We start from the raw sequence: 141,665 nt of genomic DNA, 5'->3' as shown, positions 1-141,665 counted from the left end.
TGTCTCTACTAAAAACACAAAAGTTAGCGGGGCGTGGTGGTGGGCGCCTGTAATCCCAGCTACTCAGGAGGCTGAGACAGGAGAATCACTTGAACCTGAGAGGCAGAGGTTGCAGTGAGCTGAGATTGTACCACTGCACTCCAGCCTGGGCAACAGAGTGAGACTCTGTCTCAATAATAATAATAATAATAATAATAATAATAATAATTTGTACTTCTTTGATTATCGATGAGATGAAATGTGTTTTACAAATACCCACCACTACATATTTATAATTTCTGGCTTGTGGATTTCGCTATCCGTATTATTTGCCCTCATTGTCTCTATCATGAGGCCCCATTAATGTACTGTGGTCTCTGTGGGGGTTTTTGCCCCTTAAGTTGTGTAAGATTGTTATATGGCAAGAATATTAACTATTTGCTTGTCACGTTAATTGTAACTATTTCCTCCAACCTGTTGTTTGCTTTTTATCTGAGATCACATTATTCTGTCCCACAGGATTCCTGAGTATGCATCCGTTCTCCTGGGTAAACCATGAGTCTCAAAAAGCAGGCAGCAGGCTGGACCCGGCGGCACACGCGTGGAATCCCATCGGGCCTTGGGAGGCCAAGGCAGGAAGTTGCTTGAGGCCAGGAGTGCAAAACCAACATGGCAAGACTCCATTTGTATAAGAAATAAAATAAATTGTCCAGGTATGGTGGTGTGTACCTGTTGTTCCAGTTACTTGGGAGGCTGAGGTGGAAGGACCACTTGAACCCAGGAAGTGGAAGATCCACAGCCTGGGTGACAAAGCGAGACCCTGTCTCAAGAAAAAAATAAAAAAAGTAGGTAGCAACTGTATCTCGGACTTTTCCTTTCTCAGACCTTTGTCAGGGGTCTGACCACAAAGTCGTGTTTTTTGTTTATTTTTGTTTTGTTTTGTTTTGATTTTTTTTTTTTTTTTTTGAGATGGAGTTTCACTCTTGCTTTCCCAGGCTGGAGTGCAATGGCGCAATCTTGGCTCATTGCAACCTCTGCCTCACGGGTTCAAGCAATTCTCCTGCCTCAGCCTCCCAAGTAGCTAGGATTACAGGCATGCGCCACCACGCCCGGCTAATTTTGTATTTTTAGTAGCGACGGGTTTCACCCTGTTGGTTAGGCTGATCTCAAACTCCTGACCTCAGGTGATCCACCCGCCTTGGCGTCCCAAAGTGCTGGGATTACAGGCATGAGCCACCATGCCGGCTGTTTTGTTTTGATTTTTGAGACAGGGTCTCGCTCTGTGGCCCGGCTGGAATGCAGTGGTATGATCAGAGTTCACTGCAGCCTCGACCTTCCAGGTTCAAGCCATCCTCCCACCTCACCCTCTCAAGTAGCTGGGACTACAGGCTCATAGTCCACCATATCCGGCTAATTTTATATGTTTTGTAGAGACAGGGTTTTGCCATGTTGCCCAGGCTGGTCTCGAACTCCTGGAATCAAGCAATCCTCCTGCCTCAGCCTCTCAAATTTCTGGGACCATGGGCATGAGCCACCACACCCAGCTGCAAAGTAGATTTCTAATAAAATTTTCTGCAGGCTCACCCAGCAAAAGTGCACTTGATGGACACTGTCACTTCTTTTGAGCAAGGCTCCCCTAGAGAGAAGGCATCACCATTTCCATTTTGCTGATGAGAAAATAGAGGCACATACAGGCTAAGCGACTTGCCCGTGAGCACACTGATTGTAGTGGTCAAGCCTGGATTTATATCCTGTGCTTCCTCCATCACGTGGAGTTGCTGGGGGTAAAGCCCAGGTCAGCGACAGGCAGCTGGTACAAGTCCCAAGCCCCTTTTCCTTGCTGGGTTGGACTCATGGCCTTGGCTAAGCTGTTGTTCTGCCCAGTGTCTAAGAGAGAGAGAGAGAATAAGTGTGTCTATGTGTTGCATAGGATGAGGGGAAGCAATTGGACTGAGACTGCATCGTGGAAGGCCTTGGATGCTGAGCCTGAGAGTCAGATTTCATTCTGTAGAATATGTAGAATAAGCATAGTCAGATTCTCCACCACATCCCCTCCCCTTCCCAGAAAGCAAGAACCAACCCCACGCTGACTGTGGAGCCCATAACTGGGAAGCCTGAGACCCTGGGCACTTGAGAAACACCTGACCATCAGCTCTCGTCTACCTCACAGAGGAGGGAACCAGGCCCAGTGAGGGGCGGTGACTCAGCCAAGCTCACAATACAACTTAGGGATTAGAACCCAGGTGTCCAATGCCTACCTGAAGACCCTATATTCTAATCACTCAGCCCCTCTGAACACAACGAGGGTATCTGTGAGCTAGGGTGAAGCACTATGCTCTCACCCACTTATTTCATTTATTCAATTAGTATTTCTTCCTTTTTCATCATCTCTGAGAAGCTGTGGCTATTCAATTAATATTTATTAAGCACTTACTATATTTCAAGTTCTAAACTAAATCAAAACTAAAGCTAGAAAACAAATAAGACAAATGGTCCCTGCCCTCAGAGGTAGTGCAGAGGAGGTGAGGAGCATGTAATACAGGAGAGACAGTTCTGAGGGACACTGCTCCCTTTAGGATAAGTCGGAGGCCGTGGGAGCCCTGAGCAGAAGTGGAAGGGGAATCAATATTCCTGGAGAAAGTGACTCTCAGCTGGGACCAGACGGCACAAGTTGGTCAGGCCAAGAGTAGAAGGGAACAGCCTCCTATGGAGACCCAGTGCTTGTGGGAAGGCCTGGAGGCTGCAGGTAAGTTGTCATCAGAAACCCACAGGAAGCCAGTGACCATGGGGTGTCTGCCATGAGCGGGAGTAAGGAGAGGTGAAGCCTCAGTGAGCAGGGGCTGGCCAAGGAGGGCCCTGAGAGCCACGTTAAGGAGTCACTTCTTCACCCAGGGGGCAATTAGAAATTCTTTTTATTAGTAGGGGTGTTGCACAGTCTGGTTTCTGGGAGAGACAGGTCACTGCCATTGCAATGTAGAGGGCAGACTGGAGGGGAATGGCGTGGAGGCAAGGAAGCCAGTGACAGGCAGGTGCCATGGGCAGTGGGAGAGGTGGGACTCAGTCCTGGGTTCCCTGGAGGCCAAGCTGAGAGCTGGCCTGGCCTGGCAGTGCGGGAGTGACTGAGTCCAAGTCCCCCAAGTGTTCGTGCCAGCCCTTCCTCCTGCCAGCCTGCCCTAGACATGAGTTACACAGGGTAGGCTGGACAACTAACTAGGTTCAGGTGTTCTGGCCCCTGGCCTCTGTGGGGAAGGGGTGGGTAATGGAGAGCCCCATCCCCACCCCCTCCTGCGGAGTAAGGCCTCAGCGCAGCCCTCTAGCGCAGTTCATCCTGAACCAGCTCAGGTTTAAGGAAAGGGAAGTGTTGGTGGAAAGACGGGGTGGCTGGCAGGAGGTGGAGCAAGCAGGCTCTGGCCGGGCTCCTATGCTGGGATTGTTCATATGCTGTGTGTGTCTGTGGATGTGAGTACTTGTCAGGTGTGTGTGCATCCTCTTGCTATCAGTAATATGAACCTGCATCAGTATGTACATCCATGCAGTGTGCATGGTTGTACATGTAAATCTGTGTGTGTGTGTGCATGTGTGTGAATCAATGGGCATGGGTGTGTGCTTGTGTCTATGCGTGTGTGTCTGCATGTTTCTGAGTGTGTATGTGATCTCACTTTGACTCTGCTGTGTTCCTCTTTTTCTGGAAGGGGACGAGGAGGGTTGGGATTTGCTAACTCCCAGCCAAGGCATTACTCTCATTCCACGCCTGGACTCACCAGGCTTGTCCCCACCCCCAGCTGCCCCTCTGTGAAGCACCCTCCCAGTTGCACCAGGCTGAAAGTTGATTTCTTCCAGCAACTTTGTCCAGCTTTTCCAGGTACCTGATTTGTCTGTGAAGAGTTGAACCCTGAAGTGGGGCAGGCCAGGATCTCTGAGGCAGAAGCGACTCAGTTTCACAGGGATACACATGCATACCCAACACGTGCATTAGCACAGACATGTGTGCACACATGCACGCCATGTGTGAGTGTAAATGTGCATACACCTTCATGTTCTCTGGGCACTAGGCCAAGAGAGGTAGAAAGGGTCCACTAGGGCACAGGTGTCCCAGAGAGGCATGGGTGCCCTGTCCTATGTCTTGCACCCTGCATGCTGTGTCCAGTCTGTATCCAGGGACTGCGCAGGTGAACGGATGTGGGCCTAGTGGAGAGCAGGTTTCCGTGTGCAGCATCTACACAGGAGCCTCGGGGGCACACTGAGGCACAAGAACACATGGCAGCTTCTATATGTGACCATGGGACTTGGGTAGTCAATGAGCCTCCAAGATATGATACTCCCACGCCAGGACAGCCACACACACACAGAGAGACACACACAGACACACACACACACAGACACACACACACACAGACACACACACATACACGGAGTAGCTGTGGTCATCTGGGCCTGCTCAAGAGTGCAGTGGGCAGAGCAAGGGCTTTACAGTCAGACAGACCCAGCTCTGCCACTTACCTGGCTGTGTGACATTGAGCAAGTCACTTAACCTCTCTGAGTCTCAGCTGAAGATCATGCAACATGGTGATAATAATTATACCTGCCTCATAGAGTTATGATGAGAATAACAGGCACAAATTCATTTATTCCACATATATTTATTGAGTTCTTACCATGTGCTAAGCACTAAGGTTACAACAGTGAACAAAACAGAATAATCTCTGCCCTCATAGAGTTTACATTCTGGTACATACATACTAACATGTGGCCCCGATTCTATGCCTGGCACACAGCAGGTGCTCAAAAAATGGTTATTTCTCACCCTCTCCTCACACCCAGCAGTATGTCGTGGGTGAGAAGCCAGGCAGCACCCACTTTCTTCTCTCCCACTTCCATCTGCAGTTCTCAACTCCAGCCCCAGTACCTTGCAGAAGCCTCTGGCTCCTGTTTCAAGAGTAGGAAGAGGGTGGGCAAACAGCTGCAAACGCTGCAGTTGAGCAATAGGTAAAAGCATAGTAGGTGCAATGCTGCCCTTGGCCTTGGGGATTTGATGATAGGAAAACTGAAGGAGGCCGATAAAGCAAAAGGGTGGTGTCTGGGATTCTGCCCCTCCTTGTACAGGCAGGGCTTCCTCCCACTGAGGTGAAGGCCTAAACGGGAGTGTTTGCCAGAGAAGGGAATTCCTGAGGTGCAGTCTGCCCTGGAGTGGGGACAGGTTATCTGGCTCCAGGATCGAGTCAACCAGCCCTCACTGAGCACCTACCACCAGGCCCTTTGGAGACCATGATGTAAACAGGTCTTCTCTATAAAGCCTCTACCCTGCCCACTTTGCAGGGGAGCACATCCAAGCTGGGAGGGGCTACATGTTTTGCAGCAAATCACAGAGCAGGTCAGCAGCTGAGAGGAGCTGAGCCCAAGTCTCTTCTGTCCGACTCTAAGGCCAGCATTGACTCTAAGACAGAGGAGAGAAGGAGGAGGAGGCCCCAGTTGGCCCAAAGCCCCAAGGCACCAGCACTGGGAGGGAAGGAGCTGGGGAAGAGGGGATCCTCCCCAAGTGGGGCTCGGATTCAGGCCCCCAACACACAAAAGCTGAGCTGGTTCTGGCGGAGAAGGGGGTTTCCCAGCTGTTCTGGGGTCATTGAAATCTAACACAAGGACAATACTTCCTCCACCTGCTTTGGGGGTCTGGGTTGAGGGAGCAGGGACTACGACCCCCAGACAGATGGAGGGGTGGCTTGGGGGAAGTGGGAGGATGCATGGTGGACCCCACAGGCCCCTCCTCCTGCTCTCTGGTTCTGAGTGCCTCAGCCTCACAGCAGTCTGCTACAATGCCCATGCTGGAGGGCCAGGGGGCCTAGTGGGGAGGTCAGCTGAGCCTGCCTGGAAGGCTCCAGGCTGAGGAGGTCCTGGGCTGGTCTGACCAAAGCCACCTGTGGCTGGTGGAACTGGAGTAGGTGGGAGAGCAGTGAGAGAGGTGCTCTTGTTTCCAGGCTCATGGCCCAGATCTGGGGATTGGGGTCATAGACAGGAGGTGTCAATCAACGAACTCTAGATGGGGGAGTCATCACCCTGACCATTCACCCCTGCTGATTGCTACCCCCCTAGAACCTCCCCTTCTACCTGCTGCTCCAGAGTTCCTCCAGAGGTGGGGTGACTAAAGTGTACATGGCAGTGCATTAGGAGAGGGGTTTACTATCGGCACCTCTCCACCCCAGGCCCCCAGAGTCGGGCGGGGCAGGTCCCCACTGCAAGAATGCACCCAGTCTGCCTAGGAGCCAGGGAGTGGTTGACTTCCTCCCCCAGCCCCACCTCAGCAAGTCCAGCCTGGTCCTCATGAACTCAGGCCTCCCTCCACCCCTCCAATCCCTGGTCCCTTGGCTGGGCATTCCATGTGCGGAGCTGAGTGTGCCTGTGTGAGCTGAGAGGAGAGTGCAAGTGCAAGTGAGTGTACATGTGTGCAAGTGTGCAGATGAGTGTGTGTGCATTAAGGAGTGTATGTGTGCGTTTGTTTGCCTGCACGCATGTGTTAGACTGGGTCGCTGAGCACACATGCATGTGCAGCTTGTACATCTATGTGTGAGGGTCAAGAATCACAGAACCTCAAGTTTCCCCGGGACCCTGGAATCTTTCAGTCCCCACTGTAGGAGCAAATGCATAAGTGGCTGTGTGTCTGTACATAGGGGAAGGGGGAAATGCCACCAGGAGCCATGACAGACACTCTCAGAGTGCCAGCTTGCTGCCAGGTCAGGCGCCTAACACGCAAGATTTTAACTACCTCCCAGCACAATAGCCCTGGGAGGTAGGGAAGATAACAGCCCACTTTGTAGGGTCTTGACTGGAATGCGAGACACGGTCCAGGCCCTCCACCGTAGGAACCCTCACCATGACCTAGGAATGGGAGTGTGAGGCCCCGAGAGGGGACAGGTGTAGGCGTGAGTGTGCACACTAGGCTGCGTGGGGTAGGCGAGGGTGGAAAGTGGGAACATCAGCATCTCAGCACAAACCTGGGAGCACAGGATATGGTTGCAGTGAAAGTGAGTGAGGCTGTGAGTGTGGGTGAGGACGAGGGAGCCTGCTTTGAGGGTCTTGGGGAGGGCGAGAGAGCAAGGGGATGTGCGAGTCTGTGTGCATCTGAGTGAGGGTGTGGGAAATGCATCGAGTTTTTTCCTTTTTTCTTTCTCTTCTCTGCCTTCAACCAGGAACAGATGTCTGAGCAGTCCGACGAATTGGAAACATCTGAAACAACTGTCCGAGCTGAAGTATAATAAATAGACCTTTCATCACATTCCCTAGAAGGGGGTCGCTGGGGACAGGTTCCAGGGGGCATTTAGAGGGGTTGGGGGTTGAGAGCGGCCCGAATATGGGTGAGTGGAAGGACAGACAGACTGGTCTCCGCTTTCTCGGGAAGGGCAGACTACCCTGGGAGGAAGGGAAGACAGACCTGCCCTTAGCACCCCCTAGCATACATAGGTCTTGGTTTTCCTATCTGTGTATTGGGCTTGGTGTTCAGTCTGTGTAGCTGGCCTGGTCTGGGACCCGGCCCCCTAAGGAAGAAGTTGTTTTTTCGTTTTGTTTTGTTTTTGAGATGGAATCTCCCTCTGTTGCCCAGACTGAAGTGCAATGGCGCAATCTTGGCTCACTGCAACCTCCACCTCCCAAGTTCAAGCAATTCTCCTGCCTCAGCCTCCCAAGTAGCTGGGGCTACAGATGCGTGCCACCACACTTGGCTTATTTTTGTATTTTTAGAGATGGGATTTCACCATGTTGGCCAGGCTGGTCTCGAATTCCTGACCTCAGGAAATCCACTCGCCTCGGCCTCCCAAAGTGCTGGAATTACAGGTGTGAGCCACCACACCAGGCCAGGAAGAAGCATTTTTAACTTGGAAACAGGCTGACAGTCAACCAGACAATGGGGCTGAGGGTCAGAAACCAGGCTCTTGCCCCCTGCCCCTGCCTTTCCTTGGGCCTGGCGTCTGTACTACCCACCCCACCCCACCCTCCACACCTCTCAGTGCACACATGGGGCCTCCTAGATCCCCAGAGCTTACTTGCCTTAAACTTTCCAAAGCAAGATGCACTGTTCATCCGCCTCCCCCAGATGTGTTGGTTTGAAGGGTTTGGTGAGACTACTACAGCTGGGGCTGGTGGAAGCAGGCAGGGGCCTGGAGAAGGGAGCTCAGCTGTGTCAGACAGAGGGTGTTCTGCCAGGCCTCAGCACCACCCTCATCACGACTTCATCCCAAGCCCACATCTGCCACTGCTGCAGAGGCACATTCCTAAGAACTACCCAGGAAGTGGCAACCCAGAGGCTTTATTCTCACAGGAGCCAGATGCAGCACCCAGGGACCCCAGAGAGGGAGAGATGGGCAGAAGTGAGCCCAGGGAGCCAGGGTCTCTAGTCCAGGCCCCTGAGAGGCTGGTGTGGGAGGAGGACAGACCACAGGGCTCAGGATGGACAAAGGTCTTCCAGAAACTTGGGCTCCAGGGATTTCAATCTCAGAGACCCCAGGGGCTGTGCTTCAAAGGAGAGAGCCTTGGGAGCCTGTCCCTAGCCTGCCGGTTCTTGCCTGGGTCTTTTCTGTTCAGTGGTTCTCTATAGTAGCAGCAAAGAAAACATTCCCCTGAACCCCCAAAGCCAGATGACAGAAGGTAGACAGTCCTGACTTTACTATAGATCCCGGAGCTATGTGACCTTGGCCACCTCTGTAAGCTGCTGAGCATCACCTCTGTGAAACTGGTGTACATTAACTCCCATCTTTGCTACAAAGATCCCATGCGATGAAATGCAGAAGCTGGTAAGCAATTGATGCTCCAGTCAACACATATTGACTGGTCTGGTATCGTGGCTGAGCTTATAATCCCAGCACTGTAGGAGGCCAAGGCGGGAGAATCACTTGAGCCCAGGAGTTCCACGTGGCCAAACCCTGTCTCTACCAAAAATACAAAAATTAGCTGGGCATGGTGGTGTGCACCCGTAGTCCCAGCTACTTGGGAGGCCGAGGTGGGAGGATGGTTTGAGCCTGGGAGGCAGAGGTTGCAGTGAGGTGAGATCATGCTATTGCACTCCAGCCTGGGTGACAGAGCCAGATCCTGTCTCAAAACAAACAAACAAAAACAAAAACAAATATTGACTGGCAGTTTGGTATGGCCAGGCCATGGGCTAGACCCTGGAGTTGATAATGACCTCAAAGCCTTTGTGCACACTGTGCCTTCTGCCTGGAGCCCCTTCCTCCTCATCCTCACCTGGTTACTTCTACTCATCCCTGCAGGTCTCACCTTGAAAGTTCCTGCCTCAGGAAGCCTTTCCCCAACCCATTGCCTGGGCTAGGACCTCCTGCCTTGTGCTCCCGTAAAAATCCTGCCTTCCCCCATTACAATAGTCATTACACATTATCTCAGTCCCTTGGTCAAGGATGACTCCCCACCCTGTCCCCGAGGCCCTAAGACTTTGAGCTTGTTGAGGGCAGCACTGTGTCTACCTTATTCTCTGCCATATACCCGGTGCCTATCAAATGTTTGGCGTAGGGCTGGTTAGGTTTTTAAAGCTAATATATGTGTGGCATTAATTTTGGGCCAGGAGGTGGTTTATCTTTTTCTTTCTTTTTTTTTTTTTTAGAAACAGGGTCTCGCTCTTTCACCCAGGCTGGAAGGTAGTGCAGTGGCATATTTCTTGGCTCACTGCAGTATCGAACTCCTAGGCACAAGCCACCCTCCCACCTCAGCCTCCTGAGTAGCTGTGACTACAGGTGCACACCACCATGCCAGCTAATTTTTAAATTTTTTTGTAGAAATGGGGTCTCACTATGTTGCCCAGGCTGGCCTCAAACTCCTTGGTTCAACTAATCCTCCTTTGATCTCTCAAAGTGATGGGATTATAGGTGTGAGTCAACTGCACCTGGTGAAGGTGGTATTCTATGAGATTTACATAATAATACATTCCATCTAAAAATCCTATGAGGGGCCGGGTGCGGTGGCTCACACCTGTAATCCCAGCACGTTGGGATGCCGAGGCGGGCAGATCACCTGAGGTCAGGAGTTCGAGACCAGCCTGGCCAACATGGTGAAACCCTGTCTCTACTAAAAATACAAAAATCAGCTGGGGGTGGTAGTGCGTGCCTGTAGTCCCAGCTACTTGGGGGACTGAGGCAGGAGAATTGCTTAAACCTGGGAAGCGGAGGTTGCAGTGAGCTGAGATCACACCCCTGCACTCTAGCCTGGCGACAAGAGTGAAACTCCTTCTCAAAAAAAAAAAAAGAAAAAAATAATAATCCTCTGAGAAAGATACTATTATCCATGCTTCAGAGAAGATAATTAGGCCTCAGGTTATTTAGCTGATAACGAATGAAAGAATGGCATAAAATAAGCTCACGGCCTGGTGAGGGAGACAGGTAGTTGTTAGAATAGAGAGAGACAAGTTGCAGCCCAGCAGCTCTGGGAGCCAGAGGAAAGCTCTAACCTAGGATTGAATGAGAGGTAGACTCATGGAGACTGAGTGGCCTAGAGCTCAGGCCCCAGGCCCCAACAGCTGGTAGATCCTGTTCTGGCTCCTCTCAAGTTGCTCATTCTGGTCCCTGTAGCCAGGAACAGGATGGGGCCTCTCCTCTTCACATTACCCTGGTTCCTGCTTTCTTCCCTCCCTCAAAACCCAGGACCCCTCCCCCACCACCAACCAAAAGCCATCCTGCCCAGCCTAGGGGGTTCAAATCAGCCTTCCTGTGACTTGGATTCCCTAACCTGCCGTGGCCTTGGTCTCTACCCCTGCATCTTCCTTGTCTGCTGAAGACACCATGGGGTCAGAGCGCCTGGGCTTCTTGCTCCTTCTGCTTAAGTAAACAAATAAACCAAAGGTTCTCAGTTTGCATGGGAGGTGTCCTCCCTAATCCAAGCCAATGCTTCTCTTTGGCAAGGCCCCTGCCCCCCCCCCCGAGAGTCTTCCTGCCCTCGCACCCCTTCCCAGAGCCCCTTCCCTTTGAGAGTCAGCCTTGGGCTCCAGCACCTGAGACTTCAAGTCACCAGAGATGGTTCCCAAAGGACCAGATCAACAAGGCCCATCTGACAAAAGTCAGATGCCATGAGGGCTTCCAGAGGTTGGAGCCAGGACTAGGCTAGGTCTCTCCCTGGGTGATGTCACAACAGCTGTGGAGGCCTGGAGGGAGGGCCTGCCAGGCAGGGCCTGGGCATGGTGCTCTTTCAAGGTTCCTCCCAGCCGGGAACCTGAGGGTTCTTCACACTTGAGCTTGCACTGAGATTGAGGACACGCCCGAGTGTGTCTGAAGTGGTGTGCCCCAGCCATGTGGACTGTGAACAGGTGTCAGAGTGTGTGTGTGTGCCAGTTGTGGGTTGACATATACATGCCTGAGTGTGTGCCCACAGAAGTGTGCTTGAGTGTGTAAGAGACTCTATTTTTATTTTTTTGAGGCAGAGTCTCACTCTGTCACCCAGTGCAGTGGTGTGATCTTGGCTCACTACAACCTCCATCTGCTGGGTTTAAGCAATTCTCCTGTCTCAGCCTTCTGAGTAGCTGGGATTACAGGTGCGCGCCACCACACCTAGCTAATTTTTGTATTTTTAATAGAGACGGGGTTGCATCATGTTGGCCAGGCTAGTCTCAAACTCCTGACCTCAAACGATCCTCCCACCTCAGCCTCCCAAAGTGCTGGGATTATAGGCGTGAGCCACCGCACCTGGCTGTAAGACTCTCAAGTGCCTCCCTAGGGTGGCTGTCTCTGTGTGTCCATGTGTGTTAGTACCTGGGGGGCACACATGTGTGTGTGAGTGTATGTGTGTGCATGTCAGTAACTGGAGGGAGGGTCTCACGTGGGTCTCCGTGTGCCTATGTGACTGACGGGGCATGTTTATGTGCAGTGAGATGTGACCGGGAGCTCCGGCAGCCTGACATTCACACCCTGCCTGCCCCTGGCAGCCCTGCCTTGCAGGGCTCAGACTCTCAGAGAGCATTTTGGAAGGTTTGAGAAGGCGGCATCCTGGCCCCTTGCAGTCACCCAGACAGACACATTGGGTGGGGAGGAAACCGGAAACCAGAGCCTTCAGAGGCTCCCATGGGCCTAACTCGGTTACACGCTCATTACTCACTTTCCCCACTGTGAGCTCAACACTGCTGGCACAGGGTGGGATGCAGCATGCGCCCCTCCACTGCAGCTCCACAGCCCTCCTGTGGGGTGTGGGGAAGGCTGAGGGAGAGCCCTCAGCCCTCAGGGACCCCAGTGTCAGGGGAGATATGACTCTGCTTTGGGGGAAGCCTAATAAGAAGAGTGGGTGGTCCTAGAGGATTCCAGAGGTGGACAGTCCATCCTGTGAAGCAGATAATGTCAGCATGGCCTCATCTCACTTGTCTCAGCGCTGATCAGCCCCTCCTCTCAAGGACTCCTCTCCCCTCGGGCTAGCACTCGGTGCCGGTGAGGGCACAGCCATCTCCCGTGGCTGAGAGCCACCCAGGAAGTAGGAGGGGCCTGACTGCTCTCCCCTTCAGGAGATGTGAGGTGCAGAGATGTGCAGTTCCTCACACCCCCAAACCTTCACCATTAGAGGCCTGCAAAACCCAATGCCAGCCTAATGAGAAGCACATTGTCTCCCAGAAGATGCTGGGAGGAGAGGAGAGGAGAGGGCAGCTCCCGCACCCTGCCATCCCGGGGAGGGCCTCCAAGCTACAGGGAAGAAGGCCAGCTGGCCCTTCTGCCCACCCCTTCTGGTATCCCCCGCCCTCCCTTGCTCTGTCTTCCCTTACCACAAGGTCCCCAGCCTTTCGCCTTCCCTCCTGGGGGGTCATTTGGGAGCCAGATGTGGAGCTCCAGCCTCTGGGTGGGAGGAGCACAGAAGGGGAAAGAGGGAGAGTGGCCTTTGGAATCAAACAGATGTAGACATCGGAATGCGGGCTCCACAACTTGCTCACGAACTCTGATCCTGGGCAAGTTTCTGAAACTTTCTGGGCCTTTGTGCCCACACAACCACCTCCAAGGATGACCTGAGGATGACAGCAGATCCCTAAGGCCACACCTGGGAAGCAGTGCCTGGCATATCATAGGTGCTCCACGCTTGGAGGTGCTCCCGGGATGTTGAGGAGGGAAAAGACATGGGGGAGTTTCCTAGCCAATGCTGAGGAAGAAGAGCAAAAGCAAAGGAGTAGGCCATGTGAGTGGAGGCAAGAGCTGGGTGCTGAGTGCAGGAAGTCTGCAGGAATTCCAGCTCTTGCCCTGGTGCTCCCTAGAGTGTGGGGCAGGCAGAGCCAAGGAGAAGCTGCAGGGCGGGGGCCAACCGCCTGGGCTCAGCTCCCAGCTCCTCACTTACTGGGTGTGACCTCGGACAAGACAGTCACAATCCCCTCTCCAAGCCATGAGTGCCTCCTTTGCAAAATGGAGAGGATTATAGTACTTACTGCTACCCCAAAGTTGTAGTGTAAGAAGGAAATAGCTATAGTGTGCTTCCGTCTGTGCCTGCCTTGTAGTTAGTCTGCAAAGAAATTTCTCCTCTCTTTCTCTCTCTTTAACCCATGTAAGATGACCTATTTACTGACCCAATTACATTACACACAGTGTCTTATTCTACCCTTAAAATATCCTATGAACAACCCAGAGGTCCATCAGTGGGTTAGTACTGTGGGTCCAAAGGGATAGTACACGGCCACCCACACTGTGAAATACTACTCAGCAGTGAAAAAGGATGAAGTGGGTCACACATGGAGGAATCTCAAAGCATTCTGAGAGAAGCCAAACACAAAATACCACATGCTGCATGATTTATTTTAATGAAATGTCCAGAAAAGACAAATCTATAGAGAAAGAAAATAGGGCTGGGCGTGGTGGCTCACACCTGTAATTCCAGCACTTTGGGAGGCCAAGACAGGCTAATCACTTGAGGTCAGTAGTTTGAGACCAGCCTGGCCAACATGGTGAAACCCCATCTCTACTAAAAATACAAAAAAAAAAAAAAAATTAGCTGAGTGTGGTATTGCATATCTGTAGTCCCAACTACTTGGGAGCCTGAGGCAGGAGAATCGCTTGAACCCAGGAGGCAGAGGTTACAGTGAGCCGAGATTGCACCACTGCACTCCAGCCTGGGTGTCAGAGTGAGACTCCGTCTCAAAATCAAAAACGAAAACTTCATTGAATTGTGCACTTAAAGTGGGTACATTTTACCTGTGAATTTTATACCTGAATAAAGTTATTTGAGAAAAAAAAAGCTATGAGATCAACATATATTAGCCCTTTGCCCTTAAAAACTTCATAGCAGGTTTCTGGAATTCAGTGCCAGGTTTGTTTGCCTCCAAAGCTCATGGTCAGGTTCTTTAGTTTGGGAGACAAAAGGAAAAACAACAACGTGAGGTGAACTTTTTTTTTTTTTTTTTTTGAGACAGCGTCTCACTCTGTTGTCCAGGCCAGAGTGCAGTGACACAATCACAGCTCTCTGCAGCTTCCACCTCCCAGGCCCAAGCCCTCCTCCCACCTCCACCTCAGCCTCTCAAGCAGCTGGAAGTACAGATGCACGCCACCACGCCCGGTTAACTTTAATTTAATTTAATTTTTTGAGACAGAGTCTCACTCTGTCTCCCAAGCTGGAATGCAGTGGCACAATCTCAACTCACTGCAACTTCTACCTCCTGGGTTCAAGTGATTCTCCTGCCTCAGCTCCCCGAGTAGCTGGGACCACAGGCACATGCCACCACACCTGGCTAATTTTTGTATTTTTAGTAGAGACGGAGTTTCACCATGTTGGCCAGGCTGGTCTCGAACTCCTGATCTCAAGTGATCTGCCCGCCTCAGCCTCCCAAAGTGCTGGGATTCCAGGTGTGAGCACCTGGTCAAGCTGAACATTCTAGGACTCCAGTTTGTTTTCCACTTAGTAGCCATGAATTGGCTCATAGAAGTGAGATGATGAATAAGGAAGAGGAGCCTGGACCCCAGAAACAGTCATCTCCAGGGAAGAGGTCCTGCAACTCAGAGTCCTGTTCTGCTCATGGGCAGTGGGGGCTTTCCAGGCACCACTGAGCTCTCTCTGTCCCTTCTCCCTTCTGTCTCTCTGTCTATGTTTCTGATACTACAAAGTAAGGATTATTATTCCATTTTGCAGACGAGAAACTGAGGCTCAAGTAGATGAAGTAGCTTGCCCAAGCCCACATGACTGGGTGCCAGGTGTGACTTTAAACGCAGCTCAAAGTCCCCAAACCTGTTTTTCCCACCATGCCAAGCTGCCCTGGACCTCTCCTCCATTTCTCTCGGTCTCTCTGTGTCTACTTCCTTCTGCATCTGTCTTCCTAGCTCCGTCTTCTATCTGTCTTTCTTTGTCTCTCTTTGCTTGCCTCTGTCTCTCAGCCTCTCTGTCTCTCCCTCTGTGTCTCTGTCTCTGCCTCATTTATTTTTTAATAACCACAATAATGAGAAAAGCTCCTTCCCGACCCTCCTGGGGAGGGAGACAAAAGGAGGGGAGCCCGGGGAAGAAGGGGAGGGATAACCTCCCCTCTTGCTCCTGAGAAATTTAATAAAGGGCCTGAGAAAGTGCTGGGCTCCACGGCCAGCCAGTACCCTGGGAAAGGGGGCGGCCCCCTCCCCCACCACAGACACCAGCTCTGCACGGGCCTGGGGTCATGGAGGGAGTGTCTCGGTGCTGGGCCCCCCTTCTCCAGCTCACAAGCTTTATCTCTCCCCTCCCTGCTGGTGGGAGCAGTTTCCCCGGCTAATCCGTCCCTGAATATGGTCCATACCAGACTCCCTCCCCTTGACCCAGACCTGCGGCTTTCCCAGGAGAGCAGCCCAGAGGCTCCGAGGGGAGAATCAATCACAGAATGGTAGCCTCTGGACTCACAGGAGGTCAGGCAGTGCAGCCGCCTGCCTCTGCTGTGTCCAGGCCAGCTCCCCATGAGGCCGTGCCCAGCCCCCTACCAACATCGGTACAGAGCGGGCTGGGCCTTCCCACCCCCATCCTGGCTTGCAAAGGCACCTGATGCCAAAGTGCCTAATTGGCTTCTGGCCAGAGACAGCCCAGGATCCCAGAAGGGAGAAGGTTACCAGGCCTCCCGCCTCTGCCTCCTTGAGGGCCAGCATTGGCCAAGATGGAGAAAGCAAGTCACAGCATCCTTCAGTCCGGCCCCGGCCTCACCTCTTCCTACATGGGTGGTTTATTCTGGCAGGGGCTTAGCACGTCAGAGTGGAAAAATGCCCTGGTCCAACCTCAGGGAGAACCAAGGGGATGGGAGCTGCTGGTTGATAGGTGAGAAGGGGGGCTTCCCAGGGGGCCGGGAAAGGAGGCCTGGCTGCTGCCAGGCTGCTCAAATGGACCCACAGAGAGGAGCCGTGGGGTTGGTAAGATGAGGCCAACTCATCAGAGGAACACTGAGGCCAAGTCCCACAGTGCAGGGAGGCCAATCCAGCTCTCCACCCAGGAATGCACTCTGGGCTCCTTTCTGCCCGAGAGACTATGGGCCCCGGGGCTGCCCAGGCACAGTCATCCTGCTGTTCCCAGGTGTCCGGACAGCCTTTCCCATGCTGGGAAACCACACTCTGGCAGAGCTGACAGCATCTCCCTCCTGGCCAGGAACCAGAGGGAGGGGCTGAGGGCCAGGGCCTAGGACTGAGCATGCATTCACATGCTCATTTGCTGCACACTACCCTCTAGCAAGCTGTGCTGGGTTGCCAGGACAGGGAGTAAGAACAACAGCTCATTCTCTGGGGGGCTTACAAGGTGCCAGGGACTGTGCTAATGCATTATCCCACTAGACCTTCACAGCAATGCAATGTGCATTAAAGATGAGAAAATTAGAGGTACAGAGAAGTTAGGTCACTTGTTCAAGGTTACAGCCAATCCATAAGAAAACCACAGTTCCAATTTGCCATTGAATGGAGCACAGCATGTCCAAGAGACAACAAGACACCCTTTCTGTCTCAAGAAGCTCACAGTCTTGTCTCACAGACAAGAGAAGTGAAGCAGGGTGGAGTTGCAGGGAAGGGGCAGGCAGAAGAGTGGGAGCCAAGGGACAGAGGGTTCCAGAGATGGCCCGAGTTAGGACTTAGTCCCACCTCCTTTGAAATGGGAAGGCAGAGCAGTGACCTCACAGGCACTGCCAACAGATTCCAACTGCTGACAGACTCTGCACAGACTAACTGCCTGTCCACCCAAGTCCCAGGTGCCCAGTGGGCAGCCAGAAGCAGGCCACACTCCTGCACACCTGGGCCCCTCTTGCCTGGGGTCACAGGCAGAGGAAGTGAAAAGGAGCCGAGAGATGGAACCGGAAGACAAACATGTGCAGCTCCCAGACTGATTCTGCTCTGTGCCAGGGCCTGCACTGGGCATTGTGGGGGTGTTAGCTGAGGCCAGCTGGGCAGCGCCCTGCCCCACCTTGAGGAGCCAATGATGGAGCATCCTAGAACCTTCTCAGAGAACTGTGGCCATGGGGAGGGGAATGCACTAGGCACCAAAAGGGAGGTAGCCAACCCCAGGGGTCTGAGCTCCCAAAGGCTCTCTCTTGCAGTGTAGGGCAGTGCAGTGAGGGAAGGCCTGGCTACTTCCTTTACTATATCTGAAGAAGTAGAGGTGGCCAGCAAAGGCCAGAAGAGTAAGACTTTCCCAAGTACCCCATCCCCACTAGCAAAGCACTTGAAGACCCTTTCTTGTCTGTTCAGATAATTTTGATCCTTTAGTCCTTAAAATAGGAGTTATAATCTCCATTTTAAAATAGAAACTGAGGCCGGGCACAGTGGCTCACGCCTGTAATCCTAGCACTTTGGGGAGGTTGAGGCAGATGGAGCACTTGAGGTCAGGAGTTCGAGACCAGCCTGACCAACATGATGAAACTCCGTCTCTACTAAAAATACAAAAAAAAAAAAAAGTAGCCAGGCATGGTGATGCCCGGCTGTTATTCCAGCTACTTGGGAGGCTGAGGCAGGAGAATCACTTGAACCCAGGAGATGGAGATTGCAGTGAGCCAACATTGCAGCACTGCACTCCAGACTGGGCAACAGAGCGAGACTCTGTCTCAAAATAATAAAATACAATAAAATAGAAACTGAGGCCCAGAGAGATAATGAGATTTGCCAGAAGATACACAGCCAGTGAAGAGCATCACACAGAAGCTGTGTCTCCCAGCTCCTTGCCCAGTTGTGTGGAGACCCCTGGTTTATGCTGAAAGTGGCAGAATTTTGGGGAGAGCTGAACGGATTCTGACCCCCACTCTCCCCAGTGGGCAGCTGCAGGTGGCCAGGCACAGCTCCTGCCTCGAGTGTAGCACCAGCCCCGTGGTGGCTGGTGGGCAAGCGGAGGCTCTTTGGAACACGTGTTTCCACTTTCACTGGAGCTGGGAACTAATAGCAGAAAAACCTGTGAAGCTGCTAATGGGATAATGGAGAAAGTATTTATTTATTTTTCGAAGGAGGCCTGTGAGGATCTGGGGCAGGCCCAGTGTGAGGCCACGGAGGCGGGAGGTCAGCCCACTGTTAACAGGGATTAAGCAGACACCGTGGAATGAGGGGGTTTCCGGAGCAGAGGCTGGCAGCAGGGCCTGGTCTGGTACTCTCAACGATTGCTCTCCCTGGGGATAGTAAGCTGGACCCGAGGGCTCCAATCACTTCTAGGTAGGGGGCTCCATGCTCTGCGCTTTGCTCTGCATCTGCTTCCTGCTATCCCGCCCAAGGTGCAGGCACCTGTGGGGGGTCATCACATGGGTCTCCTGTCCCCAGGCAGTGTGACCCTGGCAGCTTGCTGAGGGATGTCTGGGTAGCTGCCTCCCTCCATGTGCAGCTGCCTCCCTCCATGTGCAGCTCTGGGAGGGAGGTGGTTCATATTGCACCTTCGGCTGGAGCCTCAACCATCCCCAGGAAGCTAATTCTCCTTGAGAAATGTCTTCATGAGCAAGGCACAATGGGCCTGCCCTCCCCTCTCCCCACTAGTGAGCCAGCTATCTCTCCAGCAGATAGCACTGCCCTTGGACCTTCCAGTCCTAGCCCACCTGGAAGCCCCTATTAAGCTTAAGGACAAGAAGTCCCTTAGCTATCCTGCAGTGCCATGGCTCTCAGTCTGTGGTTGTGGGAGAGGTGCTCAGAGGTATAGGGGAGGCTGAGCAGGCAGGACCCCAGGCTCCCAGGCTCCTGCCAGAGCAGTTCCGCTTTGTTTTACATATTGACATTCCTCACATTTCTCTCCACAATACTAAGGTTTCTACTTCTTTAAAAAATAAAAATAAGCTGGGCACGGTGGCTCACGACTGTAATCCCAACACTTTGGGAGGCCGAGGCGGGTGGATCACCTGAGGTCAGGAGTTCAAGACCAGCCTGGCCAACATGGTAAAACCCCGTCTCTACTAAAAATACAAAAATTAGCTGAGCGTGGTGACGGTCAGCTGTAATCCCGGCTACTTGGGAAGCTGAGGCAGGAGCATCGCTTGAACCTGTGGTGGAGGTTGCAGTGAGCCAAGATCACATCATTGCACTCCAGCTGGGCAACAAGAGCAAAAGTCTGTCTCAAAGAAAATAACAAATATAAAAAGCATTTAAAAATCTTTGCTCTTTACCACTCTATGGAGGTGAAATAACTCAGGACTCAGAGAGATGGGACTTGTGAAGGTCATACAGAGCTGGAACTTGACTGCAAGTCACTGGCCTCCTGGCTCAGAGGTGGTCCCACCACCCTCTGATTAGAGTAACCAGTGAGACTTTAGGAAAACCAGAGAGAGGCTAGAAGTGGTCCTTTAGGGAGTGAAGAGCTGGGAAGAAGGGTTTGGTTGGTGTTCCCAGAGCCCCTGGAAAGTTGTTTGATCTCTCTGGGCCCAGCACAAGGTGGCATTGAATATTGCGGGTGAGGGCAGTGAGGATGGCAGGGACCTGTGTGCAGTTGGGCTGGAGAGCTCCTACCTTTGAGGCTGACCCAGACTGCAGATGAGGTCCTTCCTTCCTGCAGGGCAGCCCTGCTGGAGGCCCCTTCTTTCTGGCCTGTCCAATAGTGAGTAGTCCTGGCCCAGACTACACAGTCCTTTGTTTGTCCAGGCCGGCTTGGGTATCTTCTCTCAACCCAGCCCAGGAAGGCTAAGGGTCTGGAAAGGCCCACCCTGTCTGCTTCTTCCGCTGTGCCTGGTAGGTATTCCAAGATTCCGGGTGCACCTGCCACGCTCGAGGGATGCCTGGCTGCTCATGACTTGAGAGCTCACCTTTCTTGGTTGCCAGTGCCTCTCCACTAGGAAAGCTCTTGAGTTTCAGATCAGATGCAGGCCCTCTTTGCCAAGCCCTGTTCACTACAAGTACATTGTATTTCCATGGGAACATGTACTGGACATCTGTCAGTTCAATTTCCAACCTGTCCCCCATCCTCCTCACCCTGCTGTGCTGGTTCCTCATGCATTCTTTTCCTTGGCGAAGCAAGGGGAGGCATTTGGGGAGGACACCCCTCTGTCTCCATGCTGTTTGGCTCTAGGACAATTGGCCGAAGTTATTTCTGGAGACTTAGGTAGACATTGGGAAGAACTTCCTGACCAATGGGCTTAGAAACTGAAACAGAAGTGGGAGGAAGATGGTGAATTCGTTGGCCCTGGAGACATTCTATGGGGCCTGGGTGTGTGGGTAGTCTTGAGGGGCTGTTTTAGACAGGTAGGTCACCTCTCAGGGGCCCTACTCCTAAGCCCAGCTGCAGGCCCAAAGTCCATGCTCATCCCTTTGTTTGACAAATATTGGTCGAGCATGTCCTTAGTGCTGGGCATTCACTGGTGTCTAGAGAGCAGGGAGCAAGAGACACAGTGCCTGTCCATCCCTGGTCAGGAACAAGTGACCAGAAAACTTCAAGATAGTGCATTGTCAGTGCTGTGATAGACAAAGAATCAGGTCAGGACACCTCACCTGGTCTAGAGGGGATGGGAAAGACTTCTTGGAGGAAGAGGTCTCTGCTGAGACTGGAAAAAGGGGAAGACGGTGAACAGAGCAAGAGCTGGACTCTAAAATCCCAGGACCTGTGTGCCATGCAGGTGCACTCAGTAGCTCAGCTGGGGCAGCATCAGTGAGCCTTTTTTAAATTATTTTTAAATGGATAGCCCATTGAAGAGAAAAATAAAATCAGCAGATCACATGAATATCCAGTAACTGGGTAAGCATCCTTGTCAATTTGACATATTTAGCCCAGTGTTTGGCACACAGTAGGATCTCCACAAGCATTTGTTAAAGGAACAGGATATTTGGTCAGTCTGGAACTCTGTATTCTTCACTGGCCCTCTTTCTCCTCCAAACCTGCAAAACCTTTCTCCTCCAAACAGAGCTCAGCTTAGAGCTCTGCCAGGAGAGGATCAGCTGCCAAATCATCCCAAGTCATGTATTTACCAGGCCTCGCTCCAAAGCTGTGTCCTAAAAAGAAGTAAAAACAGTGACAGCAATGTGCACTGAGGGCTTCCCATGTGCAGGCACCGTTCTGATCACTTTACCCACGTTGCCCCACTTAATCCTCACAAACGCCATATGAGATGGACACTGCCATGATGTCATTTTACAGGTGAGGAAATAGGAGCACAGAGAAGTTACGTGCCTCACCCAGGTCACACAGCTGGTACATGGATGATGGAAAAAATCACATTCTGTGTAGCTACAGGGTCTCAGGCATCACTGGGGCTTTAAATTCTTGGAATAACTAAGAGAAGCAGGTATCAGTCTTCCCCTTTTACAAATGAGAAAAACCAAAGCTCAGAGAGTTAAGCATTAATAACCTGCCCAGCCTAGAAGCTGCTTCTCTGGATTTTGGCCCCCAAAACAGTGCTGTCTTATCCCCTGCACCCCATCAGTACCCAGGACCTTTCCTAAACTGGTGTGCAAACAGCTGCACCCTGGCGAGCTCTGGGAGGGAACCAGCTCCAGGAGGCGAGCTGGCCCAGCGACTTGCCAGCAGGATTTATGTCCTGTCTGAGGAGGACAGTTTGGCTGTCCTCCAGGAGCAAGTGACCAGAAAACTTCAAGATAGTGTGCATTGTCAGTGCTGTGATAGACAAAGAATCAGGTCAGGACACCTCATCCAGGTCTAGAGGGGATGAGGAAGTCTTCTTGGAGGAAGAGAGGTCTCTGCTGAGCAGAGCTCCAAGATGGAACTTATTTCCATTAAACGATCGCAAATGTCAGGCAGCATAGCCTGGGAGCTCCTTGTGCACACACCCAGGTGGCTGCAGGCCAGGCCGCCCATAACAAGCATGCCCGCTGACCTCATGGTTACTCCTACTGCAGTTGGAGCCCACGAAGAGACAGAAGGTTTCAACACTGAGCCTGAACAGCATACCCTGCAGGGCATGTGGCATCCCATCCCCCCGAGAGACGGCAATGGGGCAGAGGGTGTTGTTCTAATGAACTGAATGAGATCCATTCCAATGCAGATGGATGAAGAAATTACCTGCAGATGTGACTATGCACAGCCATTGTGACTGTCCAGGCTGTCACCAGGCTCAGGGAGCCAGGGCCTCATGGAGCAGGGTTCCTCCCAAGCAGCCTCCTGCCTCTGGGCAAGTCAGACTTGTGCCAGTCTGGGCTGATGAGTAATTGCTGTCTCGCTTAGGCCTCCCGGCCATCAGTGCTTCCCAGGCCTGTGTTGTCCAGAGGCTCAGCTGGCAGGGTGGGACTCCCCAGGGGTCCTGGTTAATGGCCTGGAGAGGGCTTCTGCAGGTGAACACAGGAAGCTGCCAGTGGTCCTCTGTGCACACTCCAGGGGGGCCGAGTCCTCTTCCTTTGCACTGCAAAGCCTCCTCACTGGGTCTTTGAGCCCCTATGCATTTTTGGATTGTATAAAACCAGATAATACATTTTTTTAAAGAGAGCTATAGAAAAGTTTCCTACATTGAAGACACAGGATCCATGAGAACATTGATTGATTGATTCATTCATTCATTCATTCATTCATTCCAGAACCCACAAGGCTCCAAATTGTTCCTGGCTAGGACAGAAAAGAGGAGCAAACCTGGCCTCTGTCTTGGAGGAGTCCAGGGAAAGGAGATGGACGTATAAATAGCTGGTTACCCGAAAGTGGGATGGGCTATTATGTTGGAGTGTATAATACAGTAAGTCTTTACTTAACACCGTAAATCAGTTCTTGGAAACTGACTTTAAGCAAAACAACATGGAACAAAACTAATTTTTTCCTCATGGACATTGAATGAAACAAAATGCTGTTATTTAAGGACCTGATGTACGTTGTTTCCCTTAAAGTCACAGTTTCCAAGAACCTACCAACAACGTTAAGTGAGGATTTACTATACTCTGGGGACTCAGATGAGGGAGGTGACTTGGGCTGGTGGTCAAGGAAGACTTCATAGAAGAGGTGATGTTTAAACTGAAAGGTGAACAGAACCTCCCCAGATGGATGAAGGGAGAGGGCATCCCTAGCAGAAGATCCCCCATGACAAAGGTGGGGGGCAGAGGGGGACATATTGCAGAGTACAGGACGATGAGGGGCTCAGGGGCTCACAAGGGGCCTTGGACACCAGGCTGAAGACCCCGGGAATGTCTGAAGGTCTTCTGGGGCAAGAGGACAACATGTCTCGATTTCCATGTTAGAGCGATCCTCTTGGCAGAGGGTGTGCTGGAGGGAGAGAGGTTGGAGGCAGAGGCCAGCAATTGTCCAGGCAGGGAAAACGGAGAGGAAAGGGCAGATTCAAGAGAGGTTTGAACAGTACCACCATCTTGAGGACTTCTATGCTGCGGTTGGATGTAATGGGGAGTGGTGAGGAGGCAAAAAAGAAGAAACAGTTAGGAACCATGAGGCTGGTGGGTGAGAGGAAGCCCACATGGGGAGGGGTAAAAGGATCCTGCCCCAGGCATGGCTGCCAGTGGTTAGGATTCAGGGAGCCAGGACATCCATGTTACAATCCCCTGCTGCTTCCCGAAGCATTGTGAGAGCTCCTCTTCTCCACTGGGCACCTGTTTCCCCACACCAAGTCAGAAAGCTCATTCCCACCTCTCTTCCATCCATCTCCTCCCAGCATGGAGAAGATAACTGGGAAACATTTGGGGAAGGTGTGAGGAACTCTTTGGATTTTCTGAGCCCACCTGGTCCATGATGGGTGAGGGACAGAAAATCTCAAACCCAGGCTTGCTGTTGAGCCCAGCAGCTTCCTCACCCAACATCCTTGGGGGCCTTTCCATAATTTCCTCTCCCCCAGAGCCTCCACGCAACCCTGGTACCCCTCGGCAAATGACCTTGCCTCTTACCTGCCATCCCAAAGACACTCCCACCACTCAAACTCACTGTCAGGTTTCCGTCCTTCCCTAACCTGGTCCTGAGCCAGCCTCTTCACCTGTGCTTGGGGACCCTGTGCCATCAACCATTCTCATGCTGCCGTCTCCTGCCCCTCAGCTGACAGAACAGGGTCCTGTCTCCTCCATTCCAAAGTGCCTCCTGCATCTGCTTCAAGCCACTGCCTTCTTCCTTTCCCTCTTAAAGGGCTTTCTACATGCATCACTTCCATATCCTCATCTCTTTCACCCTTCAACCCACTGCAAACTAGCTACTGTGCCCCCACTTCCAAGAAACTCTTCTTACAGAGGCCACAGCCTATATGGGCCTGTCCTCATCCTACGTGTCCTCTCTGCCTCTTTATCACCTCGAACCCTTCCTCCCTCCCTCCCTTCCTTCCTTCCTTCCCTCCTTCTTTTCTTCCTTCCTCCCCCACCTCCGTTTCTTCCTTCCTCTGTCTCCTTCCTTGGCTCCTGCCCCCCAGTACCTGCTGGTTCTCCTCTCACCCTCTCTGCCATCTCCTTGGCTACGTCATGCAGGTTGGGCTTCCCCAGCAAAGCCCCTCAGACGCCTCTCCTCTCTGCACACATTCTCCCGAAGCTTGATCCTCACTCCGGCCCTGACTTCTCTAGTGACCTCCAAACCCATTAAGAAGCCAGCAGATATCCCTAACCCCATGTTTCATATTCTGCCTCCCCTACCCACCCATTCCCCACCTGTCCCCTGCCTTGCTGAACAGCCAGCAAACTGGAGCCATCCACCTTTACTCTCCCTACATCAAATGTATCAGCAGGTCCTGCTAATTCAACTTTCCAGATATCTCTGGGATTCACTTCTCTCCATCTCCGCTGTCATCACTGTATCCTGGTCTGGTGTCTCACACCTGGACAGCCTCCCAGTCTTCTCTGCCTGAAATCATCCTCCTCTAGGTCCCTGCAGAGCTGGTCTCTGCCTTCCCCTGTGACCTCATGTGCTTCCATCCCCTTTCTCTCTTCATTCTGGTCGCCCTGCTTCCTGCACTTTCCTGAATACACCAAACTGGTTCCCACCCCTGGACTCTCTGGAAGGCTCCCCTGCCAGATCAGCAGTTCTCAAACTTTTGGTCCCATGAGTCTATTACACTCAAGAACTGAGGGGCTGGACATGGTGACTCACACCTGTAATCCCAGCACTTTGGGAGGCCGAGGTGGATGGATTGCTTGAGTTCGGGAGTTTGAGACCAGCCTCGGAAACATGGCAAAACCCCATCTCTGCAAAAACTACAAAAATTAACCACATGTGGTGGTGTGCACCTGTAGTCCCAGATATTCAGGGGGGCCTGTAGTCTCAGCTACTCAGGAGGCTGAGGTGGGAAGAGTGCTTGATCCCAGGAGGTCAAAAAGAAAAAGAATTGAGGACTCCAGGCCAGGTGTGGTGGCTTATGCGTATAGTTCCAGCACTTTGGGAGGCACAGGTGGGAGGGTTGCTTGAGGCTAGAAGTTCAAGACGAGCCTGGGCAACATAGCAAAATCCCATCTCTACTAAAAAGAAAATCAGCCAGGTGTGGTGCATGCACCTGTGGTCTTGGCTGAGGCAGGAGGATCACCTGAGCCTGGGATGTTGAGGCTGCAGTAAGCTATGATTGTGCCACTGTACTCCAGCCTGGGCAACAGGGTGAGACCCTGTTTCCAAAAAATTTGAAAAAATAATTGATGACTCTAAAGAGTGTCCGTTTGTGTTTTTATGGGTTATATCCATCACTATTTACTAAGAGAGAAATTAAATTTGAGGATTTTTAAAAACAGAATACAAGCCAGGCTCAGTGGGGTGCACCTGTAGTTCCAGTTACCTGGGAGGCTGAGGAAGTAGGATTGCTTGACCCCCGGAGTTCTAAACGAGCCTGGTCAACATAGTGAGACTTGGTCTCAAAAAACAAACAAACAAACAAAAAACCCAAACATGAGAATATTCAAGAACAATTCCCATTAGCTGTCAGAGTGATGACATCATCATACATCACAGGACACCCGAAAACTTCCTTGTAGACTGGTGAGAGAATGAGAGTAACAAATAGCATCTTAGTATCATAAAAAGTTTCACTTGCAAAACCCCTGAAAGGGTCTTGGAGTGCCCAGACAGCGCTGAGCACAGCTGCACCAGATCCACACGTCCCCCTCGTTCACTTCATTTAGGTCTAAGCACAAAAGTCACCTCCTCAGAAAGCCTCTCTGCCCCCTCACCCTCCCTCAAGTCATTCTATCCTGTTACTACTTGCATGTTTGTCTCTCTCTCTCTGTCTCTCTGGAGACAGGGTCTTGCTCTTTCAACCAGGCTGGAATGCAGTGGTATCACCACAGTTCACTGCAGCCTCGACCTCCCAGGCTCAAGTGATCCTCCCACCCCAGCCTCCCGCATTGCTGGAACCATGTGTGTGCCACCAAGTCTGGCTAATTTTTTTTTTTTTTTTTTACTTTTTATAGAGACAAGGATCTCCCTATGTTGCTCAGGCTGGTCATAAACTCCTGGGCTCAAGTAATTCTTCCCCCTTGGCCTCCCAAAGTGCTGGGATTACTGGTGTGAGCCGCGTGCCCGGCTTGCATGGTCTTTATAGACCTTATTACCATCTGAAATTGTTTTATTGCTAATTCATTTTGTTCCTCCCCACTAGAATGCAAGCTCCATGAGGACAAAACCCAGATTCTTTTGTTCACCTTGGAGCCCAGCATCGTGCCTGACACACAGTGTCAAAGATCTTTAAATGAATGAATTGTATCAGAGCAGTTGTTCTCAGCCATTGCTCTCTATTAGAACCACTTGTGAGGGAGGGGGTTTTTTAATTCCTGCATCCCAGCCAATTAAACCAGAATCTTAGGGGGTGAACCTGAGTCTACCCAGACATCAGTGTTTTATAAAGTTCCCCAAATTATTTCAATGTGCAGCTGAGAATAAGAACCACTGGTCTAGATTCTTAAATCCTCACTGAGGGAGAGACTGTTTATTCTTCACTGGACCAGAGTTACACAGGATATAAATAAGGACAACTCTGTCTTGCTGGACCAGGCAGCCAGGCCCAAGGGCAACTGGATGGAGGAAGCTATTCAGCTCTCTGTGGGTGAGAACTACCCTCCTTGGTCCCGGGCTGTGGATCAAAGAGATGGGATCGGCCGCTTGCACAGACAGTGCTGGTTATTCTCTCAAACACGTCTGCACGGCTTGCTGCACTGGGAGCATTTTCCCCCTTGCTGTGATGCAGGATTCTGGTGCTTTGGAGACTTACAGGGAACAATGATGATTTCAGTGGACAGAGATAGAAATGATGCAGGTCCCCAGATTCCCCCAGGCAAGGAAGAGGCTCATTTGGCTGGCCTGGGCGCTGAAGTGTAGCCGGGAATTGACTCGCCTGTGCTTCCACCTGGGCAATGCTTCCTGCACTGAGCGATCATCAGAACTCCCCAGAAAGGCTGGAGTCGGCTGGAGTCAGCTGGAATCATCCAACCCAAAGCAGCTCTTTTTTTTTTTTTTTTTTTTTTTTTGAGACGGAGTCTTGCTCTGTCGCCCAGGCTGGAGTGCAGTGGCCGGATCTCAGCTCACTGCAAGCTCCGCCTCCCGGGTTCATGCTATTCTCCTGCCTCAGCCTCCGGAGCAGCTGGGACTACAGGCGCCCGCCACCTCGCCCGGCTAGTTTTTTTTTGTATTTTTTAGTAGAGACGGGGTTTCACAGTGTTAGCCAGGATGGTCTCGATCTCCTGACCTCGTGATCCGCCCGTCTCGGCCTCCCAAAGTGCTGGGATTACAGGCTTGAGCCACCGCACCCGGCCCAAAGCAGCTCTTAAGGCTAAGATGCCTAGCGGGAATTCCTGATTTCCGAGCAAGAGAAGAAAATTTGCCCAGTACTGTGCCAGGTGCTTTTCACACATGGGTTCATTTCATCACAGTGGTTCTCAGAGGGGAATAATGGTGTCCACTGCACAGGAGAATAAACTGAGGCACAGAAAGGGTAGGTGATTTGCCTAGAGTCTGATCAGAGTTAAAATCTCAGATTGGCTATGTTACCTTTGAGAAGTCATTTGACCACCATCCCCCTAAATCAGCATCCTTGTTTCTGTAAAACAGGGGAAATAGCGCTTACCTCACAGGGTTTTTTAACGGATGTGAAAGCGCTAGGAGTAAGCATGAAGTTGAGAAACTTCCAGGAGTGGCAATTGCAGTGTTATTCTTATTGGCTCCCAAATCCCTTTGCTTCTCAGAGGAAAATTGCTTCTATTTCTATGACATGGTTTCAAGCTCTTTAAAAAAAAAAAAAAAAAAGGGGGGTCTTGCTCTATCACCCAAGCTGGAGTGCAGTAGTGCTATCATGGCTCACTGCAGCCTTGACCTCCCGGGCTCAAGTGATCCTCCCACCTCAGCCTCCCAAGTTGCTGGGACTACAGGTGTATGCCACCACATCCAGCTTATTTTTTATTTTTTTTGTAGAGACAGGGTCTTGATATGTTGCCTAGGTTGGTCTCGAACTCCTGGGCTTAAGCAATCCTCCTGGCTCAGCCTCCCAAAGTGCAAGGATTACAGATGTAAGCCACTGTGCCGAGCCCTGATTTCAAGCTCTTTTTACGTACATTAGCCCATTTCATTTTTGTAGCAGCTCTATGTTGAGACTTTTGCCTACCCACCCTCTTTGTTTGATGAAGACCCTGGGGTCTAGAGAGGTCAAGTCACACACTCAGGTCCCACTGGAGTGGCAGAGCTGGGTCAGGAACTCCGATGTCCCGATTCCCTGCCCAGGACCTTCACCACACAGAAGCAGCCACAGAGGGCTGTGGCTTACCTTGGCCTCGAGGAGAGGTTACACCCTGGGTTCTCTGGGAAGGAGGGAGGCAGGGAAGCCTGGGGAGGGAGGGGATGCTGAGAGGAGGGTGGAGCCGTGTCCTTGATGTGGTGGCTGGGCCTCTGTCAGGGCTGTCGCCACAGTCCTAGGGTTTGGCTCGGATGGTAATCACCATTTCCGCCAGTGTGGCAATGCTGGGTGGATCTAGGTCCGCCAGCCTTGCCAGGGAACCCAAGCCAGGCTGGCTGGGAAAGGGAGGATGCTCTGCCCAGCGTGGCCTGTGGGTCTTTGCTGTTGGAATAGGGGTCATCTTCTGCCCTGTTTCACTTCCATCAGCCAGCCTACTTCCTAGGTAGCCAGTGACTACACCCTCAGCCCAGCTGGTACCTGACAGAGGAGGAAATGGGCCTCAGCCCCAAGTCCTCCTCCAGGGGGAGGATAAAACCTATAATTAATTAAGAACCTACTGTGTGCTGGGCTTCATCCTCTGTGGTTTGAATGAATTAGTTCATTTCATTTTCAAAATAGCTCAGTGAATTGGGTCTTCTTATCCTCATCCCACAGGTAAGAGCAGTAAAACACAAGCCCCACATCCTAGGTGGGTGGAGCCAGGATGTTGCCGAAGCTCACAATCTTTCTAGGATACCGCGGCTTTACAGGAGGCCATGGCTACCAGCAGCCAGCCAGCTCTGCCAGAGACCACTGCCACCCCTTGCACCATCCCACCAGGTAGAGCAGGGCCCATCTTCTCCATGCCAGGGAGCTGCAAAGGCCCCTGCACCATTTCTACCACTTGGCTCAATTCCCAGATGGGGCTGAGCCACTTGCTGAGCTGGTAGGGATATAGGAATGGATAAGAAAAAATAAAGTTTCCTGCAGGAGCTGGATGTACGTTAAAAAAAAAAAAAAAATAGGCTGAGTGTGGTGGCTCATGCCTATAATCCCAGCACTTTGGGAGGCCAAGGTGAGCAGATCTCTTTTATTTATTTATTTAAGAGATGGGGTCTCACTATGTTGCCTTGGCTGGTCTCAAACCCCTGGGCTTAAGCGATCTGCTCGCCTCGGTCTCCCATATTGCTGGGATTACAGGTGTGAGCCACCGCACCCAGCCCGGGTGGATCTCTTGAGCCCAGGAGTTCAGACCAGCTTGGACAACATGGTGAAATCCTGTCTCTATTTAAAAAAAAAAATTTTTTAAATAAGTGGTAAAGAGAATTGCAAGCACTGTGCTGAGAAAGGAAGGGTGATTTCCATCTAGGGGTGTAAGATGAGATACCACAGAGGAGATGGTGTCTGAGTTGGGCTTGGAAAAGTAAAAGTAGGTCTCCTTTCCCATAGCAGGAAACAATGTCTTGCCTTTGAGGTGGAGGTAGGAGTTAGGGGATGTTTTCTCTAGCAAAGACCCCAGCTCCTCCAGAAGAGCAGGCAGCTTCCTCCCAGCAGAGTGCATTGACTGGAAATCTTTTCTGGAAAATGATAAGAAGGGGCCAGGAGCAGCTGCAGATGACTTAGCGAGCTGGGATTGACAGGCACCTCTTTAGGGCCTGTAGAGATACTATCACATAATGGGATTGGCCGTAGCCAGAAGAGTGGATAACAGGGAGCCTTTGGGAGAGGGACAAGGCCAGATGCCTCAATGACAGGAAACTAACCTGCTCTGCAAAGGCTCAGACTTAAACTTGGATAAGAAAGGGTCTGTCCACAGTGCTGGGGCAGCTACAAGCAGTAGGACCCGAGAGAAGCTGGGCAGAACCGGCAACATAATTTGCAGGGCCCAGTGCAAAAGGAAAATGATTTGAAAACTGTTCAGAATTTCGAGAGTGACAGCAGAGCACGAAACCAGCCTTGGGAACCCTTGTAAACATGGGTCACAGGCACATGAAGCCAGCCTGAAGTGTGGGCTAGGGAAAGCAAGCAAGGGATAAGGCCACAGGAGCCTTCTGACCTAATGGTCTGATCAAAATGAAGAGAACCCATAAACACAGGTGGGTAATCCTGAGACACAGCCAGGGCCACACTCAACCTTTCCTAGATGTACCACTGAGGCCTTTGTAGCTCTCCCAACCACTCAGTCCACCCCAGCCAACCAGCATTCTCCAAGCGTCCAGGTCTCGCCCTATTTGGCAGAGAGAAGGCATTTAAATTTCACCTCTCTGTGTTGGGGGAGCTCTAAATGCTGGGAAAAGATGTCATGCTTGGAGACCATCTGGGGCAAAGGCCTCTGGAGCTGTTTCTTTAATTTAGAGAACTGACAACTGAGGGTAGGGGCCTTTGGCAAGTACAAAGGGTGATGGCCCAGAAAAGAATCAAAGTATTAACAACGGGCTCCACTGGCACCGGCCTCCTGTCCCCCGCCCTGGGGTTCATGTGGCTGGGAAGCCTGATGTCTCTGTTTCAACAGTGGGATCAAAGCTGACTTTCAGAGCAATACAAGCCAGGGGTAATTTTTAGCACAGACATAACTATCTAGTTCCTTTTGCCTACCCCATATTTTTCAGTTGCCTTTAAAGAGGCCACAGAGAACTGAAAAACAAATCCAAGTTTAAAGAGACAAGTGCAAAAATGCAAACTGGGTAAGGGGACAGAGCCACCAGCTGGACAAAATGTGCCTGGAAAACAGCATCCTCTGCTTGGCAGGTGCCAGGGATTTATAGTTGAGTTTTGCAGACGTTTCATCACGTTATGAGCCAGCTCAGGAGACCCTCATAAAATTCTGCTTATGTGAAAGAACAAACTAGCTGATAAAAGTCAGCTGTTGCCTATAAACACACTGTGGGGATTGCAATTGAGTAGAGGATTTATTAGTCTGGGCTCTCTGTGCAAATTAAGAACTGCTCCATATGTTTCAATCAGAAGAGATGAGCCAGAGCAGAGAGGGTTGCTCCCCACTCACATGATGGCCAACAGGCCACACTGACCCCTACCCCATCACTTACTCTACTAGAGACCAGAGGGAAGATTCTTGCTGAAATTAAGTCACAGAGGATCTAGTCTCATATTCCCCTATCTCTCCTCCTACAAAAACTCACAAACATAATCAGTCGCTCTCTCCATCCACTGCATTCCCCACACATCCTTACCAATAGCCCTTCTCACCAAGGGCTTGCAGATCTGCCTGGCCTACTAGATCATGGACTTCTTTCATTTATCTCTGTATTGCTAATGATGAGTTCTGTGCTGGGCACACAAGGAGGCCTCAGAATGAATGGATATGGATGCGACAGGCGCTAAAGCCCCATATACATAGGTTATGACTGTCCCACCCCAAACAGCATGGAGGGGTGGGGGGAGCAATGCCGAGGTACCTGTTGGACTTGAGGACTGTCAACAAAAAGGGAAGGAGAGGTGCAGTGAGGACATTATGAAGGTGTTTCTTCCCCAGAGAAGGGCCGTCTTTGTGGCTACTCTACCCAGCCATCAATCTCTGTGCTAACTGCTGCTTTTTCTCAGGATGGAGGCTCTTAAGGAATGGCCCTGTAACAGAATGAAGGTACTTATTAAGGGTGCAGATATCTGGCCCCTCCCCATACATACTAGATCGGAATCTCTGGGCTGGGGCCCTATAGTCTCGGAAAAATGACTTTCCTTTGCTCTATGTGGAAACCAAGAAGAAGCCTTCCAGGAAGGATGGGGAGGAGGAGAGTGCCTGGAAGGGGTGCCCCTGTCATTCCTTCAGAAGCACTGGCTTTCCCCTACGAGGCCCTGGCATCAAGGGCAAAAGTGTAGGACTCTGGTAAACCATGCCAGGATTTGCTCCAACCCTCTTGGTTATGGGATCACAAGGGAGGGTAACTGGCAAGGTTGCGGCTGTCCTGGAAGAGGCTTGGATACTTCATGTGCCACAGCCAAGTCCGACGGAGGTAGCTCTGCACTGCAGGATCCATGTCCTGTGCAGGACTGGGTATCAGAAAACCTCACCCTTGTTACAGCTGAGTAGATGTTAGGCATGCTCTTGCCTTCTGTGGCAGAGAGGGAACAGTGGTGTGGGGGAAAGCACCTTTCACCAGAACCAGGCAAGCCCTGGAGCAAATTCTGGCAACATCACTGACAAATCAAATCAAAAGTTTAAAGAGGCAAGTGCAAAAATGCAAACTGGGTAAGGGGACAGAGCCACCAGCTGGACAAAACGTGCCTGGAAAACAGCATCCTCTGCTTGGCAGTGGCCAGGAATTTATAGTTGAGTTTTGCAGATGTTTCATCACGTTACGAGCATTTAGAAAACTTACCAGGTCTCTGTCTCCGTCTCTTCATCTACCTGATGGAAGTAAGTATACTTGTTTCAATACTTGTTGAGGGTTTAAAAAAATATTAAAGAGCCTAGCACAGAGCTATACACTTAGTGAGTGACTAATAAAACTTAAGTGAATTTCAATCCCTTAAATGCTGATAAATGTACCAAAAGCCCTCACTACTCCTCTCACTTAAACCTTACAACCATGTAAAGACATATCATCACTTCTCCTATACAGATGAGGAAATAGACTTAGGGGAAATTACTTGAGACAAGCCTTACTCTGAGAGAAGAATCTGAAGGTCAGTTTCTAGATGTGGATGGGAAGGGACAGGATAGAGGGAAACGAAAACTCTTCATTTCATCCCAAGACTGTCTTACACGGACAGAGCAAGAGGCTCTGACCCAGCTGAGGAGAAACAGAGAACAAAACTCACATTGATGTCTTCCTTCATAAGCCAGTGGCATACATAAAGGAGGAGCACCAGAAGTATTCCCATTGTGGTGATGCTCCCTGAATTAGTTATCAATTTAATGATTCCAGTAAAAATACTGACTTTTTTTGTTGGAAGGTGGTGGGATTAGCTAAATGGAAAATTCCAGGGGATCGGGGGAAGGCCTAATGAACAAGAGTGGGAGTGCAGGGGGGTTGCTATTACAAAAACCAATAGGTGTTAAGACTTTGGAAACAAATGTCCACCCTAAGGGGCGATTTAAGTAAATTATGGTTTACCCACACAACAGAAATCTGAGCAACTGTTTTTTAAAAAAAATGTAAGGAAGCTCTTTATATAGAATGAACTCCAAGATACAGTAAGTAGGAAAGAACAAGGTGCAAAAGTGGGTATATGGTATGTTACCATTCATATAAAACGAAGGGAGGTTTCTTTGTTATAGTGATTATCTATTGCTGTGGAACAAATGGCCCCCAAACTTAGTGATTTAAAACATTTATTATCCCAGTTTACATGGATCAGGAATCCAGGCACCGCTTAGCAGGCTGCCTTTGGCTCGGGTCTTCAAGAGGCTGTAGTCAAGCTGTCAGCAGGGGCTGTGGATCCATTAGAAGGTTCAACTGTGGGAGGGAGGATCTGTTTCCAAGTTCAGTCGCATGGTTGTTGGCAGGCATTGGTCTCTCACATGAGCCTCTCCACAGGGCTGCCTCAGCATCGCAGCTGCCTTTCCCCAGGGTGGGTGATCCCAGAGACAGAGAGCACCCAAGATGGAAGCTGAAGTCTTTTTTACCTATTTCAGAAGTAACATCCTACTACTTTTGTAGTATTTTATTCATCAGATGTATATCTGTGGCCAGGTGTGGTGGCTCACGCCTGTAATCCCAGCACTTTGGGAGGCAGAGGCAGGCAGATTATGAGATCAAGAGATCGAGACCATCTTGGCCAACATGGTGAAACCCTGTCTCTACTAAAAATACAAAAATTAGCTGGGCATGGCGGCACACAGCTACTCGGGAGGCTGAGTCGGGACAATCACTTGAACCCGGGAGGTGGAGGTTGCAGTGAGCCAAGATCACACCACTGCACTCCAGCCTGGTAACAGAGTGAGACTGTCTCAAAAAAAAAAAAAGAAAAAAAAAAAGTCCATCTGGAAGGGGAGGGGAGTACACAAGGGCATGAATACCAGAGGTGGGAGCACTGGGGGCTGTCTTTGAGGATACCTACCCACTACACTCACACAGGCATAGTATTTCTGGAAAGATACACTAGAAACATTCAATATTGGTTGCCTTCAGGAAAGGAAATTCCCACCTCAGCCTCCCAAATAGCTAGGACTATAGGCACACACCCCTACACCTGGCTCTTATTTTTTTGTAGAGACAGCATTGCCCAACTAGTCTAAACTCCTGACCTCAAGCCATCCTCCCACCTTGCCCTCCCAAAGTGCTGGTACAGGCAAGAGCCATTGTGCCCAGCCTAATAGGTATGCTCTTGCATACCTATTTTACAATATTGATGTATCACTTAAAAAATAAACCAGGCTGGGTGTGGTGGCTCACGCCTGTAATCCCAGCACTTTGGGAGGCCAAGACAGGCAGATCACTTGAGGTCAGGAGTTCGAGACCAGCTTGGCCAACATGGTGAGAGCTCGTCTCTATTAAAATTACAAAAATTAGCCGGGCATGGTGGTAAGCACCTGTAATCCCAGCTACTCAGGAGGCTGAGGCAGGAGAACCACTTGAACCCAGGAGGCAGAGGTTGCAGTGAGCTGAGATCGTGCCAGTGCACTCCAGCCTGGGTGAGAGTGAGACTCTGTTTCAAAAAAATAAAATTTAATTTAAATTTAAAAAGAACAATGAAAAGGCATTTTAACAGACAAAATACTAACAGGGAACAAAATAAAAACAGTAACAATTATACTTCAATACTATATAGTTATCACTGAGCACCAAAAACATGCTTGTTTCTACCTAGCCATTACTTGTTTCCATGAGGGAGGTTTAAAAACCTCTTTATTACACATGCATACACATAAGCAAGCAATTCCCGTTTGTAGAGCAAAATACAAACGCTTGAGCTGGGATTCACAATCCTCTTCACAATTTGGTTCCAGTCCACCCTTACTGACCCATTTCCTGCCATCCTTCCATCCATCTGTGAACTCGTTATTTGCGATACTGAACTATTACTTGTCAGTTCTGGAGGGTAAAGGCAACAAGCACAATGCCTGGCACACAGCAAACTTTCATCAAGTGCTGGCTTCCATTCTGCCTCAAACACGGCCTTTGTTTAGACTGTCTCCTGTGCATGGAATGCCCTGCATCCCACTCCTAGCCCCAAGTAAAATTCCCTCCAAGGCATACCTCAAATGTCACTGTCATCAAGGAGTCCCACAGGCAATTAGTTATCACCTCTATTCTCCCACAGCACCTGTTTTTACCTCCACTATGACACTTTTATTATTACAACTTAAATCTCTGCAATCCAAAGTCTGGTCCTTGTACCATTAGCTGGGACTTCGTTTGAAATGCAGAATCTGGGCCCCATCCCAGACCTACAGAATCAAAATCAAAATTTTAACAAGATATCAGTGATTTATTTGCACATTAATCTTTCCCTGGTGGAACTGTGAGCCTTTCTAGGGCTCTCTTTTATTTCTGTCCCCAGAGCCCAACATAAGACTTGATCCTCAAATGCTTTTTAAGTTTTATTTGCAATACTTAGATTTGCAATGATAGATTTTTTTAATTTCTGGAAAAATAAAGACACATTATTAATAATAATTATCTGGCAGATAGATAATGGTACATTTCTATGTAACATTTAAAATTTTCATAATCAGAATGTATTACTTTTACAGATAGGAAAACAAAAAGATTTGGGAAAATGCATGTAAAATATAAGAAAAAAGGTAAATTGTAGACATAATACATTCACAAAAGGAATATAACTGTGTTGAGCTATATTTATAAAAAGATGAATAAATTATATTAGGTTTTTAAAAAAAGACAACCTAACAGTATGTATCAATGATACCATGTTGTTCTTTTTTTTTTTTTTTTTTTTTTGAGACGGAGTCTCGCTCTGTCGCCCAGGCTGGAGTGCAGTGGCGCGATCTCGGCTCACTGCAAGCTCCGCCTCCGGGTTCACGCCATTCTCCTGCCTCAGCCTCTGAGTAGCTGGGACTACAGGCGCCCGCCACCGCGCACGGCTAATTTTTTTTGTATTTTTAGTAGAGACGGGGTTTCACCATGGTCTCGATCTCCTGACTTGTGATCCGCCATCTCGGCCTCCCAAAGTGCTGGGATTACAGGCGTGAGCCACCGCGCCCGGCTCCATGTTTGTTCTTTAAAAAAATTTGTGAATTAACTGGGAGCAGTGGCTGACGCCTGTGTTCCCAACATTTTGGGAGGCTCAGGTGGGAAGATCCCTTGAGGAGTTTGAGCTGGGCAATACAGTGAGACCCTATCTATGTTAAAAGAAAAAATTTGTAAATAGACACTGAAAAGATACATATCAAAATATCTCTAATGAAGTTTGTTTTACAATTTTCTACATTTTACATTTTTTTCTAGTTTTCCTATGATCTTTATAAAAGCTTATCACTTACAAGAAAAAAAGTTATTTTCATTTTTGAAAAATATCTATACCCTTTACTAAGTCCCTTCACATTCAATGACCAAGATTTCTACAACACCCTGGGAAGCTGAAAGGTCTGCAAGTAACACAGCCATTACATAGACGAAGGCAGCGGGCCTTGGAAATGTAACCCTGATGGACTGACTCTGGGCTGGCGTTCTCCCACCCCTGCAGGTACTACAGATTCAGAGGAATGTGGCAAGTCAGATGCCAGCTTTGGCCAAAAAACCTCCCGTCATGTTAGGAGTCTCACCATGCCCAGTTACTTCCTCTGAGACAGTAACAGCAATAGGGGAACACTTCAAAGACAAAGCATTCAGAATGATTCATGCTGCACCACCTCCCCCTGGTGGCAAGCTCTGGAAATTGGCTTGAGGATAACTATTGCAATTGGTCACTATTTTTAAAATATATTTTCTGTCAAAATCACCCTTATTTCTTTAAATCATCAAAATCACTTTTTCTTTTGTCAAGGATTCAGATATTGACAAAAGACACAAAACCAGGACCTGGTGTCAACCAGACAATGCTTTGGATGATGCCAAGGGCAGTGTGGCTCTTTGCCTCCTGTCCTCGCTTCCCCACCTCTTCAAGTCTACAATGGAGGCAAGGCACTATGTTCTTCAGCACCGTCTTTCCTGCTGTGTCTCTATCTCCATCCACTTCCCTGAGCCTCAGAAAAGGGCAAGGTGTGGCTCACATACTCTCAGCCATGGCCTGGCATGCTGCAGCTCCAACATCAGACATCTAGGCACTAATCCTCCCCAAGACCCAGTCCTCAGGTTCAAGGCACTGATATTTCAAATACGTCAGACTGAAATACTGACATTTCTTTAGAAACATCAGGGTTTAGAATGTCAGTCTTCAACTGTGGTGCCCATGGTCTCCAGATATGCACAGCTTCCTTACTCTTGCAGGAAGAAGGAAACATTCAGTAGGATATCTGAAATAGGAAGAAAGAAAAAATGGCATTAAAACCTCTCCTGAGAACATAAAACACAGAAGCACAGCAAGGGTACCTTCCTAAAGCTTCCAAAGAGGTAAGCCACAGGGAGAGAAAGGAGGAGAGGAGACACGAAGGAAGAACACAAACCAGTACCTTGTACAAGATCTTGGTGTTCGTCTTTTGAAATTCGGTCCCAGGCCTTGGGCAAAGCTTGGATGTTTGCCAAGTCTCCCCACCGGATAGAGGAAAGAAGATACTTTCTCTTCAGGTACCTTTCTGGAAGTTAAGGACTGCTCAAAAGAAAATGAAATATGCTGAAGTTAAAAAAACACCCTGGTGAGAACCAGAGGGAGCTATAAAAATGAAAGTGCAGATATCCTTACATTTTACCAGGTGGGCCTGATTCACCTATGCTACAAATATTTCCTGAGCAACTGTTTACTAATATGGCTTTGTGCTACAGGGAAAGAGGAATGAAGCCATCTCTGAAATCTGGGATCTCAGCATGGTGAGGACAAAACCAGATCCTGAAAAGAAAGAACAAAAGTGACATGAGAGGTAAAGCTAGTGGAGGTTCAGAGGATAAATACATGCAATTCAGAGGAAGCAGGGACACCCCAGCTGGTAGGAAACATAAATGAAGGCACAGACGCATAGAATGAATTCAGGGAAAGCAAATCTTCCAGTCTGCTCAGCATGGACGCCACATGGAAAGCAGTCAGAAAGGCTGAAAGGTGGGCTAAGCCAGAACAGAAAGAGTACTGAGTACCAAGGCAGGGCTCTGAACTTTATCCCATTAGCAACAGGAGCTGTTCCTATACTGTACAGTACAATTCTGATCCTAAGTAGCAGGATCAGAGCCAGACTTCCTGAAGAAATAGAGGTCATTAATTGGAGTCAGCTTAGAGGGAAAGAAACTAGACAGAGAAACCCGTCAACAGGCTACATGCAATTAAGAATCCAAGTGAGAGGTAAGAAGCCATGTAAGCAGCAGAGGGGACAGAGAAGGAAAATCAAAGAAGCACCAGAGAAACAGAGGGAAAGGACTTGACGAGGGACTGTGTAAACACTCTAGCACGTAGCAAGTGCTCAGTAATGTCAGCCGCAGTTCTTGCTCCTTCTGCCCATGTTCCTTTTGCTGTTACTACTGCTGCTACCAACACATTTAAAAGGGAAAATAAGCTGGGCGCAGTGGCTCATGTCTGTAATCCCAGCACTTTGGGAGGCCAAGGTGGTAGGATCACCTGAGGTTAGGAGTTTGAGACCAGCCTGGCCAACATGGTGAAACCCCATCTCTACTAAAAATACAAAAATTAGCCGGATGTGGTGGCGGGTGCCTGTAATCTCAGCTACTTGGGAGGCTGAGGCAGGAGAATTGCTTGAACCTGGGAGGTGGAGGTTGCAGTGAGCCGAGATCATGCCATTGCACTCCAGCCTAGGCAACAAGAGCAAAACTCCGTCTCAAAAAATAAATAAATAAAAGAGAAAATAGGGTGGGTTCTACAACTCAAGGAAAAGGGGGCTGAATTTGATGGCTAGATTGAGGAGTTCAATTTTAAACTTGAGTTTGCAGTTCCAAGAACAATCCAGTTGGAGGCATCTGCAGGAAACCAAAAGTCTAGAGACAAGAAAAGTTGGGGTTTGGAGGTTATTCACATGAAGGCAGAAACCTAAGCCAAAGGCTAAAATCAGGTATCAGACAAGAATTGAGAGACCAGGCATGGTGGCTCACACCTATACTCTTAGCACTTTGGGAAGCCAAGGTGGTAGGATCATTGAGGCCAGTTCAAGACCAGCCTGGTCAACACAGCAAGACCCCATCTCCTAGGCAAAAAAAAAAAATTTTTGAGAGAAAAATGTTAGAGCTTCAACTAACTGGTCTTTCTGCTTTTACCCTTGCCCCTACTACCCCAAATCTTACCCTAGAACGAAGCCAGAATGATACTGTTAAAAACATAGGTCTTATCCTGTTACTCCTTAATCAAAAGTTTCTAAGAGCTTTTTCTGTCACTCGGATGTGTTTTTTTTTTTTGGTGGGGGTGGGGGCGGTTTGAGACAGGGTCTTGCTCTGTCACCTAGGCTGGTGATAACACCCAGGCTGGTGATCATGGCTCCCTGTAGCCTTGACCTTCCAGGCTCAAGCAACCCTGCCACCTCAGCCTCCTGAGTAGCTGGGACTAAGCTGCACACCATCATGCCTGGCCCAAAATAATAATAATAATTATTATTATTATTTTTTTTTTTTTTGGAGACAGAGTTTCACTTTATCACCCAGGCTGGAGTGTAGTGGCACAATCTCAGCTCACTGTGGCCTCAACCTCCCCCAGTTCAAGCAATCCTCCAGACTTACCCTCCCGAGTAGCTGGGACTACAGACTATAGGCACGTACCACGCTTGGCTAATTTTTGTATTTTTTGTAGAGACGGGGTTTCACCATGTTGCCCAGGCTGGTCTCAAACTCCTGCGCTCAAGCAATCCTCCCACCTTAGCCTCCCAAAGTGTGAGGATTACAGGCGTAAGCCACCACACCCGGACCCCAAATTCTTTCAAAGACCTTCAAGGCCCTAGAAAGTCGAGCCCCCCATCTTTCTACCCTCATCTGCTATTAGGCTCCTCCTCATACTCTAGTCTAGCCTCCTCACTATTTCCTGAATAGACCAGGAATGTTCTCACCTCAAGGCCTTTGCATTTGATGTTTCCTCTGCCTAGTAACTTTCTCTCCCCAAATAGCTCTTTCCCTTACCCTCTTCAGATCTTTGCTCGAATATCACTTTCTCATCAGGCCTGCTCTGACCACCCTATTTTAAATCACAACCCCACCCTCACTCCTCACTTTCCCAGGTTCATTTTTCTCCATAGCACTTATCGCCATCTGGCATTCTACTTTCCTTTTTTAATGCCTGTCTCTCTGCACCAAGAACAGTGCCTGACAGGTAGTAGCGACTCAGTAAATTATTAGAGGAAGGATTATACAAAGGAATGCAGGAAGAATCCAGGTTCAGGAACCAAAGAGAACTGACTCAAACTATATAGTTTTCCAATCTTGTGAAAACTGAAATTTGAAAGACTTAGAATAGCTCTGGCCGTGACCTGAAATGTGTGCAAAGGATACGCCTTTCGATAATGTCTCTCAATATCCTGCAACCATTCCAACATGTCAGCCACAGAGGGGCTCACTGCTGAAGGCTGCAGGACAGCATCAATGCCAACTGCGTCTGCGTGCTGCTCATAGATCTGAAACACTCGCTCCACATGGCTGCTGACCACGTCTCGCACCTTGAGGAGGATGGCTCTGCAAGAAAGAGTCTGACGTTAGGCAATATCATGAGACAGGTATAAAGGAAGGTTTCTCAATTTTGGCACTACTGATATTATGGACATGATTCTCTGTTGTGAAGGGCTGCCCTGTACATTGTAGGACGTTTAGAAGCATGCCTGGCCCCTACCCACTAAACGACAGGAGTAAACCACACCTATACCCTTCATAAGCCATAACAACCAATAATGCCTCTAGATGATGCCAAATGTCCCCTCACAGAAAAACCATCTCCAGTCGAGACCACTGGTCTAAGGAGATTAGTGACGGTGCCTTGGATGTAGGGGTGGCTCAAGACTCAAGAAAGGGGCTGGGTGCAGCGGTTTGTTGCCTGTAATCCCAGCACTCTGGGAGGCTGAGGCAGGTGGATCACCTGAGGTCAGGAGTTTGAGACCAGCCAATGTCCCAAAACCCTGCCTCTACTAAAAATACAAAAATTAGCCAGGTATGGTGGTGCACACCTGCAGACCCAGCTACTTGGGAGGCACGAGAATCATTTGAACCCAGACGCAGAGGTTGCAGTGAGCCAAGATTGCATCACTGCACTCCAGCCTGGGCGACAGAGCGAGACTCCAACTCAAAAGTAAATATAATTTTTTTTAATTAAAACTTTTTTTAAAAAAACAGCCAGGTACAATGGCATGCCTGTAATCCCAGCACTTTGGGAGGCCAAGGCCAGAGGACACCTTAAAGCCAGGAATTTGAGACCAGCCTGGGCAATATGGCAAGACCGTCTCTACAAAAAATTTTAAAAATTAACCAGGTATGGTGGCATGCTCCTGGAATCCCAGCTACTCAGGACACTGGCAGGAGGAGTTAGAGGCTACAGTAAGCTATGATCATACCACCGCACTTCAGCCTGGGCAACAGAGTGAAATTACCTCTAAAAATAAAATAAAAATAAATAAAAGACAAAATCTACTCGAGAGGCTGAGGCAGGAGAATCACTGGAATCCAGCAGGTGGAGGCTGCAGTGATCTTGCAGAGGTTGCAGTGAGCCAAGATTGTGCCACTACACTCCAGTCTGGGTGACAGAGTGAGACTCTGTCAGAGGTGACAGACAGATCTAGCAACCATATGATCCTCTACATAACTTACCCATCATTTCATTTCATTAAGTAAAGCACTCATATTGTTTTGTGAAACATTCCAGTGATATATGCATGTATGTGTGTCTATGAATCATATAAAATATATTTCTTCCTCTAAGTCAAGGTCCAAAGTCTGAAAGCCACTGAACTAGAAAAAACCAAGTGCCTCTTGGGTGGTAGGCTTTGACAGGCAGTGTTCTATTTTTCAAATTGAGATATAATTCACATACCATAAAATTCACCCTTTAAAAATATACAACTTACAGGCTGGACGCGGTGGCTCACGCCTGTAATCCCAGCACTTTGGGAGGCCGAGGCGGGCGGAACATGAGGTCAGGAGATCGAGACCATTCTGGCTAACACGGTGAAACCCTGTCTCTACTAAAAATACAAAAAATTAGCCGGGCGTGGTGGCGGGTGCCTGTAGTCCCAGCTACTCGGGAGGCTGAGGCAGGAGAATGGTGTGAGCCCAGGAGGCGGAGCTTGCAGTGAGCCAAGATCGCACCACTGCATTCCAGCCAGGGTGATGGAGCAAGACTCCATCTCAAAAAAAAAAGTATACAACTTATAGTAAACCTGTTCTGTTAATACAATGGTATATAAATGTCATTAAAGGCCAGGCGTGGTGGCTCACACCTGTAATCCCAGCACTTTGAGAGGCTCAGGAGGGTGGATTACTTGAGGTCAGGAGTTCAACACCAGCCTGGCCAACATGGTGAAACCCTGTCTCTACTAAAAACACAAAAATTAGCCAGGTGTGGTGGCAGGCACCTGTAATCCCAGCTACTCGAGAGGCTGAGGCAGGAGAATCACTGGAATCCAGCAGGTGGAGGTTGCAATGATCTTGCAGAGGTTGCGGTGAGCCAAGATTGTGCCACTACACTCCAGTCTGGGTGACAGAGTGAGACTCTGTCAGAGGTGACAGACAGATCTAGCAACCATATGATCCTCTACATAACTTACCCATCATTTCATGAGTTGCTTTACCTCTCTGATCTTATCTTTTTTCTTTTTTTTTTAGAGACAGAGTTACCACTCACTCTGTTACCCAGTCTGGAGTGCAGTGACACAAACATGGCTCACCGTAGCCTCGACCTTCTGGGTTCAAGTGATCCTCCTGCCTCAGCCCCCTGTGTAGGCCCTGTGCGACCACAGGTGTACATCACCACACCCAGAAATTTTTTGATTTCTTGTAGAGTCAGGGTCTCACTTTGTTGCCTGGGCTTTGAGACCAGGCTGGTCTCAAACTCCAGGGTTCAAATGATCCTCCTGCCTTTAGCTTCTCAAAGTGCTGGGATTACAGGTGTGAGGCACCATACCCAGCCTCATCTTTTTTTCGTTTTGCTTTCCTTTTTGTGGAGAATGGGATCTCACTATGTTGCCCAGGCTGGTCTCAAACTTCTGGGCTCAAGTGATCCTCCTGCCTTTGCCTCCCTAAGTGCTGGGATTACAGGCTGAGCTGCCATACTCAGCTGATCTCATCTCTTACCAGGCCTCTGCTCCTGTCATACTTTTCTCTTTTTTTGACACAGAGTCTTGCTCTGTCACCCAGGCTGGAGTGCAGTGGGACAGTCTTGGCTCACTGCAACGTCTGCCTTCGGGGTCCAAGAGATTCTCTTGCCTCAGCCTCGCCAGTAGCTGGGACTACAGGAGTGCACCACGACACTCAGTTAACTTTTTTTATTTTTAGTAAGTAGAGACGGGGTTTCACCATGTTGGCCAGGCTGGTCTCAAACTCCTGACCTCAAGTGATCTGCTTCCCAAAGTGCTGGGATTACAGCCATGAGCCACTGTGCCAAGCCAGTCATACTATTCTCTATGCACACTACTCACACCCACATCTTGACTCTGTTTACACCTTTTCAACCATTAGGTTTTTAATATCACTTCCTCCCCAAAAGCTTCCCTCCTCCACACAAGCCATACTTATCAATATCTTAGGACATCCCACAATTTAATTCACTGATTGTTTATTTCTTCTACTCAACTAAGAACAGGAACTAAGTCTGGTTCATTGTTGTATTCCTGGCACCTTGTGCTTGGCATCCCACAAGGTGCCTAATGAATGTATTTTGCACAAATAAATACAAGGAAAGTCCTCATCTGTGACAGTTTCCTATTAGTCTATGGCACAGACTCTATATACTGGACCTTCCTTTTGTTCTGGTTCAAGGAAAGGCCACACATGCCCTGTCTCTCCTCTGTCCTCAATAACCTGTAACTCTCAGCCTGGGCAACATAGTGAGACCTTATCTCTACAAAAAAAATGTTAAAATTAGCTGGGCATGGAAGTGCACGCTTGTTGTCCCAGGTACTTGGGGGGTTGAGGTGGGAGGATCACTTGAACCAGGGAAGTCAAGGTTGCAATGAGCTGTGATTGTGCCACTGCATTGCAGCCCCGGTGACAGAGAAAGACCCTGTCTCAAAAAAAAAAAAATCTGTAACACAGATACTGGGTCTGACAACAAGCATATCAGAACTTGGAGACATGCTACTACTGGGCACAAAGACACCAACCTACAGCAGAACAAAGTGGTGATTAAGAGCTCTAGCTTTTTTGTCAGGCACACTTGAGTTAGAATCCCAGCTCTACCCTTTTCTGGCTGTGTCACCACGGGCAATCTGCTGGAGCCTCAGTTTCCTACCTGCATGGAATTAAGTGCAGTTAAGTCACAGATATGTTGAAGAGCCTTTATAACGTAATACATATAAAGCCCTTAGCTCTAGCACCTACTAAGTTTACACAGCTCCTCATTGCCTTTTACCAAAGAAAACTATAGGGCGGAGCTAACAGGCTTTCTCCGCTCCTTTTCTGTTCTTCTTTTGTGACTTCCACTAAGCCCACCACTGCCATGCCTAGTCTCTGACAAGGAATATGCCAGAAAATGACTTTCTGACAGAGGTCTTACTGCCCCAGATGATAAGTAAGGAAGGTTGAGATATCTCCAAATGCCACGCTTTTAAGGAGAAAAACACTTTCTGGACTGATACTAGCTACATATAAAACATCTCGTTTTAAAATCCTTCCACCAGGAAAGAGCACTACGGAGCTGCTTACAGCCTTTCCCCTAGCTTGTCCAGGACGATGTCACCAGCTGCCAGCTGCTTGCGCCTCAGCCGCTCTTTTAAGTCTGGGAAGGCCCGAAGCGCCGGCACATCCTCGAACCGCAGGTTCTGTGCGGCCTGCAGCTGCTCTGCCAGGTTGCTGAGGGAGGACAGGAGAGGCTGGCAGTCCTGCAGGGCGCTCTGCCACAGGCCCTGCTGCTCCTCCACCACGAGGAAGCACTTCTTCAGGGCCTCCTGCACGGCAAGCAGAGGCCGGTATTGAGTCATCTTCTGCTGAAAAAGATAAAAACAGAAAATAACCACGATGGGGTGGCAAGTCAGTCCAGGAGGCACTGAGTCGAGGGTGGGCGTCATCTCCGTCCTCGTGTTCAGACAGGAGCTGTCTCACCTCCAGAAGTGGTTTTTTTGTTTTTGTTTTTTTCGACACGGAATCTCACTCTGTCGCCCAGGCCGGAGTGCAGTGGCGCTATCTCGGCTCACTGCAACCTCTGCATCCCGAGTTCAAGCAATTCTCCTGCCTCAGCCTCCCAAGTAGCTGAGAATACAGGTGCCCGCCACCACGCCCGGCTAATTTTTGTATTTTTAGTAGAGACAGGGTTTCGCCATGTTGGCCAGGCTGGTCTTGAACTCCTGACCTCAGGTTTTCCGCCCATCTCGGTCTCGCAAAGTGCTGGGATTACAGGCGTGAGCCACCGGCCCCGGCCCTGCCTCAGCTTTCTGAAGGAGACCCTGGCTTCCCCTTGGGAAGGGTAACCTGGATAGGGCAGTCTCCTGCTTCAGAGGATTCCTGGAGGCCAATCGCCGTCTCTTCTCTGACCTACAGTCCTCTCTCCCCTGCCCGAGGCTGCCGGTCGCGTTCCTGAAACCAGCAGAAAAACTTAAAAGTCAAGACACCCAAAGCGTGAGCACCACGCGCCCATAGTCTCTCTGCGCATGCTCACAGGCGACCGCCCCCAAAGCTCCTCCGCAGGCCTGCAAGGCTATTGAGTCGCGAAAAATATATCGTAGTACCGAAATTACTTCTGGGTACTGTAGTCCAACATGTGGATTGGCCACTCGGTTTGAAGCTTCCTTGGGACTGGATGTTGGGACCGTCCAAACACGGCGACTTCTCATTTGTCAGCCTGCGACAGTTTAAATTGGGTGGCAGTGGTGGCATGTCCTGTTAACTGTGGAGTCTTTTCCTCTCAGCTTGCGCCTCCAGCTGTGCCTTAATGACACTTTTGACATTGTGTATCACAACCAACTGGCAAAAACCAGTGAATCACGGACTTCTGATGTGGCAGCTCTGGCTGAGACGTCTTAGGTGCCCAGGGAGATCGGGCACATTAGGGAGTCGGGTGAAGGAAACCCTGAAACCGAGAGGCTGGAAGCCCAATTTGCCCAGCATAAAAACACCTGCTGCGGGAAAGCCTACATGAGGTATGGGTTGTCATCCCCTCTCATCTTGGCCATCTGACTGATGGAGATCCTTAGGCACCCAGCAGACTCGGGTGTCACCCCCACCACCCACTGCCCAGGGCTGACCTTGGGCGGAAGAGCGACATTCAAATATTTTTTGCATATGGAGTAACAAACCAGGGTGGAAGAGAGAGAGAAAGGACTTTCTAGGAAGGGCCAGGCTTGCCAGGGTTTCTATGCTTGGACTGCTCTGTCCCCAAGTTCGCTGGTGCCCATCAGGAGCCTGCTTGGCACCTTTGCTTATTTCTTCGATTGTTCCTGAACTCAGAGGGGGAGAGGCAAGATTATCACTCCTATAGCCTATAACATGCACGCTTAAACACAAACAACCCCTCTGACATGGCTTCAGACCGCATCCACAGGTGAAAAGCACCAAATCCAAACAATCAGGCCACAAATCCATCAAGAGCTCGCCGGTCTGGCCGTCCAGTCGTCGCCCGCCTTGAGACTCAGCCTGAGCTACGCTTCGAAACTAGCCTCTAGCCTTGCTGGGTCTCAGCACAACCCTTGAGCAATCCAACCCTGTGGCCGTGGGCAGATGCCAAGATGCACAGTTAGCACCTCCGACAGGACTGCGGCTCAACGGGGTTCGCCGTCTACACGCCCATTCCCAGGCCCACAGCCAGAACACCCAGAGCTGTCTCCTGCTCTGGGCTCCCTGGAGTGTGGTGGCCGCGGCTCACGCTGCAGTCACCGCGTGGCCAGCTGCCAAGCGCCACTACTCGCACCTGAAGTCGCGGCCCAGCGCTGCGCACCCAGTCGAGGCGCCAAGACGCGAATTGGGCGGGAGTGGCCAGTCTGCGGGCGAGCGAGGAACGAGAGGGTTCTTCCTACTTGCTGCCCAAACTGGCCACGGGCTGGCGCGCCCACCCCAAAGCCTGCACCCCTGCCCCGCTCCCCTGTCATTCCGCCCCGGCCCCTTACAAACCCTGTCGAGGCTGCTCTGTCTCCGCCGACCCTCCACTTGCCCCAAGTTCGGCCTGGGGAGCTTGGGACCCTGAGGAGCGCCGACGTAGGCAGCCAGCCAGTCAATCAGTCAGAGGGTCACGGCGGCCCCTCGGCTACTCAGTGGCAGTCAGGCCTGGAAGAAGCAGCCGCCAGCCCCGGAGCAGAATCCTACAGCAGACCTGACCTAGTCGGCCCCTAGCCCTCCAGAGCTTGGGGTAATGAGGGTTCGCCGCAAGGCCTGCCAGGAGTAGTAGTTTGTATAGTTTGCAGCGGGCCAGGGAGGAGCCGGGTGGGTTGGTGGGGAGGGCGGGGAAACAAGCCTGGACCACAACTCCCAGGAGTACCCGCGACGGCGGCGGCCGCGCTGACGCACTCCGGCTATAGGGAGCGCATTGGGCGGGAGGTAGGAACTTGCTTGTGATTGGATGCTGTGGGACGGCGGTTTCTCATTCGTCAGCCTGTGGCTGTGGAGTTTGAATTGGGTGGCGGTTGAAGGTAGAGCTGCTCCCTCTCACTGGCATAGCGAGGTTTTTCTCAGCCCTTGTCGCGAGACCGGAGGTACGGGCCTGGCGACTTATTCGGGTGGTCCCCGTCCGCCCTCCTCGTCCCTACCCGGTTCCTTGCCTCCCTGCCCCATCTCCGCCGCTCCCCGCAGCCTCCGCCGAGCGCCATGGCTCCTAGGAAGGGCAGTAGTCGGGTGGCCAAGATCAACTCCTTACGGAGGCGGAAGCTAGCCTCCTTTTTGAAAGACTTCGACCGTGAAGGTAAGGGGCCAGGCCGTCGCGGCCTCCTGGGGCGGTCGCGGGATGCTGGCGGGTGGGGACACGAGCTGCACAGATTCACCCGCCCCGTGACCCGTGTCCTGTCGGCTCTGCCCTCCCGCAGTGGAAATACGAATCAAGCAAATTGAGTCAGACAGGCAGAACCTCCTCAAGGAGGTGGATAACCTCTACAACATCGAGATCCTGCGGCTCCCCAAGGCGCTGCGCGAGATGAACTGGCTTGACTACTTCGGTAAGAGCTGGAGAGCTTCCCTGGGCGGAGGCCGGGAGCCCCTTGGGGTTAGGTGACACCCTTCAGAAAGGACTCGCTCAGATGTCACCTTTTAATGAGATCTGACATGACCACTTATGGAAAATTGCAGACCCTTTCACTCTCTGTCTCACTTCCCTAAGTCATGTGTCTCCATCCTTTTCTCTAAAGGCCTAGCTAGCAAATATTTTCGGCTACTTGAGCCAGTGGGAGGGGTCTCTGTCGGACAACTTAGCTCTGCTGTTACAGGTCCAAAACAGCTGTAGTGAATGAGCATGGATGGGCTGTATTCCAATAAAATTTTATTTATGGATACACTGAAATGTGAATTTCACATAATTTTCACACATCAGGAATTTTATTTTATTTTTTGGAACAGAGTCTCACTCTGTCACCCAGGCTGGAGTGCAGTGCAGTGGTGCGATCTTGGCTCACTGCAACCTCCACCTTCTGGATTCAAGTGATTCTCCTGCCTCAGCCTCCGGAGTAGCTGGGATTACGGTCTCCTGCCACTATGCCCTGCTGATTTTTGTCTTTTCAGTAGAGACGGGGCTTCACCATGTTGGCCAGGCTGGTCTCGAACTACTGACCTCAAGTGATCTGCATGCCTCAGCCTCCCAGAGTGCTGGGATTACAGGAGTCAGCCACTGTGCCCAGCCAGAAAATAGTATTTTTAAAAATATGTATATTTTACCCAACCCATTTAAAAATGAATGAATAAATGACATGGTTAGTTAACCAGAGCTCAGATGAAAGAATAACCCGAAGCAGCTCCTTCTGCAGCTTATGGAAATTGTTAACTTAAGAATGGGCACATCAGGCTGGGCGCAGTGGCTCATGCCTGTAATCCCAGCACATTGGGAGGCTGAGGCGGGCAGATCACCTGAGGTCAGGAGTTCGAGACCAGCCTGATCAACATGGAGAAACCCTGTCTCGGCCGGGCGCGGTGGCTCAAGCCTGTAATCCCAGCACTTTGGGAGGCCGAGACAGGCAGATCACAAGGTCAGGAGATCAAGACCATCCTGGCTAACACGGTGAAACCCCGTCTCTACTAAAAAAAATACAAAAACCTAGCCGGTTGAGGTGGCGGGCGCCTGTAGTCCCAGCTACTCGGGAGGCTGAGGCAGGAGAATGGCATAAACCCAGGATGCAGAGCTTGCAGTCAGCCGGGATCTGGCCACTGCACTCCAGCCTGGGCGACAGAGCAAGACTCCGTCTCACAAGAAAAAAAAGAAAGAAACCCTGTCTCTACTAAAAATACAAAAAAGTTAGCCGAGTGTGGTGGCGCATGCTTCTAATCCCAGCTATTCAGGAGGCTGAGGCAGGAGAATCGCTTGAACCTGGGAGGTGGAGGTTGCGGTGAGCCAAGAGCATGCCATTGCACTCCAGCCTGAACAACAAGAATGAAACTCCATCTCAAAAAAAAAAAAAAAAAAAAAAAGATACATCAGTTTTCCTGGACAGAGAAAAATCGCAGCCTGCTTCCCCACTCCCTTATTAAATGTCCAGAGAAATGCAGGAGGCTGTACTTTTCTGCTGGGTTGCCTTTTTCTGTTTTCCTTATTATTAATTATCCAGCATGTAGTCTCCTTGCTGGATAGAAATGTATGTTCTGTTCACATATTAGATGTTGAATGATCCTTTTGACTTGTCCTTTCATTATTAATATTAAGCCATTCATTTGCTCATTTCTACAAATACTGAGCATGTGTGAGTCACAGTGCTAGGTGCTAAAGATGCACCGGGGAATAAAACAGACATTGTCTCTGCCTTCAGAAACATACAGGTTAGTAGAAAAGAGCTATTAGAAAAATCCACATACAATTATGTAATTAAAAGTATAGGTACTACAAAGGAGATAGAATAGAGTAGTGATCAGTGAGCATATTGTGATTTCTATGCCGGATGGGCATTATACCAAGTGTTTTACATATATTAACTAATTTTTCTTCATAACTAATAATATCCCTATTTTTCTAAATGACAAGATTAAGGCGCAGAGAAATTGGATACTTTGCTCAAGGCCTCATAAGCTAGTTAGTGGAATAGTCTGAACCCAGGTGTTCTGGTTTCATAGCCTGAGATCTTAACTGTTTTACAAGATACTATGAGGGTTTCTAGCAGGAGGATTTAACCTAACTTTTTATTCTACATGTAAATCTCACAAAGACCTTTTCATTCAACACACATTTACTGTACTTCCATTGACTGCTAAATTTTTGCCAGAAGCAAAGGATATCATCTCTGGAATTCAGTCCAAGGCAAGGATGGACTGTTTGAAAAGCTCTGAGTAGTTACTGGGTATGCTGAGGGTGAGCAACTTACTCCACACTTTGCAGCAACCTGCTGAGATAGAAAAATAAGCAGGCTAGGCACAGTGGCTCACACCTGTAATCCCAGCACTTTGGGAGGCCGAGGCAGGTGGATTGCTTGAGCCCAGGAATTTGAGACAGCCTGGGCAACATAGCAAGACCCTATCTTTAAACTTTAAAAAAATAATTAAAATAAAAATAGATTTTTTTTTAAAGAAAAATAAGCAGAGGGCAGGGTATGGGGTGGGGGTTCATGCCTGTAATCCTAGCACTTTGGGAGGCCAAGGCAGGAGTATCACTTGAGCCCAGGAGTTCAAGACCAGCCTGGGCAACATAGCAGGAGACCACATCTCTATTTGAAAAAAAAAAAACCTGGACAACTTGGCAAAACCCTATCTCTACAAAAAATACAAAAATTAGCCAAATGTGGTGGCGCATGCCTGTAGTCCCAGCTACTTGGAAGGCTGAGGGTGGAGGATCAGTTGAGCCCAGGAGACAGCCAAGGTGGCGCCACTCCACTCCAGCTTGGGTGACAAAGCAAGACTCTGTCTCAAAAACAAATAAAATTTAAAATATATTTTTTAAAAAGATAAGCAGAATTTTGGGGGTGATGTTTCAGCTAAGTTTTGAAGGATGAGTTAGAAATTTATCGAGTATGGAGGAGAATTTCAGGCAGAGGAAATACAGAGTACCATGGCAACAAGTCCTGAGAGTCAGTGGCACATTTGGGATATAACTTGGAGAAAGAATAGATTAGATGGTGAAGGTCCTTGAATGTTAGACTAAGAGCTGGACCAGTTTTAGAAAGATAAATGGTACTATTAAGCAAGATGATTTATTGTTAAAATCTAATAGTAACTACAACATTCTTTTTAAAGCCCTTGGAGGAAACAAACAGGCCCTGGAAGAGGCGGCAACAGTAAGTGACCTGTCCTGTTTTCCAGTCAGTGGTTACTTAAGTCTAGTCCAGTCCCCAGATCCAACTAATAGGTGCTTACTGTGGAAGAGGTTTCATAAAGGGACATTATCTGTTTGTGTCAACTGAAAAATTAGAGTTGGGCCAGACACTGTGTACATGAGGCCCAGATAGTTCTGAGTCCTACAGAGGGTAGGAGTTCTATTTTTGACCAATTTCTTGCAGTCCTTTGTCCTGAACTCTACAGCGGAAGTAGAAAACCTCAAGTCCAAGTTCCTTTAAGCGCCTGAGTCGTTGCACTATGCACTGACCTGCTAGATGATGAGGCTGTTTCATCATGTTGTACTGTAGAAGCAGTGCTCTTGCTTGGGATGCTCAGTACTCCCCAACCCCTCTCATCTCCTTCCTCCCAGCATCAGTGCCAGGATTGAAGGCAGTAAGATGGGGATGCAAAATACAGCATTTAAAGCTGCACTGTCCAGTATAGTAGCCACCAGGCATATGTACCTGTTTCAGTTAATCACAATTAATAAAATTAAGGAATTCATTTCCTCAGACATACTAGCCGCATTTTACATGTTCGGTAGCTACATGTGACTAGTAGCTACTCCATCAGAGAGCACAGAAATAGAACATTACTACTCTTGCAGAAAGTTTTATGAGACAGCACTGGGAACTAGTCCATACATGGGCTTCACAGAGTCCCTAGGCACTCTAAAATCATATGCAAACAATGTGCGTGTGTGCATGCATTTGTGTATCTTTCTGTCAGTTTATTGTAGCCTTGATCAGGTTTACAAAGTAAACCCCAAAATTGACATCTTCTGTTGAGTTGATCAGAATCATTTGGAATCTCAGGGTCTGAAGGAGTCTGACCACCAAGGGTACAATAGCAGATCTCCACCAGCTTCATTCAAGGTAAAGGTAATGAGGAGCCAATTATCAATTTGGAAAATATTGGAGCATTTGGGGATGAATACTATAGGAGAGAGGTAGGGATTATTCACCCCCCTACACACACTGAGCTCTAATGTTTTAAAAGTTAGTTACTTCTGAAATGAATTATGCTTACTAGCTAATGCAGTTCCCTCTTTTTAAATTAGACATACAGAACTGCAAATGAGAACTTCTAATGTCATATGAGAGAGCCATTGTTACCACACCAAGTTGAGAGAATTCTAGCCTTGACTAACACAATTTAAAACTCAAGAAAGGAATAACAGAAAATCTATAAAAGCTCTTAGTTGGGAAGTGTATTGGGGCTCCCAAGACCACCTCTAGGTTTGGTGATTGGCTATGAGGATTCACGGGGCTCGGCATACAGTCACACCCATGGCGATGATTTATTGCAGTGAAAGGATACAAAGCATAAATCAACAAAGGGGAAAAGTGCTGCCCCTTTGTCAAAGTCCAGAGGAAACCAGGCTTCTAGGAGTCCACTCCCTATGGAGTCACACAGAACATGCTTAATTCAACACGTATGAAATGCTGTCTGCCAGAAAAGCTGATTAGAGAGTCAATGCCCAGAGTTTTAACTGGGGGCTGCTCACATAGGCATCCTCTGGCTAGCACGTGTCAAAATCCTAGACTTTCAGAGGGAAGTAGGTGTTCAGCATGAGCCATACTGTTTGCATGAAGTTTAGGCACAGTGAGGCATTCTTGTTAAGGAAAGGTGGGAACCTTTCTGAAATCCAAGTTCCCAGATGCCAACCAAGGCCAAGCTTGCAAATAGGCCTTTCTACGTGTATCAGTCTCAGGCCTGCTCCGTTAACTCTCCTGCACAGTAGATAACCAGTGGCCTGCCACTACTGATGACTCCAAAACATGCCAGTTGTTTCTAGAGATGGCAGAAGGCTGGCAGGAATGCCCCTACTTTCTGTTCCATCAAGCCTGGCAAACATCAGTAATTTATTACAGCACTATTTCTTGCTAAGCCTGAGACAGCCTCAGAATCCTTCTCTGAGTACGTCAAGCAGTCCCTACCAGAAATGAAAGCTGTGCCATTCCAAACCTGTAATGATAATTCTGATATTTACATGTGTTCTATAAGGAAAGGACTGAATCTTAACTGCTCTTTGTAGTGTCCATACTTACTACCATATGAAAGAACACTTAATTTAAATGGTGACTGGAAGCCTTTTTGAAGGACCCAGGATCATCTTAGAAAACCTTATTGAGACCCTGTAGATTTATCAAAAAAATGGTAAGCCTAAAACCCCACCAAGTGTTGTAGAGGATGTAGATCATTAGGAACTTGGATTGTTTGCAAATGGGCTGTAGACAAGGGTAACCATTTTGGGAAACAATTTGGCATAATGCGAAGGCTGAATATTTATGTAACCTATAATCCCTGTCATGCCCTCTCCAAAGGATAGAGCCAAGGGGAAACTTGGACATGTACCTCAGACACATGTAAGACAGTTCAAGGTAGCAGTGTTTATAATAGGAAACTACTGATGGAAGATGGACAAATCCATTGTGGTATAATCACACAGTGGGATATGATATAGCAATGAAAACAAATTAACTACAACCACAAAGAGTGGTGAAAACAGCCAAGACCAAACAAAATGCTTAAGTACACACTTGTGAAAAAGCACATCTATATGTACACACATATACACACATTTGCATGTATCTGTGAGCACATGCACATATACCTTTTGATTACGCAAGTGGAATGATATGGTTACCTCTGGGGAATGACAGGGTTAGGAGACCTTTGGGAGAAAGATAAGAAAATGGAACAAGGAATGAATAAAGAGCCAGAAGCAAGTTATTGGCAATGTTTTAGGTCTTGGGTTGTGTGGTGGATTTATGGGAGTCTGCTCTATTGTATATTGTATCACTAACATTTAACAGTCTTATGTATCAAATAAGAGTTTTTAAAAAAAATTTATCTTGAAATATTTTTCCTCGTATTTTGGTGGAATAAGTCTGGTGCTTTCTGGCTATATTTGTCATAGGCTGACCTGGATATCACTGAAATAAACAAACTAACAGCAGAAGCTATTCAGACACCCCTGAAATCTGCCAAAAGTGAGTACCTGTCAAAACTCCTTGTTGAACAGAAAGAACTGAGGCTCAGGTTGCTTGGTTGGCTGCTCAGGCAGGGCCTTGTTGGTAGAGCCTCTTCCCTTTAAAGTCTGGTTCTTAATCTTGTAAATCCAAACATTTGCTTTTGGATGGTGCATTTAGTTAATTTTTTTCCCCCGAACAGCAACTCAAACCAGAAATTTAGTTAACTGTATGCAGGACTGCTACTAAGCAAATTCAAGACCCGTATGTGAGCTAAAGTGAAAGGGAAAAAGCTGTACTGGAAACCAAACATTGTGGCCTGCTTACTTTCCCCTGGGTTAAATAGATGGCAAGATTTAGAGCAGAGTTAAAAGACAGGTAACACCAACTGAGACACTCCCTGGTGTAATCAGCAAAGTTGAAAGAGAATTGAAAAAGGAATGACTTTCTCTGCATTTAATTCAAAGTTACTCAATTCAGACCAGCTGCGGTGGCTCACGCCTGTAATTCCAGCACTTTGGGAGGCCAAGCCGTGAGGATTACCTGAGCCCAGGAGTTCAAGACCAGCCTGGGCAATGTCTCTGAAAAAAAAAAAAAAGAAAGAAAGAAAAAAAAAAAAGTTACTCAATTCCATGATCTATTTGCATAAAATCATCTTACATACATGTCCCGCACTCTGAGAAACACTGTCTTATAGGAAAAGTTGTATGGGAAACCAGGTTGTGACTAGTGAGCACAATTCAGGATGAATTGTGAATGGAATTTTTTTTTTTTTGGAGACTGAGTCTCGCTCTGTCACCCAGGCTGGAGTGCAGTGGCCGGATCTCAGCTCACTGCAAGCTCTGCCTCCCAGGTTTATGCCATTCTCCTGCCTCAGCCTCCCGAGTAGCTGGGACTACAGGCGCCCGCCACCTCGCCCGGCTAGTTTTTTGTATTTTTTTAGTAGAGACGGGGTTTCACCATGTTAGCCAGGATGGTCTTGATCTTCTGACCTCGTGATCCGCCCATCTCGGCCTCCCAAAGTGCTGGGATTACAGGCTTGAGCCACCGCGCCCGGCCTGTGAATGGATTTAATGTCACTTCATTAAGCTATGATAGTTTGATGCATCCAACTCTCGTAACAACATCCTGACCCATGGCCAGGATTTCGGGGCTACACACCAGGGCACCTCTACATTGGGCAGGGCAAACTCAATTATTCAGAATGCTGGGCTGTCCCTACAAAGCATGATATGGGGTTTCTTAACACTCTGATTAGTTTCCTTTGTCTAAACCCTCTTTCTTAAAAAGTCTTCTTTATTTTTAGTCCATTTTTTCATTGCAGCTTCAGATTCCATACATTTTATTCCTATAAGAAATGTGAATGCACAAAACTTTATTCTCATCAGAAATACCACCCTGTTGAAACTGTTTCTTACAGTACGAAAGGTAATACAAGTAGATGAAATGATAGTGGAAGAGGAAGAAGAAGAAGAAAATGAACATAAGAATCCTCAAACTTCAAGAGTAAGTGGACACTGAGGTTGGAGGCTGGGGGTTATCACAAGCAAATACAAATGCATAAAATACACTGTTGTACACCAGAGCTCACAGTTCAGTAGAGATGATCCTACTTTACATGGCAATGACAAAAGTGATAATTGACTGGTGTGCAAAGTGCGTGGAACACAGAAGAGGAAGCTAGCAAGTCTCCCCTACCCCACTCGGACATAGGCAGGCCTTTCAAGGTGAGTGAGAGCCTACTACTAGCTGGAGAAGAAAGGGAAGAGGAACACTATTCAGGATAAATGGGGGAGGGGGAACACTGGATATGAAGAAACCAGTTGGAAGCCTATGAATTCTTGAACTGATATGCTGATACTATAAAATGAAGGGAAGGTTTTGAGATAGGTTTTAGAAAGAAGTGGCATGGTTGGTAGAGAAAAGGAGGAATCAGAGACAACTGCATGGTTTCTAGCTAAGGCAACTGCCATCCAGTGAAGTGTGGGATCCAGGCAGCAGAGGTGCTAGACTGGGGATAAGGCAGCACATGTCAATTGCAAGACATGTTGGCAATTCATTACTTTTCCAGGACATCTAGGCTAGACAGAAATTTCAACCTGGAGCTCAGGGAGAAGAGGGAAATCGAGAGATTCACTGCCTCCCAGATCTTAAGGTGTTTGTCCCAGTGTGGGAGTGGAGATGGTTGTGCCAGGAGAGCAGGAAGGGAGGGAGTCTGAGAGTGGACACTAGAGGGAAGGTAGAGAGAGGAGCTCCTAAGGCAGACTGCCAAGGAAGCTAGAGAAGCAGGAAAGACGGATCCATCATGGAGGACAAGGGAGGAGAGAATATATGGAAGATAAGGAGTGATTCTTACCAGGGACCTCCCAGGCCCCAGGAAGGGAGCCCTGCAGGGTTTGCCTTTGATTGGGCACCTGGGATGCCCTGAGTGACCTTCACAGCAGCCCTTTATGTAAAGTAGTGGGGTACAAGCCAGGCTGCAATCAATTCAAAAGAGATTTACCTTTAATCTTGGCCAAAATCCTCTGTTTTGAAAACCCAGCCAGTGGAAGTCCTTATTCAATTAGTTGTGTTCTGAACTTTTTAAGTCATTGAATTTTGAGATACACCTTATTATATTTAGTATTAACTATCCAAAGCTTGTTCTTAACCCTTTATTTAAAAAAAAAAAAACCCTCCTTACTCTCCTTACCTTTCCTCTTTGCTGGGTGTTTTGTAACCTTAGCCTCGTTTGATTGTGACTGCAGGTCAAAAGGTGTCCTCCATCCAAGAAGAGAACTCAGTCCATACAAGGAAAAGGCAAAAGGAAAAGGTAGTGGATTTTCTAAAGTTGTGGTGTTTTGGGTTTTATTGTAGAGCCATATATATCATGGCAGAAAGTGAGGGGCAATGAAAAAGCTCTGGTGGCTAGTGTTTGAATGCAGCTTAAAATCACTGAATCCTTGAGTGTCCGAGCTGGAGGGGTCTCTAGAAATGGCCTAAACCAAAACCGTCTCCAGTACTTTAATGTACGTTCTCTATCCTTCCCCACTTTTTTTTTTTTTTTTTTTTTGAGACGGAGTTTCACTCTTGTTGGCCAGGCATGAGTGCAATGGCGCAATCTTGGCTCACTGCAACCTCTGCCTTGAGGGTTCAAATGATTCTCCTGCCTCAGCCTCCCGAGTAGCTAGGATAATAGGCATGCGCCACCACACCCACCTAATTTTGTATTTTTAGTAGAAACGGGATTTCTCCATGTTGGTCAGGCTGGTCTCAAACTCCCGACCTCAGGTGATCCGCCCACCTCGGCCCCCACTTTTTTTTTTTAAGTATAGCAAGAACTGCCTGTTATGTTTCAGTTCTTAATAGTCCATGTGTAGAGCTACCCCATAGTTTGTCATAGAGTGACTATCACTTACTTATAACTGGTTTCTTGAAATGTTTTGTCCAGTCCTGCAAAGTGAAGAACCTCTATGTGCTTGAGTTGATTATGTTGGACTCTACCATAAGCCATGTGGGGGAAGGTAAAGCAGCTTAGGAGGGTAGTCACCAGCATGCATGTCTGTGGAGGAACGAACTCATTTCTCTTGAGCAGTGCAGCAGCTGCATGGCACGAGGACAGAATTCCAGCTGGGGGAGCCTTCACATGAAGGGGCTGTCTCCTTGATTAAAAAGTCAGATTCTGAGGCCAGGCGCGGTGGCTCACGCCTGTAATCCCAGCACTTTGGGAGGCCAAGGTAGGTGAATCACTTGAGGTCAGGAGTTTGAGACCCACCTGGCCAACATGGAGAAAGCCTATCTCTACTAAAAATACAAAAATTAGCTGGGGTTGGGCGCGGTGGCTCAAGCCTGTAATCCCAGGACTTTGGGAGGTCGAGACGGGCGGATCATGAGGTCAGGAGATCGAGACCATCCTGGCTAACACGGTGAAACCCCGTCTTTACTAAAAAATACAAAAAACTAGCCGGGCGAGGTGGCGGGCACCTGTAGTCCCAGCTACTCGGGAAGCTGAGGCAGGAGAATGGCATAAACCCGGGAGGCGGAGCTTGCAGTGAGCTGAGATCCGGCCACTGCACTCCAGCCTGGGCGACAGAGCGAGACTCCGTCTCAAAAAAAAAAAAAAAATTAGCTGGGTATGGTGGTGCACGCCTATAGTCCCAGCTGCTCAGGAGGCTGAGGCAGGAGAATCGCTTGAACCCGGGAGGTGGAGGTTGCAGTGAGCCAAGATTGCACCATTGCACTCCAGCACGGGCAACAGAGCAAGACTCCATCTCAAAAAAAAAAAAAAAGTCAGATTCTGGAGGCAGGCTGCTTCGGTTCCAAGTTTTGGCTCCATCCTAATTGGATATGTGATCTTGGGCAAGTTTTTAAAACTCGATGCACCTGAGTTTCTGCATCTGTGTATGAGGATGGCAGCAGTGCTGGCCTCCCACGTTGTTAGAAGGGTCATGTAAGTTGATGTGTGCGAGGCGCCCGGAGCAGTATCTCACAGTCAGCTCTCCACGTGTCACTCCTGTGCTGCTGCCTTCGTGGAACTTGAAAGTTGGCATACCTGATGGCCATTTCTTACTTGTAGGTCAAGCCGTGCTAACACTGTTACCCCAGCCGTGGGCCGATTGGAGATGTCCATGGTCAAACCAACTCCAGGCCTGACACCCAGGTTTGACTCAAGGTGAGTATTGAGGGGAACACTTGGATTTGATGGGATTCCAACATTGAGCACTACCCAGAGAAGAAGTGTCTAAGAAAATACTTCTAGGCCAGGCACAATAGCTCATGTTGTAATCCCAGCACTTTGAGAGGTCGAGGCGGGCAGATCACTTGAGGTCAGGAATTCAAGACCAGCCTGGCCAAGATGACAAAACCCCACGTCTACTAAAAATACGAAAATTAGTTGGGCATGGTGGTGCACACCTGTAATCCCAGCTACTTGGGAGGCTGAAACAGGAGAATTGCTTGAATCCAGGATGTGGAGGTTGCAGTGAGCTAAGATCACACCATTGCACTCCAGCTTGGGCAACGGAGTAAGATTCTGTCTTTTTTTTTTTTTTTTTTTTTTTTTTTATTATACTTTAAGTTCTAGGGTACATGTGCATGACGTTTATATCATGTATAACTCCCCAATGCAATCCCTCCCTCCTCCCCGCTCCCCATGATAGGCCCCAGTGTGTGATGTTCCCCTTCCCGAGTCCAAGTGATCTCATTGTTCAGTTCCCACCTATAGATTCTGTCTTAAGAAAATAAAATTGTCCCAAGTCCTTGGCCTGGGGTGCCTTGTCAGAGGACAGTGGCCAGCTGGGTTTCTTGGTGTATGCCTCTCCCTTAAGTGTAGTTTCACCCATCTTCAGTAGCAAAATGATTCTTTAATGGGAGGGAGGGGAATATTCTGCCTGGGATGACTAGGAGGCCTCTAGGTGACGTTTTTGGCCTTTTCGGATTCAAACCAGAAGGTTTTTATTTTATTTTTAAAATATGTATTTATTTTGAGGCAGGGTCTCACTCTAATGCCCAGGCTGGAGAGCTGTGGCACAATCACGGCTCACTGCAACCTTGACTTCCCAGGCTCAGGTGATTCTCCCACCTTAGCCTCCCAAGCATGCCACCATGCCCAGCTAATTTTTTGTTTTTTTTGTAGAGAGGGGGTTTTGCCAGGTTGCCCAGCCTGGTCTCGAACTCCTGGCTCGAGCGATCCACCCACCTCGGCCTCCCAATGTGCTGGAATTACAAGCACGAGCCATCACACCTGGCCTCAAATCAGTTTTTTAAAGATGAATAGGTACTCTTCCGTACTCTTGGTAGAAGTAAAACTTGATACTGCTTTTTTGGAGGCTGGCATAAGCAAGGATATTGTTGCAGCATAAGTTAATACCTTCCAAAGAACCTAGTAGACTAAATAGGAGATGCTGTATAGCTATTAAAAAAGACTGGATCTGTGTGTGCTGATAGGGAAAGAGCGCCATGATCACAGAGCATCTCCGAGCAGGTTGCTGAACATTGTGCTGTGTGAGCCCATTTGGTTTTATATACATAGAAAGTTTCTGGAAGGACAGATAAGGAACTCAGAGTGGTTACCCCTGGGGAGGAGAGCAAGAAGTAGTTATCTCTGGTATGGGGGAAGTGTGGAAGATTTATTTTCTACTTTTAATTGCCACTTTTTTTTTTTTTTTTTGAGACAGAGTCTCGCTCTGTCACCCAGGCTGGAGTGTAGTGGTGCGATCTGGGCTCACTGCAACCTCTACCTCTCAGGTTCAAGTGATTCTCCTGTCTCAGCCTCCTGAGTAGCTGAGATTACAGGCGCATGCCACTATGCCCGGCTAAGTTTTGTATTTTTAGTAGAGACAAGATTTCGCCATATTGGCCAGGCTGGTCTCGAACTCCTGACCTCAGGTGATCCACCTGCCTCGGCCTCCCAAAGTGCTGGGATTACAGGTGTGAGCCACTGCACTCAGCCAATTCTCACTTTTCTTTACAGTTTGTTTTTTCACATGAGTATGTAACAAAAGGCATTTAGGGAAAACTGGGTAGCAGTATTTTAACTGTCTTGAGAAATTAGTATAATGATGTAATCTCTAAATCATCCTCCTTTGCCTCTGAAAAATTCCTCTTGATGGAAGCAGCCACGGCTGGAAACAGTTAACCAGCTTATTTCTGGCTTTGTGGATGGATGGATGAATGGCACCCATATGGAGCTTTGGACCTAAACTTTATGTGGATAAGAGTTGACTTTTTGCAAGATGTATGTTCAATAATTACAACCTTCTTTCTCCAGCTGTGTTTAGTCATTACTGCTTTAAAACATTTTTTTTTCTAAATTTAGAACGTGCTGTCTTAGGAATGTGTGACTTGAAAACTGCAGCTTGAGACCAGAGTGAGGTTAAAATGACCTATAGAGTCTGGTGTCATCCAATTGCCAAGCTATCTTCACAGAGATTTTCCTATTCTAGGGTCTTCAAGACCCCTGGCCTGCGTACTCCAGCAGCAGGAGAGCGGATTTACAACATCTCAGGGAATGGCAGCCCTCTTGCTGACAGCAAAGAGATCTTCCTTACTGTGCCAGTGGGCGGCGGAGAGGTGAAGTATTTCCAAGGGAAGCCAGGCCACAGTGTGCCACTTAGTCAAACATTTCTTTTCCCTGGGCCCTCACCCACACTTCACCCTCAGAGTCCTTTCAGGGTGTGGGTCCTGATCTCCACACTTCTGCAGGACTCAGAACCCAGTTTTCTCTCCCAGGTTAGAGGCCCAGACTGCAAAGATTGTTGCTCAGCTCTGGGTTCTATCTGTTTTTCTGGGTTTTTGTTTTTGTTTTTGTTTTTGTTTTTTTGAGATGGAGTCTCGCTCTGTCGCCAGACCAGAGTGCAGTGGCGCAATCTCGGCTCACTGCAACCTCCACCTCCTGGGTTCGAGCGATTCTCCTCCCTCAGCCTCCCAAGTAGTTGTTACTACAGGCACATGCCACCGTGCCCAGCTAATTTTTGTATTTTTGGTAGAGATGGAGTTTCACCATGTTGGCCAGGATGGTCTCGATTGCTTGACCTCGTGATCCGCCCTCCTTGGCCTCCCAAAGTGCTGGGATTACAGGCATGAGCCACCGCGCCCAGCCTTTTTTTTTTTTTCTTTTTTTTTTGAGACAGAGTCTCCCTCTGTCACCCAGCCTGGAGTGCAGTGGCACAATTTCGGCTCACTGCAACCTCTGCCTCCCAGGTTCAAGTGATTCTCCTGCCTCAGCCTCCTGAGTAGCTGGGACTATAGGCACACGCCACCACACCCGGCTAATTTTTGTATTTTTAGTAGAGATGGTGTTTCACCATATTGGTCAAGCTGGTCTCGAACTCCTGACCTCAGGTGATCCACCCACCTCGGCCTCCCAAAGTACTGGGATTACAGGTGCGAGCCACCACGCCAGCCTCCATCTGGCATTTGCTCATCAACTAGCATTTGCCCACCTCATTATCACAGGCCCAAAAAGTAGACATAGGGTCTGCCTTTGAGAAGCAGCTCAGTGGTCAAGATGGGTTTGCAATCATGGTATCTGTGATATGTGCAATAATAGAGATGTTAAAGGGTGGTGCAGAGGAGGGCACCACCCAGGTATATGCTTAGTCTAGAACCGGGAGCATGAGCTGTGCCTTCAGCTTTGTATAACTTTAAGGGATTCTGAAGCAGGCTAAGCTTAGTGTCTCTGGCTTCATGAAGCGAGCTGCTGACCTCAGCCCTTGTGAGGGGAGGACGGTTTGTTTCAGACATACTCTGCAGGGCATTTCTAAGATAATGTGCATGCCTTTTATGCCCAGGTAATCCAGCCTCCTCCCCAGTGATAGCGCTGATGAAGTCATTGTCTCCTTAGGGCTCATATACTTCCTGCCTGTCTTGCCACTTCTCCATCCCAGCCATTCCCCACCACTAAGTGCAGGATATCAGGGGGAGCCTTTGGGGCACACTGCTGGATGGGAGTTCCTGCCCTAAGGGCCATGGCCAGTTTAACCCACTCCCGTCTCTATACAGAGCCTGCGATTATTGGCCAGTGACTTGCAGAGGCACAATATTGCCCAGCTGGATCCAGAGGCCTTGGGAAACATTAAGAAGCTCTCCGTAAGTCTCATATTCATCTCCACAAATAGGATGCCTCCAGTAGCTTTCCTGGGCTACCTTTGTTTAGGATTGTCTTTTGGGGCTGGGCTAATACTTTCTACTTAAATTTGTGTTGTCTTCCTTCCCCCAAGAGAGTTTGACTCTTACCCTACTTGGATAGCAGCAATTCTGTTCCTCAACTGACGTTGAGTTTTGTTCAATCCCAGGGTGTCTGCCACAGAAGTTCCACTGCAAAATCAAAATTCTGCCTCATTCAGGCAATTAGTGCTAGGGTTATGTTAGGTCACTATTGGCCACCAGGAACTGAAACCTAGAATAGCTCAAGAATGAGGGTTGGAGCTTGTTATCAGGAATCTTACAGAATCGAAGAGTGAGCTGAATGGCCAAGCCTCTGGAGCGGTGGGGCCCATCAGCTGAGGCCTGTGTGCTCATTTCTTTCACACATCTTCATTCCTCCCTCTCAGCAGATAACCTCCACAGGCTTCAGGTTCTGTGCTTACTTAACATTGTTTTCATGTGGCTTTGAGTAACCACACCTCCAACCCTAACTTTATTGCTCCATTGCTCAACTATTCAATTTCTTGTCTTGGTTTAAATTCTCAAGAGGGCCAGGCACAGTGGCGCACACCTGTAATTCCTGCAGCTCAGGAGGCTCAGGCAAGAGAAATTGTTTGAGCCCATGAGTTCAAGGCTGCAGTGACCCATGATCGTGCTGCTGCACTCCAGCCTGGGTGACAGAGAAAGACCTCAGCTCTAAAAGTAAAGTAAATTATCAAGAGAAACAATTTAATTGGCTCAGCCAGGGATGAACCTCCTTGGTCCAGTCAGCCATCATCTTGGGTGGTGGATGGAGCACTTAGTGTAAACATGGCAACCTTACCCTCACCCTTCTGTGGGGTCTGAAGGTACTTCCAAGGAAGGAGACAAGGCGGGGCTGGTTTCCCAAACCTGTCTTTCTGAACATAGGCCCAGTGCTGAGATCCCACACACACCTAGCCACCCAAATCTTGTGACTGTCATCCTCTAGCTAGACCTATTGCAATGTTCTTCTCAACTAATCTCCTATGATACCTTTACTATCTCACTTGAGTTGTTATTTTACTCCCTTGTTCAGATGAGAAAGAGGTTCAAAAAGGTGAATTCATGTGTGATACAGATAGAGAATGGAGGAGCTGAGGCTCAGTCAGACCTGTGCTCAGGCTGACTGTGGAAGGCCAAGGGGCAAGCCTGCCAAGTGACATCTTCTACAATGACCTCTCTCCTTTTCTTTCTAGAACCGTCTCGCCCAAATCTGCAGCAGCATACGGACCCACAAATGAGACGCCAAAGTTGACAGGATGGACTTTTAATGGGCACTTCTGGGGCCCTGAAGAGACTTCTTCCCTTCAGGCTTATTGTTTGAGTGTGAAGTTCCAGAGCAAGGAGCCATGTTCCTCTAGGGGAATTCAGGAATTCAGACACGCTGTTCCCACACCAGTTAGGTAGAGCTGTCTGTTCACCCTCCCATCCCAGCTGACCCCAGTCACTGCTTGCTGGGGCCATGCCATGGAAGCTTCCCATCAATCTCCCAGCTGAACCCTCCCTGCCCTCTGAGCTGCTGCCTTCTGCCTCCTGCAACTCGACATCCTCTTCGCCCTGCCCTGCCTGCAGTTGAGGGGGCGCAGAAGAACCCTGTGTTCTCAGGAAGACTGCGTCCACCAGAGAACCTCTGCATCTGGCATTTCTACTCTCTGTGCTTGAGACTGGGAGGTTTAGGCTGAGATAAGTGAGCTCTGGGCCATGAGAGGGTAGGTCCCGAAGGTGGGGGAACTGTACAGATCAGCAGAGTAGGATAGTCGGCAGCAGGGACCTCAGTAGGGAACATGCCCGTCTCCCCTCTGGCACTCATCACATCTCCCCTACCAGCCGTCCTCCTCCTCCTGTGAGAGGTGCTAAATGGGACTTTGGGATCTTTCACCTGCTATGCCCGGTAGTTCTGAAGCCTGCTTGTGGAACAGTGTTTTATGTTTATCCCTGTTTACTGAAGACCAGATACTGGTTTGGAGGTAACTTCCATGTCTTGCTCTACCTCCCTAGTTAGTGGAAATTTGGGTACGGGAATTGTAGGGCTTAGATTCTGGGGGTTTTATGTCATTGGCCACAGAATAACTGTCTCTAAGCTATCCATGGTCCAGTGGTCCCTGCCAAGTCAGTAGACTTCAGAGAGCACTTCTCTCCTATGGGGCTTATGGGGACAGGGGACAGGTGTGACTTGCTTGGTGGCCTCATTCCATGTGTGCCTGTGCCTGGAGCATGGACTTTGTTAAACAGTCAGCAGTGAGGTCCTCATTCTCCAGCCAGCCTCTTTGCCCTGGAGAATCATGAGCTGTGTTCTAAGAATTTGAGAACTAGAGTCCTCACCCCCAGGCTTGAGGGCACATGACTTTCTCATGTAGGGCTCTTTGTGGTATCTGTTGTTTTGCAACACGACCATTTTAGTAAAACAGTCCTATTCAAGTTGTATTCTTTTAAGTTCTTTTATTCTTCTCTCCCTGAGATTTTTGTATATATTGTTCTGAGTAATGGTATCTTTGAGCTGATTGTTCTAATCAGAGCTGGTACCTACTTTCAATAAATTCTGGTTTTGTTTTCTTTTGTAATCACTATTCATCCTGCCTGTCCTCTCCAACCTGTGCTCCGTGGACTAGGGAGGCAGCAATTGGTGTGGGGGTCTTTACACATCTGCTTTTCTCAAAAGATTTGAAAACCTTTGCTTCAGACAGAATCATTCTGGTATCTGAAAAAGGGGCTTACTACAAGATCCAGAGCATCGGTACCTTCAACCCCCATCAGAGCACCCCCAGCACCTTCATTCCATGAGCTAGAAATTGGTATCTGGGAGGACAATGCCTAGGGTCTCTATAATTTGTAGTGGACTTTTGTTGACCAGGAACAAAACGGGGCAAGAGTAATTGGGTGATCATGAGTCTTACTTCCCAGAGTTTCTGAGGCCCTGGCAGATCTGCCTTCCCGGAACTCTCTAGGCTGAAAATGATCAACCTAGAGCTAATGATGCAAGAGAAGACAACCTGGGGGCATGCTTAGCCAGGTCACTGGGCATTAACAATTTATAGACTAGGAGCCTTCTGGTAGTGACAGCATTTGGAAGAAGGGTTACTCAGTGCAAATAAGCAACCCAGACTATACGTCATTAGGCCTAAAGAGCCTGACACCAAGGAAACACTTAGGATCCAATATGCTTTACCCAGAACCAGGTTCATCCCGTTTCATTCAGTCTGCACCACTGCCTAAATCACCTCATAGGAAATGCATGTTATGCAGCAGGTGCCTGATTAATGCCTGGGACTGAGACATGACAGTTCTTCATTTCATATAAGGGGGTGGCTTGGAAAGTAAAGAGTTCCCCATCCCAGGATGGATGGATGGCTGGATGGATGGATTGATTGATTGACTTTTGAGACAGAGTTTCACTCTTGTTGCCCAGGCTGGAGTGCAGTGATGTGATCTTGGCTCACTGCAACCTCCACCTCTCAGGTTCAAGCAATTCTCCTGCCTCAGCCTCGCAAGTAGCTGGGATTACAGGTGCACACCACCACGCCTGGCTGTTTTGTACTTTTAGTAGAGACAGGGTTTTGCCATGTTGGCCAGGCTGGTCTCTGACCTCAGGTGATCCACCCACCTCTGCCTCCCAAAGTGCTGGGATTACAGTTATTGAGCCACTGTGCCCAGCCACATTCCAGGATTTAAAAAAAAATTTGTTTTTTTGTCATTTGGTATCTTTTGTTGATTTATTTTGCAGAACTTACGTCCCTACCATCCCAGGACTTTTAAGTACAGGCTGAACTATGTCACAGGGCTGGGACAAAGACAACCTAAATCTCACTGCCAGCCCCCAAGACATACTTTCACACTTAGGTTGGGTTTGGGTTTTGTTTTGTTTTTTTTCCCAAATTAGTTGCTAACCATTTAAATATGGGGCTATTACACAAAGATTGCTAGCCTCTGAAAATAAGATCTGACAGCACGGGCCAACAGTTGGCTAGAGCTCAGTAGCAGCTTTCCTTGGCCCACAGAGAATCCTCTTCCAGTTCAAAGCAATCCTGATGAGATTACTTTTTCCCTTGATGTTACCTGCCTCATCTCTGTAGGCAATTTAGTTTTTACTGTCTGCTGTGAAGAGAAAAGTAGGGCTGCCCCAGGTTGAAGGGAGAATGGAGGCCTGGAGTCCCTCCCTAGGGCCCCTGAGGCAGTTTTAAGGAACCCCAGAGGTCCAGTCAACAGTAGGTTCATTCTTTGTCCTACAGTGCACCTGTTATTTCCAAAAGCCCTACTTGGGGCTTCCTATTGAGAGGATTACAAATGTATTACCTTGTGAAGAGTTAGATTACATTACTCATATGAAGAGTTAGCTCGTGTGTGTGTGACAGGACATGACCTAAGCATTTCTCCAAAGCATCAGACATGCCTTTTACCAGGAGGAATATCCCCGGCCCCACCCAGATAATGAGTTCACATACCAATGCAGGGCTTAGCGCCACGATATATCCCCAAACCTCTGAAAAACAAAGCATGTCTCAGTGCCTACCTGTGTATACACTCTGGTGGGTCCGTTTTCTAATTTTACACAGTGTCATAGCTGTTGACCCCTACCTAAAATTCAGCATGCCATGTGTACTCAAAACTTTCATAGTAGATATAATTCCTGTGGCTTCAGAAATGGAAGGACTGAGAGACACTCTTGAGAGAGGATTCAATCAGAATTGGGGGCTACACTGGGCTCCCTGCTAAAGGGGAGTCTGGAATCCAATTTGCTTTGCCTAAGGTGCCATCTTCCTTTGAGGGATTAAACATCTGCTCAGCCCTGTATCATCCCAACCTGCATCACCCCACCTGTCAAACAAGCCTCCGCCATCCCCTCCCTGCCAGCTGTAACCTACACTTCTTGCCTTCTACGCTTTGCCATCATCCTTCCCTCAGCTGATATTAGGATCTGCATGGTTCATCTTTCCTGATCCTTGGGTGGTGGATATGGTGGAGGACAAACATACCCTTGGCACCAAGATACCAGGAAGAACGCAGCTCCATCTGCAAATTTTCAGTACCCACAAGCACACATATGTCACAACATGCTAAGAACCATCAGGATGGAGACAGGTGACCATCTTCAAGGATACACCCTTCCAATCGAATGCCAAGGTCACCCTGGCAAACCTCCTCCTCTTGACCCTTCATAAGGCTCCAGGTGAGGGTCAAGAAGGAGTGCTGGCCGGGCACAGTGGCTCACATCTATAATCCTAGCACTTTGGAGGGCCGAGGTGGGAGGATCACCTGAGGTCAGGGGTTCAGGACCAGTCTGGCCAAAACAGCAAAACCCCATCTCTACTAAAAATACAAAAATTAGCCGGGTGTGGTGGCACATGCCTATAATCCCAGTCACTTACTGAGGCAAGAGAATCGCTTGAGCCCACGAGGCAGAGGTTACAGTGAGCCGAGATCATGCCACTGCATTCCAGCCTGGGCGACAGAGCGAGACTTGTGTCTCAAAAAAAAAAAAAAAAAAGGTGCTGTGGGCTGGGTGGAGGAAGGAAAAGGGGCCCAGGGGAAGCCTAAGTGAAAGGGGAGGGAAGGTGTTGCAATGGGGAAACAAGTCTGGTTTAGATTTTTTCATTTTCCTCTTACACTTCTGCAAGCAGTCTTGATCAAACACATTCCTTGGAGCTAGGCTTGAGATACCAATAATCTGATCCCAAGACGCTGACAGGCAACATGAGGTCATTCATGAGCCCAGCCAACTTCTGACTTCTGTTGCCCCAAGACCCCAAGGAGCTCAACTAGTAAACTGGGGTGGAAAATATCCTGCGAATAGCAGGAGTTTTTTAAGATGCTGGCAGACAGTTCCATTTCAATGGCAAAGGGTACAAGGAGATTTAAAGAGAGCTTCAGGTGGTACAGTGTGAGTTTTACTCACTTCCTGAGCAATGGGGTGGAGGTAATGCTAGGAACTGAGACACCCTCCTGTAAGGTCCAGAACACAGGCATTGGCTACCAAAGGCAGCGAACACACTACCCACTTTCCCCTAGGGAGCCCGCTCATACCTCCTCGGGAACAAAGTCAGGCAGAGCCCTTCCCTGAGCCCCCAAACACCTAGAATTCATCCTTATTGCCGTGGCTTTTTACTTAACATGGGTACTTTTTATTTAACCGACTCGCCCATTGGGCAGTGAGGCCTTAAGCTGCCAGAGCCAGCCATCTAGTAGGTGCCTGGTCCATGCACGGTGAATGGACAAAAACCTTATCAAGCCAGATCAGCAGGCCCACTGCCTAGAGAAGTTCCATTCCTGACCACATGCTGTATGTCTACCTGGTGCCTCACACCAGCTAGGAATAATAATAATAACACTAATAACAAGTGGGCACTTCCTGTGTTCTGTGTGCCAGGCACTGTGTTAATGCTGGGGTCCTGCATTCCCTGGCTGCATGCCTCTCCTGGGGATGACTTCAGTGGAGCAATGCTGCTAACATCTCTAACCCACTCCTCATTCATTGCTCCCCACCAGAGGGTGGCTTCTCAAGTGGAATGGAGGGACGGAAGGAACAACCTGCTTGACTCGGTGCCACCTGGTTTCTCCTGCAGATCTGCTTGCCCACAAGAAAGGTGCACCCTGCTCCACTCCCATCGTGCAGGCAGGAGCTGAGGGGGCAGCTCTGCCCCTGCAGTGGGTGTCTGCCCCACCGGGCTCAGCCTGGGACCGGGTGGGTCTAGTTCAGGGGAATGATGGGAAACATACTTTGTCCCTGATGCACAGCATCTCATTCATTGAAGACGTACATGTTAACATCTGTGAAACTGGGATGCATCTTCCAGTTGGATGGCACAACATAGTTGGCTGTGATGTTTCTTTCTTGGTAGGACGTTACACTCAATGGCATCTTAGATTCAAAGACACTTGGTAAGCAACATTCTCCAGTTAGCCTTATCAAAGAGCTGATATTTTACTCTCCACCTGTCCCAGGGAATTAGTACTTAACCGGCTCTGAGCACAGGAAGTGGGGGAAGGAGTATTATTTATCACCACCCCCACCACCCCACCCCTTGCCCTAAGCACTTCCCATGTCCTGAGCTATGCAGATGAGGAAGACGCCTTCCCCAGCCTAAAGAACATGAATGGCCTGGGCCACAGAGAGGAGAAGCACTAGAAAGCCAACTGAGACATGCAAGGACTCATGTGGTCCAAGTGTGTGTGTGCACGTGTGCCCATGTGCACATGTGTGCACATGCATGGGCTCTCAGGCTTTGCCCCTGCACCCTTTGGCTCACACCCACAGCCTGTCCTGGTCATTGTCTCAGCCCACTCTTCCTCCTTTCGCTGGACTCCTCAAAGATTCCCAAACTCCACTCCCCAATCCTCTCATCTGGCTTCTGCCCTGACAACAAAGTCACTGTTGAACTGTGCCCCCCACCAGGCCTCTATGTTGAAGTCCTAACTCCCAGGAGCTCAGAAGGTGACTGTATTTGGAGACAGGCCTTTAAAGGGGTGATTAAGTTAAAATGAGGCTGTTAGGGTGAGCTGGTATGGACCAGTCCAATATGACTGGCATCCATAAAAAGGGGAAATTTGGACTTACAGAGGGAAGATGATGCGAAGAGACAGAGTGGGACGACGGCCACAGGCAAGCCGGGGAGAGAGGCCCAGAGCAGAAGCTTCCCTCACAGCTCTCCGGAGGACACAACCCTGCCCACATCTTCATCTTGGACTTCTAGCCTCCAGAGCTGTGGGGTGGCAAATCCCCGTCGGCAAAGCCACGGGTGCTGTGTTACAGTAGCCCAAGCAAATGAATATACTCACCGATAACATCCCAGTGCTCACACTGACAGCCACTCCTCCCTCCTCTGTCACTTGCTTTCTCTGTTTTTTGCTTTGTTTTGTTGTTATTTGTCTGTTTTTCTGCTCTGTCACCCAGGCTGGAGTGCAGTGGCACAATCTCAGCTCACTGCAACCTCCACCTCCTGGGTTCAAGTGATTCTCCCATGTCATCCTCCTGAGTAGCTGGGATTACAGGCACCCGCCACCACACCCGGCTAATTTATGTGTTGTTAGTAGAGATGGGGTTTCACCAGGTTGGCCAGGGAGGTTTCGAACTCCTGGCCTCAAGTGATCTACCCACCTCAGCCTCCCAAAGTGCTGGGATTACAGGCGTGAGCCACCGTACCTGGCCATTTTCTCTGTATTTAACACCAAAACTTGCTCTTCAGCAGCAATGGCACAGCTCCTCCTGGCCTCTCCCACTGCTCCCCTTCATCCGGGTGCCCCCTAACGGCTGACGTCTCCCCTCTCCTGCACATGCTGGCCGGGTGACCTCCTCACTGCGGCTTCCACCACCATCTGAACGCTGATGACCCCAAAACTCTGTCTCTAACTTACATCTGTGTTCCGAGGTTCAGACCAGATACCCACCTGCCTCCTAGACATCTCTGCCGCACATCCCACGGGCATCTCAAACACATATCCAAAACTGAGTGGTGGGCATCCTTTCCTGGTCTCTGCCCTCCCTGGTACTGTCTATCCCAGCAAAGGACCCCACCGTGTCTGGGACACCTCCCTTGTTCTACTGCTTCTGAGACTGGGTGACAGACTTCTCTACATACTCAGGGCACCCAGTTCCCCTCAGTACCCTGGGTCACACCGTCCTGCCATGGATCCTGGGACATCTTTCATGGCAGGAGCAGTGTTGGACTCACCTCTATGCAAAGACATCTCAGATGCACACTCTGGACATCCCTGTCCCCGAGGAAGTGGGCAGAAACCCTTCCACACCAGCTATACAATGATCAAGAAACTGTCACTCAAAGAGGCACCCTATCACAGACAAGTTTTTATTATCCTGCATAGAGAACCCAGGAAATATAAAAACATGTCCAGAAGGAACCCCCTCCGACTGGCCCCCTCCCTCCCAGGGTGAGCTCAGACCAGGGTAATGGGGGCTTGCAGGCCACCTCTGTCCAGTGAACAAGTTCCATATAAAAATAGATCTGTAGAGGGTTCCCAGAGAGCCATCGCCCCGCATCACGCCTGTGCAGGGCTGAGGCCTGGGACCCATCAGGATTCTGGGACCTCACTCCTCAGTGGAGGGGAGATCTACCCTGGACACCGAAGTCCTGCCAACACAGCCAGGGGCCCTTCTGCAGGAACAGCTGGGGTAGCGGGAGGAGACTTTTCCCTGCAGAGAATGACTGATGTAGCTGGAGATGGGGATGAGGCTCCATCCACCCAAGAAGGGATGCTGGTCCAGGCTTCCCAGGAGGGGTGGGGAAGGCGGATCCTGGAGGGCACCTGGCCGGGGGCTCCCCCAACCCTGACAAAGGTGGTAGCAACATCTTGGTCTCCCCAGTACCCCCAGAGTCACTGAGCTGGGGCAGGTGCTCAGGAGACGGGGAGGCAGGGGGCTGGAGGATATTCCAAGAGCAGAGGAGCTGCTGCTGGCAGGGTGAGGCCAAAGGCACCGCTGTGAGTCACTGTCCCCCACCTCGGGGTGCTCTGCAAAGATGCACTGCACCTTCCGCCTCTGGGCTCTTTCTCATGCTAGCCTCTCTGCATGGACTCTTCTTGTCTGAGGCCTGTCATCTTGCCTGCTGAACACTCCACTCACCCCAAGGAAAGAACCTTCCCTTTCCCACCTGCAAGGCCCTGTTCAACTTACATCTCAACTTCACACTTCAAGAGAGTGGCTATCTCCCCCTCCAGCCCACCCACCCACTGACCCAGAGGGCTCCTGGGGGGCCCTGGGCACTGGTGGATGGTGCCCCGGAATTACTTCTTGGTACCTGAGCTCTTCTCCTGGTCTAGTCTGAGCCCCCCAAGGGCAGGCTGTGTGTCTTTTTCATCTCTTTTCTCTACCCCTTCTCCTTCCCGCCCCATCCCACCCCACCCACACACAGCCAAGCACAGCAGACAAGTGTCAGGGGTGGCCTGAACAAACTCAGCCTCTGTGGCCCTGCCAAGATCCAGCTGCCTTCCTGCTATCCTACAAAATCCCTGGCATCCTGGGCCCCACCATTCCCGGGGGCCCTTGTGGATAAGCAACTCCATGGTGGGCTCAGCACAACCACTGCTGCCAGGGCTCCATGAAGTCAGAGCAGGGAGGGGCTCCATGGAAGGCTGGCTAGTGCCCAAGGCACGGAGCTGGCTGGAGGGGGTCACCTCTAGAGTCCCCACGGGCTGTACAGGGAAGTGAGGTACCATAGGGCAGGACCAAGGACTCTCTCTCCAGAGCCAGCCTCATCTCTGAATTGGGTTCTGACCCCAGCTCTGACCCTGACGCCTCACTTGGCCTCAGTTTCCCCATCTGTACACTGGGGGGTGAGACCAGCCTGTTTGAGAGAAAGGACCCGTCTCTGAGTCTCCTCTTCACCCTCCCCAAGGCTGGAGAGAAAAGCTCTTGGGTCCCTGGGGAGATAACATGGCCCTTTTTACTTTTCCCAGAGGTCCTGGCCACTGAGTTCATAAAGGAATGCACACGAGGGCCTCGTGGGGCCCCAGGGAGCACCAGGGCCTCGCATGACCCAGCCTGGTCAGGATTCTTGGCCTCACCCTGAACTGTCAGCCCAAGGCAGGGGGACACAGAAACCAGCTCCTGAGTCTAGGGCTCTTGGGCGTCAGCCCCTGAGCTCAGCACCATCTTTGCCTGCCTGGGCCTTGGCCAGTGTCCAGTCAGCCCCTGCCAAGGCACAGGGAGCTGAGGACGATGCGTCTCTGGCACAGCCCCTGAGGCCTGAGCCACCAGGCAGCTGCAGTCACTGCCAGGTAGAACAAGAGCCTCCTGGGACCCATGCTGTCTGACTGGTCAATGGGTCTGTGGGAAAAGGGAACACCCCACGGGGTAGGCCCCAGCCCGCAGTGGGTAAGAATGGCAGTAGGGCATGAGCTAGGGCAATCTCAACCCACTGTCTTCCCTCCAATCCCTGCCCCAGCTCTTCTCTGAGACCCCGAATTTCCTCCTGCTGTTATCTCAGGGGTCCTCTCTAGGGACTTGAACCTCTTTTCAGGGGCACTGAGTTAGCGAAGGTGTTCAGACTGGTGAAAATGGGAGGGGCAGGCAGTGAAAGCGGGGAAGCTGGGGCCCCAAACCAGATCTGGGCCCAAGTGGAGGAAGAGAGTGCTCCCTCCCACACTGCTGGAGCATAGCTTGCCACGGTCCTTGGGCAGGGCTGGGGGTCTGGACCCCCACCGGAGTCCTGCCTTGAAGAATGGGGTCCACTCACACCTGTACCCCTTGGCCCTGCAGCTGGAGCACTCGTGCCTGCAGGGCGCTGATCCCGCTGAGGAGGGCCTCTTGATGTTCAGCTGAAGAGATGCCTAGGCTCACCAGGTCCCTGAAACAAAGGCTGGTCACAGTCAGCTGGCTTGACCCCAACTTTGCTCCTCCCATGAAGGCCCTCCACTCTCCCTCCACTTCTCTGGACAGGTTGGGACTTCCCAATATAGGCAGGGGCAGGGCCCCTGGTATCCCCTAGCCCCAGCCTTGACCTTGGTGCCTTGGACTCACTGGGCAGTCATCTCGGCCACGGCCTCCAGGCTCCCATAGCCTGCAGCTGCGAAGCTGTCCTTGTAGCGGCACAGGTCCAGGGCCTCCAGCCACGCACCCACAGAGCCAAAGGAGGGGAAGGTGGAGAAGGCACGGTCCGCTAGTGGGGTGGGAGGCCTGCGGGTCAGAGGAGCTGTGCTCAATCAACAGCTGGGATCTGGGCCCAAACCTGGTGGTCTCCCGGGGAGAGGCCAGCTGAGGATGAACAGGAGAAGGCGAGGGTAACGGGGCCCTGGGGCTGGACCCAGCTCACATGAGCACCGTGCTTTCCTGAAGAGGCGAGGGCTTCAGGTTCTTCAGGCAGGTGGAGGCAGAGCCAGCTAAAGGTATTGGAGTATCCGGAACAGTCTGGGGTAGGACATGCCTAGGACTGGTTGGTGACTCATATTTGGAACAACGAATATTAATTTCACATATTTGATTCACTGGAACTACAAATGTGTTAGGGCTATACCACATCTATTTCTCCAGTCAGAGGTCATTGTACTCAGGGATGCAGGCAAAATCCAGGAGATGTGGAATTGACCGGGAGGATGTGCAGTGAGGTGGGCCTGGGCAGGTGGGAGGGCTACAGCCCTCTGGGGCAATGGAGTGAGCAATCGCTCCTGGACAGGTTGAGGGGTAGAGGTGGTGGGTTTGCACTTGAGACATGCAGGAAGACCCTCCATGGACAGGTGAGAGGCTGGCTGTCCCATGTGGGAACATACCTGGGACAGGTAGTCGGGGCACACTTGGGGGGCTCTGGGTCCTGCACCATCTTGCTCAGGATGCTGTGGATCTGGGAGAACCTGGGCCGCTCACCTGGGTCCTTCTGCCAGCAGTCGAGCATTAGTCGGTGCAGTGGGGTAGGACAGTTCCTGGGAGGTGGCAACCGGAAGCCATCCTCCACAGCCTTGATCACCTGGGCGACGGGGATGGGGAGCAGAGAGGAGGCTCTGGGTTTCCCCAGGACTCAGTGCGCGCACACACACATGCACAGACACACGCAGACACACACACGCGCGCAGAAAAACACGCATGCACACACACAGGCACGTGCACGTGCGCGCGCGCGCACACACACACACACACACACACACCACAAGGAAGACTCAGGCAGTGGCCAGGCAGAACCAGAAGCAAGCAGACGGAGAAGACGGGCCTGGGGCTGGAAGGCTGAGGGCCAATGGCCAGAGGTCAGGGAGCTGGGGCCTGAGGTGAGAGGGTCAGAAGGCATGGAGCTGGAGTCAGCAGTTACTCACGTCTTGGCCAGACATGTCCCAGTAAGGCCGCTCCCCAAAGGCCATCACCTCCCACATGACGATGCCAAAGCTCCACACATCACTGGCGGAGCTGAAGTGGCCAAACTGAAGCATCTCAGGGGCGGCCCACAGCGCCGGGCTCCGGCCACTCTGTGGGAGCAGGCAGGTCGGGGGCAAGGAGGAACTGGGTGACACACAGGTTTCCCCAGCCACTGAGCCCTAGATCCCGCCCTGAGTGTCATCCTCCCAAGCAACCCCCAACTCCAGCTTCATATCTGGGAAAGATACAAAAGCTGACCTCAAGGTGGGGTCCACTCGCATTTATGCCAAGACCAGCTGGGTGGAGGGGCAGGGAAGGGAGTGGAAGTGGGGAGCTAGGAGTTCCAGCGCAGCTTGGCGGGAATCAGAAGGTGCAGGCAGGCTTGGCTGGGGGCACCCTCACCATAGTGGTGTAGACAGCCTCTGCTCGGTCCCGGGGGCCCCGCCCGAAGCCAGAGATCTTGCAGACAAGGTCGCTGCTGACCAGCACACGGCGAGCTGCTAGGCCCCGGTGAACGTAGCCCATCTCTGACAGATACTTCATGGCTGATGCCAGCCCAGGCAGCAACCCCATCAGTTGCCCAGCCACCAGCTGCCCCTCGTGCCGCTGTGGAGGGAGGAGACTGAGGCCAGGGCTGTGGGCTTGGATCCCCTGGTGTTGTGTGACGCCAGGGCAGTCACCTAGCTCTCACCAGGCTTTAGTTCACCCTGTGACCACAGGTCAGCCTGGCCAGTGGGGATGATGCCAATTCCAAGCCCCACCAAAGAGAAAAGTGAGGGACCCCTGCCCGCTTTACAGAATAAAGTGGTCATTGGCAGCCCCAGGGCCACTCACCCTGAGGAAGCCGTCCAGGGCCCCATGGTTCATGTACTCGGTGACAATCATCAAGGTGCTTCCTGTGCCCAAGGACGGGAACACACATGCTAAGTTGCCTACTCCACCCCGCGCACACACAAGTTTCCCCCCCAGTGCCCCAGACCGGGCCTCGAGAGCCAGAACCAGCACCAAGCTCCCTAATCTCACCATCCTCCTGCCCAGCCCAGGGTCCATTATGACAAGGAACAAAAGAGGAGACATCTTAGGTGGACAAAGGCCAAGGTCATGAGCTGCAACAAGCTTGCTAAGAAAGATCAGTCTTTCTAGGAGTGATATTCTAGGGGGTCAGAATATCACTGAAAGGTCAGAAAGGTCATTCTGGCTGGGCGTGGTGGCTCACGCCTGTAATCCCAGCACTTTGGGAGGCCGAGGCTGGTGGATCACAAGGTCAGGAGATCGAGACCATCCTGGCTAACACGGTGAAAACCCATCTCTACTAAAAATAAAAAAAAAAAAAAAAAAAAAAAAAATTAGCCGGGCGTGGTGGTGGGCGCCTGTAGTCCCAGCTACTCGGGAGGCCGAGGCAGGAGAATGGTGTGAACCCGGGAGGCAGAGCTTGCAGTGAGCCAAGATCACGCCACTGCACTCCAGCCTGGGCGACAGAGCAACACACTGTCTCAAAAAAATAATAATAATAAAGAAAAAAAAAAAAAGAAAGGTCATTCTGAGCCAGAGTGGCCACTCTAGGAGAAGGGCTACCCTGAGTCAGTGAAAGCTGAGGTCCCTGGCTGAAGCTACCTCCCATAGATGAGGGAAGGACCTGGAGGGGCAGGGGCACCCCAAACTCCCACCCCATCATTTCCACCCACCATACTCGTGGGCTGGGCAGCAGCAAGTGAGCACCGGGCCCTACCTCGGGTGACAACACCCTTCAGCCGCACGATGTGGCTATGGTCAAACTGGCCCAGAGTGAGGGCCTCGGCCAGGAAGCTGAGCCTCTGTGAGTCGGAGGCGCTGTCCCTCAGCGTGTGCACGGCTACGGGCAGCTCCTGGCGACCGGGGAGCTGCAGGCAGCCACAGCACAGCTCCCCAAACCGCCCTGTGGGGAAACAGCACATCAGATACTGCCAGAGGCCACTGCCCTGGCTGAGCTGAACAGGCTGAGCCAAGGAGAAAGTGACTCTGACCAGCCTGGCCAACATAGCGAAACCCTGTCTCTACTGAAAATACAAAAAGTAACCAGGCATGGTGGCGCATGCCTGCAATCCCAGCTACTTGAGAAGCTAAGGCAGGAAAATCACTTGAACCCAGGAGGTGGAGGTTGCAGTGAGCTGAGATTGTGCCATTGCACTTCAGACTGGTTGACAGAGCAAGACTTGGTCTCAAAAAAAAAAAAAAAAAGTGACTCCAGATCATGGACTGTTTCCAGTTTAAATCCTGGTAAACTAAGCACCAGCAGTGTGACCTAGAATTCCATCTCGTTCCTTTTCTTGGCCAGTCTCCTCTGTGAAATGGGGATTCCTCCCTGCCTTCCTCAGTGGGGGGAGGTTTCCAAGTCTTAAAGAAAGGATGGAGCACATGCCAGCGTGCCAATGGCCATCAAACCCCATGTGATCCAGGACGGATGACAATGACATCTATTCTTCCAACCCGCTCCTTTCTGGCTTCTGTCTGGAGACAGTGTCAGGGGATAATGTCAGGTTCCCAGTGAAAGCAGCTGCCGTCTCTGAGCACAGAAGGTTGAGGATTTGTAGTCAGGAAGAAAGGCTAGCAGGAGACTGGTGCTTAGAGAGCAAGAGCTGACAGCCAGGCCCTGTGAGGAGTGCTGGGAGGTCCTCACATTAGCCCCCAGAAGGCAGATATCATGCCCATTTCACAGATGAGAAACTGAGGCTCTGAGCAAAAGAGGGCCATTCCCCTGATCATGCAGCGGGTCAGTGGGAGAGCCAGGACTAGAACTCAGTTATGTCTGGCCCCCAAGTTTGCAAAGGCCCCTCTCCACGGCCCCATAAAGGCCTGGGACTAAACTGCCAGTGGTAGTGTGCAGAGGTCTGACCTTGAGGACCAGGAGAGGGTCACAGACCCCTCTGCCATCCTCTTCCCTATAATCAGGCAAGCCAGGGACTTTCTGGGTGGAGGGTGGGCTTGGTGTGGAGGCAGGGTTTCCAGACACGAGCAGGGACTTGGGTGGAGGTGGGCTTCAGGATAGCGGTGTGGACAGAGTAGGGGCGGGGCCTGTAGAGTGGGTGGGGCTTCCAGATGGGGACAAGTCTTCCTGGGCGCCCAGCTTGCCTGCTCCAAGCCTCCTCTCCAGCGTGACGCTTTTCGCATCCAGTTCCTTGGCGAACAGATGCACAGCCTGCAGTGGGTCCCCACAGCTCTGGGGGTCCAGGAATGTGCGACGTGTTGGGACTTTGACTGGGAGAGAAAGAGATAAACCTAAGGAACGGGGCCTCCACCACTGGGGTGGACAAGCGGGCTCATGCAGTGGAGCAAGGCAGAGGGCTGAGGAGTGAGGCAAGGTGGAGCCCGCCCCTCCCCAGCCAGGCCCAGCCAACTCACAGTGGAAATACAGCTCCTCTTCATCATGGGCGTCCCCTCCTCCTTTACCATAGCTGCAGGGCCTGGCAGGGAGCTCAGGGTCATTCTCTCAGCCAGGCCACCCCAGCCCTTCCCGCTGCGGAGCACTGAGGGCAGCACTCCTTTGTCCTTTCAAAAGACAAGGCCTGTGCCCTGGGGGAGGGACCTTCCTGTCCAGCTGGTTTAAAAGTTTCTCTGTGGTTTGACAACCTCCCCATGGCACAGATACAACCGTAGCCATAGACCAAACCCTCACCACCACCACTATCCTTAGCTCCTTTCACACGGTGAAAATTATTGCAACTCCAGAGGCACCCAATCCACACCCTGACTGCAGGCCCCCAGCTGACCCCAACCTGTGGTTTTATGAAAGTGTGAATGAGGCAAGCGGACCCAGCACTCAGGGGCAGCTTCTGGTCTGGTCAGGAAAACAAACACGGAGAGTTAGCCACAAGCCCACTCATCAGTGCTGGCAAAGGAGAAGGGCGGTGTACTGTGGGGACATGGGACAGACAGCCCTGACCTGATCCGAGCTCATTGTGGATGGCTTCCTGAGACAGAGGCAGCCACGGGCCAAAGGACTGCATCACAGTCAACAAAGCCACAGGTTGGCACTTGGAGCCCCCAGGGGCAGGGCCTTGCTGGTCAAGATAAAGACTTCAGCTTTTATTCTGGGAGCAGAGGAGAGTTCCTGTGGGGCTTAAGCAGAGGAGTGCAATGATTTGAGTTCTGCTTTAGAAAGAGCTCCAGCTGCAGAGCGGAAGCTGCCGTGGGTGTCACTACAGGAGAGGAGCTGGCAGTGCTTCCAGCTATGGGGTCAACATGGGCATGGACAGAGGCAGAGGACTCGAGTGACATGAAGGTGACAGGGGCCACAGGGCTGAGAGGTTGCTGGATGGCAGAAAGGAACAGGGAGAAGTTGCCCACAGAGCTTATGGTGGTGCCATTTACTGTGACGAGGAGACAAAAAGTTCATATTTAGACAGATATCTGAGTTTGCAGGCCTAGGGGATAAGCAGGGAAGATAAGACGGAAGTTCAACGTGTGTGTATCTGGAACTTGGAAGAGAGGCCTGCTCTGCAGATACAAATCAGGAGCAATGAGCATGGCCCAGGGAGAGGATGGAGTCTGAGAAGAGGGACTAGGAATAAGTCTGAGAAACCCCAACATCCAGGCTAGAGGAAGGAAGCACCAAGGACAGTACAAAAGAACCACCAGAGGAACAGAAGGAGAGCAGAGGGAAGCTCGGGCAGGGTATCATGGGGACCAAGGACAGAGAAAGTAGAGGGGGTGGTAGAGAGAAATCACATAAAGGTACAAGGAGGAGAGCCAAGGGAGGAGTTTCCAAAGTTTTCACGACAGAGATGATCACATGTAGATATAGACGGGAAGGAGGAGCAAGGCTGTCACACAGCGGGAAGCAGCCACCGAAGAATGTTGACAGCCTGGCCTCAGAACCTGACTGCACGGACCTGCTTCCCAGGTCCTCCACTCGGTAACTGTGGGACTGGGTGGCTCCGTTTTCTCTTTAATAAAATCAAGATAAAGATAGGCCTGCCAGACAGCAGCATGTCAGACAGCTTACCAAGCCTCCACCCATGTTCACTGTTATGGGGGGAGAGGGGGACATTAGGAGTAATAGTGGGCTCCCAAGATGGCAAAAGGGTGGGGTTCAGTCATAGGTGGAAGGACTGATCCTGGCTGGGAGGTTTGGTGGTAAGTAGCCCAGGGGCCAGTGAGGAGACTAAAGAACAGGTGTGACAGGTGTGGCCAAGACAGTAAGCTGCAAAGACAGGGAATCTGCAGGCCAAGAGGGGTACTGGATTAAGTATTGGGGTGAGGCCAGGCATGGTGGCTCATGCCTGTAATCCCAGCACTTTCGGAGGCTGAGGTGGGTGGATCACCTGAGGTTAGGAGTTCGAGACCAGCCTGGCCAAAATGACGAAACCCTGTCTCTACTAAAAATACAAAAAAAATTAGCTGGATATGGTGGCACAGGCCTGTAGTCCCAGTTACTCAGGAGGCTGAGGCAAAAGAATCACTTAAACCAGGGAGGCAGAGGCTGCAGTGAGCTGAGATTGTGCCACTGCACCCCAGCCTGGGTGACAAGAGCAAGGCTCCATCTCAAAAAAAAAAAAGAGTAACGAGGCGAAGCATTCTAGGGGGATGGCCAGGAGGAACAGAAGAGATGATTCTTGGGAATGAGAAGTCAAAGAACTGAGGGGCAAGGGATGGGACAGGCTGTCTGGCAGCTACTGAAGTCACCCAGGGTGGTGACAGGATTTCCACGAATGAGGAGCAACATCCAGGAAAGATGGGTGGCAATGAAGTGGGGAAGGTTGAGTGGATGGAGGAGCAAAAGAGGGTGCGTGGTGCGGAGAGGAGAGAGGCTTCCACTGGACCACACAGCCTGGTGAGAAGTGGGCAAGCCAGGGTGGACTGGAGAGGAGGGAAACTGGAGGTGAGGGACCACGGTGCAGAGCAGGTCCTACACACAGGACGGTGTGAGAGGTGCTGCAGACAGCCCGCCAGGCTGGGACACGCCATGCTGGCAGAGAACGCCTCTCTACCCCTCCACACTAAACCAGGCTCACTCTCCCCATTTCGGTGTAGCTGGATTTGGAATCCCGCAATGGCTTGCTTTGCCTCTGTAGTGCACCTGTCCCCAGGGCACTCCTGTCCTGCAGAGCCTCTGCCCGGAAAAGGGGCTCTAGGCTTGCTCATCTCCCTCCTCCTTCTGCCTCTCAGAGCCCCTCAGTGCAAAGCCAGGATAAGACGCTCTTGGCATCTGTCCATCCCTGCTTCTTCTTTTTTTTCTTTTTTTCTTTTTTTTGAGATGGAGTCTCGCTCTGTCGCCCAGGCTGCAGTGCAGTGGCCGGATCTCAGCTCACTGCAAGCTCTGCCTCCCAGGTTTACGTCATTCTCCTGCCTCAGCCTCCCAAGTAGCTGGGACTACAGGTGCCCGCCACCTCGCCCGGCTAGTTTTTTATATTTTCAGTAGAGATGGGGTTTCACCATGTTAGTCAGGATGGTCTCGATCTGCTGACCTCGTGATCCGCCCATCTCGGCCTCCCAAAGTGCTGGGATTACAGGCTTGAGCCACCGCGCCCGGCCCATCCCTGCTTTTTCAACAGGTCCAGCACATGGACCTTCATGCTCCATGAGCAAGGAACTCCCTACTCTTGTCCTGCCCTCCTGATTTGCGTGGCCCAGGCAGAAGTGGCTTCTAGACTAGCGAGACAGTGTTCTCTCCCACTCAGTCACTTTCAGTGCCTCATTCAAGGCCAAGCAAATAGCCAGTACCAAATGAATGCCCATTGTCCTTCCAGCTGCCAGGCAGTTTCAGGATGCTGAGATGTGGCTCCCTGGCCCGCCCAACTCTCTCCTCTGCTTTCCCACTCCAGCCTATCTCATGCAGAATTTCCAACCTCTCTGGTCTGCCGATCTCAGCGAAGCCTGGGACCCATCTGGGCAACTCTGCCTGCAGCAGAGTGTAGCCCTGGGGAGAAGGGGAGGATACATGCCAGGAGGCCTCTGCTGCCCACAAAAGGACTAGAATCTTCTCTGAACCAGATTCAAGCTCTACGTCTTTCCCCTTCCTCCTATCCCCTTTCTCTGCTCACCTTCCTGCAAGCTTCTTTCTGCTAGGGGTGGGAGGTTTCTGCTTTATGAATTGCCCTCCCTGTCCTGCCCCTCCCACACACATACATACATAAGATTTCTGTCTTTTCCCCCTTTTCCTGTGTTCAAGGGCCTCAAGAGGCCGGGGGCAGCAGCTGGGGGCCTCTGAGCACCTCCAGAGAATCCTAATCACACTGGAGCAGCCGGAGCTTGATTCCTTCCTCAGTGATGCCTTCTGACATTTAATGAGTTAAGGCGCTAAATCTCCTTCATCCCCGAGCGGCTGAGCTAGCTGCAGTGCTGGCTGCGCATGAACAGTGAGTGGGGGAGGGGCCAGAACGATGCACACCTATATCTGTACAGCAGTGTGCTTGTGGGTGCAAATCTGCCTGCGTGCAAAGCAGGCAGAGATACCTGTGAGCACATGTTACTGTGCACGGGACATGACACACCAGGGGTCACCTAGGCTGGGGCCAGCCACCTACCTCCTCCAAATGGCCAGCACACTCATCACGGAGCCCAGGACGAGGAGGGCCGCGATGGTCACTGCGGTGACGACAACGGCGGGGCTCTGGTCCCTGGACCCTGAGGCAGCTGGGAGGAAAATCACGAAGTTGAGGCGGGCAGAGGACCGGGCTCCTAGGCAAGCCCCAAGGCAGACTCCTGTCCTCACCCTGTAGCAGGATTCCCACAGCACCTCTGCACTTGGCACTGTCTCCCAGCCACAGAGGCGCCAAGGCAGTTCCACTGACCACAGTGGCACCTGGAGTCCCAAGAGCTTCCTCTACTCTCAGGACAGGACACCTCCACGGCAGCCCAGCTCCTGCTCAGAGAGACAGGCAGGAGTTCAGATAGGCGGGGCCAGGCCTCTCTCTATGCCTTTCAGATGAGCAGTGAGAGATTCAAAGTCGCTCTGCAGGAGGAATGGCCTCTGCTCTGATCTCCTTACCCCCAATCCAGACCATCCACCAACAATAATAAAAAGGGCTAATGGTTACTGCACCTTACTCCATTCAAGACACTGGGCCATTTGCCTTCACTATCCTGTCTTGTTTCATCATCACAATAATCCAGGAAGGTATTACCATCTCCATCTTACAGCTGAGGACACTAAGGTTGAGAAATTACATAATTTGCCCAAGATCACATGGCTAAAAAGTGGTGAACCTAAGATTTGAGCATGACTCCAAAAGTCTCTGCCTGATTCCAAAGTTTCTGCTTTGAACTATTTCCCCAAGAGAGCAGCCCAGAGGACCCTCGCTCTCAGCCCTATTCATCAATCTATCCAATCGACCCATCTATCCATCCAACCTATGTGCCCAGTTTGCATTATTACTGAGGAGACAGTGATGAATCTGGAGGGGTGCATGGGCCTATGGGTGAGATAGAAACAAAAATCTTAACTGTAGGATGAAAAAAGAAACAGAAATGAGCAGAGTTGAGCAGAGGCACAATAATTTCTTCCTAAAGTCAATGAGAAAGGCTTCAGAAAAAAAGGTGCCATCTGAACTGGACCTGCAGACTGGAAGGATTTTTGATGGTGCCTTGATGCACACGCTGGGTCTGAAAATGGCAAGTCATCCCATGTGTCTGGGAAACAGACTGCACGAAGGCGGAGAGTGGCAAATAGGAAGCTGGAGGGTGGGAAGATGGAGGGAACTGGCGGAGCCAGAACCTGGAGGGCCTTGAATGCTAAGCTAAGGAGTAAAAACTTTCTCCGGTGGGCAACAGGGAGCAGTGGAGAGAGTTCCTGCCCAAGAAGAAAAGGAATGAGGGTGTCTGCTGAGGTGGGAGTGAGGATGGAGAGGAGGTGCTTGAGAGAGGTGAAGGTTTGGCGTAACTATTAGGAATGGGAAAAGTATTAAGTGGCCCTGAAGACTGAACTGAGATTGGAAAGTACACCTCTGCAGGCAGCTTCCGCGTGGGACATGGGGAGGAGAAAGGTCCAAGTCTGGGGACTAGCAGGTGGACGCAGTAAGACGCCCAGGGAGTGAGGGCTGGCAGAGTTAGGGGGTATTTCTGATGAGCTCATCTGCAGGGGCTGGGTAGAGATGCGTGTGGGGCCCGGAGGAGCCAAAAGCCTTGAAGATGAGGTAGGATCCAGTGAGCTGTCTTTTGGATGTCACAGAGCATGTGAGGAACAGAAGAGGAGAGTTAGAGACCAAAAATGCTAGAGTCAAAGAGGGTATTTCAGAGCCCAGGGTTCCAGAGGTAAAGAGGGCCAAGGGTCTGGGCAGGGACAGAGGGGAACAGAGTTGCCAAGAACTGTTTGAAATGAGGCATCCATGTGGACACAGAAATGGAGAGAGATGCCAGCAGTGGTATCCATTCCCCGTGAGTGCAGGCTGGACTCACTTCTAACGAACAGAATATGGCAAGAGTATTGGGGTGTCATTTCCAAGATGAGTAAACAAGACGAATGGCTTCTGTCTTGGGTGTCCTCTCCCTGGCTCACAGTCTCTGGAAGAACCTAGCGGTTGTGGTGAGCAGCCCTAAGGAGAGGCCCACGGGGCAAGGAACAGCGTGCCTCAGCAGCAACCAGCAAGACCCCAAGCAGGAGGTGAACTCTCCCCCAGCTAAGCTCCGAGATGATCACAGCCCCTGAGGACAACTTGACGGCAGCCTTGGAAGAGACCCTAAGTCACTGGCACCTAGCTGAGAGGCACCTATATTACCCATCCATGGAAAAATAAGATTGTAAATATTTGTTGTTTTCACCTGCTAGATGTTGCAGCAACTTGTTAATAGCAACAGGTAACTAGCACAGTGGTGACGCATAAATGTTCACCAAGACCTTGATTTGGGGCCGGGCATGGTGGCTCACACCTTTAATCCTAACACTTTGGGAGGTCAAGACAGGAGAACTGCATTGAGCCCAGGAGTTCAAGACCAGCCTGGGCAACATAGTGAGGCCCCAACAAAGTAAAAATATTAGCTGGGCATGGTGGCGAGCGCCTGTGGTCTCAGCTACTTGGGAAGCTGAGGTGGGAGGATCACTTAAGCCTGGAAAGTTGAGGCTGCAGTGAGCTGTGATTGTGCCACTGCACTCCAGCCTGGGTGACACAGTAAGACCCTATCTCAAACAAACAAACAAACAAAAATCTCAGTTTGGAGACACAGCTCATGGGAAACCACACTCTGCAGATTAGGAGAACCATAGCCACGGCCACAGGAAGAGGGGCTGGGGATCTCAGCAGTCCCTACCAACTGAGAGGTACCCAATGAATGGAGACCATTAGCCCTTCTCCACTGACAGCCCCCAGCTCCTGCCCCCCACACGCCCACTCCAGAAAAACCTGTCCACCTTTGTTCAGATGGCTTCCTCTCCCCAAAATGCCTCCCTGCCCATCTGTACACATTCAAATATTCCCCAGCTTTAATCTCCTCTTTCCAGCACCTGGCCAAGGTCTAACACTTTTTGCATTCAGGCAAGAAGTGTGGTCTTCCTTCCCAGAACTCAGACCCCTTCAACATTTTATCTTCACCTTGCTTTGGGCTCAGAGCTCTTCCTATCTTGGATTAGAGTCATGTAGCAGGTTGGAAAGAATTATTATCTTGACAGCTGGTGCCAGAATGCCTCTTAGGGGGAACTGCCTTTGTTCAGGAAAATATTTTCATGAGCTGCTCAGGGTAGATAGAGGTGAGATCCTGAGGGCCAGGTTAGCAGCAGGCAAAGCAACAAGACAGCTAAACTGCTCTGCACACATCAGGGAATTGGGGAGTGGGTGAGGAGAAGAGGAACCAGGGGAGGGAAGTAAAGGAGGAGGGAGGAAAGCACAATATTGTGGAGAAGCCAGAGATGTTTTCAGATGAGGATATTCAATGTCCAGTTTTTGTTTGGTTTTGGTAACAGCTTTATTGAGATATCATTCACATAACATGTGATTTACCCACTTAAGGTACGCAATTCTTCTTCTTCTTTTTTTTTTTTTGAGACAGAGTCTCACTCTGTGACCCTAGGCTGGAGTGCAGCGGCACAATCTTGGCTTGCTGCAATCTCTGCCTCGCGGTTTTAAGCGATTCTCATGCCTCAGCCTCCCGAGTAGCTGGGATTATAGGTGCCCGCCACCATGCCCAGCTAATTTTTGTATTTCTAGTAGAGACAGGGTTTCACCATGTTGGCCAGGCTAGTGTCGAACTCCTGACCTCAGGTGATCCACCTGCTTCGGCTTCCCAAAGTGCTGGGATTACAAGCGTGAGTCACCGCGCCCGGTTGCAATCCTTATTTGTTGTTTTTATCACAGCAATGCAACCCCTTCATGTCCATCAACCTTCAGTGAAGTCAGCATCACGCTCTAAGGCCTAGTGGGGAAAGGGACAGCGTCCCATGTTTGGGTCTCTATCCAAACTGAGTCTCTATCCAGCTGAGACATGGGTTATAGCTGTTCACAAACCTGTCTCCTGTGAGCTCCTCCAGGACAGTTTCCCAATCTAATTCAAGTCGGTGAACAGGCATTAGTCAGTGGATTCCAAAGTCATTAATTAATTAGGCTGTAATTAAACTGTTCTGCAGGCTCCCTTAATTGCACAGATAACTCCAGATAACTCTCCCCCTCTATTTGTCTCCCTGCCTCAGCCCCGTGCAGGGTTCTCTCTGTCTAGGTCCCTGTCCACTCATACACACTACTTACCCTCCCCCGGGGTCTGCACTTCAATGCTGGGGTTAAAGCTCTGGGCCTCCCAGGATGGCCCCGGGGAAGCAGCCCGGATCTGAAAGACGTAGCGGGTAGCTGGCTTCAGGTTGGTGACAGTGACTGTGGGCGCCCCTGTCTTCACCATGGAGTAAGTCTGCTCACTCTGACCCTGGAGAGAGATCAAGAAGTGAAGCCCACCAGCGCCAGGTCCACTGTTCTAGGAGAACAAAGGGTGAACAGGAACAGGGAGGCAGGAGAAGCATCCTTAGGTGAATGTGGGCTGAGTGGGAAAACCCAACCCCAATCATCTTGGGGGTTCCCAGGGATCTTTCCCTCGGATCCTCAGCCCCTGTCTTCACCACAAGCTCCCACCCACACTCTGTGGCACTTGTAGCTGAGAATAGCCCCACCTCTGCGTAAGAGAAATTTTAGAGAAGATGCCAGATCCTCCTTCCGGGGGATGATAGGATGAGGGCCACCAGGGCCTGTCCATCCAGGCTGAGCTGGGCCAGTGCCCTAGGCAGCCCTGAAGCCTCAAAGGACAGAATGAGAGAATGAGCCCTAACCCACGAACGCCCCCAATGGCGCACAAGGCTTTTCCTTTCCTTGATGTCTGATTTTCACAACTGTCCTGCAAGGCTCAGAGGACAGAAAGTATTATCTTATTTCTTTGTTTCACAGATAAGGAAACCCAGCTTAGAGGGGTAAAGACTCCCCCAAGGCCCCAGCTGGGGCTATCACTGATGAGCGCCTACTCAGTGCCAGCTTCTACATGAGACTCTTTACCTCCTGTGAGCCTCACAATGGCCCTGTGGAGTCAGCATTTCCACCTCCTTTTTAGGTGAGGTTCACATCAAGGAAGGGGCTGGTGAGCCCTCTGAATCCCTGCAGAGCCTGTGTTTTTTGCTTAACATCATGCTGCCCCCCACTCCACCCCAACACACCTGACAATGGCATACTAGATGCTCCTCCCGTCGTTTCATCCCTGCCCACACCTTATTAGAGTCCCTGCCATATTCACAGCCCTGGAAGGTTACTCTCCCCGCTAATATTCTGTGGCTCCAGCTTTTTGACCATAGCATTCAGGAATTGGGATGAACTTTGACCCAAGCTGGGCCAATCAGAATCTCTCTTCCAGGCATTTCAACAATCCATTGAAGGACAGAGAAGCAGTGGCTTCAGGACCTCCAAGGTAGGGCAGGCTAGGGGCAAGGAGGAGGAAGGAGCAAGGCTGCCCACCTGGGCATTGGCAATGTGCTGCAAGCAAGCCCCTCTGCAACGTGGGCTGGACTGGTGTGCAGAGAGAAAGGTTGAGATGAGAAGCACTGTGGCTCCAGAGAGGAGCTGCCGGACACCTGCCCAGGTCTAGTGGCCCAGCAAGGCTTCTGCTCAGCAGGCTCCATGAGAGTGCCCTGAAGCCTTTCAAAGATAGCACTTTTATACATACTTGATACTTGTTCCTTTTCTTTTTTTTTTTTTTTGGAGACAGCGTCTCGCTGCGTCACCCAGGCTGGAATGCAGTGTGGCCCAATCTCGGCTCACTGCAACCTCCGCCTCCTGGGTTCAAGCAGTTCTCCCTGCCTCAGCCTCTTGAATAGCTGGGATTAGCAGGGAGTAGCAGGCACCCACCACCATGCCTGGCTAATTTTTGTTTTTGTTTTTGTTTTTTTTGAGACGGAGTCTCGCTCTGTCGCCCAGGCTGGAGTGCAGTGGCCAGATCTCTGCTCACTGCAAGCTCCGCCTCCCGGGTTTACGCCATTCTACTGCCTCAGCCTCCCGAGTAGCTGGGACTACAGGCGCCTGCCACCTTGCCCGGCTAGCTTTTTGTATTTCTTAGTAGAGACGGGGTTTCACCATGTTAGCTAGCCAGGATGGTCTCGATCTCCTGACCTCGTGATCCGCCCGTCTCGGCCTCCCAAAGTGCTGGGATTACAGGCTTGAGCCACCACGCCCAGCCATTTTATCAAGACTGGGTTTCGCCATGTTAGCCAGGCTGGTCTCAAACTCCTGACCTCAGGTGATCCACCTGCCTTGGCCTCTCAAAGTGCTGGGATTATAGGCGTGAACCACCATGCCCGGCCTTGTTCCTTCTTTTTTGTTGTATTTGGGGTTTTGGTGGGGTTTCTTGAGACAGGATCTCACTCTGTTGCCCAGGCTGGAGTGCAGCAGTGCAATCACTGCTCACTGCAGTCTTGACTTCCTAGGCTCAAGCGATCTTCCTGCTTCAGCATCCCAAGTTGCTGGGACCACAGGCGCACACCACCATACCTGGCTAATTTCTTTTTTGTAGTGGTGGGGGGGTCTCACTTTGTTGCCCAGGCTGGTCTTGAACTCCTGGCCTCAAGCCATCCTCCCGTCTCAGTTTCCCAAAGTGCTAGGCTCACAGGTGGTAGCCACTGAGCCTGGTCCTTACTCCTCTTTTTGAGGGTTTTCATGCTCAACAGCCTGGGAGCATCCACCCACCTCAGCCTTGGGACTCTCGTCTATGCCCTGATCCTCAAAGTCCATTCAGTGAGTCCTTTCTAAGCACCTGCTTCCCAGTGTCCTTTGCTGCTGTCCCTAAACATCAGCATTCCTCAAGGCTCTGTCCTGGCCACTCTTCTCAGACACATTCCCCTTCTTGTCTCTCTCCTCCAGTCCCTTGGCAGCAGCTACTGTCTCTATGCTGAGAGCCCCCAACCCTCTCTCTCTCTCTCTCTCCAGGCCAGACCTCTCCCTTAAGCCTCAGCAAGTCCACCTGAGTGTCTCACAGGCCACCTGAATGCTAGATGAGCAAAATCAGGTTCATCAGCTTGCTCCAAGCCTGTGCTTCCACCTCAGTGCTTCTCCGTCTCAGTCAGTGGTATCTCATACTCTGGGTTACCCAGGTTAGACACCCAGCAGTGACTCAGGACTCTCTCCTCCTTTTCACTCACCCCCAACACTCACAGGTCTCAATAGACTTCTAGTATTCAAAAACTATTTTCAGCAAAGGAGTCCCTCATGTCATTGAGGAGTGAGTGAAGTTCTGACACATGTAGAAGCTGAAAGAGGTTTCACTTTAGTGAATATAATTTGCACCGAAGTGAGAAACAGTTTAATGGTAGCTTGCATATCAGATTTAAAGATAATAAATTGGCCCGGTGCAGTGGCTCACGCCTGTAATCCCAGCACTTTGGGAGGCTAAAGGTCAGGAGATCGACCTCACCTGAGGTCAGGAGATCGAGACCAGCCTGATCAACATGGAGAAACCCTGTCTCTACTAAAAATACAAAACTTAGCCGGGTGTAGTGGCGCATGCCTGTAATCCCAGCTACTTGGGAGGCTGAGACAGGAAAATCGCTTGAACCTGGGAGGCGTAGGTTGCAGTGATCTGAGATCACGCCACTGCACTCCAGCCTGGCAATAAGAATGAAACTCTGTCTCCAAATAAATAAATAAATAAAAATAAAGATAATAAACTTATGGGAAAAAGAGCAGATTGGGACGTGACTCCATTTGTTACATCACAGCTAAGCTGCAACCACAGATTGACAACGGATACAAGAGGTCAGCAAAAATCGGCACAAATATCCTATGGGGATCAATTGGCTATATGGAGTTCACAATCAAGAGTTCTGTACATATTTTATCACTGTAAATGCTGTGCTACACATTTTTTATATGACTGGAATTATAATAACTCATACATTTGTTCTGGAAAGCTGGCTGTTAAACATCTACCAGCACACCACCACACCTAGCAATGTGCTCCATGGTCAGGCATTTTTGTAAAATTAGAAATGATATGATCTTTCTGTGTCCTTTTTCTTTAAAAGGGCTCTACATATGGTACGTATAAGATACAGCCACACAAAATCTGGGCCGGGCCCCAGAGAAAGCTCTTTGTCAACTGAAACACTAAGTGACATGGGGGACAATGGAGATGGTTGGTGATGGAGATAGACCTGAGCTGAGAGAGGAAGAGCAGGAGTCCGGGGGAGGACGGGGAGACTCGAGCCTGGGGCCCCTAGGAGACGGGCGGTTATGTTTACAAAGGGAGTAACGAGGGCTTTTGCTGGAAGGACTGCCTCAAGAACCGGAAGCCCGGTGGGACAGGTGCGGAGCAGGCTCCAGGTCCCTCCCAGGCACGCACTCACCTTCTCGTAGTATCGGATCTCGTACTCCGTGCCATTGGCCCCAGGGGCTCCGGCAGAGATGGGCTCCCGCCACGACAGGGACACGCTCTGGGGTTCCACTCGGTCCCTGCGGATCTCATCCTCCTCCCAGGGCGCTGAAAGTAAGTAACGTGGGATTCTCCACCTTGCCCCACTGCACGGCAGGGCTGGGGCTGGGGGGAAGAGGGTGAGGCGTGCGTGGCTGTGGGACGGGACTACAGAGGCCTGGGGCGTGGTCTAAGGGGTTGTGGGCGGGGCTAGGGAACAGTCTGAGAGGCGTGGCCAAAGGGGAGGAGTCTGTGGGACCAGAGGAAAGAGGCCTCTCTGCCCCTACAGCCCTTTTCTTCATTGTCCCTTAGAGGAAAAGCATTAGGCCTTCTGCTGCTTGTCCACCCCTTACACCCCAGCTTCTCTCATGGTGGTTGGCTCTAATGCTCCAGGCTCTTTCTATACTTGCTGCAGCTTGGAGACATAAGAGAGCATTTAGAGGCAGAAAGATCTGCTACTTAATGATTCCAATGGTCTGACCAAGAGGTAATACACTTGGCCGGGTGCGGTGGCTCACGCCTGTAATCCCAGCACTTTGGGAGGCCAAGGCGAGTGGATCACCAGGTCAGGAGATCGAGACCATCCTGGCCAACACGGTGAAACCCCGTTTCTACTAAAAATACAAAAAATTTTTAGTAGAATTTTTTGTGTCATGGCGGGCGCCTGTAGTCCCAGCTGCTCGGGAGGCTGAGGCAGGAGAATGGCGTGAACCCGGGAGGCGGAGGTTGCAGTGAGCCGAGATCGTGCCACTGCACTCCAGCCTGGGTGACAGAGCGAGACTCCATCTCAAAAAAAAAAAAAAAAAAAAAAAAAAAAGAGGTAATACACTCGACAAACTAGAAATAGAAGGAAATTATCCCAAAAGAATAAAGGACATATATGAAAAGCCTACAGTGAGTATCATACCCAATGGTGAAAGACTGGAAGCCTTCCCTCCAACATCAGGAAAAGGGTAAGATGTCTGCTGTCATTACTTTTATTTATCATAATGCCAGAAGTTCTAGCCAGAGTAGTTAGGCAAGAAAAAGAAATAAAAGGCATCCAAACTGGAAAAGCAGCAGGAAATTTATCTCTGTTTACAGATGACATGATCTTATATGTAGAAAACCCTAAAGATTCTACACATGAAATTGTTAGGCCAGGCGTGGTGACTCGTGCCTATAATCCCAGCACTTTGGGAGGCTGAGGCAGGCAGATCACGAGGTCAAGAGATCTAGACCGGCCAGGCGGGTGGATCACTTGAGGTCAGGCCGAGGTGGGCAGATCACTTGAGGCCAGGAGTTTGAGACCAGCCTGATCAAATGGCGAAACCCTATCTCTGCTTAAAAAATACAAAATTAGGCAGGCATGGTGGTGCACACCTGTAATCCCAGCTACTTGGGAGGCTGAGGCCAGAGAATCGCTTGAACCCAGGAGGTGGAGGTTTCAGTGAGCCGAGATTGTGCCATTGTGCTCCAGCCTGGGCAACAAAAGCAAAACTCTGTCTCAGGGAAAAAAAAAAAAAAAAGAGAGAGAGAGATCAAGACCATCCCAGCCAACATGGTGAAACCCCATCTCTACTAAAGATACAAAAATGAGCTGGGTGTTGTGGTGCATGCCTGTAGTCCCAGCTATTCGGGAGCCTGAGGCAGGGGAATCACTTGAACCCGGGAGGCAGAGGTTGCAGTGAGCCGAGATCGTGCCACTGCATTCCAACCTGGGCAACAGAGCAAGACTTCATCTCAAAAGAATAAAATAAAATTTAGAACTAACAAACAAAATACAGCAATGTTGCAGAATACAATACCAATGCACAAAAATTTGTTGTGTTTCTATACACAAGGAACAATTCAAAAAGGAAATTAGGAAAACAATCCCACTTATAATAGCATCAAAAATAATAAAATACTTAGACATAAACTTAACCAAAGGGATAAAAGACTTTTATGCAGAAAACTGTAAAATATTGCTGAAAGAAATTAAATAAAACACAAATAATCGGAAAGGCATCCTGCGTTCATGGAATAGAACACTTAATATTGTTAAAATGTCTCTACTACCAAAAGTGATCTACAGATTCAATGCAATCCTATCAAAATCCCAGGCATTTTTTTGCAGAAATATGAAAAACATCCTAAAATTCATATGGAATCTGAAAGGACCGTGAATAGTCAACACAATCATGGGAAGGAAAAATAAAACTAGGCCAGAGGCAGTGGCTCACACCTGTAATCCCAGCACTTTGAGAGGCCAAGGTAAGAGAATCACTTGAGGCCAGCAGTTCAAGACCAGCCTGGGCAACACAGTGAGACTCCATCATTTACAAAAACCAACCAACAACAAAACCTACACACACACACACACAAAGGTAGAGTCCTCACATTTCGTGACCTCAAAACATATTTCAAAGCTACAGTAATCAAAACAATATGGTACAGACATATAGACCAATGAAGCAGAATACAGAGCCCAGAAATAACTCCTCTCCATGTATGGTCAAATGATCTCCCACAAGAGTACCAAGGTTATGCTATACAGAAAGGATAGTCTCTTCACCAAATGACACTGAGAAAAGTGAATATCCACCTGCAAAAGAATGAAGTTGGACCCTCACCTAATATCATATACAAAAAATGAACTCAAAGTGGATTAAAGACCTAAATGTAGGATCTGAAATGATAAAACTCCTAGAAGAAAACACAGGAGAAAGCTTCATGACACTGGATTCGGCAATGATTTCTTGGATATGACACCAAAAGCACAGGCAGCAAAAACAAAAATAGACAAATGAGACTATATCAAACCTTTGCAGGGCAAAGGCAACAATAATCAGAGTGAAGAGGCAATCTTTGAAATGGGAGAAAATGCTTGCTAATCATTTATCTAAGGGGTTAATATCCAGAATGTATAAAGAACATCTAGAACTCAATAACAAAGACCAAATAGCTCAATTAAAAAATAGAGACAGCGGGAGTGGAGAAGGAACAAAGAAATCTATGACTGATTGTGATCAATTAGTTGTAAACAACACTACACTCAGACCAGCTTGAGTAGACATTTCTTCAAAAAAGATATACAGGCCGGGCAGGCGCGGTGGCTCTTGCCTGTAATCCCAGCACCTGGGGAGGCCAAGGGGGCAGATCACCTGAAGTCAAGAGTTTGAGACCAGTCTGGCCAACATGGTGAAGCCCCGTCTGTACTAAAAATACAAAAGTTAGCTGGGCGTGGTGGCGTGCACCTGTAATCGCAGTTACTCAGGAGGCTGAGGCACAAGAATTGTTTGAACCTGGGAGGCGGGGTTTGCAGTGAGCTGAGATCACACCACTGCACTCCAGCCTGGGCAACAGAGTGAGACTCTGCCTCAAAAAAAAACAAAACAAAAAACAAAATAAAAACATATACAAAAGGCCAAGAAGCACAGGAAAAGATGCTTAATATCATTAATCATCAGGGAAATGCAAATCAAAATCACAATGAGATATCACCTCACATCCTTTAGGATGACCACTACCAAAAATATAGAACATAACAAGTGTTGGCAAGGACATGAAAGAATTGGAACCCTTGTACACCATTGTGTAGGAATGTAAATTGGTAGGAATGTAAATTGGTGCAGCTGCTATGGAAAACAATATGGAGGTTCCTCAAAAAATTATAATTACTATATGATCTAGCAATCCTGTTTCTGGGCATATATCCAAATGAACTAAAATCAGGTCTTGAAGAGATACTGCTCACCCATGTTCATTGTGGCATTATTCACAATGGCCAAGAGGTGGAAGCAACTTAAATGTTCATAAGTGGATAAATGGATAAAGAAAATATGGTGTATACTCCATGGAATACTATGCAGCCATAAAAAAGTATGAGTTCATGTCCTTTGCAGGGACATGGATGAAACTGGAAACTATCAATCTAAGCAAGCTATCACAAGGACAGAAAACCAAACACTGCATGGTCTCACTCATTGGTGGGAGTTGAACAATGAGAACACATGGACACAGGGGAGGGAACATCACACACTGGAGCCTGTTGGGGGGTGGGGGGCTGGAGGAGGGATAGCATTAGGAGAAATACCTAATGTACATGACGAGTTGATGGGTGCAGCAAACAACATGGCACATGTATACCTATGTAACAAACCTGCACGTTGTGCACATGTACCCTAGAACTTAAAGTATAATAATAAAAGAGTAAAAAAAAAAAAAAAGAAAAAAGAATATGTGGTGTATACATACAAGAGGATATTATTCAGTCCTTAAAAAGAAGAAAATTCTGTCATACGCTACAGTATGAATGAACCTTGAAGACATTATGCTAAGTGAAATAATCCGTCACAAAAAGACAAATACTGCATGATTCCACTTATGTGAGGTATCTAAAGTAGTCAAACTCTTTAAAACAGAAAGTAGAATAGTAGGCCAGGTGCAGTGATTCATGTTTGTAATCTCAGTGACTCATGCCTGTAAACCCAGCACACTTTGGTAGGCCAAGGCCGGTAGATCACTTGAGGCCAGGAATTCAAGACCAGCCTGGCCAATGTGGTGAAACCCTGTCTCTACTAAAAATACAGAAATGAACCAGGCATGGTGGGGGGGCACCTATAATCTCAGCTACTTGGGAGGCTGAGGCAGGAGAATCACTTGAACCCGGGAAGCAGAGGTTGCAGTGAGCCAAGATTGCACCAGTGCCCTCTAGCCTGGTTGATAGAGTGAGACCCTGTCCGCCTCCCCCACCGCCCCCAAAAAAAGGAAGTAGAATGGTAGTTGCCAGGGGAGGGTGCTGGGGGTAAAGGAGAGTTGTTGACTGGATATAGAATTTCAGCTTTGCAAGATGAAAAAGTTCTACACCCCAGGTATGGGAGCTCATGCCTGTAATCTCAGCACTTTGAGAGAGCCAAGGTAGGGAGGATCGCTTGAGCCCAGGAGTTCAACACCAGCCTGGACAACAAAGTGAAACCCTGTCTCTACAAAAACATCAAAAAATTAGCTGGGCATGGTGTCACACACCTGTGGTCCCAGCTACATGGGAGGCTGAGACAGGAGGATTGCCTAAGACCAGAAGGTCAAGGCTGCCACTGCACTCCAGCCTAGGCAATACAGCGAGACCCAGTCTCAAAAAAAAAAAAAAAATTAAAAACATTTAAAAAAGGAAAAGAAAAAGTTATAGAGATCCATTGGACAACATATCTAGTTAACATTACTGTACTATACACATAAAATGGGTTAAGATGATACATTTTATGTGTTTTTTACAATAAAAAAAAATGATGCCCAGGTCACAACCCAGAGCAAACAAATCATCATCTCTGTAGGCTGGAGCTCAGGGATTAGTTGTTTTATTTTTTAAGTTTCTTGGTGATTCCAGTGTGCAGGCAAGTTTGAGAACAGCTGGTCTAGATGATGTCAGATGTACAGCAGCATACACACACATACACACACGTATGGGAGGTGATAAGGCCTGAGGTTAGTGTTCAGCAAAGGAGTTTCCAAGAGAAGATGGCAGGAAGGCAGTGGGAGAAATGGTTCCAGGGCTCAGAAAAGGTGTCTGGGAGAAAGATGGAGATGCAGGAGCCATGAGAAGGTGAAGGGATGAAACCGTCCAGGGAAAATGCATAGAAAGAGAAGAGGAAAGGCTTTCAGGGAATAAGCCTGAGAAACGCCAACATTTAAGAACCAGGCAAAGGAGAATAAGCTTGACAAGAAGCAGCCAGAGAGACAGGAGGAAGACCATGGTGATGGAAGCCCAGGGAAGAGAATATTTAGGAAGGTTCCCTCCTGACTTTTCCAGTGGTCAGCCCATTATTGGTCCACAAGCAAGTGATCTTACTCCCTGATCCTTGGTTTCCCCATGTGTAAAATGGGAACAATGATGACACCTCCTAGGCTTGCTGTGGGAACTTCATGAAGTAATGTGTATGAGGGACTGAGCATTCCAGCAAGAGGAGCTGGCGCTGGGCAATGTCTTACGCTGACAGGAGACAGAGGAAGATGATGATTCAAACTTCCCACTGGCTTTCATAAAGTGGACGTTCCTGGTGCCTTCGGGGGATTGAGGAAAGTACTGATCAGACAGTAATAAGGCAAGGAAGTGGAGACAGGGAGTAGGTGGCTCAGGCTCTGATAAGTGCGTGGATGTGGTTTCTAGTCTTCAATGTTATATACATCTAGCAGCCTCCACTCCATGTCTTTCCCAAATTCCAATTAAAACAAAGACACAGTAAGAGCTGAAAACCTACACCATCACCATAAACTAGTCTTGACAGCTGATCGCCAGAATGGGCGCTGAAGAGAAGAGTGGCATATTTCTACTTTGATTAAGCCAGTGGGACTAGATCAAAAAGTGCAATTGTAATGAATCCCCAGGCTACACTGCCCACAGAGTAGCTTTGCCTCTCATTCTAAAAATAACTCGAAAAATCCTTTATTCTTCCATTCAGTGTCTGACCCTTTTAAAAAAAAAAAAAATTCAGGTCTTTGTCAAGTGGACAATGCACAGCCAGCACTCTACTGCAGAGCTGCTTTCGAGGAAGAGTGCTCTTCCCTATCTCCCAGGGGCACTTCTCAGCCAAAATTCACTTTGAGATGGCAGCTCCCAGAAAAGACCTGAGCACAAAGGTGAGAGGAGTGATGAAGCATTCTAGGAGGTGGCAAAGTTCCTTGTGAATTCAGATAGGGGCAGAGATGGGGAAGGGAGGCTAGAAATGTCAATTTTGAGCTACAGTTGTGGAAAGTATCAGATGGCCGGGATAGAGAGGATAGAGAGGTAGAAGATGGTTCCATTTCAGCTCCGAAGAGATAATTAGATGAAAGCCTGATAAATCCTGCTAATGGAGTTAAAAACTAACACCCAGCACCTGCTCTCCAGCTGTAGCTTTGGGATAGGAATCAGCCAGCACCCAAGTGGGGCCAAAGTTGCAGCAGATACTATTAGAAACCTAGTCAACAGCCTTGTTCCCTTTCCTGCTAGTTGAGCTGAATTTTTGGTTCAGAGTCTGTCTCTCCATAGGTGACTTGGGTAAATTCTGGTTGTTCTAAGACATTTGTGTGCACTCATTCCCTTTGCCAATGAATGGTTTAGGGTTGGGCTTTCAGTCCAGTTCTGGTCAACAAAAGAAGTTAGCTGGAGACATGGGATTCAGAGAAGTTTCTTGCTTTTGAAAAGATACCTGCAAGGAAGAAACAGCTCTTTTTCTGCCTCTGAATGGTAAGGATGTGACATCTGGAGCTGCTGCAGCCACCTTGCTACCATGAGGGAACCAGCCTATGTGATAAGAATGGCAGAGTGGACAGACAGAAAAAACCTGGGTCCTTGAGGACACTTTTGAGCTGCTGAATGAACCAAGCTCTAACTCTAGCCCTCTTATGTGAGCTAAGAAATCATTTAAGTTAAAGTCAGTTAGGGCCTAGCACTGTGGCTCATGCCTATAATCCCAGAGCTTTGAGAGGCATAGGTGGGGGTCTTGCTTGAGGCCAGGAGTTAGAGACCAGCCTGGGCAACATAGCAATACTCTGTCTCTACAAAAAAATTTAAAAAGAAAAAAAAAAAGTTAGCTGGGCATGTTGGCACATGCCTGCAGTCCTAGCTACTTGGGAGACTCAGGTTGGAGGATCACCTGACCCCAGGAGTTTGAGGTTACAGTGAGCCTATGATCATGCCACTGCACTCCAGCCTGAGTGACAGAGTAAGACCTTGTCTCTAATAATAATAATATAATAATAATAAAATAAAATCAGACTGAGATTTATTGTTACTTGCAGCTGAAAACCTCATAACGAATTCAAAGGGCAATTCACGCATCTTTTTTGTTGTTGTTAACAAACACCAGCTATCTCCTTACTCAAGAACAAGTAAACAGAAAACACCAGAAATTGGATATATGAAAAAATATTTCAGAATAAGGGAATAGCAACATTATTCTGAAGATTCAGGAGAAGCAGATCTTGAAAAGTGATTTAATATGATAGACAGTAAGTAAAACGCTCTGGCACTTCAAGAAGAAAGAAAACACAGCCTCCACCAACTAGGTACAGAAGGTCATAAGGAGAAAACAGATGGAGAAGAAAAAGAAACAAGATGAGAAGAGATAAAAGTGGAGAAACTGAGAAGGCCTGGGTGAAGAAACTAAAAGTGCATCAGCAAAATTGAAATATTTAAAATAAAATTCATTACAAATACAAGGAATTTTAACAAAATCACAAGTAGAATGCAAGACGAACCCCTCTCAGTCTTTGGAACATCAAGTAAAAATTAAGAAGGAACTACAACAATAACTCGTGATGGTTTAACTGATGATTGTTTTACAACGGTGTAAAAACAATACAACAATTCTATCTTTGCACTTTCAATACAGTATTCAATAAATTACACGAGATACTCAATGTAAAATACTCATTGTAAAATAGGTGATTTTGCCCACCTGTAGGCTAATGTAAGTGTTCTGGGCATGTTAAAGTAAGCTAGGCTAAGGCATGATATTTGCCAGGCTAGGTGCATTAAATGCATTTTCAACTTATAATATTTTCAACTTAGAATGAGCCTAATGGGACATAAGCCTGTCATTAAGTTGAGGAAGATCTGCATATATATAGATAGATAGAGATAGAAATATATAAAGAGAGAGAGAGAAAAACAACTACACTATAAAATAGTGCACATTGTTTTAAAGTAGCCATGAAATAGTTTAAAATTTTTTTTTTTTTTTTTTTTTTTTTTTTTGAGACGGAGTCTCGCTCTGTTGCCCAGGCTGGAGTGCAGTGGCCGGATCTCAGCTCACTGCAAGCTCCGCCTCCCGGGTTTATGCCATTCTCTCACCTCAGCCTCCCGAGTAGCTGGGACTACAGGTGCCCGCCACATCGCCCGGCTAATTTTTTGTATTTTTTTAGTAGAGACGGGGTTTCACCATGTTAGCCAGGATGGTCTCGATCTCCTGACCTCGTGATCCACCCGTCTCGGCCTCCCAAAGTGCTGGGATTACAGGCTTGAGCCACCGCGCCCGGCCAGTTTAAAAATTTTTACCACGTACGAACCTCCATGAAGCACTACAATCAGCAACATAAAGATAAACAAAATAAAAGCAAGTCATCTGGAAATAAAAGCACATCCTCTAAAATAATTTGAGTCAAAACTACAACACTAAAACACAGAAATGTTAACCTTGGACTAAGCAATGGTTTCTTAGCGATGACACCAAAAGCACAAGCAATCATTCAGAATAAATAAATACATTCGACTTCATCAAAATTAAAAGTTTTTGGCCAGGCACAGTATTTCACACCTGTAATCCTTTGGGAGACTGAGGCGGGCGGATCACGAGGTCAGGAGTTCGAGACCAGCCTGGCCAAGATCGTAAAACTCTGTCTCAACTGAAAATACAAAAAAAAATTAGCTGGGCATGGCAGTGTGTGCCTGTAATCCCAACTACTCGGGAGGCTGATGCAGGAGAATCGCTTGAACCCAGGAGGTGGAGGCTGCAGTGAGCCGAGATCGCGCCACTGCACTTTAGCCCATCTAAAAAAAAAAAAAGCTGGATGTGGTGGTGTGCACCTGTAGTCCCAGCTACTCCAGAGGCTGAGGCAGGAGAATTGCTTGAACCCAGGAGGTGGAGGTTGCAGTGAGCCGAAATTACACCACTGCACTCCACCCTGGGCAACAGAGCAAGACTCCATCTTGGGGGGGGAAAAAAGAAGAAACTAAAAGCTTTTGTGATTGAAAGACTATTCTCAATAAAGTGAAAGCCAAACCACAGAATGGGAGAAAATATTCACAAATCACGTATCTGACAAAGTTTGTATGGGTTAAATTGTGTCTCTAAAACAGATATGTTGAAGTCCCAACCACCACCCCCCCATCTCAGAATGTGATCTTATTTTTACAGAGGTAATCAAGTTAAAATGAAGGCATTAGGGGCCAGGCGTGGCGGCTCATGCCTGTAATCCCAGCACTTTGGGAGGCCAACGCAGGCGGATCACGAGGTCAGGAGATCGAGACCATCCTGGCTAACACGGTGAAGCCCCATCTCTACTAAAAATACAAAAAAAATTAGCCGGGCGCGGTGGCGGGTGCCTGTAGTCCTAGCTACTCGGGAGGCAGAGGCAGAAGAATGGCATGAACCCGGGAAGCGGAGCTTGCAGTGAGCCGAGATCACGCCACTGCACTCCAGCCTGGGCGACAGACCGAGACTCTGTCTCAAAAAAAAAAAAAAAAATGAGGCCATTAGGGTAGGCCCTAATCCAACATGACTGGCATCTTCATGAAAAGGAGAATTTGAACACAGAGAAAAACACCTAGAGAGATGATGATGTGAAGACACAGAGAAAAGACAGTCAAGTGACTAGAGTGATGCATCTGCAAGCCAAGGAACACCAAGGATTGCCAGGAAACATGAGAAGCTGAAAGAGCAGGAAAGGGTCCTCCCCTAGAACCATCAGAGAGAGCATGACCCTGATGACACCTAGATTTTACAATACATTTGTTTTAGGCCAGCCAGTTTTTTGGCACCTTGTTACAGCAACTCTGGGAAACTAACACAAGGGTCTAGTGTCTGTAATACATATCTATAGTTATAATATCTTATAACTTAATGACAAAAAGAAAACCCTACATAGGAAAAGATGTTCAATATCATTAGTTATTAGGGAAATACAAATCAAAGCCACAATGAGATACCACCTCACATCTGCTAGGATGGCCACTGTTTAAAAGACAAACAATAACAAGTATTGGTGAGGAGGCGGAGAAACTTGGACCCTTGTACTTTGCAGGTAGGAATACAAAATGGTACAGCTGCTTTGAAAAAGTTGATAATTCCTCAAAAGTTTAAAAAGTTACTATATGTATTAGTCAGCTCAGGTTACCATAACAAGAAACCACAGACCTTTAATAACAAAGGTGGCTTTCAGGCCAGGCACAGTGGCTCACGCCTGTAATGCTAGTACTTTAGGAGGCCAAGATAGGCAGATCACCTGAGGCCAGGAGTTTGAAACCAGCCTGGCCAACATGGGGAAACTCTGTCTCTACTAAAAAATACAAAAATTAGCCAGGCGTGGTGGCACACACCTGTAATCCCAGCTACTCGGCAAGCTGAGGCATGAGAATTGCTTGAACCTGGGAAGCGGAGGTTGCAGTGAACTGAGATTGAACCATTGTACTCCAGCCTGGGTGACAGAGGAAGACTGCCTCAAAAAATAAATAAATAAATAACAAAGGTGGCTTTCCTAACAAAAGCCACCTTTGGCTTTCATAACAAAAATTTATTTTCTCACACTTCTGGAGGCCAGAGTCCCAGGTCAAGAGGTCAGCAAATCTGTAATCTGGTGAGAGCTATTTTCCTGACCAGCCACCTTCCCACTGTATTCTCATGTGACCTTTCCTCTGTGCACATATGAAAAAAGAATGAATGAGCTGTGCTGTCTCTCCCTTTTCTTATAGAGATATCTCCTAATGGATTAGGGTCCACCCTTATATCTCATTTGACCTTAATTACCTCCTTAAAGGGACTCTCTCCAAATATAGTCACATTGGGGTTTAGGGTTTTAACACATTAATCTGGAGGTAACATAATTCAGTCCATAACCATATGACTTAGCAATTCCACTCCTAGGTACCTAACCATGAGAACTGAAAATACACATTTATGCAAAAACATATATTCATTAATGTATTATGAATACATTAATATTCATAATAGTATTATTCATAATAGTCAAAATATAGAAACAGCCCAATGTCTACCAACTGATGAATGGGTAAGCAAAATTGTGGTCTATCCATGCAATGGAATGTTATTGAGCCATAAAAAGGAATGAAGTGACCGGGCGTGGTGGCTCACGCCTGTAATCCCAGCACTTTGGGAGGCCGAGGCGGGCAGATCACGAGGTCAGGAGATGGAGACCATCCTGGCTAACACAGTGAAACCCCGTCTTTACTAAAAAAAAAATTCAAAAAAATTAGCCGGGCATGCTGGCGGGCTCCTGTAGTCCCAGCTACTCAGGAGGCTGAGGCAGGAGAATGGCATGAACCTGGGAGGTGGAGCTTGCAGTGAGCCAAGATCGCACCACCGCACTCCAGCCTGGGTGACAGAGCAAGACTCTGTCTCAAAAAAAAGAAAAAAAAAAAAAGGAATGAAATATTGATACATGCTACAACATGGATGAACCTTGAAACCATTACGCTAAGTGAAAGAAGCCAGACATGAAAGTTCACATATTGTATAATTCCATGTATTGAGATGCCAAGAATAGGCAAATCCATAGAAACAGAAAGACTAGTTGTTACCAAGAGCTAGAGGAGGTGGATGGAATGGTGAGTGACTAATGGGTTTCCTTTCAGGGTGATGAAATGTTTTAGAATTAGATAGTACTTGTTGCACAATTATGTGAATGTATGAAAAATCACTGAATTGTATATTTCAAAAGAGTGAATTTTATGTTATATGAATTATACCTAAAAAAAAACCTATAATACTAACAGTGTGATAATGTCATGTATCAAATGTATTGGAAGTGACAAAGCTATACTCAGAGGAAAACTCATAGCTTTAAAAAACTTAAACAAAAAATAACTAAGCACTGGACTTGCCTAGAAAAAGACTTCAGAGGTTGGGCGGGGTGGCTCACACCTGTAATCCCAAAACTTTGGGAGGCCAAGGCAGGTGGATTGCTTGAGTCCAGGAGTTCAAGACCGGTTTGGGCAACATAGTGAGACCCCATCTCTACCAAAAAACACAACATTAGCCAGGCATAGTGGTGCGCACCTGTAATATCAGCTACACAGGAGGCTGAGGCAGGAGAATCACTTGAACTCAGGAGGCAGAGATTACAGTGAGCCAAGATCATGCCACTGCACTCCAGCATGGGTGACAGGCAGAGTGAAACTCTGTCTCAAAAAACAACAACAACAACAACAAAAAAGACTTCAGGAAAGCAGGATAGAGGTATTAATAAAGATAAAATCATAAAATATAGCCAGGTATGCTGACCTGCACCTGTACTCCCAGCTGCTTGGGAGGCTGAGGCAGCAGAATCACTGGAACCTGGGAGGTGGAGGTTGCAGTGAACTGAGATGATGACATTGCACTCCAGCCTGGACGACAGAGTGAGGCTCCATCTAAATAAATAAATAAATAAATAATAAATAAATAAATCAAACTTTCTCTCCAAAAATGGCATAGAACCCAGAAAGTTTCCCAGGCAGTTTTTCATGCCTTCAAGGAATATATAAATGTGTTATTAAAATTGTACCAGAGCAGAGAAAAAGAAGAAATTTTTCCCAATGCCTTTACCAAAGCCAGCATCACCATAGTGCCAAAACTTAACAAAGAACACATTACAAAACACTAATCTCTCTTAGAATGTAGATGGAAAAAAATCTTATAATATAAGCAAATGAACTCAGCAAAACATCCAAAGGATAATATACTCATATCTAGTAGGGTATAATCCAGGAGTGCAGAGAGTTCACATTGAAAAATCCATTAATAGAATTCATCATACTGACAGGTCAAAAAGGAAAAAAATTGGTCATATTGAAAATGCTTGGCCGGGCGCGGTGGCTCAAGCCTGTAATCCCAGCACTTTGGGAGGCCGAGACGGGCGGATCACGAGGTCAGGAGATCGAGACCATCCTGGCTAATACGGTGAAACCCCGTCTCTACTAAAAAATACAAAAAACTAGCCGGGCGAGGTGGCGGGCGCCTGTAGTCCCAGCTACTTGGGAGGCTGAGGCAGGAGAATGGCATAAACCCGGGAGGCGGAGCTTGCAGTGAGCTGAGATCCGGCCACTGTACTCCAGCCTGGGCGACAGAGCGAGACTCCGTCTCAAAAAAAAAAAAAAAAAAAGAAAATGCTTAAGAAGCATTTTATAAAATTAGCATCCATTTCTGATTTTAGAAAAGTTCACTGAAGCATTATATGGCCTAGGGGTTAAAGGCACAGGGCTTTGAGGTCAGACAGACCTGAGTTCCAAGACCAATCTAAGGTGAGTTTCATTGCTTTTTTCTTTCCTTTTTTTTTTTTTTTTTTTTTTAAGGTAGAGGCTCGCTCTGTCGCCCAGGCTGGAGTACAGTGGCACAATCTCCGCTCTCTGCAACCTCCACCTCTGGGGTTCAAGCGATTCTCCTGCCTCAGCCTCCCCAGTAGCTAGGATTACAGGTGTGCACCACCACTCCTGGGTAATCTTTTTTTTTTATTTTTAGAAACGGGGTTTCGCCATGTTGGCCAGGCTGGCTCGAACTTCTGACCTCAAATGATCCACCTGCCTCAGCCTCCCAAAGTGTTGGGATTACAGGCATGAACCACAGCGCCCAGCCCCATTTCAATGAATTAATGTAGAAAGTCATATTGCACAGTGCCAAACACAGCGGCACTCATTCAGTGGAAGCTTAGTATTCTTATTGAGAACATGGAAATAGAAGAGTATTTCCTTAACAAGGCTTCTAAATCTATCTGTGTCAAAACAGTTAAGATTGTTAATATAAAATGCCAGATAAAAGTTAGTATTACATATACCATCATGCATTGCTACATGATGGGAAGATGTTCTGAGAAATGTGTTGTTAGGTGATTTCATTGTTGTACAAACATCAAAGTGTACGTACACAAACCTAGACAGCATAGCCTATGACACACCTAGGCTACAACCTGTACAGCCTGGGTGACAGCATGTGACTGTACTGAATACTGCAGGCAATTGTGACAGAAAGTACTAAGTGACAGGAGTCTTTCAGCTCTATTATAATCTTACAGGACTACCATCATATATGCCATCCATTGTTGACCAAAATGTCTTCATATGGTGCATGACTGTATTAAAACAAAAGGGATTTTATAGGTAGATAGTTACGAATACAAATACAGAGATCCAGATAGACAGGAAAAATTTTCTGGAAGTATATACTCTAAGATATTAATAGTTGTTTATATCTACGTAATAAGATTATGGAGTTTTTCCTTTTCTATACTGAATTTTTAAAAATATGATCCTTTTGTAGTTTGCAAGTGTGATGATTGGGGATTCACACTCGTGTGTGAGATGTGTCACCCTCAAACCTTTTCATGTTAGCAAAATCCTCATCTGACATGAAAGATGAAAAAAAATTTTTTTTTAATGTAAATGCAATAGCAAACGTTAAATCACAATAGAGACAGTAAAAAACAGCACTGTTCCAGAAACCCAGACAAGCTAGGAAATCTCCAAAAGACAGTGGAAATGGATTAAGAGCTCAAAATGATAAGGGAAGTGAAGTGACAAGATTTGAGAATCAGAAAATGAATGTACAACCTAAGGCTTAGAGATATTTTTAAGAGATATATTTGAGCTATCAGAAGTTCTAGTCAAAGCAGTGGCTGAATAAAACTTTTTTTTTTTTTTTTTTTAAGAGACATGGTCTGGCTCTGTCACCCAGGCTGGAGCACAGTGGCACAATTATCACTCACTGCAGCCTCAAACTCCTGGGCTCAACTGATCCTCCTGCTTCACCCTCCTGAGCAGCTGGGACTACAGGCACACATTACCATGCCTGGCTAATTTTTAACATTTTTTGTAGAGACAGGGTCTCACTATGTTGCTCCTGGCCTCAGGCTCCCAAAGTACTGAGACTACGGGAATGAGCCACTGTTCCTGGCCTGAAGAAAACTTCACCCAGAAAAAAAAAAAAAAAAAAAAAAGTTGTGCAAATAAAAAGGTTTACTCAATCAAAAGAAATCCATATTGGTGGCCGGGCTCAGTGGCTCATGCCTGTAATCCCAACACTTTGGGAGGCCGACGCAGGCGGATCACGAGGTCAGGATATCGAGACCATCCTGGCTAACACGGTGAAACCCCGTCTCTACTAAAAATACAAAAAACTAGCCGGGCATGGCAGCGTGCACCTGTAGTCCCAGCTACTTGGGAGACTGAGGCAGGAGAATGGCATGAACCCAAGAGGCGGAGCTTGTAGTGAGCTGAGATCGGGCCACTGCACTCCAGCCTGGGCGACAGAGCAAGACTCAGTCACAAAAAAAAAAAAAAAAAGAAATCCATATTGGTTAAATGATTATTTTCGGCCAGGCACGTGGTGGCTTATGCCTGTAATCCCAGCAGTTTGGGAGGCAGAGGCGGGCAGATGACTTGAGGTCAGGAGTTTGACACCGGCGTGGCCAACATGATGAAACCCCGTCTCTACTAAAAACACAAAACTTAGCTGGGTGTGGTGGTGCACACTTGTAATCTCAGTTACTCGGGAGGCTGAGGCAGGAGAATCGCTTGAACCCAGGAGCCAGAGGTTGCTGTGAGCTGTGATCACACCATTACACTCCAGCCTGGGTTACAAGAGCGAAACTCCATTTCAAAAAAAAAAAAGTTTGGCTGGGCGCACAGTGGCTCACGTCTGTAATCCCAGCACTTTGGGAGGCTGAGGCGGGCAGATCATGAGGTTGAGAGATCCAGACCATCCTGGTCAACATGGTGAAACCCCGTCTTTACTAAAAAATACAAAAATTAGCTGGGTGTGGTGGTATGCACCTGTAGTCCCAGCTACTCGGGAGACTGAGGCAGGAGAATCATTTGAACCCAGGAGGCAGAGGTTGCAGTGAATCGAGATTGTGCCACTGCACTCCAGCCTGTCGACAGAGCGAGACTCTGTCTCAAAAAAAAAAAAGTTTATATTCAACAGTAAGTTAAGTAGGTTAAAGAATTATTCTAACATCCGTGTGCATACGTGTATATGTCATATGCCCAAGTTACGTAGAAAAGAATGAAAGTAACCCTGGCCTCAGACTTCTCCTTGGCAACACCACTACCAGAAGACAGAAGTGGGATCACAGAAAGCAGGGATGCAGGGTGACAGGCCGATCCTATAGCCTCGATTAGGAAGAGAATCGGAAACCATACCACTTGCTTATCTTTCTTGCAAAGAATACAAGCATACTTGAAGGTCCACCCCAGCTGAGAAGAGAATCAAAAGAAACTGTCAGGAATGAAGGTGTGGTGTAAAAAGGTTGTAGGTCTTCACTTATTCACCTCATGTCCAGACTCAGAGATGTTTTGGCTGGTGGGTTCCATCGCCCCTACAGCCTAACTCTACAAGCTTCCTTGCCCTTTCCCGGGACCAGGAAAGGAGGTGCAGCAAAACCATGCAGAGGCCGAGTGGTGGAGGTAAGGGACACAGGACAGGATCCCGCTTCCCGAGACAGAGGGAAGGAAGTAAATTCGGCTTCCTACTGACATTTTTTTAAAGGGAAGTTAAGAGATTAAGGGACTTTCCACCTCTTTTTCCCTGAGAAATCAGCGGCAAGGCCAACTGCAGGGCTGTGAGCGGGACAGAGGCTTTGTGCAAGGCGTCCAGGAGAAAGGCGAGCACCCAGAGGCTTCCCGCAGACGCACAGAAATGCGCATCTCCCCTCTGGCCCGGTAGTAAGGGGACGTCTGCATCCTCAGTCCCTCTCGCACACTAGGGAGGGCGACTGACGCTGGGGCGTCCGGGGAGTGACTTTGTGTCCTGGAGAGGGGCGGGGTGCGTGTAGAGGGTGGCTTCTCTGGGGCGGGTGGGTGAGGCTCCTGCTAGACCGACCGGGTGGCCCCGAAAGGGCGCGGGGACCTCAGGGTGGGGGGCGCGGGCGGCCTTACCCCCGGGCCCGGTGGAGACGGTGACCTGCGCGTAGGTGGCTCCCGCGGCGGCCGCTGGGCCCGAGACGCCGTTGAGTGCGGCCACGCGCACGGTGTAGCGCGCTCCAGGCCGCAGGTGCAGCAGCGTGGCGGCTCGCTCCCGCAGCCCGGCCTGGCGCGGTACGAAGGCCACGCGCGGCCCGCACGGCTCGCACGCGCCCGCCGGGCCCTCGCGGCCGCAGCGCAGGCACAGCAGCGAGTAGGTGACGTCCGAGCGGCCTCCCGAGTCGGCCGGCGGCAGCCAGCGCAGTCGCAGCGCCAACGGCGAGCGGCTCAGGCTGTACTGCAGGTCCCGCGGCGCCGACGGCGGCCCTGAGGCGGCACAGGGGCGGGGCGGTCAGGGCGGGGCGTTGGTGCCCGTGAGGGGGGCGGAATGCACGAGGGGGGCGGGGGCTGGTCCACCCTCCGTGAGGCAGGAGAAGCAGGGGCCCGAGGGTCAGTCGCGGAGGAGGGAACGGGGCCGTTCATCAAGGGACTGGGTGGGTGAGAGGGGACGGGAGGGACAGTGGCGTGGGGTCTGTCAGGGAGGAGGGTAGAAAGGACGACCAGTGAAGGAACAGGGATGGATGAGCGGCAATGGGCCGTGGGAGCCAGTGGGTAAGGGGGATAGGACAGGGGTGAGGGGTCTGGGGTGGGGGGAATGGGGGCGTGGGTTCAGTCAAGGACATTGGAACAGACATGATCAGTCAGGGAGGGGTCGAGGGCGGATGAGCCCAGGGCGAGCGGGAGCACGGGCGAGCGGGAGCAGGGGCTCGCCCCTCCCCCAGGGAAGGGTCAGGTATGGGGGCGTGGGAGCCCTTGGGAGGTTGGAATGTGAGAGTGGTGGGGCGGTTGGTGAGAATTTGGGAGGAGGTTAGTGAGGAGCTGAGAATGGGAACAAGGGGACCAAGAACCGATGGTGCGAAGGAAGGTCAGGAGCCCCCCGTTCGGCTGGAGGGTAGGCAGGTTGAGGAGAGGGCAGCAGAGGGGCGCTCTCCTCAGTGATCCACCAGGCATCGTAACCCCATCCTCCGTCTGGACTCTCGCAGTTGTTCTGGTTCTTCTTATCAAAGGCCCTGGTCCCCAGGGCGCGCCCAGGCTCCACTCCCCATACCCCGCCTTCTGGGCGCTGGCCCCCATGTCTGCCCTCGTGGGCCCCAGTGCTGAACCCCTGCCCTCACCACCACCTGGGTCAGGCCTTCCTCCTTGGCAATCCCCCACCCACCCTTCGCAGTGCAGCCTGGAGGGGGGACTCACGGGTGCAGGAAGCAGAGGGCGGGTCAGTGGGCGAGCGAGCATAGCTGTCCTGGCACACGCAGAAGGTGGAGGCGTTTTCCAGGGCCCGGCTGTGCTCTGGGCACGGTGAGCAGAGGGGCCGCCGCGGGGACACCTTGTAAAACCCTGGGGGACAGGCTGCAGGGCATGGCTGGTGAGAAGAGGGGGCTCCTCCACAGTTTCTCCCCACTTTCCTGACTGGCCTGGTTAGGGCAGCGTTTATCTCCTCAAATTGCGATAGAAAAACAGGGAACTCAGCCACTCCAGTCAGCACTGCCCCGTGGAGTGACTCCTGAACAACCCATTTCCTACCCTTAGAAAATGCTCAGTGTGGCCGGGCGCGGTGGCTCAAGCCTGTAATCCCAGCACTTTGGGAGGCCGAGACGGGCGGATCACGAGGTCAGGAGATCGAGACCATCCTGGCTAATACGGTGAAACTCTGTCTCTACTTAAAAATACAAAAAACTAGCCGGGCGACGAGGCGGGCGCCTGTAGTCCCAGCTACTTGGGAGGCTGAGGCAGGAGAATGGCATAAACCTGGGAGGCGGAGCTTGCAGTGAGCTGAGATCCGGCCACTGCACTCCAGCCTGGGTGGCAGAGCAAGACTCCGTCTCAAAAAAAAAAAAGAAAATGCTCAGTGTGTTCGGAATACTTTGAAACATTTCACTTTCAGCCGGTCGCGGTGGTCACTCCTGTATTCCCAGCACTTTGGAAGGCCAAAGCCGGAGGATCACTTGAGGCCAGGAGTTGGAGACCAGCCTGGACAACATGGCCAAACCCTGTCTCTATGTTTTATTTTTTAAATTAGGTCTATTAATTTGTTGAATCCTCACAACCATCTGTGAGGTTATATACTTTATCCTCTTTTTATTTTATTTATTTATTTATTTTTGGGTCTCCTTCTATCACCCAGGCTGGAGTTCAGTGGCCGGATCTCCACTCACTGCAACCTCCACCTCCCAGGTTTAAGCGATTCTTCTGCCTCAGCCTCCTGAGTAGCTGGGATTACAAGCGTGCACCACCATGCCTGGCTACATTTTTTTTGTATTTTTAGCAGAGATGGAGTTTCACCATGCTGACCAGGCTGATCTCCAACTTCTGGCCTCAAGCTATCTGCCCACCTTGGCCTCCCAAAATGTTGAAATTGCAGGTATGAGCCACTCTGCCTGGCCTTTTATCCCCTTTTAAAAATGAGGGAGCTAAGGCTAGGAGAGGTGAAGTTGCCTACAGCTGCTGTCCCACAGCCTGTGGGATTCCAACCCAAGCCCACATCACACCACCCTCAGGACCACTGGAAGAAAATGAGTCAAATTCTGCAGTCCTGCTGTGAGGAAGAGAGGGGAGGAGAGGTGCCCCAAGAGACAAACACAGGGACAAACACACAAGCACGCATGCACACGCGCGCACACACACACACACACCCTCCCACCACCACAGTTAGTGCGTCATAAATTCCCAACTGGAAGTAAAGCCAACCAGGTGGAGGGTGGTGGGTGGAGAGAGAAGGGCCAGTGAAAGTTCCCTGGACCATGAGTCAGACCTAGTTCCAGTCTTGACACCTACTCAGTTTGCTTCTCTCACTTCTCAGAACACAGGTTGTTAAGATCACAAGTGTTTCTACCTGAACAACCTGGGTTTGTAGCTGAGTCACGCCACTTATTTGCTGTGTGGCCTTGAGCACATCAGTTGACCCCTCTGAGCCTTGTGTTGAGTACCTACCTCAAAAAGGTTGTTGGAGGATTGAGATAAAACATGTAAACTACCTAGCCCAGTACCAACCACATTTTCACAATAATGGTAGTAATTACTGTTCCTCCCCCACAGGCCTTAAGTGATAACTGCTAAACACCCACTTGAAAAAAATTTCTCACCAGCTGGGCCAGGTGGCTCCCGGCCCTACCTCTCAGAGCTTGGGTGGTCCTCACCTTGTTCCCTGGCCCTATCCTCTAGTCTAGCTGGCTGCTCTCCAGCTCTAAGAAGACGCAGTACAACGGAAAGGGTGCAGGCTAGCCCTTGGGAAGAACTTTCAGCCTGTGTGGCAGAAGAGGGGAGGGGACTAGGATTTCCACTGTCTGGAAGGCATAGGTTTGAGAGGGTCCATCTTGCTCAGAGTTCTGGGCAACACAACTCTGGGGAGGGGCTTGGCAGCCCAGGAGCCTTCAGAAGCCTCCTCTGCCTGCAGAACAGAGCATGGACTAACTATCTTCGTGGTCTGGTGGGCAGCAGAGACCCAGGCTGGGACTTGGAAGGCTTGGGTTTTAGTGTTGACTGGGCCACTCCTTGTGCCTCTCTGGCCTCAAGAAAGCATTGGTCAAATAGGAATAACAACCATGCCCTGCCCACCTCTGTTGTGAAATAGGAGAGCAAGTGAGAGCCTAGATAAATGATCTGTTCACAGGGTTTCACAGCAAAAGGGGAAGAATGCTGGAGGCTCCCTCCCCACAAGTGTATGAGGGTAGCTGCTGTCCTAGAGGTGGGTGGGCCCATCAGTGACCACAGTGGTATCTCTGCTGTGTGAGGCTCTGCTTAGAAGGAGTTTGTGCTGAAGAGCAGATTCAGGGATTCCTGACTGCCAGCCCCTCCCTCTCTTCAAGGTCAGAACTTCAGAGATAATGTAGCTCAGCTCCCACTGGCCTGGTCCTCCAGCAGCTTCCCCAGCAGTAGCCACAGTCTTTGTCACATACTTTATCATGAGGCACTCACCCGCTTCTGAGGCTGCCTTTGTTGAACAATGCTGGCAGAAAGTGCCTCTTAGGATGAGCCCACATTAGCTTCCCTGTCTGTAATGCCCCTTGTGCCACCCCCTCACAGGGGCTCATTGTGCCCTATGGAGCCTTAGACAACATATCTGCTTGGGTCTCTTGGCTCCAAGGCAATCCCACTGAGATGTTTTCTGTTTGTTTGTTTGTGGCAGGGTCTTGCTCTGTTGCCCAGACTGGAGTGCAGTGGCACAATGATAGCTCACTACAGCCCCCACCTCCTGGGGCCAAGCAATCCTCCCACCACAGCCTCCCAAGTAGCTGGAACCACAGGCATGCTGTGCCACCATGCCTGGCTAATTTTTTTGTGTGTAGAGATGGGGTCTCCCTGTGTTGCCCAGGCTGATCTTGAACTCCTGGCTCAAGCGATCCTCCTGCCTTGGGCTCCCAAATTGCTGGGATTACAGGTGTGAGCCACTGCACCTGGCCCTAGCAGAGAATTACGATACTGGTTACATGCCCTGATGTTTTCCCCCAAAGGAAACCTCAGTTCTTTCACTAATTTCTCTAGTGGCTAACAGAGGGAGAACAAAAGTCAAGGTCACTAAAGAGAAAAAGTGGAAAAGAACTTCTTAGCTCTATTTCCCCCTTATCCATCTACTTTTTGAGGGGAGCCCATGTTAGCTGCAGAAGGCACTTGGAAGGCCTTAACTTTCTAAATACAAATCCAATCATTTCTCTTCCCTTTCTAATATCCTCCAACACCTCCCCACTGCCAACCACTCTACCCATGGTACACTGAGCTCGTCCTTTCACATCTCTGGGTCTTGTTCTATAACTCCTTATATCCCCTTTCTCCTGGCAAACTTCTATACTTCTCCAAACCCCAGTTCAAATAACATCTCCCTTGTGAAGCTTTCCTTGGCATTGTCCCCAGCTCCCCACTCCCCAAGACAGAGCTGAGGCCATTACAAGTGGCCTTTTTCTGGTCTCATCAGACATGGATTGGGTTCCTGAGTCTCTTTGTCTCTCTCTCTCTTTCTCTCTCATTTCCCAGAGAAACCTCCTCCTCTCACTCCTGATTCATTCATTCAGCAAATAGTTTTTAGCATCTATTAGGTAGGCTCTATAGATAAACAGCAATGAATAAAACAGACAAGGACCTTACTGTCCATTTGTACAGATGCCTTCTGTCCCACCTTATAGGGAGAAGGGAAGCCATCAGTCGGTAATTCCCTCAACATCTGCCCATCAAAACACACAAATGCCCCCATCCACAACCATCTCCTATCTCCTCCTCCCTTCCAGTCCTAGAGGAGGGAATAAGCCACCTCCTGTTGAAGGCCAGCCCCTCTGTCTCCACCCTGGATCTCTCCCTTTAACCTCATCAAAGACTACATTCCATCAGTCGTCTCCCCTCTTGGTAGTGAAGCAGTAAAAAGTGGCCCATTTTGGGTGCAGGCAATAAGGGCACAAACTAAAGAGTACGTAAAAACAATAACAAAACTGACTAAAATCTGGCCTGCTTTTTGTTAGCAACATGCATCAGCAATTCTAGCCCACATCAGTAATAAAATACTCCTGTCTCCTGGGACTGGGATGGGGATATGCCCATATACACACTTGGTACCCCAGTGGCTCTTTGTCCTTCAGCATATAAACAAGTCCCATCTATAATAAAAATCCTCTCTCAACCCAATGTTCTCCTCAAGATATGTCCTCTTCTCCTAATTCAAATCCAGGCTTCTAGACTCCCTGACTCAAGCTCTTCAACTTCCTTTATCCCTCAGTCTACTGCAACCTGGTCTCTCTGTCCATCACTCAGCTGCAATTGCTCTCACTAAGGCCACCAACTGGGCACTTTCTAACCCTCAACTTACCTGACTGCTTCCCAACTCTGTAGGCCATTCCTTCCCGGACACCTCTATCTCTCTTGGCTGTCATAATGTCACACTCTCCTGGTTCTCCTCCATATCTGACCACTCCCTCTTAGCCTTTTTAATGGGCTCTGTATTTTCTACCTGTCCTTAATATTGCTATTCTATGAGTCTTCATTGCTGGCCCTCTTGGCTTCTTACCCCACACATTCTGCCTGGTCTGTCCCAACCACACCCACAGCTTCAAGTACTGTCTCTTGCTGAGCTCCAGACCCACTTTCTAGCTACCTCCACTGGAATGCACCATGGACATCATAAATATGATGTGTCTATCCGTGTCCTGTGTTCTGTACCCCAGTGAATTATCCCTCTCTCCATTCAATCCCCAGTAGCATGTAAGTCAAAGTGGACTCCTTTCTCCTCCTGTAACACATGGTTACTAAGTGCTGTGGCTGCTAACTCATGATCCCATCTATCCTCATCTCTCAATGATCTCTGCTACTATCTTAGTTCAGCCCCTGTGCTCTTTCTTCTGCACTATTGCACCATCTTCCTTCTTCATCTTCTGGCTCCTAATCATTCCCTCTTCAATCCTTTCTTTGCAATTGCAGCTTGAGTGATATTTTGAAAATACAAATCTGAGCACGTCATATCCCTGCTTCAAATCCTCCCCATTGGCCTAAAGCATAAAGTCTAAGCTCTTTATCCCAACATTCAAGGCCCTTCACGATTTCCCCCTGCTCCTCTCATCCCCAACACTTCACTCCCATACCCCCACATGCCCTCTGCTCTAACCACATTTAGTTACATAGGCCCAGGCATGCTGTGTTCCTTCCTGCCTCCATGCTTCTGCATGCAATTCCTAAGCTTAGAATGCTCTAGGCTCTCTGGGAAAAAGGACCATCTCACCTTTCCTGGGAAGTCTTCTCCGGGAAGCCTTCTCCATGCTTAGAATTAGGTTCTCCTGTCCATGCTTCCTTAGCTCTCTGTTTATGTGTCACACCCTATAGTAACCACTTTTTCACCCAATGCATTTTCACCGAACACCTACCATATGGCTTATCCTGTTATGGATGCTGGGGCTGCTGACACTAGTAAGACCCAATGCCTGAACTCAAGAAGTTCCTAAACTAGTGTGTGGTCCTTGTAGTCCCACCAACTCAGGAGGCTGAGGCAGAAGGAATGCTTGAACCCAAGAACTCAAGGCTGTAATGCACTATGATCATGCCTATGAATAGCTGCTACACTCAAGCCCAGGCAACATAGACAGACCCCCATCTCTAAAAAAATAAAAGAAGGTCTTAATCTAGTGGTGAAAACACACATAAGTAGATCACTGCATACCATGGGGTAAGTACAGAAATAGTTTTCAGTGAATACTGGAGAGTACAGAGGTGGATCCTAACTATATCTGGAGAGCTCAGGAAGGTTCATGCCTCCCAGTCTTTCGCTAAATTACAATTTCTGCAGGGAGGAGATGGTGGCATTTATCTATATACATATAATAAGCCCTCAATAAATGCAGCTGGCACATCCTCAATTCATATTGGATGGATGATTGAACAAAGGGATGAGAGCAAATTTAGTCACTTCCTCCTGTCTTCCCACCACTCTGTGTATCCCTCTGTTATAGCATATATTTACCCTCTTGTGATTTTTTAATTTTTGCATCTCTCCATCTAGACTGTGAGCTTCTTGAGAGCTGGGACTATGTCTGACTCATTTCTGTTGCCCTGGCACCCAGAAAAGGACATGGTTTAGAAAAAGCATACCTTGATCTTTCTATATTAAGTATACACATTCATAACCCCATCCTCACCCTCTGTGTCCAAAGCCACAGGCAGGAGAGAGAATGAGAGGTCTGTTCCTAATGCCCCCACCAGCCTAAGAACCCAGCAAAACCCTCAACATGAAGGATCTCCCCCAGGGAGCACACTGATTGTAGTTCAGAGAGTGGGATGTGATCTTAGTAACCATCTAGTGCAACCTCCCAATCCCTCTCTCCAGCATAAAAATTCCCCTGCCAGTCTCTAACTTCCAAGTATGTGGTCCGTGACTGGGATATTCCTCTCTGTGTGCTACCAATCCCACTAGTCTGAAGCTTGGGCTGCTGTAGAGTTCTTCCTTATGCACAGGGGAGACCGCATGGTGTCGTACAAAGAATGTGAGAGTTGGGCAAGCCTGAATTCAAATCCTAGCTCCCCATTTCCTAACTTTGCAAGTGAGGTACTGATCTCTCTGAGGCTCTGTTTCTTCATCTGTGAAACAGAGATAAGAATGACTTCCTTGGCCGGGCACAGTGGCTCACGCCTGTAATCCCTGCACTCTGGGAGGCCTAGGTAGGTGGATCACTTGAGGTCAGGAGTTTGAGACCAGCCTGGCCAACATGGTGAAACCCCGTCTCTACTAAAAATACAAAAATTAGCTGGGCATGGTGATATATGCCTGTAATCCCAGCTACTCAGGAGGCTGAGGCAGGAGAATCGCTTGAACCCAGGAGGTGGAAGTTGCAGTTAGCCGAGATCAGGCCAGTGCACTCCAGCCTGGGTGACAGAGCAAGAGAGACTCCGTATCAAAAAAAAAAAAAAAAAAAAAAAAAAAAAAAGACTTCCTTTATTGCCATGAAAATAAATAAAGGAGAATCCTGTGTGAGGTGCCTAAGACATAGGTCCCTAATGCCTCCTTAGCTAGTCAATTTCACCTCCTAGTAAGTTCACTCATTGGCCCTGACTGGACCCACTGGAAACTCCACAAACTTCAGGGCTTTCCTTGCGCTCCAGAGTCCAAGGCTTTTCCACTGCATCCCGACCCCACCCCCGCCTCTCCTCATCTAGGGCACACTCTCTCTCAATTGCCACCTACGCTTTACACTCCCACCCCACGGCCCCCAACCAGCTGGATACCTTCGCAGATGTCACCACGCTCCTGGAATCCCGCGCTGCAGCTGCAGCGGCCCACAGGCACCAGCCACTCGCCGTCAGCGCCGCAGTGCATGCGTGGGGGGCTGCCAGGCTCCCCTTCCGAGTGCGCCACGCACGTTCCGGCCACTTCCACCAGTGTGGAGAAGGCGCTCTCGGCTGCGGTGGCTGGGAACGCGGCCAGGCCCCGCACAGTGGCACGGCACTGCTTGTAGTAGACGCGTACCGAGACAAGCGCCACGCATGCGCCCACGTCCTGAAAGGCCAGGTGGAAACCCCGCCGGCTGAGCGGGCCGATCTCGCGCACCTCTGTGTTCAGCTTCATTTTGCGCTCACCCAGGTCGCCCTGCGTGAAGCTCTCGTCCGCCGCGATCGTGTCGATTTTGCGGGGCCGGCTGCCGCCTAGGCGGGGACGCCCGCGGCCCAGGTCGGCCTCAGTTTCCAGGTAGTAGACGTTGAAGGTCTCCTTGCAGGTGCCCGCGGCGCCAGGGATGCTGCTGCAGTCACGGAGTGTGAACTGCAGCTCCACGAAGATGCGCTGCCCGCGGCCGCGGCTGATCCAGCCAGTCTGCAGCCAGTTGTCTTGGTTGGGCTCCAGCACATTGCACACTTGGTATGTGCGGATGGGACGGTCGTGTTCATCCACACCGCTGATCTCCTCCCACTGGGGACAAGAGTAAAGGGGTGGGCAGCCCAGAGCCAACTTGCTTCCAGGAGGTGGAGTGCTAGCAGTGACTCCTGACTTCTCTCTCACCACCATGCACACCCCGGAAATTGTAAGATGCAGCGCTGGGAGAGACTTTGGAAACAAATGACCCCAATCCTTATTTTTATAGATGGGGAAACTAAGGCTCCAGAGTGAGAGCGATCTGACCAGGTATGCACATCAAGTTAGTGGTGGAGCTAGGAATGGTGCCTGTAGTCTCCTGACTCTCCAACCAGTGCCCTTTGCACTCCACCAAGCTGCTGTTACAGCCCACATCATCCCACCCCACCCCAAGTCTCCAAGCCTTTTTTAGGACTCCCAGTCTTGCTTGCTCTGTCAATCAATCAACAACATTGCTTGGAGGATCTACTACTATGTGCAAGCCACTGTCCTGTATTAGCTCCATCCAGATGCCAGGTTTCTGTTCCTAGACAGCCAGTTCTGTCCTCACTTATTCACTTTTTTTTTGGTTTTTTTTTTTGGTTTTTTTTTTTTTTTTTGACTGTCTAACTGGCTGAACACTCAACGTTTTTTAATGGGCAACTCTGGCTTGAAGCCAGGGCTGCTGGAGACCACACACTCTGAGGAGCACTTTTGTCTGATGTAAACAGGAGCTGAGGAGACTGCGTCCTGGACCACCAGAGGATCCCTGGGACTTCGGAAGGGACACTTGTGCACTTACCCCATTACTCGGCAGTGCAGTCCAGCCCAGCTCGGCCTGGGAGGCTTTGGAATCCAGGAGGATGACTAAGGAGAGGGGAAGACAGAAATGTCAGAAATCGAGAAGGTCAGTTTAGCAAGAGAGTGGAATCCTTTGGTGAAGTTCCTGTAAATTTGCTGAGAGAATGCAAAATGTGACAAATGATATGGACAAGTTTTTCCCACTTCATAAATCCCCAGGAGGGGGTGTGAATAGCTCAAATCCAGAGAGGTAGCCACAGTCAGTAGGGAAGGAGCTTGTATTCAATTCCTGGGGCTGCTGTAACAGATTACCACAAACACAGTGGCTTAAAACAACATATTGTTTTTCTGTTACAGTTCTGGAGGTCAGAAGCCCAAAGCCACTTTCACTGGTCTAGAGTCAAGGTGTCAGCAGGACTGTTTTCTTTTGGAGGCTCTGAGGGGAGAGTTCATGTCCTTACCATCTTCAGTGTCTGGTGGCCGCCTGTAGTCCCTGGCTTGTGGTCTCCTCCTCCATCTTCAAATCATATCACTTTAATCTCTGCCTCAGTCATCACACTGCCTCCTCCTCTGACTCTGACTCCTCCTGCACCCCTCATACAAGGACGATTGTGATTATTGGGCCCATCCAAATAATCTAAAACAATCTCTCCATCTCAAAAGATCATTAATCACATATGCAAAATCCTTTTTGTCACTGAAGGTAACATTCACAGGTTCTAGGGATTAGGATATTGACATATTGGGGGTGAGGGTCATTATTCAGCCTTCTACAGGGTCCATGGCAAATACTCTAAGGTTGGCTGTCAGATTGGAGTGGGAGTCAGTGACTCTCCCCAGCCTTCTTAGGTTCCCAAAGTTATAACTAAGTGTCAGTTAGAGAGAGAGAGAAAGTGAGTAGTGAATGTATCAGGGGATTCCTGTACATACCCCCCAATCCACTCCCACTCAGGGGCTTTTCTGAGGTCGGTGGTCCCCAGGCATGAAGACTTGAACATTTTTAATCTGACTCCCTGGGCCTCTGAGAAAACAATGTGGAGAGATACTGCTAACAACTGGAGAAATAAAATATCTCTTCTCCTCAGCCAGCCCTTTTCCCAGGGGCTGTCACTTCCACTGCTTTTGAAAGAATGTCAGGGGTCCTTTTATGTATACATCTATGACCCTTCCTACCAGAGAAGCTTGGAGTCCCTTTATTCCCCCAGGAGGCATTGGATCAGCAGCCTGCAACCTCTCAACATGGATCACAGAAACTGGTTTGGACAGCAGAGCCCGCAGACCAGAGACAGGAGGCCAGGACATCCCGCAGTCTTGGAATATTACCCTCTGGAGCTTAAGCCAGGGGGTGGGCCACCAAGGTGAGGGCCTCTCCAGAGGCATCAGCGACCGTGGGCAGGACCGCCGACAGCTTTCCGAGATCCGCGCAACTGACAGCACATCGGAATTGCATACTGGAAGGCATCAGCCATCCAGGGCCCCGACCAACCCCGCGGTCAACGCCTCAGATTCCAGCTCCTCCGGATTCTGCACCTGGATATGACGCCTCTGGATTCAACTGAGCGTATAGCTCCCCCAAATGCACAATCAGAGGCAAGACGCGGGCCACAGTATCGCCGACAGCCTCAAACCCGGCAACGCGGAGCGCGCCCGGTAGACTACGCTCAGAATTCAGCACTGCGGACAGTTCCATGATTGCACGTCGGGCAGCGCCCGGACCCAGACCCCTCGACCAGCATTCCACTTCATGCTGGCCACACTGTGGTCTCCTAGCCCCTGTGGTCCGGGCTCCACCCGGTCTTTCCATATTCCGAGCTCACCTCCGCATCACCCTGTCTCCACTCTTCATCTCCCCGCCCCTGCAACTCCCACCTCCAATCACTCAGCTTGTCCGTCTCACCCGCCGCTGGACCTCTGCCTCTGGCTCCCGCGGTTCCTGGTCTCTTTCTTCCCCAACCTCCCGGGTCTCCAGCCCCCAAGCTCCTCAGCGCCCCTCTCATCGCTATTGCTTGGCCACATTTTTCTCTATCTCTCCAGTTCTTTGCTGCCTGCTTGCTTCAAGCCCCAGTACAGACTCTAGTCTCTCCAATGACTCCTTCCCGCAGAACCCCCGTCTCCAACCCCCTATCTTTGGCATGCCAGGCTCCGAGCAGAGCCCACAGTCTTCTCACCTTCCTCGGCGGTCCCAGGCCGCCAGGGTCCCAAAAGCAGCGCGAGACAGAGCGACATCCGGCAGAGGAACAGGTGCAGCGGGTGTGGACCGGCGCAGGTCTCCATGGTCCGCAGACCGAGCTGTCAGTGCAGCCGCGGCTCAAGCCGCGCCAGCCTGGCACCGCTGAGCAGTGCCCCCAGACCCCAGCGCCAGCTGGGGGCGGGGTCTCGCCGCTCGCCATCATCCATGGGGACCAATCACTAGGCACCGCCGCGGGATGCCCACCAATCCCCACCAGCAGAGGGTGGGAAGGTGGAGTTTCATAGGCCAGGGGCGGAACACCCAACTGGTGGGGAAAGAAAGGGGTCCCGCAGATCCCCAAACCGTGGGGGGTGGGGCAGCCGTGGGAGCTGGCGGGGCTTCTGAGCGAGGGGGATGAGCTGGCGTCGGTGGCCCAGAGCGCTAAACCTTAGCTCCTCATCCCTGAGAAGTAGGCAGGCAATGTGGGCTTGGCTTAAAGAGGGGCGACCCTCGGTGAGGCAGCGACACTTGCAGCCTCTGAGCTAGTCTGGAAGCTCCCTTGTTCCCAGGACTTGCGAGGTTTTGAAGCTTTATGTTCTGACCCCAAGCTCTGGAGAGCTCTCCTATCTCCCTGCCCTAGGTCTGTTCCTGTGTCCGAGGCTCCTGGTGTCTCCTGGCTCATCCCTCCCTTTTCTCTTCCCGCCCTCATCACACACACACACACACACACGCACACGCACACAGCGGCAGGAAGCAGGGGCCGAACCCGAACCCGGGAGCTGCTCGGGAAAGGAGAGCAAAGTGAGGGACGGGGTCCCGCCCTACCAGCGCGCTGCCGAGGCTGGGAAACATGTGGACGCTGGGATGGGGGCGGTGGTGGTTTTGCATGAACGATCTGTTCCTCAGGTTCTTGCTCCTGCTGTCAAGACATAAGCAGCACACCTCACAACCACCCCTGTCCTCAGTCTGCTCAGAGTCGGGAGTACCCCTCTTTGATCACCCCACTCCGCCCATCCCAGGGGACTAGTGAACAGCACAGCCGCCAGGAATCGGAGATTCCTGCAAGAGAGGCGGAGCAATCCTGGAAGAGTTCAGCCGGCGCTGAAGAAGCCGCAAGGAAACGTGGAACACGACCTCTGTCTAGTGAAGGTCATTTATGTGCAAGCTGAGGGTTTAACACTTTGGTGGTGGGAAGGGCTGGGGCCCTCCAGGACGAGGGAGGCGGCTACTGAGCGCCACCATCTGGGCTGAACTTGAGGGGAGAAAGCTCCACCCACCTCGTGGCTTTTCCGAGCTCTTTTCTTGGGGGACCCACCCCCTCTCTATTTGGAAGCGAACATAGCCTAAGAAGCCTCGAGAGTGAATGTGAATCCTGTGACTACTTGGCCCCTGCGGTCTGAGTGTCTGTGCTCTTGCATATATGTATCCCTCACCTCTCCACCCAGCCCTCACTGGGCGCCATGCTCTGTGCTGCAGATGCCCTGGTGAACCACGCTGTCTCTGCCACAGTCCATACCTCTTTGAACACCGAGTGTAAGGAGGATTCCTGGCATCGTAGATCACTGGCCATTTATAACCTGCTTTCATGTGCCATTTCTGCGTGTGTTCGTGTGTATGTGTGTGAGTAAATGCACACGTGCTCACTCAGACATACTTGCTGGACAGTAGCAATAGGAGGAGTAGGTGGAAGGAATTGGTCTTCTTTACCTGCAGAAAGAAAGGTCATCAGGAGAGGCTGTGGCTTGGACACTACGGGAGACAAGCCCGCTGAGGAAGCAGAAGGAGGTGTGGCATCCCTCCAGTCCTTGGATGCAGGCGGAACCTCTAAAACCAGACCTACCTGAGGAAGGGTTCTCACACTGCCACCTCCTTTCCATCTTCATTCTCCTCACGCTCAATTTCTCCCCTCCCCCTCCCTCCAGCTCTGGGAGATGGTATTTTTAGAAGCTGCTTAGAGACCCGGGACTCCTTTCATTTCAAAATGAGTCCTCACTCCACCATCGCTCACTCCTCTTTAGAACGGGGTTCCATCCCCTTAGCAGGCTCTAAGGCACCAGTCATGGTTTCTTACTGAAGCTCCAGGGACTTGAACCCAGAGGTTCTGACCCTAGGTGCTAAAACAAAATACAGACTTCCTCTGAACCTGACAAGGACCTTTCAAAAACCAAACAGATGGGGGAAATTATCCGGGGAAATCTACATAGGATGCTCTGGCAAACATCTGACTGTTGGAGTCTGGTTTCTACCCTCTTCCACCATACACAGCTTCAGGCATCTGGGGTAAATTTCCAGACGGAGACCCTAGGAATATGGGGAAAGAAGAGGACGAAAAGTGGTGAAATAATCCTTCCCTTTCTTCCTCTGAGCAATTCATTTATAATAAAACCAGAATGGAGAAGCCCCAGTGAATGCAGATATATGCAAATCAGCTGGATCTTAATAAGAGTTGCTCTAAGGCGAACCCCACTCTATCAGGAAGCTGCAGAACAGACAGCTCAGTAAAATTCCGGAGGGCCTTAGAAGGAAACCAACCCATTGTTTATCGGGACCTTTAAGTGCTGGGGGCCAGTTAACTAATGGCTGGAGTTAGGTTCCTCCCAGGAATAGCAGTGGAGACTGGTGAAATTTGGGGGTGGGGGCAGAGAGAGGGTATCTGTCCCTGGCGTTGAACCCTCAGCCCTCCGGCCAGCTTTGGGCTTTCTGTCCATGGTGCTGAATCCAACAGAGTCTGGACACTCAGCTGGACCTGGGACTTCTCTGCTGCCATGTTCTGATCCTTGGCAGGATCATAAAGGGTAAGTAGTTTTGATTCATAATCTTAAAGATTTTCTCTGCTTAATTTTCAAAATTAGTAAATTAAATGCTTTATATTTCCTTTAGCTAAGAATATACAGTGGTGGCTCCTACTCTTCCAGCCTATAACCAAAATCCGACAATTCATGTCTTCAGGAGATAAACAGCCTTCACTCCCTTGCAGAAGAGTGGAGGGGCATGGACCCACCCAGAAACATCTTGTTTTCTCTTTTGCTCCTCTCCGACTTCTACTGAAGTAGGCTGGAAGGGATACTTCTCTCTACTTCTACCTCACTATCTTCTAGGATCGTGGGGGAGGACACTTGATGTGGCTGAGCAACTTAATTAAGCACCCAAAATAATAAAAAGTGACCTTCCAGGGAGCAGATTTAATGTTACCACAACCTCCATCTCCAAGTTACTGAAAGTTACAAATCTAGATGCTGAAGATTTGACCTCTTCCTTTTGCACAGATACAGAAAGTATGCTGAGCCTGACTGGACAGAGAAGGTTATCTCCTCTATAAAGAAGTTTAAGATTGTGTCAGAGGAATCAGGGTCAAGTCCAACTCTCAGGAAGAAGGATGGGAAGAGGCAAAGAGCAGTGGGAGCTTTATTGTTCAAATGGTCATCTTTTTTTTTTTTTTTTTTTTTTGAGACAGTGTCTCACTCTGTTGCCCAGGCTGGAGTGCAATGGCCCAATCTCGGTTCACTGCAACCTCCACCTCCCAGGTTCAAGCGATTCTCCTGCCTCAGCCTCCCAAGTAGCTGGGACTACAGGTGCACACCACCACACCTGGATAATTTTGTATTTTTAGTAGAGACAGGATTTTGCCATGTTGTCCAGGCTTGTCTCAAACTCCTGACCTCAAGTGATTCACCTGCCTCAGCCTCCCAAAGTACTGGGATTATAAGCGTGAGCCACCATGCCTGGCCTCAATGGTATTTTCTTGGATAAAGGAAGCATAAAGCATTTAATTTACTAATTTTGAAAATTAAGCAGAGAAAAACTTTAAGATTATTAAACACAACTACTTACCCTTTATGAGCCTCCACTTATTTCTTTGTAAAATAGGAACAAAAACACCTTTCAGAGTTATTGTGAGGTCAGAATATAATTTTTACATATGGCCCAGCTCTGTGCTTGGCACGTAGCTCTGGTATATATTATTATTCAACTCCATGGTTAATGTTAAAAAAAAAAACAAGGAAAAAGGAAAAGAAGTCTGGGCATGGTGGCTCACACCTGTAACCCCAGCACTTTGGGAGGCGGAGGCGAATGGATTATCTGAGGTCAGGAGTTCGAGACCGGTCTGGCCAACATGGTGAAACTCCGTCTCTACTAAAAATGCAACATAGCTGGATGTGGTGATGTGTGCCTGTAGTCCTAGCTACTCGGGAGGCCGAGGCAGGAGAATTGCTTGAACTTGGGAGGCAGAGGTTGCAGTGAGCTGAGATCATGCCATTGCACTCCAGCCTGGGCAAAAAAGAGAGACACTCCATCTCAAAAAAAAAAAAGAAAAGAAAAGAAAGGAAAAGAAGGGATAAAGGAAGGTTAAGTGGTGAGGTAGGAAGACAGAAAGATAGATATATATATATAATTAGAGAGAGAGAGTCATAGAGGAAAAGACAGAATGAGAGAGAAAGAAAGAGACAGCTGGTTGAGATGAATGTGGCTAGAAAGCACAGGAGTCTGAAAGAAATATGCTTGAAGAGACAGGGCAGGTTGGCTGGCCAGCTGCCAAGTGGCATCAGAGGTGACATTTACTTTGAATTCATCATGGTCCAGGCTTATGAACTTGACTTTAACAGCATTAAGAGAGAATCTATCTATTAGGGGATGGAAAGTAGATCCTACTAACCCAGCTCCTATCCTGCTATCTGAGCCAGAGAAGCAATGTATTAATTTATCATGAGAAATGGAACTGCCAAGGGGGCCAGAATGCTCACAATGGCATGTCCAGCACATTCTTTCCCTGTAGGAAAATATGCCCTGGAAGCCAATTTATGATGTGAAGACAGCTTTGAGAGTGGGAGGTGAGGGAGGTGAATGGTTTAAATATTTGATGGCATCAGGCTCTGATAGCCTTGTTCCTCCAAATCCCCAGAAGGGATAAACCTGCTATTGGCACCTGAGTAACTGTGTAGGGGCCAGGACTGGGACTGGAATATACAAACATGTGCTTCTCTGATTCTCTCTCTCTCTCTCTTTCTCCCTAATGCATATATACATACACACACACACACACACATATATATACACACACATACACAGACATACATACATTTATGTATGTATTAGAGACAAGCACTCTGTTGCCCAGGCTGGAGTGCAGTGGTGCAATCATAGCTCACTGCAGCCTCAACCTCCTGGGCTCAAGCAATCCTCCAACCTCCTGGGTAGCTAGGACTACAGGCACGCACCACCATGCTCATAATTCTTTTTATTTTTTCTTTTGTAGAGACAGGGTATCACTATGTCCCCCAGGCTGGTCTCAAAGTCCAGCCTAAAGTGATCCTCCTGCCCTGACCTCCTAAAGCATTGGGATTACAGATGTGAACCACCATATCCAGCCTTCTGACTCTATATTTTTGTTCTAGCTCTAATTCTGGAAGCAGCCCATTTTTAGATTGCAGCTCTTTTAAATTTAAATCACCAAAGTAATATAAACTAATGAAAATTGTATAGGTAAAAATATCCATCCTTTCCATTCCAGATAGTCCCTCTCTCAAATTTAAATCCTGTTAAAGACTGATATGTACAATTCCTGATATTTTCTACACACACACACAACTTTAGAGAAAATTAATACATCTATTAGTATGGTAAACGCTGTTGATTATTTGCCCAATAGCTTTCCCCTTTCATATTTTATATTGCTGCCAGAGTCTCAGTTTTATGTGGATGTTCTTCTACTGTAGCTGTTTGCTAGCGAAAGATGATCCTCTCCCCAAGTTCAGGGATAAGTAAAGATTGCTATTTGCTAATCACTCCCATCCCATTCCATGTAGCGTGTGATTACAACCCTGGCCTTCTGAATCAGAAATTATAGGAAAAGTTTCACTCCTAATAAACAGAGATGGATGACAGGCAACATTCCGCTTCTTCTCTGGATGTCATGTCTGCATCTGACACCTGGAGCTGCTGCCTGCCATTACAAAATCATGAAGGGGGATATCTCAGCAATGGCAGTTAAGATTTTTCAGTTGTGTTTAACAGGAAACCAAATAAAACTGGCTTAAACAAAAATGAGATTTTATTGGTTGATGTAATAGGATGGGAGTAGATCTGTGTAGAACAGTAAGATTTTGCATTGGAATTGTGGTAGAGTGCAAAATCACCAAACCTGGATACTCTAAAAAGGAATGTAATTGAAATCCTAGAACTGAAAAATATAATAGTTGAATTTAGCATAGTAGATGGAACTGATAGCAGGTTAGACACAGCTAATTCTAGGATTAATGATGTGGAATATAGTTTCAGCAAAAAATATCCAGTATGGGAAGAGAGAAAAGAATTGAAAATATAGATAAGAGAGAAAGAGACATATGGGCCATGGCAAAAAGGCCTCAATACATGGAATTAGAGTCCTAGGAAGAGAAGAAAGAGGAAAAACAGGAAAGAAGTACTATTTGAAAAGAGAGTATTTGAAAATTTTCCAAAATTGATGAAAGATATCAAGACACATACTCAAGAAGCATTATCAATCCCAAGCAGGATAAATGCAAAGAAAATTACCTCTTTTTTTTTTTTTGACAGAGTCTCGCTCTGTCACCCAGGCTAGAGTGTAGTGGTGTGATCTCGGCTCGCTGCAACCTCTGCCTCCTGGGTTCAAGCAATCCTTCTGCCTCAGCCTCCCGAGTGGCTGGGACAGGCACGTGTCACCACACCCAGTTAATTTTTGTATTTTTATTAGAGACAGGGTTTTGCCATGCTGGCCAGGTTGTTCTCAAACTCCTGACCTCAAGTGATCTGCCCACCTCGGCCTCCCAAAGTGCTGAGATTATAAGCATGAACCACCACGCTCGACTGAAAACTATATTTAAGCACTTCATAATAGAACTGCTGAAAACCAAAGAAAAAATATTAAAAGCAATTAGAGAGAGAGACACACACATTACCTTCAAAGGAACAACATTAAGACTGACAATGGGCCGGGCGCGGTGGCTCACACCTGTAATCCCAGCCCTTTGGGAGGGGGAGGCGGGTGGATCACGAGGTCAGGACATCGAGACCGTAGTGAAACCCTGTCTCTACTAAAAATACAAAAAATTAGCCGAGTGTGGTGGCACATGCCTATAGTCCCAGTTACTCGGGAGGCTGAGGTAGGAGAATGGCGTGAACCCGGGAGGCGGAGTTTGCAGTGAGCTGAGATTGTGCCACTGCACTCCAGCCTGGGTGACAGAGCGAGACTCTGTCTCAAAAAAAAAAAAAAAAAAAAAAAAAGACTGACAATGGCAGAGTGCGGTGGCTCACGCCTGTAATACCAGCACTTTGGGAGGCCGAGGTGGGTGGATCACCTAAGGTCAGGAGTTCAAGACCAGCCTGGCCAACATGGCGAAACCCCGTCTCTACTAAATATACAAAAATTAGCTAGGCATGGTGGCACGTGCCTGTAGTCCCACTTATTCGGGAGGATGAGGCAGGAGGATCATTTGAACCCGGGAAGCAGAGGTTGCAGTGAGCCACGAGTGCACCACTGCACTCCAGCCTGGGCGATAGAGTAAGACTCTGTCTTAAAAACAAACAAACAAACAAATGAAACAACAATAACAACAACAACACCCCCTACACACACACACACACACACACACACACACACACACAAAACTTCGGCCAGGCATGGTTGTTCATGCCTGTAATCCCAGCACTTTGGAAGGCCAGGGCAGAAGGATCAGTTGAGGCCAGGAGCTCAAGAGCAGCCTAGGAAGGACCCCATCTCTACAAAAAAATACAAAAATTAGCCAGGCATGATGGTGTGTACCTGTAGTCCTAGCTACTCAGGAAGTTGTAGTGGGGGATCACTTGACCCAGCAGGTTGAGGCTATGGTGAACTAGGATCGCACCACTGTACTCCAGCCTGGGCAACAGAGCAAGACTGTCTCAATTTTTTGAAAAAAGGGCTGAGGCCAGGCACAGTGGCTCATGCCTGTCATCTCAACACTTTGGGAGTCTGAGATAGGAGGATCACTTGAGCCCAGCAGTTTGAGACCAGCCTGGGCAACATGGTGAAATCCCATCTCCACTAAAAATAGAAAAATTAGCCAGGCATAGAGGCATGCCCCTGTCATCCTAGCTACTCAGAAGGTTGAGGTGGGAGGAGAATCATTTGAGCCTGGGAGGTCAAGGCTGTAGTGAGCTGTGATCATGCCACTGCACTCCAGACTGGGAGACAGAATAAGATCTGTCTCGAAAATAAGCTAAAATGAAGTGAAAAGACTGACAACTGACTCTTTCATATAAATGATAAAATCCAGAAGATGATGGAATGGCATCTTTAAAGTGCTGAAAAATAATATCAATCTAAAATGCTATACTCAGTGAAAATATTCTTCAAAAATGAAGGTAAAATAAGTATGTTTTATGACAGTCAAAATTCTTCACAGATCCACACTAAAGGCATACCAAAGGCGATTTTTAAAAAGAAACTCAAAAAGAATTACGAGCACCCAGGAAAAATTAAGATCCAAAGGAAGTAAATATGTGGGTAAAAATAAACGAACAATAATTATATAAAGTGATAATGTCATGTGAAGTTCTAAATGCACATAGAATTAAAACACATCACAAAAATAGCACACAGTGTGGGAGCAGATAAATGGAGTTAAAGTATTTTAAGGTACTTGCATTGTCTATGAAGTGGTAAAAGAATTATTTATATTAAACTTTAGCAAGTCAATGCATGCTATAATTACTATGGTAATCATGGAAAAATAGTAACAAAAATATATTACTAACAAGCTAATGTAGAAACATTTGGAATAATAAAAATAATCAAAAAAGATTTAGGAGAAAAAAGGAACATTGAACATGTGAGAGAGATAGAATACAAATACTAGGATATCTTGAAACTCAGATGTATAAATAACTATTTTAAATATAAATGGACTGAATATTCCTTTTATTTATTTATTTTTAGATGGAGTCTTGCTCTGTCGCCCAGGTTAGAGTGCAATGGCATGATCTCCACTCACTGCAACCTCCACCTCCCAGATTCAAGCAATACTGTTTCCTTAGCCTCCTGACTAGCTGGGATTACAGGCACGCACCGCCTCGCCCAGCTAATTTTTGTAATTTTTAGTAGAGACAGAGTTTCACCATGTTGTCCAGGCTGGTCTTGAACTCCTGACCTCATCATCTGTCCACCTCAGCCTCCCAAATTGCTGGGATTACAGGCGTAAGCCACCACACCCAGCCCCTAAATATTCCTATTTTAAAACAAAGATTGGGCCAGGTGCTGTAGCTCATGCCTGTAATCCCAGCACTCTGGGAGGCTGACGCAGGAGGGTCACTTGAGCCCAGGAGGTAGAGACCAGCCTGGACAATATGATGAAACCCCATCTCTGCAAAAGAATACAAAAACTAGCTGAGCATGGTGATGCACACCTGTGGCCCCAGCTACTTGAGAGGCTGAGGTAGGAAGATCATTTGAGCCTGGGAATTTGAGGCTGCAGTGAGCCTTTATTGTGACATTGCACTGCAGCCTGCGTGAGAGTGAGACCCTGTCTCAGAAACTAAAACCAAACCAAATAAAATAAAATAAAATAAAAACAAAGATAATCAAATTGAATTTCTAATTTATTTATTATTTTTATTTTTTAGTATTAAAAATATTTCTTAGAGACAGGATCTTGTTCTGTTGCCCAGGCTGGAGTGCAGTGGTGCAATCATAGTTCACTGCAGCCTCAACCTCCTGGGCTCAAGCAGTCCTCCCACCTTAGCCTCCAAAATAGCTAGGACTACAGGCATGTGCCACTGCACCTGGCTAATTCTTTAAAAAAAAAATTGTGGAGTCAGGGTCTTGCTGTGTTGTCCAGGCTACTCTCAAACTGCTGGCCTCAAGCAATCCTTCTGCCTCAGCCTCCCAAAGCACTGGGATTATAGGGGAGAGCCACCATGGCCAGCCCAGATTGGATTTTTGTTTTGGCTTTTTTGGGTTTTTTTTTTTTTTCTTTTGGATAAGGTCTCATTCTGTTACCCAGGCTGGAGTTCAGTGGCATGATCACAGCTCCCTGCAATCTCTGCCTCCTGGACTTGAGTGATCCTCACACCCCAGTCTCCTAAGTAGCTGGGACTACAGGCATATGCCATCATGCCCAGCTAATTTTTGTATTTTTCTTTTTTTGGTAGAGATGAGGTTTCACCATGTTGCCCAGACTGGTCTTGAGCTCCTGAGCTCAAGTGATCCACTTGCCTCAGCCTCCCAAAGTGCTGGGATTATAGGCATGAGCCACCACACCCGGCCCAGATTGGGTTTTAAACAGCAAGTTTATACTGCTTTAAAAAACGTACACATAGCCAGGCACAGTGGCTCATGCCTATAATCCCAGCACTTTGGGAAGCCAAGGTGGGCAGTTCACCTGAGATCAGGAGTTCAAGACCAGCCTGACCAACATGCAGAAACCCCGTATCTACTAAAAATACAAAATTAGCCAAGCATGGTGGCATACGCCTGTAATCCCAGCTACTCGGCAGGTTGAGGCAGCAGAATTGCTTGAGCCCGGGGGGAGGAGGTTGTGGTGAGCCAAGACCATGCCATTGCACTCCAGCCTGGGCAACAAGAGTGAAACTCCATCTCAAGAAAAGAAAGAAAAGAAATTTCCATATAAGGATACAGATATGTTAAAGCAAAGGTTGTAGACAAACAAACAAACATACAAACAGTATATAGTACAAACAGTAACTAAAAGAAAATCAGTATTACTAAACTATCACTGTAATTTTTTTTTTTTTTTTTTAGATAAAGTCTTGCTCTGTCTTGCAGGCTGGAGTGCAATGGCGCAACCTCGGTTCACTGCAACCTCTGCCTCTTGGATTCAAGTGATTCTCCAGCCTCAGCCTCCTGAGTAGCTGGGATTACAGGCAAGCACCACTATGCCTGGCTAATTTTGTATTTTTAGTAGAGATGGGGTTTCATCGTGTTGGTCAGGCTGGTCTCGAACTCCCGACCTCAGGTGATCTGCCCACCTCAGCCTCCCAAAGTGTTGGGATTACAGGCGTGAGCCACTGCACCCAGCCTTTTTTTTTTTTTGAGACAGAGTCTTGCTCTGTCGCCCAGGCTGGAGTGCAGTGGTGCGATCTCGGCTCACTGAGGAGTTGCTGTGAATGATATCCACAAGCTGGAGCAGCTCAACCACCTGGCAGAGAAGTTCTAGCAGAAGATCTCCATCCATGAGGCCTGGACTCATGAGAAGGAAGCCAGGCTTAAGCAGCGGGACTATGAGATGGCCACCCTATCAGACATCAAAGCCCTTATCCACAACCACGAAGCCTTCGAAAGTGACCTGGCCATACACCAGGACTTTGTGGAGCTGATTGAGGCTCTAAGAGTGGAAAAAACTCAAACAATTTTTCCTCTGCTCTCACACAACCCAGAATGCTTCTGTGACCAAATGTGTGTGGGGTTTTCCCCACCCACCGAACAAGCAGTCAAATCTGCAGCAGACACCAGCTGGTTGTCCTCCAGTTCAATTCAATTCTGACGGTTATCTACCTGGAGATAGTGTCAGATCCCACAGGGTAAGGGCTCAGTCCTACAAGACTGCCTCCACTTCAGATGCTAATCACAAGCCCAATTATTTTTGCCTGTGCTTCAGACCAACTGGCTATAAACTGGGGATCCTGCTACCCCCTACTTAGGTTCCATTAATTTGCTAGAGCAGCTCACAGAACTCAGAAAAACACTTTACTTACATTGGCTTGTTTATTACACAGGATATTACAAAGGATACAGATAAAGAGATGCACAGGGCAAGGTGTGGGAAAGGGGACTTGGGGCTTCCGTGCCCTCTCTGGGGATGCCACTCTTCAGGAACCTCTATGTGTTCAGCTCTCCAGAAGCTCTGTGAACCCTGTCCTTCGAGGGGTTTATGGAGGCTTCACTATATAGGCATGATTAGTTAAATCAGTGGCTATTGCTGATCAACTTAATCTTCAGCCCCTCTTCCCTTCTCAGGGGTTGGGCAGTGGGGCTGAAATTCCCAACCCTCTAATTATGCCTTGGTCTCTCTGGTGGCCAGCCTCCATCCTGAAGCTCCCTAGGGGCTGCCAGTCATCCATCCACTCATCAGCATACAAAAAGACACGGTTTCGGAAATTCTAATGATTTTCTAGTCATCGTATGCCAGGAAGCAGGATCAAAGACCAAATAGAGATTTCACAATATCATAGAGGACATTGCCCAGGAACTCAACGAGCTGGATTACTGTGACTCCCACGGCGCCAATGCCCAGTGCAGGAAGATTTACGAGCAGTGGGAAACCCTGTGCTCTCTGACCCACAGTCACAGGGAAGCTCTGGAGAAATTGAAGAAGCAGCTGGAGGCCACTGATTATCTGCACCTGGAGTATGCCAAGTGGGCAGCGCCTTCTACGACTGGATGGAGAGTGCCGTGGAGGAGCTCCAGCACATGCTCATCATCTACGCTACCGAGAAGATTGATCTCAGCCCACAGCCAAAAGTTGAACCTGCCAGATACTGATAGGGAGGCTATCCTGGCCACCCACAAGGAGGCCCAGAGGATCACAGAGAGCAAACATACCAAGCTGTCAGGCAGCAACCCCTACACCACTGTCACCTCCCCCGACCCCACCTAGATCATCCACTCTCGGTGGGCAAAGGTGCAGCAGCTGGTGCCAAAGCAGGATTATGTCCTTCTGGAGGAGCAGAGCAAGCAGCAGTCCAACGAGCACCTCCACCACCAGTTCTCCAGCCAGGCCAATGTCATGGGAACCTGGGTCCAAACCAAGATGGAGGAAATTGGGTACATCTCCATCAAGATGAAGGAGACCCCAGAGGACCAGCTAAACCTGAAGCAATATGAGCAAAGCATCATGGGCCACAAGCTGAACCTGGATCTACTGAAGCAGAGCACCAGCTCCTCCAGGAGGTCTTCATCTTCAACAACAAACATATCAGCTACATCGTGGAACACATCCGCATGGCTGGGAGCAGCTGCTCACCACCATTGGCTGCATCATCAGTGAGGTCAAGAACCAGATCCTCACCTGCAACACCAAGGGCACTGGCCAGGAGCAGATGCAAGAGTTTCAGGTGTCGGTCAGCCACACTGACAAGAGCCATGGCAGGGTGCTGGGGCCAAAGGAGGTCAAGGCCTGCTTCATCAGCTTGGGCTACAATGTGGAGAATAGCAGCAGAGCAATGCTGAGTTCAATTGTATCATGAGTGTGGTTGATCACAACCATAGCAGCCTTGTGGCCTCCCAAGCCTTCATCAACTTCAGGTCTTGGGAGACCACCAATGTAGACATAGCCAGGTCATTACCTCCTTCAAGGTCCTGGCAGGGAACAAGAACTTCATCATGGCTGAGGAGCTTCAGGGAGAGGTGTCTCTGACCAGGTCAAGTACTGAATTGCCCACCTGGCACCACAACAGGTCCCCAGTGCCTGGTGCCCTTGTCTACAAATCCTTCTCTATAGCTCTATACAACAAGAGTGACTATGAGGCCTCTGGTGAGACTTAGATCAAACATACCTTCCTCATGGCCTCTGGTAGGGGCTGAGAGAGCCCTCTGTCCCCTTCCCATGATGTAGATCTCTACAGTCCCCATTCCTCTGAGTCTGTATCTTCGTGAAGCACTCTGTCAGTCCTTTTTGTGGGGGTGAGTGGGGAAGGGCAGGTAGGCTCTCTTCTCTCTCTTTGTTGGTTGGCCAGGAGATTCTCTCCTACCTGCGTCCACACACACACATACAAGGTAGAGGTAAGCAAGACTCTCGAGGTTAGTGTTTCTGGTCTGGTAAATATACAAGGGGTCTTCATTCTTATTATTTGTTTATTTATTAAATTGAGAATGGGGTCTCACTATGTTGCCCAGACAGGTGAACTATCCTTTTGCCTCTGCTTTCCTGTGTGCTGGGATTACAGGCAAGAGCCACTGTGCCTGGCTAAGGGGTCTTCAAAAAGTTCATGGAACATGCATATTACAGGCCAGGTGCTGTGTCTGACATCTGTAATTCCAGCACTGTGGGAGGCTGGGGCAAGAGGATCATTTGAGTCCTGGAATTCAAGAACAGCCCAGGCAACATAGTGAGACTTTGTCTCAGAAAAAAAAAAAGAAAAAAGAAAGAAAGAAGGAGAGAGAGAGAGAGAGAGAGAGAAGAAACAGAAAGAAAGAAAGAAGAGAGAGAGAGAAAGAAAGAAAGAAAGAGGAAAGAAAGAAAGAGAAAGAAAGAAAGAAAGAGGAAAGAAAGAAAGAGAAAGAAAGAAAAAGAAAGAAAGAAAGAAAGAAAGAAAGAAAGAAAGAAAGAAAGAAAGAGAAAGAGAGAGAGAAAGAAAGAAAAACATTATCACATACTATGAAAAACTATCCGGGATTGCACCAAAATAAACTGGTACTAACCTGTTACAACATGTCTGAACAGGATCTACTTTGAGGCACTAAAAGGATAAGACATCAGTTTGAAAACAGCCCTTATCAGAGAGCGACATGAATTCTGTTAAAATTGAAGGAAGAACAAACCACATTTATGGTGAAGCTTGAGTGGAAGAATGGTGAAATCACTGATGCTTTACAAAAAGCTTGTAGGGGCAATGCCTGATATGGTTTGGATCTGTGTCTCCACCCAAATCTCATGTTGAGTTACAATCCCCAGTGTTGGAGGTGGGGCCTGGTGGGAAGTAATTGGATCATGGGAGTGGATTTCTCATTAATGGTTTAGCACCATCCCCTTGGCGCTATCTCGTGATAGTGAGTGAGTTCTGGTGAGACCTGGTCATTTAAAAGTGTGTGGCACCTTCCCCCCAACTTGCCTTTGCTTTGACTATGTGACATGCCTGCTCCCCCTTCACCTTCAACCATGATTGTAAGTTTCCTGAAGCCTCCCCGGAAGCCAAGCAGATGCCAGCATCATGCTTCCTGTACAGCCTGCAGGACCGTGAGCCAATTAAGCCTCTTTTCTTCATAAATTGCCCAGTCTCAGGTATTTCTTTATAGCAGTGTGAGAATGGATTAATACAATACCCCCAGAGAATTCAGCAGCTTACAAATGGATAGCTGTCTGTTTGCTTGTTTGTTTGTGATGGAGTCTGGCTCTCTCACCCAGGCTGGAGTGCAGTTGTCCCATCTCAGTTCACTGCAACTGCTGCCTCCCAGGTTCAAGTGATTCTCCTATCTCAGCCTCCTGTAGTCCTGTAGCGGGGACTACAGGCGTGCACCACCACGCCTGGCTAGTTTTTGTATTTTCAGTAGAGATGGGGTTTCACCATGTTGGCCAGGCTGCTCTCAAACTCTTGGCCTCAAGCAATCCCTTCTCCTTCCTCCTCTTCCCTTACTCAAGATTGCCAGGAGATGAGAGGCCCTGGCTAAGCACCCCACTTTCTGCAGCAAAGGAGTATGCCCCGAACCCCTATACCAGCAAGTCTTGGGCTTGCTTTCTCCGAACTCACGAGTCTCAGATTTTCTAAGGACCAAAAAAAAAAAAAAGCGAGAGAGAGAGAGAGAGAAAAGAAAGAAACAACAACAAAACAGCAAAAACAAAAAATTCATTTAAAAAACCTTTGGAGGCCAGGTGAGGTGGCTCAAGCCTGTAATCCCAGCACTTTGAGGGGCCAAGGTGGATGATCACCTGTGGTCAAGAGTTCGAGACCAGCCTGGCCAACATGGTGAAATCCGGTCTCTACTAATAGTACAAAAATTAGCCGGGTGTGGTGGCTAATTCCCAGCTACTCAGGAGGCTGAGGCAGGAGAATCGGGTGAACCCGTGAGGTGGAGGTTGCAGTGAGCAGAGATCACGCCATTGCACTTCAGCCTGGGCAACAACAGTGAAACTCCGTCAAAAAAAAAAAAAAAACTTTGAAAATGAATTTTTAAACTTTCAGAAAATTACTATTTATTTTATCAACTTATAGACATACACACACACACACACATACACACACACACTCTCTCTCTCTCTCTCTCTCTCTCTCTCTCCTAGCGACAACAACAAAAAAAACTGTTCAAACTAACTCAGGAGAAGGAGAGAGGAGTGATTTTGTGGATGAAAACATCTCCCAAGAATGAACTGGACCATCTGGTAGGACTTAGAGCTAGGTCTGGAAGCTCTCAGATACTGAGGCAGCTGCTCTCTCCTTTTATTTTTTATTTTTTATTTTTATTTTTATTTTTTATTTTTTTTTTTTTTGAGACGGAGTCTGGCTTTGTCTCCCAGGCTGGAGTGCAGTGGCCGGATCTCAGCTCACTGCAAGCTCTGCCTCCCGGGTTTACGCCATGCTCCTGCCTCAGCCTCCAGAGTAGCTAGGACTACAGGCGCCCGCCACCTCGCCCGGCTAGCTTTTTTTTGTATTTTTAGTAGAGACGGGGTTTCACTGTGTTAGCCAGGATGGTCTCGATCTCCTGACCTTGTGATCCACCCGTCTCGGCCTCCCAAAGTGCTGGGATTACAGGCTTGAGCCACCGCGCCCGGCGCTCTCTCCTTTTAAAAAGAGTCTTTTGCTCATTCTCTTTTTCTCTTTCCTCCTGGGATCCAGTGATGTCTGGTTTCTTCTTACAGCATAGATGTCACGTTTTCCTCTTTGCAGACAGACTGCTTGCTTCAACCTACTCTGAGAATCTGCCCCTCATAAGTCTGGTCTGCCCTTGATGTTGGCTTGTCATGGTGTCAACTCTGGCTTCTGCTGTGGGCTTCACTCTGACTGATCTTTCAACTCATCCCCCACATCTAATTTTTGGCAAATTCTTGGGGGGTAGAATCTAATTGCTCAGCTTGGGTCAGATGTCTGTTACTGGTCCAAAGAGCTGTGGTCAAGGAGACAGGGCCATATGGTACAAGGATGGTAACTTAAGAAGGGGAATGTGAATGACCAGGTGTCATAAGTCATATCTTCTATTTCATTCCACTGCATCAGACCAGGCATTGCAAATGGAGGTAATTATCCTTGCCAGAGGCCTTAGCTGCCCAAGTAGCTGCTCTGGTCATCGTGACATTATATATAAATAGTATGAAGGTGTAAAGCTTGTCTTGTTCATCACTGGGTCTTCAATACCTAGAACTATGGCTGGTACATACCATGCACTCAATAAGTATGCATGAATGAATTAATAAATGAATGAATGAAAGTTTGATAATATGATTCAATATTCCCTTCGAAACTCCCTTTCCTAGAAACTAAAATGTCCCAGGGACGTTTAACTTTTCTCAGGGTTAAGGGTTGGGATAGAGGGAAGGGGTATGTATGTGGGGGTGTTGGGTTCTTGGTAGGGATAATTATTCTATTGGGTGGATTCAGTGGAGAGAAAAATGTGGAGGAAGCGGCCAGATGTGGTGGCTCACACCTGTAATCCCAGCACTTTAGGAGGCTGAGGTGGGAGGATTGCTTGAGCCTGGGAGCTTGAGACCAGCCTGGGCAACATAGCCAGACCCTGTCTCTATTAAAAGAAAGAAACAAAAGGAAGGAAGGAAGAAGGAAAAAGATCTGGGAGACGCAGAAGGGACAGGGGAGGGCGTAGCATTTTTCTGCTTTTCTGCTACGGTCTGGAGACCGTAATAATCTCTTATTATCATAGCCTATTCTTATAATGACATCTCTCAGGTCTAATGAGCCCACGATGAACCTTGATCCTGTGTTCTGCTTCATGTTATAATAATTCTTGCTGCTGGTTCTAGGCCAAACATTGTGTAAATGCCTTGTTTGTTCAATCCTTACTACAAATATATAAGATGGTTATTGCCCTATATTTCCTTCTCTCCATATCCAAACTTCTAAAGCATAGTCCACTAGTCCACACTTCCCTATTTAATTTGTTTAACTTCACTTTCACTTTTAATCAAAGTAACATTGTACATAGTATTAAAAGTCAAACAGTATTACAAGGCTTATAATTGAAATAGAAATCTTCTGCTTCCTCCTCCCATCCCCCAGTTTCAACCACTTTTGCACCTTTGGTTTTATCTCCTGTCATTTCCCCACACTTACTGAACGTGGTGCTGAATCTCGCACAGGGTGGGCCCTTTGTAAGTGGAGGATTTTCCTGCTCTCATTCTGTTCCATAAGCCTCGTGACATGGTCAGTTGGGGATGAGGAGACCCCAGTATATATGAAACAGCTCATGAACAACTCAGCTGACATCTACAAAGACTTACTGCGCGCCAGGTTCAGGAGAGAGTATTTATTGTGTGATGATTGACAGTACAGGCAGATGTGGGCTGAGATCCTATCCCAGCCTCTCCCTACCTCTCTGAGCCTTTGTTTTTTCACCTGTAAGATGGGGAATGACCTTACCCATGACACAAGATTGCTGTGAGGATGGTGTGTGTGTGAGCAATCAAGCATCCTAAAACACAGCTAACACGGATAAGGTGGTTTCTGCTCCACCCCATAGGGAGCCAACCATAGAGAAACCATGGTTGGGAGACGTCTTGAGGGATGGGCGAAATCTGAATAGGAAGGAAAAAGAAAAGTCATTACGAAGGAGAATCAGACTGAGTGCAGTGGCTCACACGTGTAATCACAATATTTTGGAAGGCGAAGGTGGGAGGATCTCTTGAGCCCAAGAGTTCAAGACCAGCCTGGAGAACATGATGAGACCCCATCTTTGAAACAATAAAATAAAACAGAACTGAAGCACAGATATGAAGGCAGAAATAAACATGGCATGTTTGAGAGACAGTGAAAGGAGACCAATGTAACTTGAATGTCGGGTTCTTTTTTTTTTTTCAGGGTCTCAGAAACAATGTTTATTTTGATACACAAAAGGTACCATCTAGCCATGATGCTGTAAATATCAGAATTCCATCTGGTTACTACTCTCTGGAACAGGTATGAATGAAGTCTTTGACAGATTATTGTATGTGAGCAAATGGCTTCATGATAACATAAAACAGAGACACAGAATAAAAGTTCATTTGGTATATACATATAGAACTAAACTTGTAGTTACTCAAAAACCTTTCGGTGTTTCATGTAAACAAGTTAATACCAGTATTTTTAAGCCAGATTTTCTGGAACATATACATAAAGAAAACTACATGAGCCACGTAGGTGCTTAAGCCTGAAACAGGTCTTTCTATTCTCACTCCATTCTCAAATGAAAAATCTGTAAAGATATCTTTTGTTCC

The 141,665-nt window shown here is 49.1% G+C and overlaps 3 protein-coding genes, 1 non-coding gene and 1 pseudogene across 10 annotated transcripts; 3 read left to right on the top strand and 2 right to left on the bottom strand.

Annotated features, from left to right (window-relative positions):
- Positions 1–36,331: 36,331 nt before the first annotated feature.
- Positions 36,332–48,385, bottom strand: CUNH1orf109 (chromosome unknown C1orf109 homolog). 7 transcript variants are annotated; one of them, XM_033227060.1, is made up of 6 exons: positions 48,085–48,385; positions 45,688–45,968; positions 41,335–41,514; positions 38,376–38,498; positions 36,977–38,219; positions 36,332–36,676 (listed from the first exon to the last, which is right to left on the bottom strand). In XM_033227060.1, exons 2-5 carry the CDS (start codon positions 45,960–45,962, stop codon positions 38,141–38,143), a joined length of 657 nt encoding a protein of 218 aa, XP_033082951.1. In that variant the 5' UTR covers positions 45,963–45,968; positions 48,085–48,385; the 3' UTR covers positions 36,332–36,676; positions 36,977–38,140. The 7 variants fall into 7 exon arrangements, with proteins under 7 accessions (XP_033082951.1, XP_033082950.1, XP_033082949.1 ...); XM_033227059.1 differs by having other exon boundaries at positions 45,688–45,965; positions 48,085–48,384; XM_033227058.1 differs by lacking the exon at positions 48,085–48,385 and adding an exon at positions 46,707–48,027 and having other exon boundaries at positions 38,376–38,494; positions 45,688–45,965.
- Positions 48,386–48,517: 132 nt separating this feature from the next.
- Positions 48,518–66,589, top strand: CDCA8 (cell division cycle associated 8). Its single transcript, XM_033227056.1, has 11 exons — positions 48,518–48,662; positions 48,760–48,868; positions 48,990–49,118; positions 52,327–52,367; positions 55,331–55,403; positions 56,803–56,888; positions 58,130–58,194; positions 59,938–60,033; positions 62,306–62,432; positions 63,864–63,950; positions 65,225–66,589. Exons 2-11 carry the CDS (start codon positions 48,775–48,777, stop codon positions 65,267–65,269), a joined length of 843 nt encoding a protein of 280 aa, XP_033082947.1. The 5' UTR covers positions 48,518–48,662; positions 48,760–48,774; the 3' UTR covers positions 65,270–66,589.
- A 6,219-nt stretch (positions 66,590–72,808) lies between these two features.
- EPHA10 (EPH receptor A10) lies at positions 72,809–122,978 on the bottom strand. Its single transcript, XM_033227055.1, has 17 exons — positions 122,576–122,978; positions 120,409–120,473; positions 119,006–119,684; positions 111,509–111,664; positions 110,234–110,584; positions 92,585–92,718; positions 88,464–88,635; positions 84,318–84,426; positions 80,194–80,255; positions 79,924–80,049; positions 78,545–78,730; positions 77,650–77,711; positions 77,218–77,421; positions 76,776–76,925; positions 76,242–76,435; positions 75,496–75,651; positions 72,809–75,322 (listed from the first exon to the last, which is right to left on the bottom strand). The coding sequence occupies exons 1-17, from the start codon at positions 122,679–122,681 to the stop codon at positions 75,208–75,210; spliced, it is 3,027 nt and encodes a 1,008-aa protein (XP_033082946.1). The 5' UTR covers positions 122,682–122,978; the 3' UTR covers positions 72,809–75,207.
- Positions 107,607–107,707, top strand: LOC117094103. The gene has a single exon (XR_004441426.1). It is a non-coding gene; the product is annotated as a small nucleolar RNA U13 (small nucleolar RNA).
- Positions 122,979–124,037: 1,059 nt separating the features above from the next.
- LOC117093560 lies at positions 124,038–136,520 on the top strand (annotated as a pseudogene).
- Positions 136,521–141,665: the final 5,145 nt, after the last annotated feature.

Source organism: Trachypithecus francoisi, unplaced genomic scaffold, assembly GCF_009764315.1.
Source record: "Trachypithecus francoisi isolate TF-2019V2 unplaced genomic scaffold, Tfra_2.0 Lachesis_group12, whole genome shotgun sequence".
In the NCBI taxonomy this organism is placed as follows: domain Eukaryota; kingdom Metazoa; phylum Chordata; class Mammalia; order Primates; family Cercopithecidae; genus Trachypithecus; species Trachypithecus francoisi.
This window is presented reverse-complemented; position numbering and strand designations above follow the sequence as displayed.

What these genes read in the sequence shown, in the direction of transcription:
- CUNH1orf109 (XM_033227058.1), bottom strand. Translation starts at nt 46,811, where the DNA reads ATGAGAAGTCGCCGTGTTTGGACGGTCCCAACATCCAGTCCCAAGGAA. An exon ending in GAGAGACATTATCGAAAGGC is followed by an intron (nt 38,495 to 41,334) that starts GTATCCTTTGCA and finishes ACTTCCAGAAAG; the next exon opens with GTACCTGAAGAGAAAGTATC. An exon ending in ACACCAAGATCTTGTACAAG is followed by an intron (nt 38,220 to 38,375) that starts GTACTGGTTTGT and finishes TTCCTATTTCAG; the next exon opens with ATATCCTACTGAATGTTTCC.
- CDCA8 (XM_033227056.1), top strand. Translation starts at nt 48,775, where the DNA reads ATGGCTCCTAGGAAGGGCAGTAGTCGGGTGGCCAAGATCAACTCCTTA. An exon ending in CCCTGGAAGAGGCGGCAACA is followed by an intron (nt 52,368 to 55,330) that starts GTAAGTGACCTG and finishes TATTTGTCATAG; the next exon opens with GCTGACCTGGATATCACTGA. An exon ending in GGAAAAGGCAAAAGGAAAAG is followed by an intron (nt 58,195 to 59,937) that starts GTAGTGGATTTT and finishes TCTTACTTGTAG; the next exon opens with GTCAAGCCGTGCTAACACTG.
- EPHA10 (XM_033227055.1), bottom strand. Translation starts at nt 122,681, where the DNA reads ATGGAGACCTGCGCCGGTCCACACCCGCTGCACCTGTTCCTCTGCCGG. An exon ending in GCCTGGGACCGCCGAGGAAG is followed by an intron (nt 120,474 to 122,575) that starts GTGAGAAGACTG and finishes CCCTCTCCTTAG; the next exon opens with TCATCCTCCTGGATTCCAAA. An exon ending in GCCCCGACTACCTGTCCCAG is followed by an intron (nt 75,652 to 76,241) that starts GTATGTTCCCAC and finishes TCTGACCCGCAG; the next exon opens with GCCTCCCACCCCACTAGCGG.